The 133,782-nt window shown below is 42.9% G+C and overlaps 2 protein-coding genes and 1 pseudogene across 2 annotated transcripts; 1 reads left to right on the top strand and 2 right to left on the bottom strand.

Moving 5' to 3' along the window:
- Positions 1-24,973: 24,973 nt before the first annotated feature.
- On the bottom strand, positions 24,974-25,291 carry LOC129084433 (cytochrome c-like). The gene has a single exon (XM_054590683.1). The coding sequence runs from the start codon at positions 25,289-25,291 to the stop codon at positions 24,974-24,976; it is 318 nt and encodes a 105-aa protein (XP_054446658.1).
- A 26,463-nt stretch (positions 25,292-51,754) lies between these two features.
- On the top strand, positions 51,755-132,714 carry CCDC3 (coiled-coil domain containing 3). The gene is made up of 3 exons (XM_054593612.1): positions 51,755-52,281; positions 54,622-54,796; positions 130,674-132,714. Exons 1-3 carry the CDS (start codon positions 51,908-51,910, stop codon positions 130,947-130,949), a joined length of 825 nt encoding a protein of 274 aa, XP_054449587.1. The 5' UTR covers positions 51,755-51,907; the 3' UTR covers positions 130,950-132,714.
- LOC129087382 (ankyrin repeat family A protein 2-like) lies at positions 69,635-108,318 on the bottom strand (annotated as a pseudogene).
- Positions 132,715-133,782: the final 1,068 nt, after the last annotated feature.

The following is a 133,782-nucleotide window of genomic DNA, read 5'->3' as shown; positions in this document are numbered from 1 at the left end:
AGGTCTGAGAGAACACATAACTCTTACCTTCAGGTTCCAGCTGTACCTTCCAGCCCGTTACAGAGTCCACAGGGGTGTTGCAGCCACAACTCCCCTGCAATAGGTGACCAGCTACCTGCTCCGGTTTTTCCGCCGGCTCTGCACCAGGGAAGAAAGCCTCTCCCTCCTCAGGCCTCCTCTTTTCTCCCCCCAGTGCCCATAGCCCTCTGTGCTTTTCTCCTCAGCCACCCCACCTCCAGGGGCCTGACTCTTCCCGTGCTGGTTTGCAGGCCTTCCGTCTGGTCTTCTGTTACTGGGTGCCCTGTTGTTGGTTTTTTCAAAAATTGATTTGAGAGAGAGAGAGGAAGGTTGGGGTTGGGGGCGGGAAAAGCATCAATTTGTTGCTCCACTTATTTACGCATTCATTGGTTGATTCTTGTAGGTGCCCTGACCAAGGATCAAACCTTCAACCTTGGTGTATGGGGACAGCACTCTAACCAGCTGAGCTACCCAGCCAGGCCTGTTGTTGATTCTTAATGAGGAGAGGAGCAGGGGTGGGCATGGAGAAAGGAGAGGGCCAAAGAGTCTGGCAGATATTGTCAGCATCTCTTTAGTCCCTACCCCCGTGGATGTTCTCCCTGGATCGTCACGGAGGCTAGGAGCCCAGGGACTGGATTGCTGAGACCCCCCCCCCCCCAGACAGCAGACAGCACAGGGGTTAGAAGGTGCGTCTGTGCCCGACTGGCAGTGCTGCGGCTGCAGCAGGTGCACGGGCTTTGACAGCTGGATGCTCAGCCCCTTTCATGGTCCTTGGACTATTCTCAACCCGGGGCTGTGGGCGTCTGTCACCATCTGCAGTGATCTTCTACATTTTATTGACCCCTCGGTGGCAGCTGCCACTTACGACTTCCTGGACCACAGCTCTCCGGAGGAAACCTGAAAACTAGCGTTGAATTTCTTGCTGCTGTGAAAAGCTGGCGTAAGTGGAGCCATTTTAGAGTGGAGCCAGGGCAGCTGTTCCAGAGGAACTGCCTTGAACATCTTACTCTTTGCAACTTTGGAAGGTTTGAACCTTTGGATGGGGCCAAACCAATGTTGTCTTAGAAACTATCGTTTGTAAAGCTAATAGGAGAGCGGATCTCCTGACCACAAGCAAGAACTAATGATTCTGGACATTCTTTAGAATCAGTAACCAGCTAAAGTGTATGTATAGTTAAAGGGTAACTTAGCTTGTTAACATCAACAGAAATTCCTTTTTTCTATTCGTGTAGAAAATTTCCCTTTCCTTCTTGTGAAAACCCCTTGTCTTCACCCCCTCGTCAGGACATAATTTGGATTTCTACCTGAATCTATGCCCCAGATTGCAATTCTTTTGGGACTGCAAATAAACACTTGATATGTCTCACCTTGGCTTTTTACTTTTAGGTTAACAATGCTCATTGTAGTGATGTATTTTTAGGGAATCAGTTTTATCTACATCTCCCCGAATATTAACAATTGTCTTAAATTTTAAGTATTGATCATAAGGGCAACTTGGAGTTGTTATGCCCATTTCTTTGGGCCTATCTTAAAAGAATGACTACCCGTATATATTGCATTTAGAACTTACAAGTTTGGGTTTTCACTTCCTTTCATTTGTCAGATGTAGGACATACTTACCAAGTACTCTAAAAGCTACACAATTATAAATTCCTCGAGGGATTTGCTCCAAAAATTATTCTCGTACTTCTATTGGCCATCTCTCCCTTTCTCGGGCCTTCTTCCTTTGGTCTAGAAACACGCAGAAGTTCCTACCATTCTAAAAATAATTCCATCACTAAATTAGGAAGCTCCATTTTTCTTATTAGGACCACCTTTTCTAGCTCATTTTCTTTGAGCCCAGATATCTTTAAGTAATGTCGGACTCCCTGACTTTCCAATACTTTATGCTGTGGATGAAAGAGAAGCCTCCTGCTAAACCTGACAAGCGCAGGGGAGGATGGCACGGTGGGTTTACAAACTCAGAGACCTAAAGTAACTGTAGAGTGTTACCGGATGGGGCCTGGCCCTGAGTGGGTCCGCCTAGGGCCAGCTATAATGTGTGGGTTCTTGACTTCATGTAGGAAAGATTTCATGAGTCTAGGCGACTATGAGGATGCATTTATTAAAACTGGGGACAGTGGAACTAGGAAGGGCCTAGCACAAAAGGAGCAGCAGGGAGACCCGGCTGGGCTGTCTTAGCTCCCTGGGAAGTCAGAGAAAAGAGGGCTTTGGGGACAGGGTCAGGAGATTAGTCTGAGACGCTGCCAGCTGCCCATTGCCTTAGAGTTTAGGAGATCCGTGCCTGTAAAGGAAGAAGAGGGGGAAGAAGGAGGGAAAGGAAATGGTGAGGGCTGCTCCCCAGAGGGAGAGCACAGGCCCTGGCTCCTTTGTCTTGAGGCTTTTATCTCGCTCTTGCTGGCAGGGAAGTTTTAGGGGAGGTCTCAGGGGAGGGTTTCAGGAGAACATTCTTCAGTTCCCCAGGTGTGCTCTGTCAGGGTCACGGTCCCCACTGATTGGCCAGTGGCACAGCAGGGGGTCGGTAGTCATTGCAGTTTGTTCTGGCATCGCCTACCTAGTTTCTGCTGTTTTTCTGGGTCTGCAGCTGAAACACAACTGAGACCTAGCTGTTATCTCTAGGGAGGTGACCTTTTGCATCTGACTGTAAATTGCCAGACATCTCAAAAGGATGTGCTGAATGTGAAAATTCCTAACTAAAAGCTAGTCACAGCAGGTACTCACTTCCTAGACCTGTAGGTTCCTTGACAAAGGTCAATCTTTACCTTAAGTGAGCATTTCTATTGTCTTTTCCTGTCCACAATATCACACCCTTGGGATGTCAGAGTAATCCTCTTTTTTAAAGACCTCTAGAGGTACAATCTCCCACCATAGGACTAGACCACAGAACCCCCCCCATTGTTATCCTGTTGCCCAAATACCATCTCTGTGTGCTGTATATGTTAATTAACTATTCTATACCCATCAAGGTAAAAGAAGTCTCTCCATTGTACTCTTTATCCAATCTCAGAGATTTCCCCACTTTGCTTTCTTTTGGTCCCTTAATCTACCACCAATGAATTTCATGTAACCTGCCCCTTATGTCTCCTCCGCGATTCTAATGTATAAAATAAGCTGCAAAATTGCCATTCTCTGGAGCATTTTCTTAAGCCATTGGGATTTTGCTTCCATTAGATTGTCGTCAGTCTGGCTCAAATTCATACAACTTCTATATAGGTTTGGATGTTTCTTAGTTGATAATGGGAAACTCATGGATTTTTGGCGTGAAAAGGGAGATTATAGGTCAAAAACTTTCTGTTAAGCAGAATTTAGGAGGTTCTGATGGGGGCTCAAATGTTGGAAAAATTTTGGTTTCAGATAATAGCTAACATGCTCAGTAATCAGTGTATGTACAAAGCTATTGTTTCAGGAAGGTGTGACCCACCTTGACTCCAGGAAACCAAAAGCAGTCTCCCCTTTGTGCCTCAGGAGGACTGCAAGCAGTCAAGACAGTATCTGAGCCTTTGTACTCCAGGGTGAGGCGTCCACTGCCCAGCACACAGGTAAAGACCACCACCACCCAGGGCACAGGTGAAAGAATGCTGTAGCTTTCATCCGATTAACTTTTCCCCGAATTCCAATCCCCTTGTCTACACTTTCTTCACCTTATAAAAAGGGTCAGTTGAAAATGGAATTTAAGATGGTCTGTTAGGGTACAAACCTGTCATCTTCTCAGATGCCGACCATCTGAATAAAGCGTCCACAAACATTCAATCCCTGTCCTGGCTGCTGTGGGTCAGTGGACTGAGTGCCAGCCAGTGGAACCAAAGGGTCACCAGTTCAATTCCCAGTCAGGGCACATGCCTAGGTTGTGGGCCAGGTCCCCAGTAGGGGGTGTGCGAGAGGCAACCACACACTGATATTTCTCTCCTTCTCCTTCTCCTTCCTTTTCCCTCTCTCTAAAAAAATAAATACAATCTTAAAAAAAAAACTGTAAAAAAAAAAAAGATGCAATCCCTATCTCTGCTTATTGGTTCTGGTAGGTGAGACAGGCAGCATGAATGCTGGCTTTTCCAGTTGCAATTCCTCCTTCCCTTTCCATAGCCTTTAATATGTTGTTTTGCATTATTCACATGCAGGTCAGTACTTTTGCTTTTGACTGTGAACCCTTTCGCTTAAGACCACTGGGGATCGCCTGCTGCTTATTGAAACAGATGTATAATAGAGTGTAGAGTTGTTTTTAGTTGTAGAGCTGCCAATTGAAAGTTGCTAGCCATTTCTATGTGTGGTATTGTTGAAAGGAGAGACCAGGTTCTTCTTGCTAATACATGTAAAGAATTATAGATCAGCACCCCAGCTGGTGTGGCTCAGTGGACTGAGTGCCGGGCTGCGAACCAAAGGGTCGGAGGTTCGATTCCCAGTCAGGGCAGATGCCCGGGTGTTGGGCCAGGTCCTCAGTAGGGGTTGCACAAGAGGCAACCACACATTGATGTTTCTCTACTTCTCTCTCTCCTTCCCCTCTCCTCTCTAAAAATAAATAAATAAAATCTGAAAAAAAGAAGAATTACAGATCAGCAAATCTATTAGCGTGCAATCAGAGTTTATTAGCAATCGGTTCCCATGGTTTCCATGGGAGAGAATGGAAGGGAAGGGGCCTAGTTAGGATTGGGAGTTGAAAGGCATAGGTTCAGGGCACAGCAAGAAGGTGAAAGTGAGTGCTGCTGAAGGCCGAGGTGGCAAGCCAGAGAGCCAACAGAGTGAGTCCTTTGTTCTGAGGACTTAAATCATTGGTGGGATGGGATTAAAAAAATTACATATTGATCGATGGGGAAATGTGGTGGCAGCTTTGCCAGGGGGACATGACTACACAAACTTAGGTCTGTGTGGGGGGGTCTGTTAGCTCAAATCTTTATTTTGCTCCAGACTCCATTTGTTCATCTTATAAAACAGATACGTGACAAGAGGCAGTTAACTAAAGTTGGGCCCGTCACTTCTGGCCTGGTGTTTCTGTTGTGAACTCAGCTGACAGTCTTATGAGAGCTCTCCTGTTGCTCTTTATCTTTCTCTTGCTGCTCTTTACATTCTCCTTTTACCTTTAATCTTTGCCGTTTTAATTATGATGTGTCTTGGTTTGGGCCTTTTTGGATCTATCTTTTTTGGGACTCTCTGTGGTTCCTGGACTTGTGTGTCTTTTTCTTTCACCAGTTTAGGAAAGTTTTCAGCCATTATTTGTTCAAATGGTTTCTCAATCCTTTGCTCACTCTCTTCTTCTTCTGGTACCCCTATGATGTGGATGTTGTTATACTTGATGTTTTACCATAGATCCCTTAGACTTTCCTCATTTTTTAATTTTTTTTTCTTCTTGTTGCTCTCTGCCCAGGAGTCTTCTGTCTTCTTGTCCTCTAAATTGCTGATTCAATATTCTGCTTCATCTAACCAGTTATTGATTCCTTCTAGTGTATTTTTCATTTTAGATATTGTATTCTTCATCTCTGACTGGTTCTTTTTTTGTGGTTCCCATGCCCTTTTTAACACTTACTATGTCTTTGCTTATGTTCTCACTGAGATCACCCATTCTTCCACTAAGATCCTTGAGCATCCTTAACAATTGTTTTAAATTCTGCATTTGGTATTTTTGTTGCTTCCATTTCATTTCATTCTTTTTCTTGGGATTTCTCTTGTTCTTTTATTTTTATCTTTATCTTTTAAATATATATTTTATTGATTATGCTATTACCTTTCTTCCCTTTATTCCTCTCCACCCTACACCCCCCATCTCACCAGCATTCCTCCCCGCCCCTTAGTTCATGTCCATGGGTCATGCATATAAGTTCTTTGGCTTCTCCATTTCCTATACTATTCTAAAACTCCCCTTGTCTATTTTATATCTACTATTTATGCTTCTTATTCCCTGTACCTTATCCCCCATTCTCCCTGCTCCCCCTTTCCTCACAGGAATTTCCATTCCTGTGATTTTGTTCCTAATCTAGTTGTTTGCTTAGTTTGTTTTTGTTTTTGTTTTTTAGGTTCTGTTGTTGATAGTTATGAGTTTGTTATCATTTTACTGTTCATAGTTTCTGATCATCATCTTTTTCTTAGATAAGTTCCTTTACCATTTCATATAATGTGAGCTTGGTGATGATGAACTCCTTTAACTTGACCTTATCTGGGAAGCACTTTATCTGTCCTTCCATTCTAAAGGATAGCTTTGCTGGAGAGAGTAATCTTGGATGTAGGTCCTGGCCTTTCATGACTTTGAATACTTCTTGCCAGCCCCTTCTTGCCTGCCAGGTTTCTTTTGAGAAATCAGCTGATAGTCTGATGGGAACTCCTTTGTAGGTAACTGTCTCCTTTTCTCTTGCTGCTTTTAAGATTCTCTCCTTGTCTTTAATCTTGGGTAATGTAATTACGATGTGCCTTGGTGTGTGCTTCCTTGGGTCCAACTTCTTTGGGACTCTCTGAGCTTCCTGGGTCTCCTGAAAGTCTATTTCCTTGGCCAGATTGGGAAAGTTCTCCATTATTTTTTCAAATAAGAAATCAATGTCTTGCCCTTCCTCTTATCCTTCTGGCACCCCTATGATTCAGTTGTTGGATGGTTTAAAGTTGTCCCAGAGGTTCCTAACCCTCTTGTCATTTGTTTGAATTCTTGTTTCTTCATTCTGTCCTGGTTGAATGTTTATCTCTTCCTTCTGCTCCAAATCATTGATTTGAGTCCTGGTTTCCTTCCCTTTACTCTTGGTTCCCTGTACATTTTTCTTTATTTCACTTTGCATAGCCTTCACTTTATCCTCCATTTTGCAACCATATTCAACCAATTCAGTGAGCATGCATCTGATAGGTTGGCTATCTGTTCATCGCTTAGTTCTATTTTTGGAGCTTTGATCTGTTCTTTCATGTGGGCCATGTGTCTTTGTCTCAGCTTGCCTGTTGTGTTGGAAGGGGTGGAGCCTTAGGTATTCACCAGGGCGGGGCAACCCAGGCTGCTGCATTGTGACATTTTATGTCGGGGAGGGATCTGAGAGGGAACAATGCCTCTTGCTTGGCTCTCAGCCAGCTTTCAGTCACTTTCCCTTCTACCCACAAGCAAATTGGGCCCTTGTAGTACTGATTCCAAGGTGGGTGGGTTTGTGTACATTCTAGGATCATGTGGGTCTCTCAACGTACTCTCCTGTGAGATTGGGAGTTTTTCCTGCCACCACACCCACAGATTTTTACAGCCAGAGGTTTTCAGGCTTTCTTTTCCCTGCCCTGGAACCCTGAATTGTGTGATTTGTCTCACTCCCCAGCCGTTCCTCATGGTTTATCCACATGAAATGTGGGACTGCCCAGACTACCAACTGCTGCCTTGCCTTGTGTCCTCTCCACCCCGGCTACCTGTCGCTGCCCCTCTACCAGTCTGGATGAATGTTCCTTCTTTAGCTCCCTCGTTGTTGGACTTCCATACAGTTTGATTTTCTGGCAGTCTGGTTATTTTTTGTTTTTAAATTTGTTGTCGTCCTTTTTGTTGTCGTCCTTCTTTTGGTTGTGCAAGGAGGCAAAGAGTATCTACCTATGCCTTCATCTTGGCTGGAAGTCAGATTTTTCTTGTTCTTTTATTTGGGACATATTTCTTTGTGTCCTTATTATTTTGTGTCCTGCCTTTTGGTGTTTGCCTCTGTGTATTATGTAAATCTGCTATGATTCCCAAACTTTTATGATGGCTTTATGGTTGGTATTTTGTGGGGCTTAGCAGTGCAATCTTCCAGATCACCTGAGCTAGGTGCTCCAGGAATGTTTCCTGTGTGGGTTATGTGAACCCTGTTGGAGCTGACACAATCCAATGACTGTCTGAGTGGCTGCCTAGAGCATCTCCAGAAAAAGAGCACACCAAAGTCCCTGTTGGGTGTAGCAAGCAGACCTTCCTGCAGGACTTGAGCTTGGAAGGGTGAGGTCACCAGTAGTTGGAGGTCCAGTTCCGTGCACTCCCCAGGCTGGTGCTGTAAGAATCAGAGTGCTCAACCCTGGGAAGATGCTGCCTGAGGGTGGTGTACGATAGGGACTCAGAACAGGGACCTCAGTGGCTGATCCTCCAGATATCTCCTCAGGGCCATGCCACCCAGATCCTCTCTTTATGACTCCCATAATTGCTGAGTTGCCTTCCCTTTATTGGAGTCCCATGTCAGTCCACGTGTGCATTGGCCCTTTAAGAGATCATCTACGTTTCTAGCAGACTTCTTCCTCTTTCTGGTAGACAGAGTCCCGATTGATTTTCACTGCCAGGTGCTATTCAGGCTCCTCTTCCTGGCCCCGATGCTTTGGCTTGGGCATCCTGGCATGGGGTTGAGACCCCACACTCCTCATGGGGGACTTTGCAGCTGAGATACCCTCCAGCTTCTCAGCCACTGCATGTGGATGCAGGGTCCAGCCCCCTCTGCATCTCTGCCCTTCTTGCCAGTCTCTATGTGGCTTCTTCTGTAAATCCTTGTTTATCCTGTTCAGTTGTCCTTCAGTTGGTTATTCAGGTTGGTTGCTCTTATAAATTATAAACTTTTTATAATTTAGCTATAAATCCAGTTTGGCTCTGGGAGGGGGTGAGCGTAGCTTCCACCTACTCTGGCAGCCATCTTGGAATGTCCTGGATATTTAAAAAAAAATAAAGAGAGCTTTTTGATAATAATAAAGAAGTCATATAATGGAAAAAAATAAAAAATAAACTATTAAAGAAAAAAGAATTCATAAAAATGATCTTTAAGTGTTTGGCAGTTAAGTACGAAAGATACTCAGCCAGCAGTCTGAAGTCTTGGGCTCAGATCCTGGCTCCATCTTCTAATAGTTACTTCACTTCTCTGAGCATGTGTTCTCATCTGAAAAACAGAGAACACCTGCCTGCTGGCTTTCAAAAATCACAAGAATCAGCTGAGCTACTATATGCCCAATGCAACGCGTCTCTGCTTCACCCTCTAGATGAACCACAGGAATGTGATGAGCAGAGTGCACACAGACACCAGGTCTGGATTCTTAACTGTCTCACTGGCTGGGCTTTTGCAACACTGTCTCTCATGGTTCTTCTCCTGCCTTCCTCAGCAGTCCCTTCTACTTAGCTTCCTTGTAGGCCTTCAATGGCTGGGGTCCTCAGGTCTTGGCCCTGGACGCCACCCTCTGTCTATGCATCTCTTTTCAGGTGACCTTATCATTCCCTTGTACTTCAATCCACCTATCTGTTGAGAACTCTCAACGTTTTATCCCCATGTCAGACCCCTTCTTTGAGTTCATACTGGAATATCCACCTGTCTCTTTGACATGCCACCACTAGAGTGCTGCATAGGCAGCTCCAATGTAACTATACAAAAGCAGCTCTGATGGCCTCCCTGTCCAACAATGCCTGGGATGTCATCTGACCGCACCACCTTCATTCTTCATTTGGCTTCCTTCAGGTCTCAGTGAGCTTACATTTCACCCTCTGTGATTTACTTAACTTAGGGTAGGATCCATCCCACAATTATTCTGTCACTTCACCTTGCTCATTTTCTGCATCACACTTTTCACATGCTCTACTATGTTATTTGTTTCTCGTTCACTTGACTAATATTGGTTATCCTTTCTAGAATTTTAGCTTCATGAGGGGATCGTGTCTCTCATTTATTTTTTTATGCCCAGGGCCAAGCAAAATACTGCTCAGCAAATATCTGATGAAGGAATGAAAAGGTGCCCTGTGCAGATCACGTAGCCTTGATGAGGTAACTTGGTCTCTTTTATAGTATTAATAGAATTCAATGGCATATAAGATAATGAAGAACCTTGTCTGCAACCTGGCACAAAATAGGTATTTATTAACTGTTAGCAAGTTTAAATTAAATATTAGTGCATCCAAAAGCTCTTACTCAAATCTGGTGTGATGCACATCACATATTCAATAGTTCTAAACTGAGGGTACCAAGTGTAGAACTTATTACATATACAGATGCCCTGGACTGTACTTCCAGAGACAATTACTCCAGTGGTGTTTATGTTGATGTGTATTAAAGTTTGAGATCCAGTTACGTAGAATACACATTAAAGTGCAGCACTTGGTGTATTAGTAAGGGTTCTCCAAGATGAAAAAGACAATAGATTATCTGTCTATATGAAATCTATAGGGTAGTCCGGCAGTCTGGAAATTCAGGTAGACTTGATGTTGAATTTTTGAGTCTGAATTGCACAAGGCAGCAGGCTGGAAATACATACAGGTTTTTTTGTTTTGTTTTGTTTTAATCTTCACCCAGGGATATGTTTGTTGATTATAAAGAGAGGGAAAAGGAGAGAGAGATTGAGAGAGAGAGAAATATTGATGTGAGAGAAAAATATCAACCTGTTGCTCCCCTGTATGCTCCCCTACTGGGGATCGAACCAACAACCTAGGTATGTCTTCTGACTGGGAATTGAATCTGCAACCTTTTGGTGTACTGGATTATGTTTCAACCAACTGAGCTACCCAGCCAGGGCCAGACAGGGTTTTTATGCTTCAGTTTGAGGAGAATTCCTTCCATTTTGGGGAACTTTAGTCTTTGCACTTAAGGCCTTCAACTGATTGGATGAGGCCCACCACATTATGAAGGATAATTAGCTTTACTGAGAGTTACCCATTTGAATAATAATCACACCTAAAATATATCTTCACAGAAACATCTAGACTGCTGTTTGACCAAACCATTGGACATTCCATCCCAGCCAACTTGACACATAAAATTAACCATCATATTGAGTGAATATTCTAATGATCAATTTTAAGAAGATTGAAATATTCTAATCTTTCTTCATTTCTAGGTTAGGTTTCATGGAAAATCTATGATACAAAATCTTTATTCCTTCCTGCTGCCTGCTGGAGTTTGCTATTGATTTGTTTTCTTTGTAGTGTCCCCTCTCCTTATTCTTAACAGATTCAATACTTTAGAGGTGGGGAGGAGTTCCTAGTGAGTTTATTAACTACCCACCCAGACTGGGAAATCTAGAAAAATCTCTCTCCGTAAAGGAAAGACGTCGGTGTGTAATATTTCTCCATCTCAGATATTAATTGCTTATTATTTCATTCAAAAAGCCACAAAAACAAAACAAACAAAAGCAGACCAATTCAGAGCTCTGATCGTAATGCCAGATGCCAGTTACAATGACAAAGAAAATGTGGTCTCTGCTTTCTATTTTTTTTTTTCTGGTTGTCACAAGGCCCCTGAGTTCTCATGATTTACTTAACCAAATAAAACAAAAACACGGGAAGGAAGTAGCGGGAAAGACCCCTTAACTTCTTAGATATTTATTAGAACTTGGAGAGATTTGTTATAAAAGAACATAAAGCATTGTTCCAGCAGAAAATGGTTTGTTCGGAACAGCTCCCGGTGTGCAGTGATGCCCATCGTCAAATCTGATTTTCCCAGCCTGTTACTGTTTGTGTCCACTAGATGGCACCAAAGAACCCGCTGTAGCTAAGATGCACTGGCTCCTATTCCGGAAAACGAGAACGTTTTTATGTGTAGGCCAGCGTCTTAAGAAAAGTACTCATACTGCCTGAGTCCCCTTCTTTTTCTCTGCTTTAGTGTGATGTGTAAATTAAAATAAATGGATAAGGAAATGATTGCCTCTGCTGGACACAGATCTGGTACAGTGAAGTCCGTGTGTGTGCGCGCGAGCGCGCGTGTGCTCGTGCGTCTGTACACGCATGCTTCTGAGATTAAATAGTAAAGTATGGAAGTGATGGAAAAATCCTTTAAAAAGGTAAAAGTATTGTAGAATAACATATAAGGAGAATAAAAAAGTTGGAGAAGACGAAAGAAAGAGAGATTCTCCACTGAGTATGAGACTAGGAACCCGGTTTAAAAGTGTTTGCAGGTGAAGTCCAGAAAGGATCCTATTCCTCTATTTCTTGTAGTCCTAGTTAAGAGGTGAGTTGAATTTCAATGAATACCCTCTAAGTGGAGGCTTAGGAAAAAAGACACCAAATCATCTAGAACCAATTCAATGAAATTTCTTCATGTCAAGGGACTAACATAGTGTTCTCTCTAAGACTAGTGTTCTCTCTTAAGACCCTAATAAAGACTAGGAATGACACAAACTGCATGCAGTACCTGCTGGGGAAGGTGAAGTTAAAGCTTTAGGTACTGAAAGAGGAAGAGCCCTACTGTGGAAAAAGAGAAAAGAAAAAGGCAAAGTTGAGTGCGAGCAGCAGAACTATTGGATTCACTTTCTCTTCGTTAAGCTCTAAAAATCTCCCGTTAAAAGACCAAGTCTGGCCCTGGCTGGTGTGGCTCAGTGGGTTGAGTGCCAGCCTGAGAACCAAAGAATCGCAGGTTCAAGTCCCTGTCAGGGCACATGCCTGGGTAGTGGGCCAGGTCCCTACTAGGGGTGAGAGGGAGGCGCGCGAGAGGCAAACACACATTGATGTTTCTCTCTCTCTCATTTCCCCTTCTTTCCCCTAAAAAAAAACAAGAAGGGGTGTCCTTCCCACTGAAGGATTTATTGCTGCTTCTGGAGCAGGAGCAGGATCATGGGCTAGTTTGGAACATGATTCCCTGTCTGTCTTAAGTCACCTATCCAGTGACATTTCAAAAAGGAAGACAAAGGACAGCATCCATGAGATATTCCCACGAGTGCACACAAGTGACAACTGAGAACAAGACTGGGAAGCTGGGAAGCTACCATAACTTGCCCCCAGGAACGCTGCTTCTCTCAGGGTTTCCTGCAAGTTAAAAAAACTCCTAAGTGAAATGATGTTACAGGAATAATGTATAATGCATAATAGTATACAAATATTATGGGTTTTGCAATTTAACACAATTCCAATTAAATTAGAACATTGGTTGTCCCAAAACTAAGAGTCCCTCTCTTCCAGGAGAGCTGATTTCTTACAAAAAGAGTATGATACCCAGGCTGTTACCCATTTGAGCTGAATTATAAAATCTATGAAGGGGAATGGAATTTAATACAGATTATTCCAAGAAATCACCCAAAAATATCTTTTAAACATATTCTGATAAACCAGTGGCTCTTAAATTTGAAATCACCTGAGGTGTTGTTAAGATGCAAATTCCTGTGTCCAACTCCAGGCATTCAGGTTAAAGGGATAGGGGGTGGAGCCTAGGAATTTGCATTTTAAACAACCCTGTCAGGTGATTCTGATGCAGAAGATTGAAAGACCTCTCCTAAAGAAACATTGTTCTAAGCAAAGGCAGAATTGATCAGTCAGAAAGGCCTTCAAAATCGATCAACAATCCATTTATTCATTCATTCATTCATTTCTCACTCCCTCCCTCTCTCCTGAATACATTAATTCAAAAAACATTTTTGGTATCATAACATGGTACTTGGTGATGTAGGATATAGTAAATATAAAGAGATTCAGTTCCTGTCTGAAAGGAACTTATATCTAATGCCTGAGATAAATATCTACCTCAGGTATTAGATTTATTGTATCTATAGGTTTAGACATATATGCACACATATATTAGGCATTGATATATTACACATGTATACATAAAGTATTAGCATAATTTATCTAATGCCTGATATAAATACATATATACACATACATATGAATGACAGCGTCAGGCGGTCCTGAAGTTGTAGAAGTGACGTCAAAGAGAGTATTGTAGGAATTTAGAAGGAAGTCACATCAACGTGAGCCAGTGTGATTGGGGAAGGAGGGGCCGCTACGGTAGAGGGGGAGGGGCATTGCCCGAGCCCTGAGCAATGAGGGCTGAGCAGGGTGTTCGAGAGGAAGGGGGGTATTAGCTTGCTATTACACTTATTAAGTGAGAATGTTATTAATACCCCTAAGCCTACACTAAAGATAGCAGGGTGGCAAAGCATGACCAGGGATTACAATATAATCTTGTTAACTGTCCTCACAGGAGAAACAAAGGATGAGAAGCCAGAAGTCCTTGAATCGGCAACATGATCTTCTTGTTTTCTTTCAATATTCTGGTGCCCATTGGACCATTTTTACTTTCATAAGTTGATAAGTAATAGGAATTCTTGACAGGACCTGTTTATTATATATATATCCTGTTTTTCCATAGATCCATATTTATTTCACCCAGCTGCTTTCAAAAAGTTAAAATTATGGTTATAAAACACATGAAGTATATACAATTAGCACTCTAAGAAGAGGATTAGGACTGTTTGAGACCGAGAGGAAGATTCATCTAGTTAAAAATCACTTTTTATTTAACAAAGAGAGCTGTATTTCTTAAATTTATATTTAGATATATTATTTTAAGCTATATTTTGCCCATCTCATTACATGAAAGAAATTTTAACTTAGCTACTTTGTTCTCTGTCTCCAGCTCTTCTTGCCAACATCCTACAAAGCATCAAAACCTAAATATCTATGCAATTTTACCAGAATTTTCTCTGAGCATTTAGACAGGTGGGATTACTACGCTGCCATGCTAGATGGAAGAGGGCCAGGCTCTGGTGCCAGACAATGCATCACGTACTGTCGGGTGGCTTTGGTGAAGTTACTTAATCTTTATGTGCCACTGTTTCCTTATCTGTAAAGTGGACATAAAAACAACTTGTTTTGATGGTTAAATGAATCCATACATATAAAGCACCTGAAACAGCTAAGCCCATAGTAAGGGCTCAATCCACATTAGCTATTGTAATGAGCTCTGGTGTTGAGAAAGTTACACAAGAGCAAGTTCCATGGGAATACAGGTGGGTTGGAGAGGTATTATATTAATATATAATTATAATTCACTTATAAATCAATATATAAATTATTAATGTAAGATTTATTAATATAAATTAATCACATGTTAATGCCATATTGACATAAATTAATATAAATATTGTTAGTAAATTAATAGTTTATATATTATGATTTATAAATGAATAATAATTATAGTAATATAACAATTATTTGCCCTGACTGGTGTGGCTCAGTTTGTTGGGCAGCAGCCTGCAAAGCGAGAGGTTGCCGGTTGGATCCCTGGCCGGGGCACATGACTGGGCTGCATGTTTGGTCCCAGTCCGGGTGCATACGAAGGGCAACTGATCTGTGTTTCTCTTCCTCTCTTTCTCCCTCCCTTCTCCTCTCTCTAAAAATAAATAAATAAAACCTTAAAAAAAGAACTCTATAAGTAATGATTTCTTCCGGGAGTGCTGAATAGTTTTTACAGGCATGCCTTCATTCCCGGGCTCCTTAGGGAATGTTCCCTCTGCATCGCCTTTTGTTCATTTTCCTAATCCATTACAGTCTGATTTTTATGTCTGCGAGTCCATTGAAATTGTTCTGGCAAAAGTCGTAAATGATCTTTCTATCGTCAAATCTGGCGATCCTTTCCTCAGCTTTTTGTGCGTTTGTTTTAGTTTGAAACAATTAACCCAGTCTTTGGTATTCTGTTCTCCCTTGGCTTCTGCGGCACTCGTTACTCCTGGCCCTCCTCCTACATCCCTTCCTCTTTCCACGTATGGTCTTGTGCAACTTCTCCTCTCCACCCGCCTCCAGAAGGCCGGAGTTCCTCCCTGGAGCCACCTTTGGTCCTCTCCTCATCGCATGCTATGCATTTGCCGCAGGCGACCCAATCCTCTCTCATGAAATCAGCTGTCATCTCGAGAACATTAATTCCCAAACTTACACAGTAGGGTTATATCTTGTATGGAATTGAGCTCTAAGATCGGGGTCTGAGATAAAAATGGCATTTTGTCAACATCAGCCTCGTTCATTGTTTTTTCAGTTGAATAAGAGATAAGGCGGTAGGCTCACGTCGGGAGCAGTTGCATAGGAAGAAAGCTTTCTTTAAAGACCAGCAGTGTATTGAGTGGTGACATGTTCATGTTGTGAGGATATACAAGGGAAATGAGACCATGTGGAGAAAAGCACACTTCTCGATCTGTGTAGAGCTTCCAGCCATGGGGGGAATTGGCAGGAGAAAGTTTAAATAATTCTTTCTCTCTCTCCATTAAATTATTTAAGACCAGGTATGCACAGGTGAATTTGCATATGTTAATGATGACTCCATGTGTCCCTACAAACTCTCACTGTGTTCCTATTAGCCATTTTCATTTGTACCACCAGATTTCAGAAACTTAATATGCATAATATTTAATTTATTGTGTTTCTGTCCCACTGTTTTAATTAGCTAGAGCAAGATATCAGCTCTCTGTTATTCCCATAACAAATATATTCCCAAATTTTAGTGGCTTAACCAATAAAAACTTGTTTCTCATCTGTGGAACAGCCCAACGGAGGTGTTCTACGTCGGGAGGTGGAGGGCGAAATGGGGCGCAGGGGGTCCTCTCCACAAGGTCATCCACGCCCTCCCTACCTCCCCATTCCTAATTTGTTCTTCCACTGGTATTTTGTGTCTCAGTTTCCTCTTTTATAAGATGGGCCAACACTAGTCCTCTTTGCAGTGGTTGTTAGGAAAATTGAGATAATCTATGCAAAGCAATTAGAATGTGCCTGACTTGGGTTGATGCTCAAAAGTTGGTTAACTATTATTGTTATTAATTAGTTGCAGGATTTCATTAGCCACCAAGTTGTACCAAGCTAGAAGCGCTCTTCTGTCATCACTGACTCCCAATAAGTCAGGAAGATCTACTTACCTATTTAAAAATACATACGAGGTCTGTCCAGAAAGTATCCAGCCATGCACTATGCCAGATAGAGACCTTTACTGAAGAAACAAGATACAAGGAACATTGTTCATAGGACAATGATGCCTCAGTCCCCTTCAAAGTAGGCACCTTGAGTCCTCACACAGTCCTCCCAATCGCCATCAACTGCCCTGTCTTTTTTCCTGAATCTCATTAACTGTCTGAAATCTCTTCCCTTTCAAAGGTGATTTTAGTTTTGGGAAAAGCCAGAAGTCGCAGGGTGCCAAATATGGGTTGTAAGGTGGTTGAGTTACCTGGGTGATTTGATATTTCACCAAAATACTGCACAAGGCATGATGCAGGAGTGGGTGCCTTGTCATGATGGAGCTGCCAATCACCAGCTGCCCATAGCTGCGGCCTTCTGAATCATCTGCACAGGTTCTGTGGAGGAATGTTCAAGCTTAATGCAAAATTTGATGCAGATTCGTTGCTCTACTTGCTCAGTCATTTTGCATTCGGTGGCCATGCAGTACCCATGCTCACTTGACAACGTCTACCATCCCTACGGACTGGCACAATGAAGTCATCATTGTTCACGCATGTGCATCCCAGTCCACTCTCCTTAGTTGGTAGGTTACATCCATGTCATGCAAACTGTTCTTATTAAAAATGGCTGGACTTTTTCCGGATATATCTCTTATATATTTATGTTTCTTTAAATGCAAGGAATAGGTGTTTCTGATATGAAAATCAAAACACATGGATTAGGGTCCTGAATGGTGCAGCTCAGTTGGTTTGGGCATCGTCCTGCAAAGCGAAAGGTCGCCTGTTAGATTCCCAGTCAGCTGTCACCAGCCGGGGCACGTACAACTGATCCACAGTTCTGTCTCACATCAATGTTTCTCTCCCTTCTTTCCTCTGTCGTTCCCCTCTCTAAAAATAAATAAATAAAATCTTAAAAAAACCCAAACCAGATGGATTTGGATTTTTCAAAACAGGAAGCAAAAGCCACGCTCCTTGGGGATATGATGCATTCATATGGCTGCATCTGCCTTGTATAATGGGTAATATACGTGATTCAATTAGAACACTCAGCAGAAAGGGATCTAGAAAATTCTTCTTGTTCCCTCATTTTAAAACAGAGAAAACTGTAGCCCAGGTAACGACAACGCTGAGACTCAGTACTAGGTTTTTTGACTCCAGTCAAGTGCTCCACTGTACTCAGCTGCCTTTCTATAGAAGCACCTTCACATAGTCTTGATTCTCATTCCTGTGTTTACTTCCTTGTTTAATTGTTTAATTTCACAGATAAGTAAACCAAGCCAAAACCAACCAAACAACTCCTCTCCCTCATCCTCACAGTATTTGGTTAGTGTCTATGAAATGAAGACAACTGCTGTATGAATTTTCCCTAATCTCCTATGGTTACCAAAACACTTAAATTCCCAGAGCGTGTACTCAATTCTGTTCTTCTAGCCCGGTTACTGGTATCCCCAACTCAGTGCAATTTCCTTTCCCTCTTTTAATTCTGAGCAGCAGATGGTGCTGTGCACAAGTATGGAAAGATGTTTTCCATACTCTGGGAAAGTTGAGGGAAAATGTGTTCACCCCTTCCTTAATTTTATAGGCTTCTCGCCCTTCTCTTCCTGGGTCTGAGTGCTCACAATGAGTGTGAGCTCTGTACTAACAGGAATAGGTAACACTGTGTGTGTAATTTATATGGTCCAGGAGACACTGTGGCTGCTGAACCTGCTTCCTCTCTTTCCTGGGCACACAACTGCACTACATTTCTTGGTTTCTGTTGTAGCTGAATTTGGCCATGTGGTTGAGATGTGCTCAATGGAATTGGTGTGAGAGGAAGTGATCTGCCCCATTTCCAGGCCTGACTTATAAAAATCTCCCATGCTTTTCTTCTTTACTAACTAGATGTCAGTGCCCAGGATGACCTTGGAAGTCATGGGTCAATGGTGGCAAAGTTGCCACTACCTCAGATTCTTGAATGACTGCATGGAGCCCAGTGTCCCATTGACTTGGACCCATGTCGGGGAGTTACATGAGTAAAAATTACACTCTGATGTGTTAAGTCACTGAAATTGTGGGGTTTGTTGTTGCACTGATTAGCCTACCTTTATTCATACAAAAATTTACTAACGAAACCCTACTGCTCCATGTGATATTCCTGGCGAAAATGTTTAATGATCTTCTGCAGGAAGCATTCAAGTTTCTGCATACTAAGGTGTCTTTTTTCTACATTAGACTCCACAGAGGAAGTGATTGCTCCCAGTCAAAGAGGGTTTTAAAGGCCTCCCATCCCCAATTGTTTCAGCAAAACAAAGGATTTGATGTGGAGACTGGAAGGCAGGTATCTAGCAGGAAGAATGCAAATTAGCTCAGGATAAAGACAGAGAGAGCCTATATCAAGTTTGTGTATGAGTAAGTCAGGTAGCTAGCAAGTTGCCAAGCACATTGGAGTGAAGTAAATCCTTCAGTAGAACTGAAAGCATCACCATAAGAACTAGTCAGGGTGGGGAGATTGTCTTTAAAGCTGGCCACCAGCAATTTCTCCCCTCCCTATATAGACAGTCTTCCCCTACATCAACAGGTGGATTCTGTCTCCCCTCCTGTTGAATCTGGCTGGCCTTGTGACTTGCTCTGGCCCACAGACTGCAGGGGAAGCCATGTGGTGCATAGGCAGCTTCTTCTCTTTTCGAACTTGGCTGCCACACTGTAAGGAAGCTCGTCTGGACTGTGGAGGAAGAGGGGCCACGTCGGGGAGAACTCAGAGGCCCCAGCCAATGGCTAGCACCAACTGCCTGTCATCTGAGTGAAGTCTGCTTGGCTGTTCTGGCCCAGCTAAGCCCCCAAGCTGAACGCAGCCGCACACTTGACCACAATCTATACCACGGGGAACTGAAGAATTGTTGATGTAAGTTCGGCCAACCCACGGAATCATGAGAAGTACTAAATTGTGTTGTCGAGCACTATGTTTTGGGGTGGTTTATCATATGGCAATGGATAGCCAAAGTACAGCATAAGAGAAAAATGCTCTTTAGCAAGAGGTGGACACTCCCGGCGTGGCAGGAGATAAAACACAGTGAGGCAGAGAAGAAAAGCATTTAACAATTAATGCTGGGGTCTCCTAAGACAGTCTGTTAGTCTAGGGGAGCAAAGACCACTGAGATGCCATCACTGCCCTCGTGGAGCTCAAAGCAAAGCTGAGAGAGACAGAAATGCAAACAGCTAGTTATTGGAATTGTATTGAGTGGGGGGCCAAAAAAATGGAAGCAATCCATTTTTAGAAGCTTCAGCTCAGTTTATAAGGTGAGTAGGATTTGATAAGTAGCGGAGGGGGATTGCAGGAGAGGAACAAAAGCATTCCAGGTCGGGGGAGATCCTGCAGAGAGCCAGGGAGTGGGGAACCGTGGTGAAGAGAGGGAATGGATGCAGTGTGCAAAAGCTGGGCTGAGAGCAGGCAAACCGGGTGAGGCCCACTTTTGCAGAGTTCCCTTGATCTGAACATGCTGCCTGGCTGTGGTTTGTGCCACATGGTGCCAGAAGACACCATGAGTTGTGTGACCCTCACACCTGCCCACAGGGCTTCCAGGGGGAAATGAGGCAGCTCTTACTTTGGTCTGAGTGGTGCACAGATAAAGTGTCAGGTTCAGGTTTGTAAGTGACAAATGAATCAGAAATCAACATTCCTACTTGAAAAAGCAGTAATCCGTCTGTTCCTATCACTTCCAGTTTTTCTCAAAAGCATAAATTTGGGCTCTGTGTGCTCTTATTATGTAAATCAATTATCAGATATTTTTTGCCGATTGTAACCCTCTGACCTACAAAACAAAACAAAGAAGAAATTCTACTTGCACCCCTTTCAGCCTGCTGATACTAGAGGAAGAAAAATGAGTTATCTTTCTGAGGATGGAGAGGAAAAGATCTGTCCTCTGACCCATGTCCTGTTTTGGGGGCCAGGAGTGTCGAAAGTGTCAAAATTGGGTGCACAAGTAGATCCATTGAGGGCTGGGAAAAATTGAAACTCCTATTTTTTTTTTATTGTGGTAAGAACAGTTAACATAGATCAACCCTCTGACCTGTTTTTAAGTGCATAATGCAGTATTGTTAACTATAGGCACAATGTTGTACAGCAGATCTCTTTGTTTTTTTTTTTTTAATCTAAGTCATACTTTATCCATTATCAATACAGATGAATAACTTATAAATAAAAACATGTATATGGCAGGTATCTGATCAAATCAGGTGGAAGTCAACAAAGTCTGAAGGGCATATGGTCCCAGTAGTCTGTGCCTCCCAGGCTATGCCTGAAGCCCTATGGTTGGGGCCCTCCTAGCCTTAGCCTCAGGAGAGCAGCTCCACGCCTTCCACCAGAGGAACCTGGGAGATGAGCCTGCTTGTGCCCTGTCCCTGGCAGCACAGTCCTTGGCACCAGCCCGTTTCTGCTTTGTCTTGTCCAGGCAAAACGTTTCAGTCCCGAAGTCTGCCCCTCCCCAGCTGAGACCTTCCTGTCCAGTCTAATGATGTCATTATTTCCCTGCTACTGTCCTTCCTGCTCCTCCCTACCCCTGCTCCCCGGGTCTGGGGCACTGATGTTCACCTGTCCCAGGTACACCACTTCCACTAGCAGTCAGCCTCCTCTTTTAACCCCAGCTTGGCCTTGCAAATATCTATAATTTATCCTTAATAGACTAGTGTCACTATTAGTGACAGAGTTTCCATGATTTTGGAAGAACAGTGATAATGCAATAACACCAGTAGCGACGGCTGCCATGTGCGCGGCTGCTGCACACCTGTGTGTTGCACGGTCACCTCCGGCGCTCACAGCAACTGTGTAAGGTGAGGCCATCGGCCCCACTTCCGAGGCGTGATAATTAAGGTGGAGAGTTTAAGGGGAACATCTGAGCGGGACTTTGCGCACAGCTGGCCTGCCTGCCACCAAGGCCCGAATCTTTCGACCACAGCCCATGACTTTTCCTGCCACGGCTCAGGTGGTGGGGATCCGTTTATATTAATGCCACATCAGCACCGAAGTGGCCCTGCTATGAGAGAAGGATCCTCCTTCTTCTCCAGGCAAACAATCAGATTTGCAGTCTATTTGTAGATAGAAAAAGAGAAAAAAATAAGTTGATTATAAATACTTGAGGTTCATTTGGGGAAGAGTCAGAATAGTAGTTTAAAGGAACTCCAATGTCTAGAGTTTTGTTACTACCCCATGTTACTAAAGTCTCTCTTCTCAAAGCCCAGGGCACAGAACTGACCCATGAATTCTGTCCTCCTACAGATAACGCTTATTCAAGCATCTAAATACCGCCGGCAGCCTCCACAGTTGCATTTCCTGTATTTCGATAGCATCACGAACTGACCGGGGAGACGGACGATGTGGATGCAGGGCTGCAGCGTCCTGCCGGCTGCCCTGTTTGCCCGGTATAAGTAAGACTTCCATCACACAGCCATATTTACAGGCTGAAAATGGGAGCCGCTCCAGTCCCCCTCCCCCACCAAGGCTCATTGCAGCCATGACTATGACCAAGAATGTTTCCCTCCACCCTGCCTCACAGCCAGGGTAACACCTGGACCCATTTTGCTTTTCCACCTTTCAGGTGTGCGGTTGCTTCTGCAGCGGAATCAAAATGACAGATTTATGCAAGGCTGTGGGTTTGGATCAGAGAATGCCCTTGAGCAAGACCTTTATTCTCTGCTTCTGCCTACCCTTAGCTGCTGCCGCCTGAAAGAGCTGATGGAGAGGAAAACATTGTTTCTTTTTCAAACCCACTGCAGCTGTTCTCCACACCTGATACATTTAACCAGAAGATAATGCATCAACTTCCAAACGGAGCCCTTGATAGCACATTACCTATTCCCCCTGCCCCGCCCCCACCCCTACAGGATGGGGACAGATTGGTGATTGTGGGTGTAGAAAACCCTTTCCCCTCTTGAGATAAGCACCCAGTTGATGGTCTGGCTTCATGCCATTTATTCCTCTGCTTTTCGGGGGTGGCTTTCTCTGAGCCTGAGCCCCTTAGCACCAGAGCCCCACCGTGCTGAGAGCTCTTACCTATGTCAGACCTTGGCTGCGCACCCCCTCTTACAAGGCAGGCAAACCACTTGATTTCTGCTGCCTTCGTCTTTCCATAAAAGGGATTTTGGGGGATAATTCTCCAAGAAATCTCAAGCGATTTTAAGATCAAAAGCTCATTTTGGGTCCTTATCTCATTTCTTCCAGCTATTCAGAGTTTTGTTCTCCTGCATTTGTGGAAGCTCATAAAAATTCATTAGTTATTTTCCAGCTTCGCAGGTGAGAGCAGAGGTTTTCAGAGGGCAAAGCGGACTCCGGCTGAGACGGGGCCAGTAATCCGTGTCGTTGCTTCCACCAGACTCGCTTGTTCCAAGCAGGTGCGTAGAGTGAATAACAAGCAGAAATGCGCCATGGTTCCTCTATTCCAAGAAACAAGGTGCTTGGAGGCTCACTCTTCAAGCATTTTTTTTCAGGAGGTATTGACTGATTTGTTTGAATTTTGAGCTCCAGTCAAGAATGCAGAGTGTAATTGTATTTCCACTCTAACCAAAATGTTCAGGACTTGTGCATAAAATATTGACCCTTTTCTAACTTGTAGTCTTTTTGGTGAGTGAAGGGAAAGGATAGCAGGGACTTAATTTTGTGTATTAGAGAGATAAGATGTCCCAAAGCATAACCCAAGCCAGGTCACCTGACCCTCATTCACATGTAATAAACATCTCAGGAGGCTTCTCTCCCTACCTGTGACACTAGGCATTTGCATGCTCATCCTGTTATTGTTATATAGTTTATTCTGCATTTTTTGCCATGAGATGGAAAATGCAAACCAGATGGTTAAAATCCATGTGGCTGCGTGTGTAATGAAAGACAGTTATATAGTCACACAATCTTTCTCTTACACACTCACTCACACACACACACCACTCATACGTCTGGAGTTTGACTTTACTGTGCAGCTGATTATAATCCTGCTTTGGCTTGGTCCATATTATCACTGACCAGGGGACCCAGAGAGACAGCTGAAGAAGCACTAAGCTGACCATCCACTTGGGGTTATTTGAGAGTTGTTCATAATACTTAGGAGGCACCTCCAAGTACATGGCTGTAGTGGGTGCTGCCCAGTCAATTGCACTGGACCCTTCCTGTTATACAAAAAACCTCACATAAAAACAGCATCAGTAGGAAACCAGAGCAGAAGATAATATTGCCTAAGTAGGTAACAGGGTCCATGGAAGCAAACCAATCTCAGGTCTTCGTCCCTCGGGAGTGTCCCTGTGGGTCAGGCTGCGCAGGCAAGACACAGGAGCCTGAGGGCGCGGTTCAGGACTGTGGCACATTTCTGACCTCCCTTTATATGTAACTGTGTAGTCTTTGGAGGGGAGAGGAAGGACTTGGGAGAATCAAGTTTGGGAAATTCTGCATTAAACAAAGTGAAACGGTTTTCTTTAGCCTTTAATATTCAGGTTTTATTGCAAATCTCTAAGAGGTTGAAATATAGTAGGGAGTTTTTCCAAACTTTTTTTGTGTGTGATTTTGTTTTTAATTCCTAAGCCTTATGGATCACATAATTTACAATTTTGTGTTGATGATATATTCTCCTCTACTTTAATCTTTTTAGTGAGTTGGCGAAAACACCATTACCAATCACATGTATATAGTAATTTTATAGTCATTTTTGAATAGCTATTCAAGACAATCCTGAATTATAATTTAGTCTGACTTAAAGAATTCACAGTTTGCTACTATACCCTGTCACGCTGAATTTTAGAAGCATCTGACCTTATAGAGCATCTATAAAATATGAGAAATGTTAAATATTCTACATTTGATATTATACACAAACCACACTAAAATGCCTTTCATTAAGTAAAAAGCAACAGTTTACATATAGGACATTTTAATTAAATTGGCATAATTAGGACCAAAAAGATAAAGTGAGTCTGCCAGCTTATCTTCAGTCCTTGCCTTTTAACAGGCTAATGAACACAATTTGAAACAAGCAAGTCTTGCTTTTCTAATAAACAGTGAAGGGATTTCCTCTGTATTTAAACATGTTAATATAACCAGTTACATAAATCTAAATATAAAACCCATCTCCTACTGGTGTTGAGGCAGCATTCACCATCTCTATGAAAAGTCGAATATTACAAATAAAGTCCAATCGTATTTTTGAAGAGGAAAAGAGTGATAGCAGTTGCTGAATCAAAATTACCATCCAAGTTCAAAAAGCTGATTATATTCATATAACCACAAGCCAATATTATTTAAATCAGAATTACCCAAAAGAAACATTGTATTAGCCATTCGTGATCTGAATTCTGGTGTATGAGATCAATTTAAATATGGTACACATAAAAAAAGCCACGAGACATTTGTTATAAATAAGGCAGTGGCCAATTATTACTCATTAGCAGCTTTTCTGAGATAAGCTACCAAAGCTGCCCTTTCTGAACTCTTCTTAATGCCAGCGAAGATCAGCTTTGTTCCAGGGATGCACTTCTTGGGCTTCTTCAAATACTCCATCAGCATAGCCCCTCTCCAGGGAGTGCCTTTGTTCTTGTTGGCATCAGTGTAAGAAAATCCTGGGGCATGACCTGTCTTTTGCCCAAAAGGACCGTGGAGATTTGGCCCAGTCCTGCGCCTGCTTCCCTGGTCCACAGTATGGCACTGGGCACACTTCTGAACAAAAATCTTCTTGCTCTCCTCAACATCACCCATTTTAATATCGCTCTTTTGCGGCATGAAATAAGGAGGTTCCCACTCACACTCCGGACATCCCGCTCGTTAATAATCTCCCCAACCTTTTTTTGACCTGGGAGTCTTCACTAGGAATCACTGACATGTCCAAGGGCACTAATGTCCCACAAAACCCAGCTTAGAGAATGTCATGTGCAGACGTCAGGGAAGCCCCAGCTGTCGAGGGTCACCAGCTCCACTCAGACTCAGCTCCCAACCCAGTGGGGACATTCCAAGGTAGTGGACTTAACATTTGAGGACCCATATCCTTGGGAGGCACATGAAAGCTTGCTAAGGGTACATGGTACATGGATTAAAAAACAACAAGTGTTGTTTTTTAAATGTTGTTTTTAAAAAATGGCAGGTCTACCATTTACATGTGCACACTTTCCTGAAATAGCTCAGCCAAGAGCTGAATGGCTGTGAACCTGCCAATGGAAGGGAGAGTCTCCGTCTCATCCCCCTTTTGCAACATCCGTTTCGTAAAAGCAAGAGGTTCCTCTCAGTCCCCTCTTCTTAGTGTGGTGCGTTGCCCCCAGGGAGGCAGATCTCTTGGATGCCAGACAAAATGCTGTTTTTTTAAGGATGTGTGTGAATGAGTCTATTGACTGAGTAATAAATCTTTTTGTAACTCAGATGATTTTTAATTTTCTGCTTTCCTGAAAATTGAGGGAAGACCTAACTGAGCTGTCAGAGGATTGGATCATTAAAAATAATTTTGATGCTAGAGCATCAAATTGGAAGGCGCTCTGTAATTGACGTTGCCACGATTAAATTCCTTTCATTCTCATCTAGTTATTTTTATGAAAAAGGTTTCAGAGTGTGTACAATATTTGTTAACAACAACAATTGGAAAATGGGAATAATGTTGAAGAGGAACACCATCTATAGTAGTTTCTTTTTGCAATAAAATTTTACTTTATATCCTCTGACTGGTGTGGCTCAGTGGATTGAGTGCTGGCCTATGAACCAAAAAGTGACCAGTTTGATTCCCAGTCAGGGCACATGCCTGGGTTGTGGGGCAGGTCTTCAGTTGGGGGCTTGCTAGAGGCAACTGATCGATGTTTCTCTCCCTCTCTTTCTCCCTTCCTTCTCTTTCTCTAAAAATAGATAAAAATAAAATCTTTAAAATTTTACTTTTTACAGTTAATAATAATTTATAAAAATTATATCTGTTTTGATAAATTACAAATGAGTAGTGCTTACAATGGTAATTCAGTCCAGAAATATTTCTTTGATACCTAGAGCTGTTTGGTTACAGGAAACTTTTAAAATTAATTTCAAATTAATTAAAGTGCAAGATTAATTTCATATTATATAGATTTTTTGCTGGGTGATCAATAAAATAATTTCAGACATAAAATATATCATATTAACATAAAATTACTTGGGGAGAGAGGACTGGAAATACAACTTTAAGGAGTAAATGAAATAATTTTTTGCCTAGTAAAGACAACCTTGTTGGTATATATTTAGAGTGAATTATAGCGGATACCAAATTGCTATGGTATAAGATTATACCAAAAACATTTTTAAAAGTCATATGAGTTTAATTTTTAAGTATTTGATATTTCCAATGCACTAGAAGTTATATCTTTTGCAACTATTTAAACTTTTAAAGACATGTTTTAGATGTTATTTTAAAAGTGTGTGAGAAGACATGTGGTTTTTAATAATTATTTTCTTAGCTCTTTATTTTTATTTTTTATTATGTTTTCATTTATTTATTTTAAAGTATATTTTATTGGTTATGCTACTAGAGATGTCCCATTTTTTTCTCCCCTTTATCCTCCTCTGCCCTGCACCCCCTCCTCCCACCAGCTTCCCCCTCCACCCTTAGTTCATGTCCATGGGTCATTGATATAAGTTCTTTGGCTTCTCCATTTCCTATACTATTCTTAACTTCCCCCTGCCTATTTTTGTACCTACTATTTATGCTTCTTATTCCCTGTGCCTTTTCCCCTATTCTCCCCTCTCCCCATCCCCACTGAGAACTCTCCATGTGATCTCAATTTCTGTGACTCTGTTCCTCTTCTAGTCGTTTGCTTAGTTTGTTTTTTTTTTAAGTTCAGTTGTTGATAGCTGTTGAGTTTGTTGTCATTTTACCGTTCATAGTTTTTTATCTTATTTTTCTTAGATAAGTCCCTTTAACATTCCATATAATACGGGCCTTGGTGATGATAAACTCCTTTAACTTGACCTTATCTGAGAAGCACTTTATCTGCCCTTCCACTCTAAATGATAGATTTGCTGGCTAATGTAATCTTGGATGTAGGTGCTTGCTTTTCATGACTTTGAATACTTCTTTCCAGCCCCTTCTTGCCTGACAGGTTTCTTTTGAGAAATCAGCTGATAGTCTGATGGGAACTCCTTTGTAGGTAACTGTCTCCTTTTCTCTGGCTGCTTTTAAGATTCTCTCCTTATCTTTAATCTTGGGTAATGTAATGTAATTATGATGTGCCTTGGTGTGTGCTTCCTTAGGCCCAGTTTCTCTGGGACTCTCTGAGCTTCCTGGACTTCCAAGAAGTCTATTTCCTCTGCCACATTGGGGAGTTCATTATTTTTCAAATAAGTTTTCAATTTCTTGCTCTTCCTCTTCTCCTTCTGGCACCCTGTGATTTGGATGTTGGAACATTTAAAGTTGTCCCAGAGGTTTCTAAGCCTTTCCTTATTTTTTTGAATTCTTGTTTCTTCATTCTGTTCTGGTCGAATATTTATTTCTTCCTTCTGCTCCAAATTTAATTTTGAGTCCCAGTTTCCTTCCCTTTACTGTTGGTTCCCTGTGTATTTTTCTTTATTTCACTTTGCATAGCCTTCACTTTTTCCTTTCTTTTGTGATCACACTCAACCATGTCTGTGAGCGTCCTGATTACCAGTGTTTTGAACTGTGCATCTGATAGGTAGGCTATCTCTTCATCGCTTAGTTGTTTCTGGAGCTTTTATCTAGTCTTTCCTTTGGGCCATATTTCTTTGTCTTGGCACTCCTGTTACGTTGTAATTCACAGAGCCTTAGGTACTTGCCAGGGCGGGGCATCCCATGTGACTGCGTCATGGTGCTGCGTGTGGGGGAGGGGTCAGAGAGGGAACAATGCCGCTTCCTTGGCTCTCAGCCGGCTTTCAAGTCACTTCTCTCACTACCCACAAGCAAATTGGGCCGTTGTAGTGCTAATTCCTGGGTGAGTGGGCTTGTGTATGTTCTAGGACCCTGTGAGTCTCTCCAATGAACTCTCCTGTAACGCCAGGCGTTTCTCCCACTGTCACAACCCCCACAAGTTTTTACAGCCAATGATTTTGAGGCTTTCTTTTCCCTGCCCTGGAATCCTCGGTTGCATGGTCTGTCTCTCTCCCCATTTGTTCCTTTGGGGTTATTCCCATGCAAATGTGGGACCACCAGCAGCAACTTCCTCCACTTGGTCCTCCAGCCACCACCTTGCTGCGAGTCCTCTCTGCCCCGGCTGCCCGTCTCCGACCCTCCTACCAGCCTGGATGAATGTTTCTTCTTTAACTCCTTGGTTGTCGGACTTTCTTACGGTTTGATTTTCTGGCAGTTCTGGTTGGTTTTGTTTTTAAATTTGTTGTTTCCCTTCTTTTGCTTGTGTGAGAAGGCAAAGTATATCTACCTACAGCTCCATCCTGGCTGGAAGTCCTGAAAATTATTTTAAAGGGTAATTAAGAAAGAAGTTGAAGATCTCACATCCAACAACATGTAAGGAAAATGAAAAGGTAGGGATCCAGCGATGGCGATATTTGGCTTAAGTCAGGCTCTGTGCTGCTCTGTCTTGCATTCCCGCCACATCTCCCCTCTGCCACCCCTGTCGTCTGGCACCTTGGTCTATCCAGGTCTAGGTCCTCTCAACTTCCAACTTAATGTCCCACAGTACAGCTAATCTCCTCCCAGACGTGATACTCATTTCTTTTGAGCTTGATAATCAACCATATGGACGTGGCCTTGAGGCCACCTCATTGGACCTGTCCCAGCAGCATGGCCCCTGCCCCACACTTACCACCTCATTCTTGCCCCAAATTCCAAAAACCCTCAGAAATCCAACATTGGTCTTGGTCCCTGAGGCCTTGTCCACTCATTACCATCTCATGAATTAGCATTAATTTGTAGGTTTGCAGTTTTCAAAGTGCTTCCCTCTATTTGTTATCTAATTTAGATCCTGCCACAACTTGCTGTGATAGGTGAAGAAATTGGGGCTCAGAGGATTGAAGTGATTTGCCAGTAATTTCACAGCAAGAAATGGCAGAGTTAATATTTGGCTCTAGATCCCCTGTCCTCAAACTCTATAATTTATCCATGGCATCTCATGGTCCCTGGGGAGCCTGTTTTGGACACCATTTGGGACCGCCTGAGTCTGAGGCGGCTCACTCCTCCACTCCCTGAGTGAGCCCCACCCCGGTGACAGTGATGTGTGTTAGCACAGTCTCCTTGCCTGGTTGGGGTCTCCTTCAAGAGTCTCCACCAGACACTTGGAATGGATGAACAGACAGCAAGATGGAAATCAACACATTCACATACTTAACTCAGAACAAGCTATTATGGTGGGGAGCCAAGATGAGATGAATATAAACAAATGTTCACATAAAAATGTGCTAGATTTGCCACGAGTTGTGTTTTAGACTATGGAATAGTTGTACCAGAAATAAGACTTGTCAGATGTCAAAATACCAGTTATCTCGCTTTAGTTTTGATTTTTAATTAAAGACAAAGACATTCTGAAACCAGAAGATGTACTAGGTGTTTCAACTTACCTCAGAGGGCCCAAATAGATATTTCTGGCTGAATAAGTCAACTTTATGCTTTGTGTGTTATCTTTGAAAACACTTGGAGTGCTGTGTTTGTGCTTTAGTCCATTCAGGTTGCTAGACATGCATTTTGGAAAAAAAATTACTCCATTTTGGGGGCATGATTTTTTTTTTTTTAATTCCTCAGAGTGAGGTATTTCATTGAGGTTGAGTCCTCAAGATCATTATAAAGTTAATAGGAATTTCTAAACGTGATTGAATAAGAATTTCTAAAAGTGGTTGATTTTTTAGATCTTAAAGGAGTAGATCTGTAGGTATGGTACACAGTAAAGAATTTTAGGCTACCTAGTGCACACAGGGCATAATTTGCTAACAGGAGGACAACAGTATTGTAAACAGCCCAAGGTCACCTTCAAAGACCACAAAGACCACCTGGAAGTTCAAGTGTGCAGGTGGCCAGGATATTAGCAACCTGGGACCTATTATGCCTGTCCTTGTTGGTTGGCCTCAGCTGTTTACTTTGAGTACAGTCAGGCTCCATTGATAGTGGGGGCCCAGTGGCCTTTGTCAGAGTCATTCTTGGGCTGGTGAGCATGTTAACACAAGCTAATAAGGTTACAAATATTAACTTCTTGCATGGAACTTAAAAGCAAATCTGGGTGGAACAGTGGGGCATTTCCCAAGCCAAATCTGGGTATCCTGAAAAACTTGCAAATGATGGCCTCCATGCCAGTTCTCAGTCAGTTCCTAGTTCTAAACTGTCCTCAGTATGCTTGTAAGCAGGGGACAGATCTCCTGAACAAAGAACTTCATCACTTCGTGACTGAACTTTCAGACCGATATGCATAGACTGTCACACTGGGAAGGAAGTTAGAGGTCACTTACCCATGTAAATGCTTACCTAGGGTGCTACTGGTATCTGGAGCAGGAAAATCTTTTTTCTGTGAAACTTTCCTGTGCAGGAAAAACAGCATCCTGACCCCTAGTTATCAACAATGCACCCGCCAGTTATTATGACAACTGAAAATCACCTCTCCCACGGTTCTCCATACTGGGAAGAGAAGAAAAACAATCACACTACTTTCAGCTGACTCTGCTTTTTACAGAGAGGACACCTGGATCCCTTAAGGGGAAGTGACTTGCCTGAGGTCATAATGCAAACTAGTAATGAAGTCAGAATTTTACTCTGAAGCACAGACTGCTGGTTGCCAGAGGGAAGGGGGGTTGTGGGGATGGGTGAGAAAGGGGAAGGGACTGAGAAGCACAGATTGGTAGTTACGAAATAGTCATGGGGATGTGAAGTACCGCGTTAGGAATATAGTGAATAATATTGTAATAACTATGTGTGGTGCTTTTTGGGTACTAGAAATATGAGGGGGAACACTTTGTAAAGTATAGGATTATCTAACCACTATGTTGTACACCTGAAACTAATACAAAATAATATTGAATGCAAAGTGTAATTGAAAAAAAAAATTTTTAATCCTCTCCCAAGGGTATGCGTATTGACTTTAGAGAGAGAGGAATGGAAAGAGAGAGACATCAAAGTGAGAGAGAAACATTGATTTGTTGTCTCCCGTCTGCACCCTGACTGAGGACTGAACCCACAACCTAGGTATGTGCCCTGACCAGGGATCAAACCCACAACCATTTGGTGTATGGGGCCATGATTCAACCAATCAAGCACCCAGCCAGGGCGGTAATTGGAAATTTTTTAAAAAAATTTAAAATTAAAAATTAAAAAAGAATTTTACTCTGAAGTTCCTTGAATCATCCTCCTGCTGCTATCCACCTATGAAATAGGAATTATTTTATTAATTACTAAATTAATACTTTAGAAATTACTAATTGGACTTCCCATCAAGATGGTGGCATAGGTAAACACAGCTTGCTTTCTCGCACAACCACATCAAAATTACAACTAAATTACAAAAAAACCATGACTCAGAACTGGCAGAAATCAAGCTGACTGCAAGTGTGACAAATATGGAATTAAAGAAACCACATCCATCCAGACTGGCAGAAGGGGCAGAGACATGGAACTGGCTGGTTCCACATCCATGTATGGTGGGTAAAAGTTCAGGAGGGTTATCTTGGGAGTGAGGAGCCCCAGCCCCACACCAGTCACCTCCAGCCCAGGGTTCCAGTGCCAGGAAGATAAGTCCCTATAACTTCTGGATGCAAAAATCAGTGGGGATTAAGTCAATGGAAGAAATTACTGGAGTCCCAAGCAGTTCCTCTTAAAGAACCCACACACAAACTTAGACTCATTCCCTCTGAGCTTCAGCACTGGGGTAGTAGCTTAAAAGGCACCGGTGGCACACAGGGAGGAACTGTGGAGTCTGGCATCAAGGCAAGAGCTGGGAGACAGCTTTCTCCCAGAGAGAATGGTGGGCAGAGTCATAGAGCCAGCAGGCGGGTGCCGTGTCTGAGACTCCATTAGCCTGGCTAACCCTCTTTGCCCCACCCTGGAGATCCTCTGAGACTCTGTCCCACCCAGTTTACAGCTGTTAACAGTAGCTTTTCCATTTGAATGACTGGTCTTGGCTTAAACTTCACAACTTCTTAAATCCTTTCAAACAAGCAACAGCTGGCCTCAGTGAGCCCCAAACCCCATACCTCTTGTTAATTGGCCCCACATCTGGCATTAGCAACAGCCAACCAGGATTCACAGCTTGGCTTTGTCTGGGAATCTCCAAGGCCAGCACAAGTAGCAGCCATCTCAGATTGCTCTATAGCTCAGACAGGGTAACCCCAGGCAAAATGCAGGTGGGGGCTTACCTTGGCCTATACCACCTGGGAAATCCCAGGACCTGTGCTACCACCAGTGGACAGCTACAGACCATGTCAGAGCATCACAATCCTGGCCCTGCACAGCTGACCCTGCACAGCTGATCCTCCACAGAGGGCAGAGGTTGGTGGTCAATGGTCACAGCCAATCCTTGCAACTGCTTGGCCTGGGTAAATCCTCCCATTGACCTGCCAAAAGCAATCAAGGATCAACTACAAGAGGAGGGTGTACTCAGCCCACACAAAGGGTACACCTCAAGTTGCACCCACCTTAGGTGATAGGGGAGGCTGTGCCACTGGACCCTACAGGACGCCTACTACATTAGGCCACGCTACCAAGACACAGAGTCAAAGCAGCTCTACCTAATACATAGAAACAAACATAGGGAGGCTGCCAAAATGAGGAGACAAATAAACATAGCCCAAATGAGAGAACAGATCAGAACTCCGGAAAAAGAACTAAACAGAATGGAGATAAGCAATCTGTCAGATGCAGAGTTCAAAACATTGATTATAAGCATGCTCAAGGGACTCAATGAGGACCTCAACAACATAAAAAAGATCCAGTTAGAAACAAAATGTTCACTAATTGAAATAAAAAACAATTTGCAGGGAAACAACAATAGGGTGAATGAAGCTGAGAATCAAATCAATGATTTGGAACATAAGGAACCAACCAACCAACCAAACAAACAAAACACAGACAAAAAAACCCCAGTCAGAACAACAAGAAGAAAAAAGAACCCCTCCAAAATGAGAATAGTGTAAGTAGCTTTTGGGACAACTTTAAGCATTCCAACATTTGCATTATAGGGGTGCTAGAAGGAGAAGAGAAAGAGCAAAAAATTGGAAATCTATTTGAAAAAAATAATGAAGAAAACTTCCCTAATTTGGTGAAGGAAATAGACATGCAAGTCCAGGAAGCACAGAGAGTCCCAAATAAGATGGATGCAGAGACCCACTCCAAGACACATCATAATTAAAATGTCAGAGTTTAAAGATAGAGAATCTTTAAAGCAGCAAGAAAAAAGAAGTTAAGTTACCTACAGGGGAGTTCCCATAAGACTGTTGGCTGATTTCTCAAAAAAAAACTTTGCAGGCAGAAGGGACTGGCAAGAAATATTCAAAATGATGAAAAGCAAGGACCTGAAACCAAGATTGCTCTACATACCAAAGCTATCCTTTAGAACTGAAGGGCAGACAAAGAGCTTCCCAGACAAGAAAAAATGAAAGGATTTATCATCACTGAACCACTATTATATGAAATGTTAAAGGGATTTATTTAAGAAAAAGATGATCAAAACTATGAACAATAAAATGGCAAAAAAAATACATATCTATCAACAACTGAATCTACTGAACAACTGAACAATTGATACGTATCTATCAACAAAGAAACAAACTAAGCAAACAAGAAGAACAGAGACAGAATCATGGACATGGAGAGCATTTTGATGGTTGCCAGATGGGAGGGGGATAAAGGGGAAAGAGTGAGGAGGTGAGGGGACTAGGAATTACAGATAGTTACAGAATAGCCATGGGGATGTAAAGTACGGTATAGGAAATGGAGTAGCCAAAAAACTTAAAATGTATGACCCATGGACATGAACAATGATGTGGGGCTTGCCTGCGGAATCGGTGGGTGCTGGGTGGGGGGGTGGGCAAAGAGGGAAAATTGGGACAGCTGTAATAGCATAATCAGTATAATATAAAAAATAAATAAAAAGAAAAATTAAAAAAAGGAAATTACTAATTACTTTACTATTCATGGCCAGTACTTGTGAACTGTTTGAAAGTTCTATTCAAAAGATACTAAATAATTACCCCCAAATTATGTATCTATTTATAGCCTAAGGCACTATTAGCAGGAGTATAAATTACAAAATAATAATTTAAATTGTAATCCATTCTGGAAGTGCATTTTGTAAAAAGGTAGATCAGGGATGGATAGAATGCGATCGTGTCCAGCCCGACAGCCTGGAGGGCAGGCCTGGAATAGCCTCTTGACACGCGAGTGCTGAGCACCAAGCCTGGCACGAAGCGGACAGTCAGCCAGTGTTTGTCCATCTGAACTGAAGCACATGCCTGTTTACGTTTAAGCTGTTCTCCCAGATAGTTTCTCAAAAGGCATCTCCTGGAGTTTCATTTCCGATTACTGCAGGCGCTCCCCTGGATTGTGGTGAGGAAAATGGGCCCTCAAAAGTAGCCCAGGTTGCATGGGAGCATGTGTGGGATGTGGCCCAGACATGCCATTGGTGCTGCTGGGTGGGGTGCATGGACTAGGCCCCCTTGCCAGGTCGTAAATCCCTCCCTCCCAGAAGCGTTAGCAGCGTGAGCAAGATACTGCCTGCCAAGTGCTTTGAGCTGCCTGGAACAAGGTGCAGAACAAATAGCCTTATTATTGTTTCTAATCTGCCGATCCTGGGCTCTGTGTCTGCAAATACAAAGAAAGGAATGGGGCTGGGTAGACAGAAGCAAATGTATCTGAGCCCCTCAGGCTGCTGTTTGCTACATGCCTTTCCAACATGAGACATTAAGCTTCTGCCTCTAAGCCTCAGCAAGTCCTATACATTTGTCTGTGAGAGGAGCTTCCTGTTCTGGGACAGATATGCTAATGTTTTTCTTATTAAACAATCAACTTTTGTTTCTTCCCAGCAGAGCTCCTCCAAATCCCCAGGCTGCTTTTCCTAACTGAACTGGTAAAACTATTCTTTCTCCAGCTCTCCAAATCTATTAGAAGCCTCCCCTAGAGAAAAGCTGTTTCTGAGGATTCTAGGTTGTAAGTTTCATCCTTCCAATTGGATCCAGGAGATAAATAGGAGATAAATAGTAAGGATACTCAGGTTATACGCCAGCCAGTTTCACTAAATTTGGTGACGCAGAGTGTCCCCTGAGATCCAAGGAGGCTCCTTTGGAAGTCTTAGCTTCCAGGGTGTTCAAAGCCTAAGAAACAACTTTGCAACCTCTTTGTAAGCTCACCCCTGATAATTGGCCTTACCTTCCAGCTTGCTGCTAGACCAACTCATTTGCCTTGTCAGTTTTGTTTTTGAGTTGACAGAAGAACTAATCTTGAAGCGACATTTATAGGTCTTTAAAAAATGACCAAGATTGCCATGGAAACTAAAGACAAAATGACAAAACTCCAAGGAGGGGGCATCCTTTGCTTAATTGCTTATGAAGATACGTGAAAGGGACAGAAAGTTGAGGCCTGGTAAAATGATAGATCTGTTCAAGAGGAGGAAATGAAAGGATAGGTAACAACACCCTTGGGGAGGCCCAAACCAGGACTGTTGAAGTCATTGGTTCTGTGGGAGCGTTTTGATTATAGAGTTTTAGTTACACTGCCTCTCAGGTTTATGTAACAATAACAACAAAAAAGGTTATGTTACATTGACTATTGCGGGATTAAACAGAGTCTCTGAGGAGAAACACAAAACGATTAGTATATATGCTTCTTGGCTAGATTTTAAATACTGTTTAAAAAATTACCTGTAGTTTCATCAAGGATTAAATGAGAATGTAGACTCTTTCCTAAGTTTCAGTGAATTTAGTCATTTCAGGTTTTTTTCTGTCACTATGTAGGGAAGACATATTCCAGGCATTCTAAGTGCAGACTATACAGTATTATAAAACACCGAGTTCTCTTATTCTTTAAAGTTTCATTTAAAACTTAAACATGTAGCAGAGAACAAAATTAAACCTATATTTAAAAAGTGTACCTTTGTTCCAAAATGTTCTTTTTAAAGCTGCAGACCTTTCAGAACTAATTTCTGTAGAACTCTCATTCAGGAGCAGTTTGATAAGACTGTAGGTTACTAAGGCTGGCGAGGAAAGTACCGTTGCATATAATTGCAAGCCACACCTAACTTTCAGTGTCTAGTTAGAATGCTGGTGGAAGAGTGGCCATTTAATTCTTCTTTACGAGTAAAGTTAAGAAAGATAAATCAAGATGAGGAAAGATGTTTTGGTGCTATTAAAACGGTGCTATTTCCAGGGACTGGCAATGCCCAAATTCTGTTTTGTGCTCACTCCTCCTCTGCAGAGAGTTCTTGACCTGCGAGCGACACTCCAGGTGCAAAACCTCAGTGGAAAACAAAACACAAGACCTCTTTATACCTGAGGGTACTTCATACTAGAAAAAGGCCACTCCAATGGACTCCATTTACCAAAATGTCATATTAAACAATGTAAACCAGGTTTAATTGGTATGATTTTTGAAGAAAAAAGGAGAAAATTTATAAAAATGAGTTTATTTTGTCTTATAATTAACAAAATAATTTTATAATGACAATTGTACATTAAATCACTTGCTCAACCAAAAATTGATCAAGTGTTGATTTGGAAGCTGTGATAGACTCTTACTTTGGTGGCCCTCAATGAACTATGCTTCTCTCTTTTTGTACTTACAGGTCTCCTCACACCTTGATCCTGGGCTTGGTCATGTGACAAGCTTTGGCTAATGAAACATTAGCAAAGGCGATGCAAGTGAAGGTCTGGTAATTCCTTGGAAATCAGGCCCCGTCTTCTTAGGAGGTGAATTTTTGCAACCCACCCATCTACCATACCATGGGAAAAGATAAGCAACAATGTGGAGAAGCCTACGTGGAGGAGAACTGAGCTGAGCTAAAGAAGAAATTATTCAGATTTAAAGCACAATTCAGAAGAACTAAAAGTGATCTAGAATTTATGGGTTGATAACAAGACTGCTTTTCTTCTCTAATCTCTTCAAGAAAATAATTCTAAAAGTAAAGAATTTCTCAAAGCCTTGCTTTGAAGATAAAAGCCAAGACACTGGCAGTAAAATATGACTTCAGGGTCAAGGTCTCTGTTTAGGCATCAGAATATTTTTTTTAAAGATTTTATCTATTTATTTCTTAGAGAGGGAGAAAGAGAGGGAGAAAACATTGATGTGTGTGGGAAACATCAATCAGTTGTCTCTCACATGCCCCCAAGCAGGGACCTGTGGCCAACAACCCAGACATATGTCCTGACAGGGAATCGAACCAGTGATCTTTCACTTTGGGGGAGATGCCCAACCCACTGAACCATGCTATTAAGGGGAAGGCATCAGAAATATTTAAGGGGTATCTCAAAGGTCCTCTCAGGTAAACAAGAAGACCTCTAAGAATCTTAAGGTTATGTTTCTCATAGTATTCTGATGGGTAACCCCCAATACAGAGAGGACTGTTTTAAAGAGATTTGTGAATGTTATTTTTGTCTAGTAGAGTGGATAATAACTTGATACATAGGGAACTTGTAGATTTGATATATAGAGATACATACAGAATTTGTAATGAAATTATACTAATCTAGATTTAAAAGATAGAGACAATTCAAAATGGAAGGATGCCTCAAGACCCCCAAACTTTTATGGAGAGGAAGCGAGATGAGAAACTCAGCTACAAATCTGGGTCAGTTCTTTAAGGAAAGAAAAAAGGATATTCCAGAGAACAGAGCCTGAAGCACAGAGGGTGGAGGTAAACGTCACAGAGAATCTCTTGGGAACTGAGCTGAGCCATGGTCAAGAAAATGGCTTCATGTGCCTGGCTGTATTTCAAAATAGTTATGGACCAAGAACTGCTGTGTGCTTTCCATTTTTCAACATTTTTTGCCCTGGCTGGTGTGGCTCAGTGGATTGAGTACAGGACTGCAATCAAAGGGTTGCTGGTTTAATTCCCAGCACATGCCTGGGTTGCGGGCCAGGTCCCTGGTATGGGGTGTGCAAGAGGCGACCACACATTGATGTTCCTCTCCCTCTCCCCCTCCCTTCCCCTCTCTAAAAAGAAAATAAATAAAATCTTAAAAAAAGAACATTTTAAAATGGGAGTTTGTATTGCATTTCTCCTGTTGTTGCCCTTATAGTATTCGGGGTATGGGAGGGCTAGAAAACTTGCCTCTTTTGTTCATACTACTTAAAATTAAGAGCAGCTGCACCCAAGAGATCTTGGTTGCATTTGGACTTGATTTGGATGATGAGATTCTATACCTGATGCTGTAATAGGAAAAGACCTTGGGAGCTTTGAAGAGGGTAAGTACATTTTGCATGTGGGAAGGACATGATCCATTAGAGGACAGAGGGTGCTCTGTAGTAGATAGTACTTTGGTGGCTTTCAGTGAACCTCATTTCCTGGTATTCAGATTCTTTGTATGGTTCCCTTCCTCATTGATTCTGGGCTTGGCCATGTGACTGGCTTTGGACAATAGGACTTCAGCAAGTGTAATGCAACTGGAGGCTTGATAAGCCCATGTACACTGGGGCTTGTTCTCTTGGAACCTAGACACTGAACTATGTGAAAACCAAAGCAATTGTGAAGAAAAACTGAGGCCCCAGAAAACACCTCAAGCTAAGCTCCCAGCCAATGGCCAGCACCAACTCTCAGTCATGTGAATAAGGCCATGCTGGACCTTCTTGTCATTCCAGCATCCTAGCCAATAACACATGGAGCAGGAGAACTACAAGATCAATCAATAGAATTGTGCAAAACGTTATTGTTATTGTTTAAAATCATTAAAGGTATGGGTGATTTGTTGTGCAGTAATAGATAATCCAGACAGGAGGATAGCAATTTTTAGATAAAATTATGTAATGACAAAATATCTTTTACTTCACATTTGACTTCTGCCATACAGTTACGAGAGGGATGTTTTTGCAAAAATATTCAAGGGTTTATTTAATTTTTCCTAAGTGCTTTGTTAATCCTTTGATATTTGAGTCTCTTTATTTTTAAGTATCTTTTATGTCATTATTGTTTAGTTTCTCTTCTTCAATTGTTAACTGGTCAAATTGTGCTATATTTTCATTTATTATTGGCTTGGCATCTAATTCAAGCAATTCTGCAATATTTGTTCAACTTCATGAAATCCTGCATCTTTTGCAATACTTATAATTTCATGGTAGACTTCTGACTGTATTTGAATTTATTATCTTCTATAGTATTGGTGGGATACATACTAATGTCTTGAAAGGAAGGGCATTTGGGGATTAATTTTTTAAGTGGTCATTTTATTCATAACTAGTTTTGCTTTCTGATGACTTTGCTTCACTTAAACTCAGATAATGGATACTCAGAGAGTGAAAGGGCCCCTTGTAATACTCTACTTAGAGGTGAGCAGTCCCCAGGTAACAGACAATCCTGGTCTTTCTGGTAAAAACTGAGTGGAAGCATGTGATCTGGACTTATGGTATAAGAGGAGCTTCCTACTCTTCACCCTGAATCTAAATCTTGGTACGACCCACTCAGATATGATTTGGAGGGAAAGAACTAGGTAGGAATCTGGACCTCAGGCCTGTTCTGGCATGCCATTAAAAATGCAGAAGAGGTTGAAAACAGAGATGAGTGCTCTGAGAATTCAGCTTTTGCATAATCTACTTGGAGGAGGCTGAAGAGATAGGTCTGTCCACCTGTGTTGTCTGTAAAGGCACCATGAGTCTGCTCACTGGTAGATGTGACCCAGTGAAGGTCATGGGCTCTCATCAATAAGATTAGTAAATTTTCATCTCTTATGGGAGTGAGGACAGAGAAAGGAGGAGGTAGAAAAATCAAGGAGTAGGAAAAGAGGACTGAAGAATCCTGTTTGTGTACAGTATCCATCTTATTAGGGAGGATCTGCGCAGTGGGTGATGAACGGTTGGGAAGTCACAAAGGAGAGAAAAGTTGTAGGTGTTATACTCTGAGGGTAACTCACTCTATATTTCTTCATTCTTCCCAGTGGAAAGGAGAAAAGAGAACTGAGCAAAGGAACCTCATCGTTGGGCAGAATTGCTTTAGCAACAAACCAAAAAAACCTGATCACAGGATGAGCTCTTGTTCAAGTTGAAGTTCTCAGGACTTATTGCTGAAAAAAATGCCAGATTTTTTAAAGCCAAGTTTTCCTAAAGTCTGAACTAGGAGGGAGCTGACTCCAAGGAAGATTGGAGTGGAGCAAGAAGTGCTTGATGGACAATCTGGAGATCAGTACAAGATTTTAAAGTTGTGATTGAGAAGAGCAGAAAGATGGAGAATCGATTATACTGCAAATTAATTTATTTAAAAAAGTTATTCCAGAAGAGTTATCTACTTTTATTGGCAAATGTAATTCTTAGTTATTTTCACAAATAGAACCTTTATAGCTATATTATATTAAAGCTGCAATCTACCTCTCAAAGCCCACACTTTTGTTTTTGGACACATGAATTAAATATATGATGAGAACATTTAAACTGAATAAACAATTTTTGTGCAGCATAACTGGGACCCCACCCCCCAAGCTGAAGTTGTACATTTTTAGGTATAAGATATATAAATTAATTTATTTACTCATTCAAATATCAAGTGCCTGCTTGATGCCAGTCATTATATCTAGTGTTCATCTTATTAATGCAGGTTTGGAAAACTTATGTTTAAGATGTGTAAAGTGGGGTCAATGGCACTAAGTCATAATATTTTTAAATGGAACAAGGTCAGTAATAGGAAATTTGGGAAAAGCAGATATTCTACAAAGTACTTTACCTTGGAGTGGAAGTTGCTGAAATACTGACCACATTAAGCCTTTGTGATGACAGCACAGATAGAAAGATTAATAAACGTGGAAAGTGAGTGAAAAATCACGTAGAGAAAAAAAATAGTTGAATTGTGATGCCTTTGGGGTTTTGTTATAAATGAACCAGTTGGATTTTTCCTTGATGCCACAAAAAAAAAAAAGGGGGGGGGCTGCAATCAGCACTAGTTGTATTTACATTTCAGATCCGTCTTTATTAACCCTTTCAATGCAATGCTTTCATTATAAATACAAGAACATCTAAACTTCTTCCACACTTTTTGTTCATTTCTCAGCAGTCATCACAGTGCCCCTCCAAGCTGAGAATCTTGTGAGATCCTTGTTCAGGAATAAGAGGCCATTCCTTCAATGTGCTTTTCAACAGGACTTTTAACTCTTCTATGCAGCTGGCAAGAACATCGAACAAGCAAATTGAAAACACACAGTGGTATGTATGTTTGGAGCGTTTATAAACTTTCCCATGCGTGCTGTTCTATCAGCTTCACATATTCCCTGAGCAGATTCTGATGAGCTGAGATATCAGGCAAGTGCTCAGAGGTGAAAATTGGTCTGGTGTGCACAGTTCTGAATTTCCAGTGTATGGAACGGGCCCAGCTGTGGGTCTCCCCTTCAGCTGGAGGGGGCCTTGCCTTTTAAGAACTGTGTTCCACTCCTCTCACTATGGCCTCTATCACCTCCCCAGGAGACTTCATTTCCTATGAGAAAGAGCCACTTACTGACAACATGTCAGGGACACTCAGAGCAGCTTCATGATAATCACACATATTTCCTCTCTCCTCTCTTCCCCAACTGTGGCTTATTTCTTTGTTCTTTCATTTCATTCCAAGGAAACTGATGTAAAAAGAAGATCAATGAAACTCACCTTCATCTCTGTCTGAGGGTTGGTTATGTTCTAACATGTGAAGTGAGGCTTGGCTTCTTAGAGACCCCAGACCATGGGCTTAATCTTAACCTTGCCAGATACACAGACATTTAAATGAAGGTGTTCAGAGGATATTGAACAAGATTCTTTCTTTCTTTCTTTCTTTCTTTCTTTCTTTCTTTCTTTCTTTCTTTCTTTCTTTCTTTCTTTCTTTCTTCCTTCCTTCCTTCCTTCCTTCCTTCTTTCCTTCCTTCCTTCCTTCCTTCCTTCCTTCCTTCCTTCCTTCCTTCCTTCCTTCCTTCCTTCCTTCCTTCCTTCCTTCCTTCCTTCCTTCCTTCCTTCCTTCCTTCCTTCCTTCCTTCTTTCCTTCTTCCTTGCTTCCTTCCATTTCTAGAGAGGGAAGGGAGGGGGAAAGAGAAGGAGAGAAACATCAATGTGTGATTGCATCTCATGCACCCACTGCTGGGCACCTGGCCTGCAACCCAGGTAGGTGCCCTGACTGGAAATCATACTGGCAACCCTTTGGTTCGCAGGCTGGTGCTCAATCCACTGAGCCACACCAGCTACAGTGAACAAGATTTTCAAGCCACTCTTTCCCAGACATAGGTCCCGTTTCCTAAGGCAAGTTTTTCTCTTCCCAGTTCGTTAATTGTACCAACTTGAGTGTTGAAGGATGGGTACTCTGAGAGGTCAGGGTCTCTGTTTTAATCACTGCTGGGTACCCAGGGCCTAGAACAGTGCCCAAGACATAGTAGTTGAAGGGTAAATATTGAAAGATATTTGCTGAAAAGTAGATGTTGAATAATGACTATTGAGAGTCAAAATGCTCGATTCATGCCTAGTATTTCCATTTAATATCTAGAAAATTATAAAAGAAGATGTTGGGAATTTGGTTTGATGAACTTAAAAGTACAGCAAGGATTCTTAGACCCTCATCTTGGTTACTTGAATAAATAACTAGTCTACCTGTTTCCATTTTGCCAGCTCTGCAAGGGACATTGGCAGTGTCTTCATCGTGACAGCAGAGTGAGGAAATAAGCATAGTGCTTAACCAAAGTGCTCATAACACCTACCAAAGATTGGTCCATTTCAGTGGGGTGCTTGCCAATCCCAAACTTAGCTCATTCTTTTTCTGAAGTGCAGATGCTTAAGATGGCATAGATTAAGAGGTGTATCAAGAGTTCAGGCCCCTGATTTCCATCCTTTTCTGATAGGACAAGGTTGTCATGGACTCATGGTCATTGGAAGGGTCATTTAAGCTAAATATTAGTCCCTAAGTTGGGTGAATTTGTAACTATTGTAGACAAAATCTCCATGTCCTAAACCTGACTTCTGAAAATGTAGCATATATGAATGTGCAGGGGGAAAGAAATGCCGTTGTCTGTCTGCAGTCCCAGAGCATTCCTTTTCTAGAACAGGACTCCAACAGAGTTTTAACACACAAAGCTATCTCATAAGAAGGAGGCCCCATTTGGGAGCCAGAAGACCCCAGGCAGGGATTCCTAACCCCAAGCCCCATTCCCAGCACCCTCAACTGCCTTCAGTTATGTGACCCTGGACAAGGCATTTAACCTCCTGGGACTCTAGCTTCTTTATCTATGAAATAACATTGGCTTCCTGCCTCCCAAGGATACCAGAAGGAAGAACGAGTTAACACTTATATAGCATGTTGGGAGCCTCCATGAAAGGCCCCACTTGAGTAGGAAATATGATAGAATAAGAAAAATGTCTTTACTTTTTAATTTCTTGGTCTCTGGTTGGCATTTCTGGGCCTATTCCCTATATCTATCCAGTATTAAAATGGCAGATAAGCATAAAAGAAAGTTCTAAACCTAATTCAGGTAGAATAACTGAATCATAGCTGCCTGGCTTTTTTTTTGTTTGTTTGCTTGCTTATTTGTTCATTATTTAACTTTGTGGGAAGGAGGTATGTGGGGGAGATAACTCGATTGCTCCTGGGAGAAGTATCTGACCTTGGACTGTATTTAGACAACAAGAGACAGGCGCCAAGAACAGCAGTGGGCATAGATGGGGCGGCCAAAATGGGGAGTTCATCAGGAAGGTCAACTTCTGTAAGGGAGGAATTGTGTCTTATATCTCCAGTCCCTTTCCAGTGCCTGAGGTATAGCTACTACTTAGTTTGTGTTTCTCTAATGAATGATTTTCAGTCAGTCACAAGCGGCCCACTGGTGTGCCAAAAGAATTTTTAAAACATGCAATACCTGACTATATAGTCAGGGGCGCCAACCTCTTTCCCCTTAAATGGTCAAATAAAACACTGACTACAACCAATACAACAATAGCCATTGGTGTGAATGAATCAAAATTATACCTATTTTTTTTTCCATAGTGGCATACAATACATTTTCTGGTGTGCCACAGAATTTGAGTAATTAGCTTATGTGTATGATGAATGAAAAAGGTTGAAGATCACCGATCTAATACTGAATTGACTAGGATCTGAATACAGCTTCATATTCTTTTCCAGCTATGGGCCCCTCTTCCTTAAGTAAACTGGGAGTAATAACATCATTTTTGCAGGGCTGTTGTGAGGATTAGGTGAGAGAAAGGTGCCCAGCACACTGTCTGACCCACTTTTGGGGCACACAGTCACAGTAACTGTGGCGATGACTGTCAGCTCTCTCACCACTAATGCTGGGGGCTCAGGACGGTGCAGCAGCCGAAGCATGAGTACAGCCACATCATGGCCTTGGTACTTATCAGCTGGAGAGCGATGGTTTAACTGTTTTGGAACTTGGTTCCTCATCTGCTGATAAAAGGGTGATAATATTGCAGCTCAATGTCTAGAATATAGTCCAGGATGATAAAGGATCTGGGATGTACTTTAAAGATCTTTTACTGTAACATACATAAGGAAAAAACATAAAAGAGTTACAAAACAAAGTGAATGACCATGCGACTACAACCTAGGTCAAGACATGGACCGTTGCCAGCACCCTGAGGGCCCATGACATGCCCACAGATCATTTATGCTCTTCTGTCACTTAACATTATATCATGAGCATGCCATTTAGGATGTTTAAAGATATGTTTAATTGAGATAAATTATTTGACTATATGAATGTGCTACAATTTATAAGCCAATCCATCAGAGCTGGTAATTTGGGTTGTTCATACATTCTATTTTAAGTTCTTATAAACAGATCTATTTTGTTCTTCTGATATGTTGGTTGCTCCTTGTACAATTACCACACGGTTGTAAGCATGGTAGCTACGCAATATACTTTAATATCTGGAAGGGCAAATTATTCCTGCCAATTTCTTTTGAAAACTTCTTAGTTAATCCACTTATTTATTAACTTTTTCCTCTTTTTTATTTTGAAATATTCTCAAACTTACAGAAAAGTTGCAGGTTCAGTTCCAATGAATTTTCTTTCAGAACCACTTGTGAGCCGCAATGCCCTTATCACCTGCAAACATGTTCATGTGTATTTATTACAATCAAAGGCATAGAAATTGAAAATTAGCATTGATACATTACCCTCATCAAAACTTTAGGCCCCATTCAAATTTTGCCATTTGTCCCAATAAATATCCTTTACAAGAAAAGGATCCAGTTGAGAGCCATGGATTAAATTTAGTCTTTTGCAGGTTGTTTTTCATCTCCTTCAATATGGAAAAGCTACTGGGTCTTTTACTGATTTTTGTGAACTTCTCTCAAAGATTATAAGCCAATTATGGAATATTCATCAATTTCTGTTTGTCTTACATTTCTTCATGATTATATTTATGTTACACATATCGAACAGGAGTATCATAGAAATGACACTCTGTTCTCATTGCATTTTATCAAGTGACACATGATTCTAATTTGCTCAATTATTCAGAATGTTTCCTTTGATTAAGGTAGTGTCTTCCAGGCTTCTCCAATTATAAAGTTGTTCTTTCCCCCTTTGTTATATATAAATATTTTGTTGTGAGCTGTTCGTAACTAACTATTGTAAATATCTCTAAAGTCTTCCATCTCATCATTCGTGTATTGACTAGTGTGGATTCATGATTTCTGATTTTATTCTATGGCTTATAAGCAATTACTATTGTTATTAATTTTAATTGATCACAGGGGTCCCCTTGAGGATTGTGTGAGTGTGTGTGTGTGTGTGTGTGTGTGTGTTGGCATGTCCCAGTTGCTCGCTTGAGCACTCTCTTACTTTTTGGCACAGCAATATTGCTGGTTCATCTGAGAATTTTCATGTTCATCTCCCAAATAACCTCTGGTATCAGCTATTTCTTCAAAAAGCCCTGGTTCCTTTCAGAAAAGAATGATACTTAGAATGAGTGCTAGGTGCTCATTGCTACTGAACTGTTCCTGCATAGGCCCTGTCAGTGGGCAGAGCAAGGAATGTATGAGTGTGTGTAGGTCAGCATGTCTCAGGTCTCAGTGCCGTTTTTACTTTAAGGACGTCAGAAGTACAAATGCTATAAATTCACAAAAGCATCATTGGGAAGTTTACTTATACTTCTTCACACTTAGTTTTGTGAATTTTCAATAGTGATTTTTTTTTTTTAATTTTAAGGTTTTGTTTGTGGCAGTTTTATGGAGAAGGATTCCCGAGACCAGTGACTTGTTAGAAGGGATTCTCTTGCTTGGTCACCTCTGTCACCTGATCTATCTCCATTAGACTTTTTTGTTGTGGGATCATATCAAAACTGTCATGTATGCATCAAAACATCATTCTTTTAACAGTTCAGATAATGTAGATGGAACGGGCAAATTCTTAGAGCACAAAATACCAAAACTGACTCAAAAAGAAATAGAGAATTTGAATGGATCTACAACAAGTAAAGAGATTGAGTCAGTAATCCAAAAACTTTCCATAAAGAAAAGTTCAGTTAAATGTGTATTTCACTTAGGTAGTCTACCAAGCATGTAAAGAAGAATTAACACAGATAAATCACAGATTCTTCCAAAAATAAGAGAGAATATCCCCTTATTTATTCTATGAGATTAGTATTACTCTAATACCAAAACAAAACAAAAATCAGATATCACAAGAAATGAAACTACAGACCAATATCTCTTATAAATACAGATGCAAAAATCTAAAAGAACAAACAAACCATCAACTGAATTCAGCAACATATGAAAGGAGTTATACACTATGACTAGGTGGGACTTATCCCATGATTGCAAGGTTGGTTCAACAAATGAAAATCAATAGACTATATTGATAGAAATAAAGGACAAAGATCACATGATTGCATCAATAGAAAAATAAAAACATTTGACAAAATCCAACACCCTTCATGAAAAAAACAATTAACAAATTAGAAATAGGAGGGAACATCCTATCTGTGATAAAAAGTATCTATGGAAAAAACAGTTAACATCACAGGTCACGGTGAAAGACTGAAACCTTTCTCCCTAAGAGCAGAAAAAAGTCATGGATTTTGCTCTTGCCAGTTTTAGTCAATATTGAATTGGAAGTTATAGCCAGGGTACTTAGGCAAGAAAAAGAGATAAAAGGCATCAAGACTGGAAAAGAAGTAAAACTCTCTTGATCTGCTGATGACATGATATTTTGCAGAGAAAATCCTAAGGAAAAAAGTGGCCACAGTGGTAGCGGTAGAGGCTATGCAGTGACTCAGCAACAAGGACTCACCCTCACCGGGACCGGCCTTGTCAGCCCCACCCCGAGGGCCTCTTAGGTCAGCAACAGAGACCAGCGTTGATCCCCTAATATGGCCCCATTCACTGGGGGAACCAGCCAGTCAGCTGGTGGCAGGCTGATTATAACTGGACCTCTTCCATTTTGGAGGTGGCAGATTTTGTCTTCACTGGAATAGATCCCATTCTGGATATGGGTGCGCCTTCCCTGCCCCGCAATGCTTCTGCCAGTAGCACTCTCTATGAACTCACAGGACACCTTTCCCCCCAGCACGGTACTCCCCATGGCATTGCCTCTGATCAGTGCTCTCCATGCCATTGCTTCTTTTACAGCCAGGGGAATGCAGCAATGGGCTCTTGGCCATAGGCGTGGCTGCTTCACCACACACTGCATCGCCTAGAAGCAACAGGGCACATTTTGAAAGCTTGCTAATGAAATGTAATGGCTTACGGAAGACTCAGTTTTCATGTCATGTGGGAGTCAGCATCCTAAAAGGATGAGGTGCCATCCTAAAGGAGGCGGTATGTGCTTCGAAACAGAACAATATATGGTGCTGTCTCCTACATAGCCTGGTCATAAGGGTCTTGGAATCAAGGCGTGGAAGCAGCTTGTCTTGCTATTAGCCCAAAAATTCACTCATAGAATTCTTGCTTCTTATTCTGGCTACCTTGAGCTCTGCTTGTCTGGTGTTCTCAGTCCCCAGAAAGGAGCTGCTTCCCAGGGGACACACCATGACTCCAGGTAAAGAACCGCAGTCAGTGAGGCCCTCTGCCAGAACGTACAGAGAGAAGAACAGCACGGCCGATGTGTCTGTGAAGAATCCAGGCAGAGGACAGTGTCTCAAAGAGCTTGCTTCTGGGAACTACATTTTGGGTAATTATTGGAAGAATTTTGATTCTAGGTTTATATAAAAAGAGAGAAAACAGGCATGCGTACTGATTTTTATTCATTCACTCATCGAAATGGAAAGGAAAGTTGGTGTTTTAAGGTCTGTAAAAGTGGCCAAATCTTTACCAGGCCTCTGAGGCACTTGGAGATGCAATTAAGAAGAAAAACTGTCTTATTACCTTGTCTGCGTAAGTCATAGCAAGGACTAAAGTAGAGCAGGGCTGCTGCTTAATACAAAATTAATGTTAGTCTTACTGCACACTCATTTAGCCATCACTGGTGATTATGCTAAAGTTATTACTATTCATCTATTCTATTTACTTCTAGATAAGGGGCCAAGTTGTGCCTTCAAAATATTGCCTATTTTGTCCACATTCTAGTGTTGTGGTTAAGCTCAAGGCTCTGGGTCCTGAGGCTGAGGTTTGAATGCTGGCTCAGTCACATTCTAGCTCTGTGATCTCAGTTAAGTCAGCTAACCTCTCTGTGCCTGAATTTCCCTGTCTCTAAAATGAGGATGACAGGGGTATCTACTTTGGAGTGTTGCAGGGAGAATTCATTAACATAACATAGGCAAAGTTCTTACAACAGTTCTTGGCCCAGAGTAAGCCATGAATAATTGTTAGCAATTCTTAATATTATAATTTGGCAACGCTTGTTCTAATTCTCTTTGCCAGAAATATAAACCATTTTCTATCCCTTCTCTCTCTTTCTCAAGCTAAATAACTGCTGTGGACTGAATTGTGTCTCCTCCCCCATCCCCAATTCTTATGTTGAAGCCTTAACACCCAATGAGACTGTATTTGGAGACAGGGCCTTTAGGCAGGTAATTAGCGTTAAATGAGGTCACAAGGGTGGGGTCCTAATTCAACACATTGGTGTATTTAGGCGGAAGAGACACAAGAAATCTCTCTTTACACAGAAGAAAGGTCTTGTGAGGCCAGAGAGGGAAGGTGACCATCTAAAAGTCTGGGAGAGCGACCACACCAGAACACCTGATAGCACTTTGATCTTGGACTTCTAGCCTCCAGAACTGTGAGAAAAATAATGTCCACTGTTTAGACCTTGAGTCTGTGATATTTTGTTATGGCGCCCTGGCAAACTAGGACATTGACATTGAAATCTCTGAATTCACCTATTTAATGAGAGACAAATGAGTGGTGCTAACAGTGTCTGATTCATTCCTGAACACCTTTACCCACTGTATTGAAGTCTGGTATTGAAGGGGGGGAGGAGCTGTGTCACCCAGGGAGTCAGATGCCGCCAGGACTTCTGTCCACTTGATTCCCTCTAGTGATCCTTTTTTCAACAAGATTTACTGAGGCCCTAGACTGACTCATAGATGTGCAGGAATTAGTTAGTGCTTGTGAAGAGCTCTCACTCTTCTTTCTTTCTTCTTTTAGGCTCAACCTAGAGGATTTTGTAAGAATATTAATTGGGTCAATAGAGTCACCAGATTCTAGACTAATGCGACCGTTACGTCAGCTGTGGCCTCCCGTTCCTTCACGAGCTGGGCAGTGCTGGTTGGAGTCCTGATCATTCCACTTCATGGGACGCCTAGGGCCCTTCCCTGGAAGTCCTCTGAGTCCCCTTTTCATGTCCTCTTCCTTCCGAGTCCCTGTCTCGATGGGTTTGATTGTACCCTTGAGCTGCCTTTCAAAAACTTAGGTCACAGCAAGCATGCATACATCTAGTCATCTTCACTGAAGGCTGAGTGATCTCAGGAAGGCAATTGGGGAGTCACCGGAGGTAAGGACCAGATTGGAATCTTCTCTCCCACTTCTGTGGCCTCTTTTCTGTTCATTTTTTCTTCCAGAAATTCCCAAGAAGTCTTTTCTCTTCGGTGCACAGAAGAATACAACTGGGTTACAAGGCTCAACCTTGCTGAAACCCTAGTTCATAAGATCCTTAAGGAACAAAGAATCTTCCATTTTAAGGCCATTTTGCTGATACATTTATTATAAATAAATATTATATAATATGCATGACATATGTACAAGGACATATTATATATGCATAGTATATGTATGACATAAATATTATAAATAGATTTCTAAATACCAAGCACCTCGTTTTTCTTTTTTTTACTACATTCGGAACGATTAAGGCAATTTAGAGATAAAAGGAACTGCTGAGTTCAGAGATAATGATAGAACTGTCAGTCTGGGTAGCCTCAAATTCACTCATTGGCTTGTGAAAAGCTGTTTGGAATTGACCGCAGAATTTATTTCTCAGGTGTAGGGTGTTTAGAATCTAGAACTAAGAATTCTGTAAATCATGTACCTTTAGAAAAATCAGGGCAAAATGGCTTTTCCAATCTTTTATTAAAGCTTTTCTAAGATGGTGATTAAATAATAAGGGGGGAGGGAGCGAGGGGAAGAGAGAGGAGGGGAGAGAGAGCAAGCGAGAGAGATATCCAAAAGGTTTGTTAGCTCGTACTGACTTTCCTAGCTAACCTCTGTGAATGTAAAGTTAGATTTGATTTCTATGTATTTTGCCTGTAAACGAACTATGCACGAAATGTAAAAATGCGCGCTGAGTAATCATGCCAATGAGCAGCAATTACTTTAAGGATGCAACGCGTTTGAAACACGCTTTACTCCTGAAAGGCTCTGCCCCAGCGCCTCGGTGGCGAGTAGGAAGAGGGCTGCGCGGCCGCTCTCAGCAGTGACCTTCTCGGAGCGCTCCGCACGCCCTAAATACCGCTCCCGGCCCGGGGCAGCAGCCCCCGCGGCTCCTCAGCGTCCCGCGAGTCCCTGGCCTCCGTCCCACTCCTCACCGGCCGCCTCCCCGCCCTCTCCCGCCGCCGCCCACGCCCCCGTCGCGGGGGCAGGGCAGGAGGAGGTGGTCGGCCCGCCCCACGACCCTATTAAAGCGTCCCGAGCGAGGGCCGGGCATGGTGAGCCCGGCGGCGAGGAAAGTGGCGTGCCGAGCTCCCGGAGCGACGCGCAGGTTCCAGCGCTCAGGACAGCCCTTCTCGGGCCTGGGCGGGCGCTCCGAGCTCCCCCACGCCCCCTGCGCCCCTCGGCCGCGCTCCCCTTCTCCGCCCTGCGGGCCCCGGGAGGCCGGGCCATGCGCCCAGGCTAGTGCGCCCGGGGCGCAGCGCCGACCGGGGCTGCCCCGCTGCCCGCTCCCGCCGCCGGCATGCTGCGCCCGCTGCTGTTGGCGGCGCTCTGCCTAGCCGTCCGCCTCGGACCCAGCCGCAGCTGCCAGCTGCCGTCTGAGTGGAGACCCCTGAGCGAGGGTTGTCGCGCCGAGCTGGCCGAGATCATCGTGTACGCCAAGGTGCTGGCCCTGCACCAGGAGGTGCACGGCCTCTACAACTACCTGCCCTGGCAATATGAGGCTGGCGAGGCAGGGCTCTTTTACTCCGCCGAGATCGAAATGCTGTGCGACCAGGCGTGGGGCAGCATGCTCGAGGTCCCCGCCGGCTCCAGGCTCAACCTTACCGGCCTGGGCTACTTCTCGTGTCACTCCCACACCGTGGTCCAGGACTACTCCTATTTCTTCTTCCTCAGGTGAGCTCGGCGCGCCCACACTGCCATCTCTGCCTTTCTGCATGACCTCTCACAGGATCCTATTCGTGCCATACGAGGATATGCCTTGGGGGCCTCCTCTTACTCTTTAACCTACCTCTCTACAAAGATCCCAGGTATCTCTGGCCCAGGGGGGTTAAACAACAGGAATGATTTCTGGGCTTCATGAAAAGAAGAGTGTTTCAGGAAACTGCTCAAGGTGGTTTCCAACACTCCATTGAAATCAACTTTTTTTTTTTTTTTTTAAACTGGATTCACTGGGAGTAGCTTGGGCTGGTGAGAAAGAAAAAGAAAAACATTTGAAGTCAGATTGTTGGAATTCTGGTTCTGCTTCTCCTGATTTTGTGCAAGTTACTGACCTAAAAACAAAACAAAACAAAAACCTCATATCCTCACCTTAGTAAAGTGACAAGCAAGGTTCATTGAGACTAGAGCGTAGTAACTCATGCAAACACCTGGTGCAGGTCGAATGCAGGAATAGTCTCACTCTCTTCTCCCCACCTGCTTGAATGCCTGAATGTGAATGGTGTGGAATGCAGCCCAGCTGTCCTTTTGTTTCACTCATATGCGTTGATATCAGTCTCATATCAGCTGCCAACAGACCTCAATGCCAAGCTGTTCAAAATAGCCAAGGTTTAGGGGGGTGGGCTTCTGGAGGTAAGACCCTGAGTCACAGTGCTTTGAAGAGGAGAGAGGTGAATCAAGCAGGAGATTCTCTCTGATTGGAGACTCCCGGAATCTTCTGACATGACAGGAAGGTGGCCTGTGGTCAAGATGGAATGCACGTGCCTGAGAATTCAGTCAGTAGTTCCCCTCAGGTCTGAAACAGAGAGCAGCAGGTGAAACCCTAAACCCTAAATGCATTGGTTGTTTCCAGCTGAAGTAGGATAGTGATACAGAGCAACTGAGGGAAACATCAAAATGGAATCTAACGTCTATGTCCAGATAGTGAATTAACCAAAGTTGTGATTGGTACTGGTTCCAGTCTGCCCAGTGTGTGAAGTAGCAATAAGGATATTTGAATGAGTGGACTTTGAGCTCTTGTGATCTCACATGTCTCGGAGAAGGAAACCGGTAAGTTCCGCAGAGGGCCTCCGTAAGCCCATGGCAACACATGTTTTCCATACTGAAGCCAGCATATCTAAGTTTAGAATACATGGGGCATGCTTCGTGTTGGCTTGAGTGGTTCAGCTAGGTTCAGTTGAATTTTTTTTTCATTCCTGGGGAAGTATAGTTTCTAAATAAGGTCAGCGGGGACTGAGACACTACCTTTGTTATACAGAGAGGCTTAACTAAGATTTTTCATGTTTTTATTTAGGAAAAACACCAAGAACACAACTATAAAACTATAACTATACAACAATGAAATTTCATTTTCCAAAGCAAAAAGAGCTGCCGTACTTGAGTGGACATTGTTTCCCCTCACCCCCAACTTTACAATGAAATACAGTTTTGTCCACTGACGCTGTGGTGGTCAGCCAACTCTTTCATCTTTTGCTCTGACATATTTACAAAGAGGACAGAAATACAGTCAGACGATAGTCTGATAGCTTTCCATTTCACAGGGCTGTGCTGTTCTGAAGTGTATTAAGAGCTGCATACAAATCATTCCTCCTCTGTTATTTGGGAACCCACTGAGACAGATTCTGGTCAGTGTCACGGGGGAGAGTGGCAGTGGAGGCCCTCTGGTGAAGTGAAGTGTAACTTCTGTCTCTCCTGTTCCTTTTTATGATGTTATCTCTCCCGCAGGCTATTTACACTAGGCTCTATAAAAATGGTAACTAACATTGACGCTGCCCTCACTTCATGCCAAGTACTTTATTTACTCACATTTTCTAATGCAATCCTTATACTGCCTCCAAGAAGTAGGTGCAATGATCATCCTGTTTTTATGGATTGGAATACTAAAGCTCAGAATTTTAAAAATTTGTTTCATATCAGACAGAAGATAAGTAATAACGGTAGGATTTGAACCCGGGTTATTTCAACTGGCCTTCCTTGCACCAGGAAACAAGGAATGCCCTCTATGAGAAGGGAGGCCTCTTGGGAGATATACAAATAGACAAACATACAGGCAAGCACGCACTTTCTCCCCTGCTTCACCCAAAGTCATCTTTTTGAAAACTTTAAGAATAGATCATGTATTCGAGGCAGAGAAATAATTAGAAACAGTAACGCCTCTGATGAGAGCCATGTGAGACGTTGTTGTGTAATTGGCAAGACTGCCTCAGCCTTCTCTGACTCTTGATTAAAGCTGGTACACACTATAGGTGTTCAGTCTACATCTGCTTTTTTTTTTTTTTTCTCTCTCTTTTCCACTAGGATGGATGACAATTATAACCTCTTGCCTCATGGAGTCAATTTCCAAGATGCCATCTTTCCAGACACTCAAGAGAACAGAAGGATGTTTTCCAGCCTTTTCCAGTTTTCGAACTGTTCGCAAGGGCAGCAACTGGCCACTTTTTCCAGCGACTGGGAGATCCAAGAAGATAATAGGGTAAGACTTGGCTGTACCCTGTGCAGCGGCAACATGATAGAATAGCCACATCTTGTATGAGTTCTTTTTTTTTTTTTAAGTTTTATTTATTTATCTTTAAAGAGAGGGGAAGGGAGGGAGAAAGAGAGGGAGAGAGAAACATTAATGCAAGAGAGAAACATCAATCAGTTGCCTCTCATATGTGCCCTGACCAGGGACTGAACCCGCAACCCCGCATGTGCCTTGACTGGGAATGAAACCAGTGACCTTTTGCTTTGTGGGATGACACCCAACCAACTGAGCCACGTTGGTCAGGACTTGTATTAGTTTTGCGACCAAAGGAGTCAAGAATACTCTTCAAAAGCCCAGACCAAAGAGTATTATCCTCCCTTCTCTCTCCCTGCCAGCAGTTAGAAAACACTGCTCATGAACTTCAGATTCCTGAGGCTTTACCATTTGGCCTGGGGTTCCTCACAAAGTGAGGGAACAAGATGGGAAGAAAGTTGGCCCACTGTATCTCAGTTTCTTCTGTAAAATGGAGTCAATGATACCATCTAGATCATAGGGCTGATGCCATGTGATTTCACTGTGAAATGTGTAAATATGTAAAGCCCTTAGCATAGTGCTCGACAGAGTCAGCACTCATCACCCATGAGACATTGTGACTGTCGGCATCATCATTGTTGCTGCGGTGTTGTTACTGATAGTACAGGACTCTTAAGAAATTGTCTAAGAGGAAAGAAAATGTCCTTAAGGGAATAAAATGAAAGAATGATCGTAACTAACACTTCTATCATTTTTATCTATAGTTGTTCAGACATAGGGGTACAGGGTGGCCAAGGTGGCTGTAGTATATAAGGGTCAGGCGATTTGGGGGATGCAAAGATAAAAAGGGAAAGTCCAAGGGTTGTTACTTTCCCAAAGCAGCGGCCACAGTGGCCGTGGGATGACTGTGGAACCAGCCCAGTCCCCTGTCCGGGACTTTTTAAGGCAATGTGACAGGCTGCTGGGAAGAGTCCTGCTTGGGGATGTGCGGATCCCAAGGAACAAGCACTGTTTTGTGGGTTAATGAACCACTGCACATAGTCAGGGCCTTCCGTCCTTCCACCCTTACGTGACAGGTTTGGACGAAGTGCTTTTCTCTTGGCCAGCGGGTTGGCCTAGGGCAGCAACATGATAGAATAGCCACATCTTGGATGAGATCTTTTTTTTTTTTTTTTTTTTTTAAGTTTTACTTATCTTTAGAGGGAAGGGAAGAGAGGGAGAGAGAAGAGAGAAGGAATTAGAAGTTAGATCCTCCAAATTCCATACCTTCTGCCCAGGGCTCCCTGGCACCTGGAGGCCTTCTTCGTGCTCCTGCACAGAAACCGTTAGCATGATCGGCGGGTACATCCAACTAAGGAACACTGTTTATTTTTACATCCTGGACATTATGAAGAGGTTCCTCCCTTAGACCTACTTTATTAACAGCTGTCTAGAATCCTCTTACCCCCCTCCCCGGTGTGTCAGAATTTTCTGAACACTTGTCCTGTGTTTTGCTCCCAACATGGTCCCAGGCACCCGTTTCTTACCTCCATCTATACCAGCCCCGCTCCATTTTGACCTGGACCCGCCAGGTGTCAGCCGGAGTACCCCGAGCCTGAGTCTTGTCCCAGCGCATTCCAGTGAAATCCTTGTAGGCACAGCCATTTGGTTCTCCATTCTGTAGGAGTTTTGCTTATCCTGCTAGATCCTTGAAGACAGCCCATTTATATCAAGAGATCAGATAATATTCCAAAAATATTTTAGTAGTTTAGCCCCAAACTTTTCGGTTACATAACTTATTAGTCCTATGGTCACATAATGAAACTATTAACATTTCCTGGAATTAGATTTTCCATCATTTGAAAAAACAGAACAATAGGAACAGGGGAGAATTGTTTCAATGTGCAGGCAGCCCTATTTCTGGTGGTCAGATGTTGATCTTGGGGGAGAAGTCCTTTTCGTTTTCCCTCTAAACACCCTGGCCACTTAGATAGCAAAGGGAGGGTGTGCTACCTGACTCTGAGGAAGAGTCAGAGGCTTTGGGGGAGGAAAATAATTGTGCCTGGTTGCTGAGCTCCTGTGTAGCTGAATTTAGAAGTTAGATCTGATGTACCTTGTACTTTTTACACCTTTGGAACCCCTTTGAAAGGTAGCATAAATTAGCTAGCTAGTTTAGAATTTAATTTCCTTTTTTGTCAATATTAGGATTTACATTTTATGATAATCCTTGAGCAATTTTTATGTGCTCTGAAGGGATTAAAGTAGCTGTGAATTGATGATCTCAGAGTAGGGTGAAGAATTACTGACAATTACTTGTTCCTTTCTTCAAAAAAAGATGTTAAACATTTTCTGCCTTTTCTGTGCGAAGGTGAGCATCACATTGTCTTTCCTGTTCAGGGTGACTATCTCATGTTCTGTCAGAAGGAGTCTATATTTTTTCTAAGGGGGTCCTCAGTCTAGGGAGGGGTCAGAAGAGCTGTTCAGGTCACATTTTTATTCCAGTAGGAGTAGGTCTGAGGATACTTTTGAAAATCAGAACCCATGAATTTTTCACATATTCTGAGCCCATTCTAAATGGCCCTGGACATTGCACGTTACACGCCTTTATTTTACGTTACAAGCTGTATCTTGGATCACAAGATCGGTGGGGCTTTCTTCTGCTCGAGCTGTTGCCTCGGCTTCCAGTCAGCCCGGGCAGTGGCTGAGGCTGTGGTCGTGACAGCTTTCAGTCTCTTCGCTGATAGTTCTCACTTCCTCTGTGTGGGAGGATCAGCGGATCTGGGACTCTGGAGTCAATGCAAAGGTTAAGAAATGGAAGGGGAGGAAAGTCGCACCTAGGGAAACGTTTGTGGTGTACACCCAAGGCCTTGTTCACCTCAGTCCCCAGCCACACAGTCCTCCTCCTCTCTAGTTCCATCTTCAGCCGTCCCACTCATGCCTCGGCAAGCAGAAACACAATCTTTCCAAAGTCGCCAGGGAGTCAGCAGCATTGCTGAGTGTTCAGTGCTGTTCTGGTTTAGTGTCATGGTGTTAATGGGGCCTTGGGGGTGTCTTTGGCAAGTTGGAGCATCCAGCAGACTTGCTGGCAGGATTCTCTCCACACCAGCCAAGGACATTTTTCTTTCTTCTTTATCCTGCTGGGTGAGTATAACTGTCAAAACAGAAGTTGGATATTTTCCTTTCTCTGCAAGTACTGTCCCCTAGGACCAAGACCCAGACTGACCCGTACTTGTATGGGTCTGTCACAGAATGTCATGGGATTGAAATAAAGTTTGTGAAAGGCCTCTGCCATCTCTTTTCGGGGTTGGGAAGGATGGGGGAATTACTCTCCAAGCTGCATTAGAAAGTATTTATACGTAATCTGAAGATCTAGATTGGCTCCGCCATTTCCAGAGGAATGACCTTGGGAAGGGCCTTTCATTTCTCCTGACGTCAGTTTCCTCATCTATAAAATGGGGCTGCAATATATTGGGCTGGCCAAGAAGTCTGTTATGTTTTTTCTGTGTGATGGCTCTAGTAGTGCTTAGTTGTCTTTAACTTCATTTGAAATAATTTGTTAGATTGTATTGTGATGGCTGTCTTATCAGCATGCATTTAAAAAAGTGTGTATTTAAAAAAAACTCATGAAAATGGGTAAATTTTTGTGCAGCCATTATCAGTATTGAAGATGGAGGAAGATATGCACCATTTTCAGCATATTATGCTTTATTATTTCAAGAAAGGTAAAAACAGAACTGAAATGCAAAAACACCACCACCACCACCACCAACAAAAAACAAACCCAATTAGTATAGTCTATAGAGAAGATTCTGTGACTGATCGAATGTGTCAGAAGTGGTTTATGACTTTTCTTGGTACTATTGACATTTTGGCCAAATAATTCTTTGCTGTGGGGCTGTCTTACGCACGGGAAGATGTTGAGCAGCACCCTGGCCTCTACCCACTCGAAGCCAATTGCGGGAGACAGCCGACATACTCAATATCCAAATCAATAAACTTGTTGGTGAAAATGAAAAATGTGTCTTTTATTTTATGGGAGATATGTAACAGACTTTTGGCCAATCCAATATAAACTCTTTAAGGTTGTTGTAACGACCTAACTAGAGCATTTTTGAAAGTATTTATACTTTATAAACCGTAAAGGGTGATGTAAGAGTTTATTACTGTAAATTGATCATTTTAAAGTATAACTTTAAAAATGACAGTTTTAAAATTTAAAAAGCTTCCTGCTACTTCCCAGGGGAGTGGTGGAGTGGTGGCAGCGTGGGGACAGGGCAGTGTGTCAGACAGAGGCAGATGGCAGGCAGGTCACCACGTGGGCCTTCATTCATTCAACAGAATTTATTGGATTCCATGCCGGGGGCGCTTAGAAACTCATCTGCTGAATTAGAAGCACAGACGCACATGGGTTCCCAAATCTAGAAGTATAAATGGGAGTTAGGAGAGCTTCTCTCGTACTTCTGACACCCGTCTACCCAGTTCTCACCCACCCTCCAGACAAGCGACTGCTGTTATTAGTTTCTAATGAACATTCAATGAGTGTTTTCATCCAACAAATAATGCCAACATGTATTGTTCGCCATCTTTGACACAAGTGGCAGCGCACTGTGCGTACTTTGATTTACCTTGCTTTATTCATAAGGATATCTTGATCTTTCCATATCAATTCTTTAAAGCAACATACAAAGTTGCTTTAAATAGCTGCATAGTGTTCTATCATGTAGATATGTCACAGTATTTAATCAAGTTCCCTCTTGACAGGGAGTTAGGTTGTTTCCAATACATTCCTATTACAAAGAGCGTGGGCTTATACAATATTATACATGTGTCATTTTGTGGGATTGTTGAGTTCAGTCTTTAGCAAGCACTTAGTGAGTGCAGCTACTCACTCAGTAAGGCAGCTACTGTGATAGTTAAATGTTGAGCAAAATACAAACTCCTTACCTATAAGGCTCTTGTCCTAATGTTGGTGGTTGACACAATCAAAAGATCACATTAAATGACTATAATTTCAAATGGAAATTAGTGCTCCAAAGGAAAGAAGGGAAATAATCAGGGAGTCTGACCTAGACTTAGAGATAAAAAAAGCCTTCCCTGTTACATTGATATTGGCGCTAAGACATGCTGGGTGAAGAGCTGTCAGGGGAGAGGAGAGCACTCCAGAGAAGGACAGTATATGCAAAGGCCCTGTGGTAGGTAGCAGGGTACACGGTGCCTTTGAGGAAGTGTAAAGAGCCGCTATGGCTGCAGCAAAGGGAATGAGTGAGAAGGATGAGGAAAGAGCATTCGTTAGGACCAGACAATGCAGGGACTGATAGATCCTCGTGAAGATTTGGGCTTTGTCCTAATGGTAATGGGAAACCTTTTATGTTTTGAAAGCAAAGAGTGATAGAATCAATTTACCTTTTGAAAACACCAACTGGGTTGGTGAGGATCCAAGTGATGTGGTGAGAACAGGTAGTCGTTGTTATAAAGATACCAGATAGATGCTGGACTATGATGGAGGCAGGGAGAATGGAGTAAAGTAAATAAATTTAGGAGAATTTAGGAAATAAAATCATAGGTTTCTCTCCTCTTCCCCATCTCTCTACATCTCTCCTCCTTCAACCCTTCTCCACCCCCTCTCTCCCTGTCTTGTTTTCCAAATTAATATTTAAAATCCACATAACCATAAAATTCACTTTTTATGATGCACATGGTTGTATAATCACCACTACAACCACAATACAGAAAACTTCCATTAGAGAAAACATCCCATGTGCCACTCCTTTATAGTTAGACCCTAACCCATCCTCAACTGCTGGGGGCCGCTGATTTGCTGTCCATCATTTGTTTTTTCCAGACTGTCCTGTGAATGGAATCATATAGTACGTTGCATTTTTTAGTTTGACCTTTTTTTAAATTTAGTAGAATGCACTGGAGATTGTCCATATTGGGTATGTCAATAGTTCACTCCTTTTTAATTGCTGAGAAGTGTCCCATTTGAGGGATCTACCACAGTTTTATCTATTTACTAGATGAGAGATATTTAGGTTGTTTCTAGTGTTAGGCTACTGGAGCTTCCATACCTGTACGAATTTTTGTGTGAACATGAATTTCAGTTTCTCTTGGGTACATACCTAGGATAGGTTTGCTGAATCATAGGTAAATGTATGTTTAATTTTATAAGAAAATGAAAAACTGTTTTGAGAGTGGCACATTCTGCATTTGCATTAACAATGTATGAGAGCTCTAGTTCTACATCCTCATCAGTATTTGATATTAGGGGGAAAAAAGAAAGAAAAAGTGGACATTCTAAAGGGTGTGTGGTGGTATTTCATTTTTTAAAAGATTCCACATATAAGTGGGATCATATGGTATTTGTCTCTCTGACTGTTTCAATTAGCGTAATGCTCTGAAGGTCCATTCATGTTGTCCCAAATGGCAGGATCTCCTTCTTTTTAAAGACTGAATAATATTTCATTGTGTTTCTGTATCATAATTTCTTTATCCATTCATTTGTCAACAGAAACAGATTGTTTCCATCCCTTGGCTATTGTGAATAATGCTGCAATGAACATGGGAGGGAAGATGTCCCTTCACCTTCACCTACTGATTCCTTTTTTTCAGTGATACCCAGAAGAGGGATTGCCAGCTATTATGGTAGTTCTTTAATTTTTTGAGGAATCTCCATGGTGTTTTCCATAGTGACTGTACCAATTTACAGTTTCACCAACAGTGCACAAGGGTTCCCTCTTCTCTGCATCCTTGCCAACACATGTTACCTTTTATTTTTTGGATAGTAGCCATCCTCACAGGTGTGAGGTGATGTCTCATTGTGATTTTTGGTTTGCAGGTCCCTGATGATAGGTTGGCTATCTTATGCCATCAGATCTTCTGCCCATTTTTAAATTGTGTTATTTGTTTTCTTTTCTTTTCTTTCTTTTATTTTTATTTTTTTTGCTATTGAGCTGTATGAATTCCTTATATATTTTGGATATTAAACCATTGCCAGATAGATGGTATGCAAATATTTTTTCCCCATTCTGCTGGTTGACTTTTCATTTTGTTGATGGTTTCCTTTGCTGCATAGAGGCATTTTTTGTTTGATCACTGTTCACTTTTGCTTTTATTGCCCTTGCATTTTATGTCAAATCCTAAAAAATCATTGCTAAGATGATATCAAGGAGCTCACTGTCTATGTTTTCGTCTAGGAGTTTTATAGTTTCAGATCTTACATTCAAGTCTTTAAACTATTTTGAGTTGATTTTTTTTCTTTTTTGGTCTGGTGTAAGATAGTGGACCTGTTTAATTTTTGTGCATGTGCATGGCGGACCCTGTCCTGTGGAGTCCTCTGATTCGCCGTGGATGAAATAGCGAGTTGTTCCTAACACCAGTTATCTGTCAAGGAAAGGTGATGCAGATTCCCTCTAGTGGGGAATGCCCGGAGCCCTTCTCTGAAGGGGCTTTTATTGAGAACCATATGGTATACAGCAGTACAAGGCAGGCACAGCAAAGTTTATCAATCAATGCCTAAGGGCTATATTTATAGAAAACAAATGGAGATTGTAGATAACAATTGAAGGAACACAGAGATTTGCCTCAGGTCAGGATCTGTAAGACATACTGACAGCAGATGGTCTTAAAGTATGGCTCCTGAATTAAGGAATTCACTCCTGTTTGGAGCTTAAACATCTGGTTTTTCCTTGTCAGGACAGTGCAAAGCAGAGCACCTTCAGTGGATACGATGCATTCTTTAGGCCAAATTTCCCATTGGACAGTGTTAGCTTTGGATCATGTCTGCCTCCCAGCATTCCCAGTTTTCTTGTTGAGACTTACAGGCCCTTTTTCAAGGCCTGGCTTGCGCGAGGCTACAATTCCTGATACCACACAAAGTGGTCCCCAACACATGTGGTTGTTTAGTTTTCCCACCATTTATTGAAGAGACTGTTTCTTCCCTATTGTATATCCTTGCCTACTTTGTTGTAAATTAACTGGCCACATATTATGTTATCTGGGCACTCAGTTCTATTCCATTGATCTATGTGTCTGTTTTTATGCCAATACCATACTGTTTTGATTACTGCATCTTTGAATGTAGTTTGAAATCAGGAAGAATGATGTCTCCAACTCTATTCTTTCTGAAGATTGCTTTGGCTAATCAGGTTTTCTTTGTTTGTTTGCTTGTTTTTTTTTTTTTTTTAGTTTTACATGAAATTTAGAGTTGTTTTTTAAATTTCTGTGAGAAATGCCATTAGAATTTTTATAGGGATTGCATTCAATCTTTAGATTGCTTTGGATTCTAGCAATCTAGAGTACAAACATTTTAACAATATTAGTTTTTCCAAACCATGAACTTGGGATATATTTTCATTTATTTTTGTCTTCTAAAACATTTTTCATCAATGTTTTAAGGATTTCAGTGCACAGATATTCCACTTTCTTGCTTAAATTTATTCCTAAGTATTTTATTCATTTTGATGCTATCACAAATGGGGCTGTTTTGCTCTTCTTTTTTTTTTTTTAATTGATTTTGAGAGAGACATTAGTTTGTTCCATTTATTTATACATTCATTGGTTGCTTCTTATACAAACCCTGACCAGGGATCAAAACCTGTAACCCTACTGTATTGGGACCGCACTCTAACCAACAGAGCTATCCGGCCAGGGTGGGATTATTTTGTTGTGTTTTGTTTTTTTTTTTCTTTCAGATAGGTCATTGTTGGTGTTAAGAAATACAACTGATTTTTGTATATTGATTTTGTATCCTGCAACTTAACTGGATTTGTTAGTTATCGTGTTTTGTGTGTGTGTCTGTAGCTCTTTGGATTTTATACAATACATATAGGATCATGTCATATGCAAAAAATTGAATTTCTTTAATAGATAAGATTAATCAGGTTATCTCTGTCTTTTGGCCTGAGCCACTGTGGTGGTGCACATCCGGGGTTGGCTTTAGGGCAAGGTGAGGTGAGAGAAAACAAGAGAAGAAAAAGGGAAAAAAAAACAGGGACTTTTTCCATATTCACCAGTATATTGGGGCCCTCTTGCTGGGTCTTCTGGATAGGAAAAGGGATTTCTCCGAGTGATTTCGCTGCATAATTCCATGATTTGTCCCCTGTCGGTTCAGGTCTTATTGCCTCTAACTGTTTAGTTTTCAGAGCCCATAGGTAGTTGCTTTTTGTGTTATGTGCAGAGAATTTTAACTGTATTCAGCAGGAGTCATACACATCCAGCTTGCTTCATCTTGACTGGCGCTGGAAGTTGATGTTTTTGACTATACCCATTAAGAATATTTGGCCCCTGGCTAGGTAGCTTAGTTGGTTAGTGTTGTCCCGATATGCAAAGGTTGTAGGTTTGATCCCCAGTCAGAGCACATATAAGAATCAAACAATGAATGCATAAATAAGTGGAACAACAAATTGGTGTCTCTCCCGCTCTCTCCCCTCCCTTCTTCTGTCTCTCTAAAATCAATCAATAAATAAAATTAAAAAAAAAATTTGGTCAAACTTGGAAAGAACCTATTGCAGGGAGGGAAAGAATAGGATTTAATTTCAGATTATCAAAAGCAAATAGGAATGGGAAAGATGATGTGTAGTTTTTAAGGCGAGGTTTGAGCCCTAAATGGATCAAGAAAATCAGAACTCAGTTCATCTAGATCACCCATAATGCCCTAGAAGTATTTGATTTAAAATATTCTTGAAAGTTTGCTGAGACAGTCAAGTTCATGAACCGAGAGACCCCTTAGGGATGCGGGAGCATAACTGCAGTTTAATGAGCACTTGTTAAGTATCCCTCCTTCTGTATTTTTCTTTGATACCATGTCAAAACTCCCCAAAATGATAATTTCTTAAAAGTTAGTTTCAATGCAGAGTTTGAAACTTTATCAATGAACTTTTTGTATCCCTACATGAAAACCCATTAGTCTGTCTTGCACTTCAAATAGATTTTTTCCTGTGCATGATTTTGTAACATGATGAATTGACCATTTAGAAAATTCAGTTATATAGATCTTGCATGTGTCAAGCCTTTTAATTATATAATATTAAAAGATCCTACTCATTAACATACCACCAATCTCATTAAGAAAGTCTTTAAGCATTGGGAAAACTGCCGAGCACACGGTGGCAAATTTCCTAAAATTCTATTTTCTGCCTAAAAGCTTGAATTTTATCACTGGCAACAAATACTATTGTTTTCTTTGAAGTGACAGGCTTACTTTATCCATCTTCAAGAAAATGTCTATCAAATACTCAAATCTGAATAACTATAGTTTGTCATTCATTCTCCCCAGTAAAAACAGTGTTTCATGAGGAACGTCACCAGTTCAGGTCAGAACTCAGTCACATAGTGCTTCCCCTTGGCGCAACCATTGTACTGCGATAAGCAGCTGAGGTGCTTTATGTGTGCTTCTGATTTCTTTACACCGAGTGTTCAAAACATGTATACCCCACCAAGGTCAGTATTTAACTGAGGAGTCTTACTGTCTCATCAAGGACGTTCTTAGATTCAACTGGCTTTTCCTTCTCTTCCCACACGAAGCACTGAAGAATCAGTGGCCATTAGTATAATCTGGCGCCGCTGCCTTGCCTTGCTCCAGGTGCCAGCACTTTTACTCCCCTTTGCTTTTGCAGCGATAGTGCAAATGTCAGCACAGTAAAAAAGACATCTGAGTATTATTTTGAAAATAGTTTTGATATCATGAAATGATCTTGGGATCCCCCAGAGATCTGAAGACTTCGGGTATTGCAGCTGTAGACCAGCCTGGTGATGAATAGTACAAGAGGAGATGTTCCTTGAGGTGAGCACTCAAGGACAGGGATCCTTTCACAGTCTGAGCTATGAAAGGGGGACATGCGACCTCACAATGGGGCCTGAAATTTCAGAAGACCTGGAGTAAACACTGATCGGAGTGATTTCAGCCATTGGGCTTCTAACGTTGAGAATAGTGCCAAGTTGCATAGTTAGGGTTGGATCAGACTGTAGAGGGCTGAGGACACCTTTGGAAAGAATCCAGTACCGGGATTCAGCAGATCTGGATTCTAATCTGTACCGTCCCTACTAACTAATATTAATCTAGGGCAAATTCATTCATCTTCATGTATCTTTGTGTTTAGCACATAATACATGCTCAATAAATACTTTGTTCATTGAAATTAAGTTATTTCATCTTGGGAAAACTAAGTGGTTATATTTTTATTTTCCTGAGAGTTTTATAAACACTAAAATTATTTCTGTTGTAAATATCACAGTTAAGTTGACTGAGGCCTGAGAAGTGAAATGGAATATGGGGACAGTGACAGAACTGGAAGTGAGACCACGTTTCCCCTGACTTCCAGTCCAGGCTATTTTTGTTCTCCCTTGTGCCTGCTCACTGGCCCTCTGCTTCTCACACCCGAGAGAGTTTCTGCTTACAGAGTAACTGTTACTTCCCTGACCCACTTCCTATCTACTTTCCTTTCCTTATCCAGCTGGCCTGGTTTTGTCCTCCAGATACGCTGTTAGCACACACTTATTTTCATTGTGGTGGTTACCACAAATACAGTTAAATAGTCATCAGGACAAAGTCCTCCCTCTGGTTTGCTGAAGACACTTCACTGAGTGTCCTCATTTCTTCCTTAATTTTATTTCTTTTCTTGCATGATAACATTCTGTCTCGAAGCCTTTCCAGAGTACTTCAGTAGATATATACTGAGATAGGGGTGAGGGTGAGGAAATCAAAATGAATTCTGGTCTTCCATCCCTGGTCATCCGTGTCCCCAAAGAGGAGAGTCCCCCAGCCTCCACCTGGCCTCATGAAGGCTCCCCAATTCCTGGAGTTACTATGGAAATGTGCTCCAGTACCAAAAGGAAATCGAAGCATCCTGAAAGTCTTGCAGACAAGAAGATAGAAGTTCTGACTTTTGTTCCCGAAGTCTGTGGTTGCTTTCTTCATTAAATTCTTTCTCAGTGTTTCATTGTCCCCATGTGGATGTGGAAGCTGAATGTGTTGACTCTCCTTCCAGAAGCTTTGCAAAGAGGCATGAGAGATTTGTAAGCTCTCTGGCCCTCAAGCTGTGGTTTTAAGAAAGAAATGATGATCATTTATCTTCCTTCTGCTTTGGAGGCAGAAAATCTGCCACTGTCTGAGCTCCCCCTGTGGACATCTTAGCTCACGCAGACTTCTGTCGGGAAGGGGAAAAGTGTCTTTGTCTTTATGCTGCTTCTTCCCCACGCTCCTCCTCCCCAAAGGCCCTTCGCTTCTGCATCATCCCATCCCATTGCCTAACAGCTTCAGCTCTCCTTTCTCAACCTGCACTGTGGTTTTGCAGACAAGCGGGGACATATCTGGGCATTGATCGCAGTGGTTAGAGCAAGCACTGCCTGTGAATCTTGGGCTGAGGTCTCCTGTCTCCCCCACTCTGCTCTGACTCTCACTGGACAGACCCTCCGGGATGCTGTCAAGCTTCAGTTCCCTTGGCTGGTTCTGATCTTTCTTTTATTCAAATCAGCGGTGGCACCTGGCAGAACCATGCTCCCCCTGAGGGCCGAGGCAATGCCAGATGCTGCCAGCATGTTCCAGGGTCATTGTCTTCAGAGTGCACGCAGGACACTCCATTTACTTTGTACAGACACAGGACGAAGAATGTCAGGGCTAGAAGGGAGCTAAGAAGTCATCTAGTGCAGGCCCTTAATGCAACATCACAAAATAATTTTGTTGGAAAATGAAGGCTCATTCCACAGTTACAGCTGTTAGCTTGTGGCCTAGTGATGCTGTTTTAGCTTTAAATAAAATAATTCTAATTTAATGATAAAAATATAATTATATGCACATGCCTACATACAAAGGGAGGGAAGGGCATTCTTGCACAGTATCAGATGGTAACTTTGTGGGTGCTTTCTTTGTTATTTCTATTTATTTGATCAGAAGAGAGGATCCTTTTTCCATTTCCTTGTTTTGTGGCTGGAGAGTAGTGTCGATTTCCTGTTTTCTGGGAAATGGTTGTAGTTGTATCTGGAGATCAGGGTGGTCTCTCTGTGCTGTCTGTCCCTCTTTCTGTCTTGGTTTCCTATCTGGGTTCTCCCAGCAGACCCCAGGTTGTCCACCTGCCTGGTTCCTCTCGCCTGTCTCCTTCTCAGTGCCCCATTCACTGGGCTACACAGATCTCTTCTGCTGACCTGCTGTGTAACCAACCCCAAGGCTCTGCTGAACAGTTAAAATTGATCCCAAAGAATAATTCAAGTTAAAGTGGTAAAGAATAGTAGTGGCATTATTTATAAACATGTGCATTTTAAAGCTTTTGATCCCTTCATTCTAAAAAAAAAAAAAAAAAAAAATGAGTGCTGCAGACCACTCAAGCAAGAGGCAAAATATAGCTATTCTTTTCTGGATGATGCATGGGAGCACGCAAGCTATGTAGCTGACACCAGCCCTACGCCATCCACGCGGAAGCCCAGGCAGAGTCCCGTCCTCTGTGCTGCTCTCCTAAGGCAGATTATACCCACATTTACTCCAGCCCTGTCTTTTGTGAGTATTTATCTGTCTATAATTAGGGCATAAGCTACTAATGAAAAGGCTTCCTATCTTTTAAATCCAATTCGTTTTCACAAACAATAGGAATTTAATATGTGTTTGTCAAAGATGAAATATTACCGTGGCTGAAGGAGTCAGCAGTAAGTCTTTCCTAGTGTTTGAAAACTGCTTATAGAGCCTTATTGGAAGGGCTCTGTGAAGGCTTGGATTTTGTGTTTCTTATAAACACTAATTAGTTGAAACCCTCCAGTGAAGGTCATTTCTTCTCCCTCTAACCAATTCATGTTGCAAATATGTTTCTCTCGGGGCTGGAATGTATGCTTACTGCCTAGACATATCCAGGAAATTAGCGCTGGGTGCTCATAGTCAACACTGCAGTCAGCTACTAACTTGGAGGGGGTGAGGGGGTGGTGGATTTGCTCTTGTCCCTTGAGACGCTTTATCAACGCTGGTTTTGACAGGCATTTAGGGATGCTGAGAAAAGACATAGAAGACGCTGCTTACCCTCTTGTGGACACTTAAAAGAGGTGAATACCATTGGATCAGAGCAGACCCACGGTTGTATCCTAGTACTGCTCCCAAGCGAATTCTGTGACAGTAGGCAAGTCATTCAACTTTGCTGAACCTCCACTTTTTCTATAAAACTGGGATATTTTCACAAGGTTATTTTGAGATTTAAATGAGATATTCATGCAAAGAGCTTGGCACAGAGTAAGAAGGGGCCAGCTGGTGAATGGGAGCTCTGTAATTTGGTAAATTCCCAAATGCATTTTGCATTTGCATTTTGGCCGATTAAATTGCCATCTCAGAATGGTGGGTGTGTGTGGGGAAGGGGTAGAGCTTTCAGATCGAGAACTTTTGGCTTCCAGGTGGACACCTCTTTATTATTTTTTAACAGAATATGTACTTTATTTTTTATAACACTTTATAAACAGTCACACTGTGCATTTTTAATTAAATAATAACAATTTTTTCCTATGAATTTATAGCAGACCCTATATCAAGTCAATGAGTTAATACAAGATAGAAGATGAAGAGGGTAAAATAATTTCTGAAAATGTTAAATTACAACACTCTATACAAAAACAGATAATATGTGTACCATAAAAATTTACACGCCACATTAATGTATAATTTTAAATATGGCATAAAACACATTTATTTAAAAAGCATCAACATTAATTTTATTATAAACCAGTGAATTATTCAGGGGAATATTTATTAAAGCTTACTAAAAATCAGTAAATATTACAACTGAGGTAAAAAATTATAAGTAAACAAAACAATTGTTTATAGGTGCCAAAAAGTAAATGAAAGGGCAGATAACACTTCCTAAAGATGGTCTACTCTTTGGTATTTTGAAGTAGCTTCAGTAATGTGACTTAATAGCCTACTGAACACTTCCGTAGCACAGGGCTACAGCTAAATCTATAGAATTATATCTTGAGTCAGTTTCAATCATTGGGTCAGCTGCGTTTTCTAAAAGCATTTTTACACTTTCACATGATTTCCGCATAAAGCAAAATTGTGCCTCCATTTCCAATCGTATTCGTTTACAACAACTCTACAATCAAGCCGCATTTTGACAATATCCGTGTAGCCTTTACTACAGGCCAGAGACAGGGCAGTCTCTAGACTTTTTCCTGAAAGCTGGAGATCAGCACTGTTCTGAAGTGATAACTCTACCCCAACAATTTGACTGTGTGCTGCAGCCCACATCAGAGCAGTAAATCCTTCTTTGTGTGATTGACATTGTCTTACAGTCTCATGTTCCATATGAGTAGCCAGGTAGAAGGACCCTCCCTGAGCATCCAACTGGTAAACAGATAAAGAATTTGCTAACCTCATTTCCTCTGTGCTTGTTGGTTAAGGTAGTTGACTGTTTCATGGGTGGGAAGTGCTTGGTTGTAAAGGGATTCCTCACTTGGGTTCCTGGAGGAGGTGCATGGATATTGCGATTGCATGGACAGATGCCACCCCCAGGTCAGAGTCAACCTGATCTTGGATATTTTTACTACGCTTTTCTTTTAAGGACTTTGCAAATCGAGAACACATATTCATATCAAATCGATTAGGCCATTTGAATTTCATTCCCATGGCAACACCCTGAGCTGATCCCTCTCAGTTTGAGTCAGCCGATGTTCTATTTTAACGTCTGGCGTGCCAGTCAGAGCGTTACTGCCGGGACACTCTTCCACTCTCAGCTGGTTCCACTATCCAGATGTGCTGATGTAGCCTGTAGTCTCAACTGATGTCAACTGTAGTTTCAACAATTAAAATATTTCTTTATAATTTCCCCTTGCTTTTATAAGAGTGGTATCTAGTGTATTCTTAAAATTTGGGCATTAAAACAATGTGTGACAGGGGTCCCGAGGACAGTGGCCGGAGGCTGAGCCCGCTGGAGCGCTGGCCTCGCCCTCGCCTTCCACAGCCAGCGGCGTGTCGCGCCTGCCCATCCGCGGCCAGAGAGTCACTCCAGGCCCTCGAGCGCCGGCTCCTCCTGATTGTGATGTCACTTTCGATTGCTTCTTTCTCTTTCTGGGCAGAAAAACATTTTGCATCACTGCCTCCAAGAGGCTTTCCAGGCCCGTTGCGATGCTTACTGCCCAAGTACGGCAGAGACGTGGTCGTTTTTGGGGGCTACGGAGTCACCAGGGCAAGGCCCCAGCCCAGAATGTATATAAAACACCAGATATGACAAGGTTCTGATACATATTAAGTATTTAAAAAATGGTAATTGTCAATTATCAAATTGAAGGAACACAGTATTGGGGGAGTTGTGCTGTAGCTGAAGTGAAGTGCTAAGGAGATCCAGGTCTGGTCATCAAACCTTCATCCCTGGATGGGATTCAAGGATCTGGTTGTGCCATGTGTTATGAATATGCCGTAAGACCTCCCCAAGATATTGAAGGTCCAGAGGCCCAAAGAAAGCCCTCCAGCTAGGCCGTGATCTAGGATGACGGAGACTTACCATGCTGCTCAGACAGGTGGGGGCCTCCGCTGGTGGGTCAGGACCGCAGGGTGCCCAGGGGCCCCTCAGGGCCGCACTGTCATCGCTTCCTGACGCTCTCGCAAAAGCTCACAATAGCAGGATGCCAGGCTCCCATTTTGCCACATGGAATGGCATTTCCCAGACATGCTGGCCTTTTCTACTTGGCTATTCAGAGTAATAGTTAAATTGTGTCTTGGAGGCCTTGGGGACATTTTTCAAACATCCAGCAGGAATGTGAATCACAATACTGGCTGTGGGGTCAGTTTCTTCATCTAAAAAATGAAAAAATAATAGAACCTACTTCATAAGATGGTTGGGAGGGTTGAGTTTATTAACTTATGTTAATTACTTAATATACTTGTAGTAAAAGCTCAAAAATGTTGGCTCTATTTTTTAAAAAGATATTGATCTCTCTATCTATTTAGTTATTTATTTATAGAGGGGGGAAAAGTGGGGAGAAAGAGGGAGGGAGACATCGATCGGTCACCTTTTGCATCCCCCAACTGGGGACCTGGCTCCGCAACCCAGGCATGCACCCTGACTGTGACTCGAACCGGTGACCTTTCCGTCTGAGGGAATGACACTCAATCCACTGAGCCACACCAGTCAGGGTTGCTCTTTTGTTATTACTATGGTTATTTTATCTTCTACCTCCTTCTTTCCTTTGTAACCCCATCCATTCCTTCCATCCTCTATCTTCGATTTGGGTTCCAAGAAGATTCCAGGAAGAGCAGGGGTTTGTTGGGACTGTCGTGTGGAAGCTGTGTTCACCTTGTCCCCGTCACCTATCTGCCCACCTCTGTTCTGACCCATGGAATCAGCCCAGTTTTCTTCCTGTGTGCCTGGCAGCTATCAGGTCTTGCTTTCCATGAGGTTGGTTCCTGCCACTGAAGGAGCTGACAAGAGAGCGTCCTTGTCTGACTTTGAGGAATTGGCCTTAGGGACAAGAGGGAAGTGAGCAGAGCCCAGGGTCGGGCATGCATGGGGCTTCTCTGGGCAGCAGGGAGAACTCTCATAAAACGCTCTGCCAGTTCCTTTCATATGGGACTCAGGGTGGAGATCCTAACCACAGGAAAAAGTGGACCTCTCAACCCTCTCATCCGCCCTTCCTTTCTCCTAGAAAGATGGGGGTGTCCTGTTGGCCTGGAGGTATGGCCCGGCCCGGCTTTCGTATTCCTGACTGTGAGCTCAGCTCACAGCTCCTCTGTGACTCACAACGGGAGCTCACTGTCCCGCTCCACGCCCTCTGCTTCCAGTAGTGCATGTTCCGGCCAGGTCACAATTCCCTGTCCACTCACACCTCCCTTCCTTGTGCCAGCCGGAGGATAGTATGAGGTGGAGGTTTGGTGGATAAAATGGCCACATACAGGATTTCCCAATTCCCTGTAGTTGAAATTGCTGAAATATATCAATCTACCCTCTGTCAGCTCCATCCCCTCTGCCCGTGGAGATAACAACTGTAAAAACACAATTTGAGAGCAAAACAGGAGGAGAGGAATATGGCCAGTCCCTGCCAGAGGACAGTCATTTTGGTGGCAGTGGAAACATACCTCTGGCCTGTGCTGAACTGTTCTATTCTTGTTCTCTGTTGATCACACCTCTCGTGGAACACGCCAACCACCAGCCGGCTCGGCCACGTCCAGAAAGCAGCTCGTCTCACAGATGGAAACTCCAGTCAGGAAGTTTGGAAACCTTGCCCTGCCTTCTGCCTGGGATGAGATTTTTCTCACTGTACTCAGCTGGTCTTTCCCATGCAACATATTTCAACAGATTGGAGATTTGGGAGGCTCTGTCCATCGCCCCTTATCTCCCACTATTAGAGGGGCTATTGACCATGCCTTTGACCACCTTTGACCTTTCTAGAATGCTGCCTAGTTCTCAGGGTGCTTGCATGTCTCTTCTCATTTGACCTTCATAACCACAAATGTCATGACAGATGAGAACATGGAGGTAAGTGACCAACTCAGGGTCACGGAGGTTGTTAGCGGCTAAAGAAAAATAACTCAAGTCCCCAAGTGTCTGGTCTGGTGCCATCATGCTACTTGGGGAAAAGCTGCGGTCATGTGCAAGAGGCCTCGGGGATATGAGACCTGAGTCAGGTTTGCCTGGAAGCCCAAAGCCCAGGGACAACTTGGTTTTTTGCCCACCGGAGTGAGTCCATCTGAGAACCAACCTTAGAGGTTTGGCAGCAGGTAGGGGTAGAAGGAGGGACAAGACTGAGCAGACAGAGAGGGAGCCATGGGAAATGGTGGGGGGATGGGCAGGCAGAGACGGCGAGGAGGAAGGGGGCAGCTGTGCCAAGAAAGCCAAGGTGTGGAAAGGACACTGGATTTGGCAAGGAAGAAGTCCTTGAGGACCCCCGGAGCTCTTGCCTCCTTGTGCACATCTCCGCCTACCATAGTCTACGCGGAGGAGCGGTGCCCTGAGTGAGAGGTCTGAGGGCCTCAGGGAGTCAGTTGTGTTCAGAGTGCAGGGGCAGTTAAGTTAAGAAAATGCCCTTGTTCATTTGAGAAGATATTAGCCACTTCTGTTTTTTGCCCCAACATTGGTTCAGCTGACAACACTGGCCCCTTTTCCTGCCCATTTCAGCAACTTAGAATCCCGCTCCACGATCTAAACATAGTCTACAAGGTCCCAGGAACAGGGAGGGCAGTAGACAGTTTGGGGTCTGATTCCACATGGTGACAATCCAGGGCATTTCTTCCCTGCAAAATATGATAACAGTAGGTTTATGTGTTGGAGGAGTTAGCCTTGACCCTATACTTCTAAGTAGACAGATTCCCTGTTAAAACTACAGACACTGAGAAGTTGAGAAGTAGAAGGGTTTAATGAATTGTCTGACTTTGCAAAGTGCTTTGCAATTGCTTAGTTTAATAGTTTGTGAAATGCCTTTTAAAGAACTTTTAGGAGTCTCAAATTTGTGTGGAGATGTAGTGCTTAAGAATGAAACATAGATCATTAAAATAACAAAAGAACCAATATAATTATCTTCTTTGCCTGGCAGAAGCCTCCAAAACTCAGAAAATTAAAGTTGGGGCTTCCAGTAAATTAGGTTATTTGTTAAATGGCACAGAAGTGGATCAGTTGTGTACTGAACTAAAGCAGCAGCCTTTCCAAGGCAGACTGTTGGGTTGTGGGAGGCGGAGAGAGGGTGGGTCCACATCCTGCCCTGTCTTGGGTGAGTCACTCAGCTGGTTGGACTCAGAACAGTGGAGGCAGCTGGGAGGGGAAGAATGAGCAGAAGCACAGCAGCTAGAGATCTGGGACATTGTAGGGGGTTGTGTATTGTGGACAGGGCACTTAACATTTCTGGGTCTCAGCTCCCATGCCAGAGTCCATTTGGGATAACAAACCCTGCCTTCCCCCAGGTTTGTTCAAAAGGCTCAAAGAAGTAAGATACAGGACAGTGCTTCAAATGCCGTCAAGCACAATACACATAAAAATATGGTGAAGTCTCTCCATTTTTAGAAAAATGTTGGGGTTTCAATAAGCTCAGCAAGTAGCCACCAGCTTCCTCTCCCATGATCTGATTTAGTTGCATTGAAGGTTGCTTTTTTTTTTTTTTTCCAAACTGATTGAGATGGTATTGGAAAATAAGGTTCCCATGCCATCCAGGCAGGCACAGGTGGCCCCGGAAAACCACAGCCTGTCTCCTTGGACTCTGACGCTCTAACATTTTCAGCTTTGATGAGAAGTCTCCGCAGGGAGCTCCCTGTGGTCGCCTAGCTCCCAAGAGGACAAGGAGAGAGGGTGGGACTGAGTGAGTCCCCATTCCCAACCCACCAATATGGGTTCACTCCCCATTCCTAGGGGTCGGGGTGTGGGTGTAGGCGAGGGGCCTGGAGAGACCTGAAACAGACCTGTAATGAAGAATCCACCACACAGAAACTAGATGGCAGGGGAGGTGATTTCTCCCAACAGATACTGCCATTTAGAAAGAACTCAGCCCCCAAGAGCTGATGCTGTGGGCTCTGAATTTATGGAAACCCATTTGCGTAACTCCCAGATGTTTCCTGTCCATAGACCGTGACAGATATATTGAGACATGGTCTTAGGAACATCTGGGGAGAGGTTGGCAAAGAGGACATGTAAGTAAGATGCTTGGATAGATTTCCTTTCAATGTTGGAAACTTAACGATGTGTGGTCACAAAAAAATGAACTCGATTTGCTTTCATAGAACCTATGATTTCTCATCCAAAGTGAATTATATTTCAAGTCTCATTTGGTGGGGTGTACCTTCTCCACGTGTCATTTTATAGCTCATCTAGAGTAATGAAGGCTTCTTTTTGGGGGCAAGACATCTCTGGGTTCTGTTTTGCGTTATACCTCCTTGTAGCTGAAACCCCCACACAGCTAGTTCCACAAGTTAATGAACTCGTAATCACATGAGAAAAGAAACGAACAGTTAACAACAGATTACTATTATATTTAAGTACTTTGACTGTCACAGCTACTCACTTTATTTTACTAAAATGAATTATTAATGTCAAAAACATTAGAGTTTAATAAAAAATAATATATTTGCCTTTCCAAGTGCCTATGACACTTTCAGGGACTTACACTTATAATCTCTCACATACAAACAAAATCAAAATCTAACAACCTTTCTCATGCTGGCTGGTGTGGCTCAGTTGGTTGGAGCATCATCCCATACACCAGAAGTCTGGGTATTTGTTTACAGGTCAGGGCACATACCTAGGTTATGGGTTCAATCCCTGGTCAGTGTGAGTATGGGTGGCAACCAATCAGTGTTTCTGTCTCACATGGATATTTCTCTCTCTCTCTTCCTCCCTCTCTCTTTAAAAATCAATAAACATATTTTTAAAAATCTAATAATCTTTGGGAGTAGGAGTCAGAAATATGTATTGAGCTCTAGTTGATGAATTTGCTAACCATTATTTCAAGATTAGTCGTGCTGTGGAGTGTTTGATTATAAAAGTGTATGACCATATAATGTACTATAAAATATTGCTGTTCGGAAGTCCTTTTCTTCGCACTTCTTTTAAGTTTTATGTGTAAGCTTTTGACCCTACTGCCTGCGTGTTCTTAGTAGTACATTTACTAAGTGTGATTGTAGGTAAGTCACTTGCCCTCTTAGTCTCTTTCTTATCTGTGAAGTAGAGTTCATTATGTTAATAGGGATGCCTTTGGCTGCAAGAGAGAAATCGGGACTCAACTAATTTAAAACATTCAGTACATTTCCTAGTGAGGAGTGGTTTACCACATGAGGCGAGTCAAAGCTCCAGGAGTCCCAGACACAGAATCAGGGCTCGGGTCCCTTCTGGACAACGCTCTGGGCTTGGCATTCTCTCTGTGGTGCCTCTGTCCTCAGACCAGACTGCCTTATGGTTGCAAGAAGGCTGCAGCAGTGCCAGGCATCAACTCTGGACTCAACAAGATCCAAAAAAAGGGAGACAGTCTCTCTTCCTGTGTGGCTTTTATTAAGAAAAACAACAAAAATATATTCTCGTGAAGAACTACTCCCTCCCCACAACCAGTAGACTTTCTCTCACATGTCACTGGCCAGAAGTGTGTCACATGCCTGTACCTAGAGGTCTCCTTAATTAGCTTAGACCTATAAGGACCTGTCTCCTAGGACAGTCCCTCCTGGAACAATGGCCATGTGGAAAAGGGTGAAACTGTAATAAAATTGGGGCTTATTAAGAATAGAAGAAGGATTTAAACAACCAAGAAAATAAACCTTATAGGATTATTGTGAGGAATAAATGACACGACATAGGGTTTAATGAATGAACACATACAAAACTCTTCAAACAGTGCTTAGGACATGGGAAGCACTATATTTGTATTAGTTTATTATGATGAATAAATGGCTCATTGGCAAGTCTCAGAGTGCCATACCAATGTGAAATAGTCTTATGACTGGTGTTGTTTTATTAGAGGTGAAAGGAAACAGATGGATGTCAGAGATAAACAAGAGGGGAAATCTCCTGATGCTTGGAGGCAAAGAGGAGAGAGTGTGCAGTTGGCCCATATTTGGTCATATTCTTTACACTGGGAGGAGTTAGGGCAGCTTTCTAAATACAGAAAAACTACTATTGCCCAATGTGTTAATGAATTCCAGTCCCAATAGTCTCCTCTTTCTCACAACTATTTTTTTTCATTATTTGAATGTGGTATTTATTTGCTGAAGTGTTTTTAAAACAGCCAGAGTTCTCTGAATAAAAAGTTTATGTTTTATTACTTTAAAACAACAATTTCATTTATTTATTTTTAGAGAGAGGGGAGGGTGAGGGAGAAAGAGAGCGAGAGAAACATTGATGTGAGAGAAACATTGATCGATTGCCTCTCACATACCCCCAACCGGGGACCTGGACTGTTCCCCAGGCATGTGCCCTGACTAGGAATAGAACTGGTGACCTTTCAGTTTGCAGGATGATGCTCAACCCACTGACCCACACTGTCAGGGTAGATTTTATTACTTTTGATGGGGAGAATGAAGGCAAAAGACTGTGTGTTGTGTATCTCTGTATGTAAATTTAAATATCTCTTTATGAAAAACACACAAACTTATAAGAAACTGTATAAGAGCTATAGTAATCCTAGCCAAGAAAAAGGAACAGGAAAAAAAAAATGGCTCCTTGAAGCTTTTAGCTACAACTAAAAATAATCTTCATAGTCCATGTTTGAAACATTACTTCAGGAAAAATTTACTCTGTGTATCCTGAATGATTTTAGAGTTCACCGTCATTCTATGTGACTTCAAGAGGATTCCTGTTATATCTGATGGCATTTTTTACCATTTGGGACAGGCTTTGTTCTGGCCACTTGATATGGCATTTTAAACGTAATGGGGGGCAACTGTAAAGCTACTGTTTGTGTCTTTAAAAGAAAAAAGGAAGATGCAGTTCTAAAGGTAAAAGCTCATTTCATGTTGATGTATCAAGTTTTGTTTTTATAGCCTTGAAGAGATTTGGGGGGTTTGCGGATTGTTTTGTATTTTTCTTAAATACAAAGCAAATTACTTTAAAGATAGGTTGTCCATTGGACAGGAAAATTTGTCATATCAAATCCTTTACCTTCAGGGAAACCAAAGAAGACAAATCTTGGAGCTCTTAATTCTGGCGTGAAAACAGCAGTTTCTGTTTTCATCCTTCTTGGCCTTATATCAAATTTTACTTCCAATATTCTCAGAAAACAGCGTTTCATTATTTATCATCAGTCTCGTAAAGCTGGTGTTTGCCAATTCTATCTAGTTTGGCATTGAACACCTACAAGTCCAAATTATAATTTCTTCCTTTATCAGAGGTTTACAGTTCTTCTCACTCATACCCCCTCAAAAAGGGGTCTGAGGGGCATTTCTCTACATTTGTAGAGTATTGTCTTTAAAGAGGAGACTGGGGCTCGCTCTGGATCCACAAGGAGAGGATTGAAGTGGAACCTGTCCTGATTTTGGCTAGTTACTTTGGATGGGGAGGTCCTTTCCACTTCCCTGGTGCTACAAGCTTCAGCTCCATTAACTTCCTCCTGCTAAGCCTTGGACATCACTCTAATGGACTTAGCAGCTGTCCTAAGTTGCTCCAGGCTTGAGGGCAAATACTGATCAGTGCTAGGATATATTGATACAGTGATCACAGAACCTTCAGGAAGAAGCGACCGAATAAATACCCAAAATTATGAACGCCAGCATCTTTTCAAAGGCTAACCGTGACGATTTCTGTTCATATATTTGTTCCATGGACTGTAGGTAGGATAAATTAAGACTGATGGAAGTTTCTCCCTCTTCACTTTTCAGGCTACTTGATACTATTGTTCTTTCAAGGAAATACTAGTCTTCAGCAAGGACTTGACCCACCTGCTATTTCCTTTCCTGATGCATTCTTGGGAACAGGTTTAGTTGGAAACAGTCACTTGGGCAGGCTGTTGTGGCTCTAGGTTTTCACAAAAGCCCTGTGATGTGTATACCCTTACGACTCTCGTGTCACAGATGTGGAAACTGAGACGAGGTAGGATTAAGCCACTCGCTCAGGCCAGCTCGTGAGGGTGGGGTCTAGGCTGGGGCTTGGGTCTGTGGGATTCTGAACCCATGCTTGCGGGAAGCATCGCACAGAGATGTCTCTGGATGGTGCCAAGTGGAGGGTGTATTTCTAGGTTCCTCTCCTGCTGTTAGGACTTCTGTTCCTCCTTCTGCCTACTTTTCTCCCACTGAGAGATCATATTCTAAGAATTCCACCACAAACTGTAAAAGTAAAAAAGTCTGGAGGTCACCCCAAACCCCTTTTGTGTCGGTATGGAGCGCTTTACACCCTACGGAATGCTTCCCCATGTACTGTTCTTCTTGGTTTGGTCAGTAGGGCTCCTTCTGGGTGTCAGGTCAGAAGTCCCAAGCTTGTGATCTGCGGGCGGAGCTTGGGCAGCAGTGGCCCTGGGTCTGTGCTGGCCTTTCCTAACCCTTGGCTGTAAGGAAGGGTTGTGCAGCCTTGACCCCTTCAAGGGCCTGCTGGCCATTTCCCACATTTCTCGCCTCTCCCCACTGCTCATAAGGTGAGTCCCCCCACTACACCTTGTGTTTTGAGTTTGCATAGTTTTTCATTGCAGTGGGAAGCTCCCTGAGCCTGTTACAGAAGCATTTGACATACATTGAGCATTATGGACTTGGGTCAGTTGGTTTCACATTGATCAGGCTGGAATGGCACAGTATAGATCTCCATGTCTGGCAGTGCCTTCTCTGGGCCAATAAGCAGATGAACCTTGAACCCAGGAATGGGGAATTTCCATCCTCTGAGGCACCGGGACGCAGACACTCTTTCTGGCTCCCAGTGATCTTTCATGTCTCCAGTCTGGCTCCCCTCCTCTCCTCTTCCCAGACACACCGAGGAAGCACTAAAGAAAACAGTGCAATAATACAAAGGTCTGTGGAGCTGAGGGACAAACACAAGGGGCATTTGAAAGACATATGTCTGTTGTTTTCATTGCTCTCTCCTCAAGAACAGTACAGTTATGTTGATAAAACCCTTAAGAAAGGAGAGGAAATTTTAATTTTCCTTGGGTCTCACATGTAAGCATTCTGGGTGCCGCATGACACAGTGGTGAGCTTGGGCTGGGAAGAGGCTCCAGCCCTGGCTTTGACCCTGAGAGGCCCTAAGGCCAGGCCATGTTACCAACCCTCCCTGGGGTGCAAGGTTTTTGCCTGTAGCCTGAAGGGTTTGGCCTAGATGATTTATAGAGCACCTTTTAGCTCTGACATTCTGTCATTTGAGCAGAGGAGATATTGTGTCCATAAGGATGATTTCCCACGGGCTGACCCTTGACGCTCTCTGACCCTGTATATTCAAATGGTAGAACACTTGGCTAGTTACTATTTGAGTGTCTGTTATAAGGCAGGCACTATGCTAGGAAATCATAAAGCATATTTCTACTCTTTGTAGCTTGTAATGTGTGGATGAGGTGGGGGTGGAGGCCCTCCCTAGTTTACAGTGAAGTAGGGGGGCTGTAGTAGTCTGTCGGTTAGAGTCTAAAATTTAATCCTCCATTCCCCCCTTGTGTGCTTATCTGCTGTTTCTGCCTGCCTCTTGCTTTTGGCAATGGCACCCCGACTTCCCTGTGGCTGCCTTTCCCTATTGGGTTGGTTACATTCCTGTGACCTAGGCCTGACCAAGCAGAACACAAATCCCCTGGCTATGGTCAGTGGTTAAAGAAATGGGCAGACACTGAAGCCAGACATGTTGGACTTTTGTTGGAACTGTACAGGCAGAGGCCCCCTGTTCCCACTGGGGTGGCCAGGCTGGAGAAATGTCTGCCTGGTGCTGCTGGTCCGTCACCACAGCATGGGACGGACCTAGTGAGGGTGAGGTTGTCGCTGGGGAAAGCAGAGCGGAGCAGAGCGGGGCTTCTGATGGCGTGGCCAGTACACCTGGGTGCGGCTCCGCTGGACTCTGAAATGAGGCCAGGACCTGTCCGTTATGTAGGCCAGTGTACGGTTCTTTTTTTCTCTACTAAAGTTGTGGGTTGAGTTTTTGTCACCTACAATTGAGTCACAGTCACTACTACTCTTCAGGCGTGACTGCCTTTATTCCACATCTTTTGGGCAGCCCTTTACCCAGTTAGGGTATGTTTGACTTCAAGACTGTACCCAAAGCAGCTTAAATGGTGGGGTGTTTATTCGACTCTTACCACAAGCCTAGGGCAGCATGGGTCCAGGATTGGTGTTTATTGTTACCAGAGGCTCAGGTTGTCAGGGTCCTGGCACCTGCTTGGTCCCTAAGTTTGTTCCCACACGGTACAAAGTTGCAGCTCTAGAAAATACTTTCTCACGTGGCTGCTTTATCCCAAATGGTAATTTCTCCCAAAATTCCTTCATAGAGCTGGATTGTTGGGTTTCTTTTGCTTGTTTGCTTTTTTGGTTTCTTTTTTTTTTTTTTTAGCTCAGAAAAAAAAAATTCTACTAGCAGCCCTTTAGCAGAATTGCCTTTATGTTTCTGTTAAAGAAGAGCAAAGCCTGACGCTCGTTAAAGGAGGAAAAGACAGATTTCACCGAGTGCTACTGCAGGAGGGGAAAGAGCTTAAGTATCTACGGAACTGGGCTCAACTCTGATCCTTGTAGAGGGGACTGGGAGTTTTAAAGGAAGAATTTAGAGGAAAGAATAGTCAGGGAAGTGGAAAATTACAAACAGCAGGCGTGTTCGTTGGTGTTATTAGGCCATCTGGGCTTGCAGGCTGCTGCTTATTGGAGTTAGGCTCCTCCCCTGCTACAGAGACTGGGAGACTGGGGCCCTGTCCTTCCTGATGATGGCACTTGCGAGGAATGGCTTTCAGGACCTTGAGAAAGACACTCCCGGGTTGTGGGAGATACGTGTATATCTCAGAGGGGCAGAAGAATGATTCACAGTTGTAAGTTTTTAATGTAAGTGCTTTAATAAAGGGAAGGCAGGGGTCTCTCAGGTTGTTGGCTGGAACAAATGGTGAATTCGATTGGCAGCCTTGAGTTTTTTCAGGCAAGAACTCAAGGGGGCTGGGTCATCCCAGGGACTTGGCCTTAGGCTGCTGGAAGCCATGTTAGAGTTTGTTCAAGTCTCTTTGTGTGGTGGGGTGGTTGGAACTGTTTGTGCCAAACGTTGCAGTTCTTATAGGCCCATAAGGGTAGGCTCAGAGTAGCGTGACTAAAGCACAGTCAGGGAAAGAGTCTATTGTTGCCCTGGTCAGAGTCGCATTGTCAGTCCCCGATCAACCAAGCCACCAAAAGTCACAGGCATATACTGTGGCAAAAGAATGGTCATTTTTTTAAATTAGTGTAGAGTCTAACCTTGGACTCATCAAGATCCATCTTCTGGAGCTGGGACGGGCCTTTTCTCTGAGCCCAAGACTGGGAGGAGTGTGACAAAAATCAGGGTTCCATGGGCAGGAAGAAGGGGATGAGGAGTGGGCTGGGGTCCACCACTGGGTTCCTGGGCCGACTCCTCAGCTGTGATGGGTAGAGGGGCCATTACTGTCCATCTTAGCAATAGTCTTGCTCCATAGAGATGCCAGCTGGAGGGAAGCTGGTCTGAAGAGTATAATGTGTTTAGCTCCCTGAGGGACAATCCAGTATACCTTGAAAGGCATAGAATGATGGAATAAGAAAGTTTCTCTTTCTATTTTTGACAATGGAGCTGGTGGCTTGGCAGAACAGCAACGTGGTCACAGGTCACTGACACAAGGACAGAGTTACTGAAGCTGGCCTTGGTTACAAACCAGATAGTCCACAGGGCTCACTTTGAACTTCCTTTCCTCTTCTTACTCCCAATAACCTGCCATACATATAATAGCTTTGGACAGGCCTAGCAATAACTTTGTTTTACATCAGAAAGGTGGTATTTTCAGGCCGGAATCAGAATCTAAGTGATGGAGTGGAATACTAATCAGAGAGTCGGTACTAGGGTTTCTTAAACAAAATAGTAGAGGTTGCCTAGCAGATATTTCTTTAAAAAGTTATTGATATTGTGTTTGCAGTAGGAGAGCCTGTTATATAAAGGTGTCTTATAGTGACCCTTTATGAAAATGGAAGTAAACAATTTTGGTGACTCATAACTCCATTTGGTATACCAAGGAGCCTAAATGCCAGACACATCTGAACATTACAGAATTATTCTAAACACTTTAGAAATAAAGAATCAAAAAAATTGTAGCGTGGTTTGCTGTCATGGGTGCTGTGTGGTGATCACAGGAAGCCCTGCGCTGTGAGTCACAGCGGTGATACCTAGGTAGGCCAGTCCGCATGCTAGAAAGGAGGGGCAGGTGGCAGCGGATGTAGGCAGGGCAGCTTCACGGGTGACATGTGCATCAGGACTGCCTGGTCTCTCACATGTCTTCATTTATTAACAGTCGTTTTGGAGTGCTGGATCATAATCGGGCAGATATATATTATATATCCCATTCAATAATCTGTGTCATGGAGAGAAACTTGAGATCTTTCAAAATAAAAAAAAAAAACAAAAACCCACACATTTGGATTGGATGAAGTCTTTCACGAACATCGTGTTTGTTTGGATTCAAAATATCTCAATTCTGCGTATTCTGATTAATTTAGAACAGGTCAGAAAATGGGCATTCTGGGTAAACTACTGCAGTATTTGTTCAGTGTAATGTCCGAAGAAGATTTTTGGACATTATTATGTAGCATGATTTCTCCACACTAGACCAGAGGTCAGTAAACTTGGGCCCACAGACCAAATCTTGTCAGCTGGCCACATTCCACTCAGGGCCTATTTTTGTATGGCTCCTAGCTAAGGATGTTTTTACGTTAAAAAAATTTGTGTGTGTGTGATACTCATGAGAATTGTGTGAAATTCAAATTTCAGTGTGTATGATTAAGGCTTTCTTGGCTCACAGCCTTGGGTGGTTGTTGCATTTTGTGTGGCTGCTTCTGTGCTAAAGTGGCCCTAGATGAGTTGTCGGAGGCTGTGTGGCCTGCAAAGCTGAAAATATTTACTAACTGGCTCTTTACCAAAAACACTCATCCACTCCTACGCTAGACCCTTCCAGTGGCTTCTGTTACTCTCCTCTTCCCTCACATGAGGCCCTTTCTCTCGGGGTCGGGTCTTCTGAGATGTCCCTCAGGCTGAGTGGCTGTGAGCTCCCCAGGCCCTTCCTAAGTCATGGTTCTACAGGGTTAAATCTGAGGGACCCATCCTCTCAGCTCATTATCCATCAGCAAGTCAACACCGAGGCTCAGGGGAGAGTTTTCCCTTCCACGTGTAAACAGTTGGTACCAGAGGAGGAGTCTGTTAATAACGTCTCTGTGGAATACCTGTGAGAAGGTGATCAACCCCTTCCTCTTTTCCTTTTCCTTCAGGCCACATCAGTCTTTTATTTGCATGTGTACACTTTAATCTTTTTATTTCATTTCTTCAGTATTCCTCACATATGTAATTTTTGGGGACATGATAAGATGGGATAAGGGTAGACAGAGGGATCCAGAAGGACTGACAGGAATGAGAAGGTTACTCATTCCAGTCAGAGGTGCACCGTGCGCACAGCACTGAGGAGGCATGGACAAGAGCTCACTTTACTCTGCAGAGGCTTGGTGGCGGGGGGCGGGGGGGGCATGTGATCAGGGACTGCTCTGAGAAGGTCACACCTGACCTGGGGTTTAAAGGAGGATGGTACTATTTGGCTGGGCTCTCAAAGACAACAAAGGACACTGAATATGCAATGGCACTAAGGCATACGACACTCCCAAGCATTTGGAGAATTTAAGTTCATTATTGCTAAAGAATACACTTCAAGATGGGGTGAGAGGGAAGAAAAAGGTATAGCTAGAAAGGTAGGCAGGAACTTGGGTAGAAGGAGACAGCACGGGCCATGGAGTGTTTCATCTAGCTGATGCCATCAAAACATTTCAAGTGGAGATGAATGATCTTGGTTCTAACTAGTTCTCTAAGTCCAGCTGAGGATACTTATTGCACCTCAGTGAAACATGATTTCTGTGTAAGGGTTAGCTAAACGTCTGTGTCAGTAAATAATTGTTTTTGAGTTTGGGGATTGTCCTAATTCATTATTTCATTAAATTATTCCTTCTATCAATATTTATTCAGGGCCCACTTTGTGCTGGAGCCTCTTCTAGAAACTGAGGATGAGTGGTGAGCTAAACTTTTCCTTCAGAGCTCACATTCTAACTAGCTGCTTGTGGCCGTTCATTGTCTGGCTACATAGGAGATTTGAGAAGAACTGCACAGGTCTGTTTTTTGGTCTTACTGGATGTTAGCAGAATTATTTTGGCTCTGTTCTAGTGTGGCCACAAGAAATCATTTCCTATTTTCCACCTGTGCTTCCTTACTTGTAAATGGGCATAATCACAGCCACCTTTGGTGAAAACAGCAGGAGAACAAATCCGATGTTGTGCCAATGGGGGTCAAATTAAAAAGAGGAATCCCCATGAGAACACAGGGTTTCCGTCTTTTACTCAGTCAGTGGCTTCCAAACATTTTTGGCTGTGGCTCATGCAAAGGAGAACATCTGGAACCAAACAGAAGTTTCACAAAATTACGAAAGTGATGTCCTGATTCTTTGTCTCCTCTATCCTGCTTTATTTACAAATGCCAGTAGAGAGCTGGAACGTTGATTTCACAGCCCACTGTGCCTGGATCCCAGCCTCCAGGCGGAGAACAACTGCCTTAAGGTGAACATTCCTTGACAGCAGGGTTTTAAACTTTGTTTCTCCCCTTTCTTGTTGAGTACTTGTTGATAGATTGTTTCAGCTTGTACTTGGCCCTTTATAACCCAAGTAACTGTTTCCAAACTGAGCTGGAGATCACCCATAGTCTGTATTACCAGGGAGATCGGTCTCCATGCCCACTGCACATCCTGCCCACCATGAGGTGACCCAGGCTGCCCTGGGGTAATCATTCCAGTTGGGCATTACATGGAGTCAGACGTGGTGGATGAGAAGCCATCCTTCCTCCCCTCCTCTTCCTTCCAGAGGGTCTTGCTGTCAGCTCAGAATAAATGATCATGGCATGACACCTTTCCCCAGAGAGGACCGCAGGTCTGAGCTTGTGCAGCCGGTTCTGGTTGAGGCGCAAGGGCTCCTGTAAGGGCTTCTGATGTGGGCAAGGAGGTGGTAAGTTTAGAAATGTTTGTCTTCTCTATTCTTATGTTGTACAGAAAATCCCGGATAGGGGGGAAATGACAATCAAATGCACATTTTTTCTGGGGTTCACCAACTCCAACATGTTAAAGCATTTCACACTGTTTGTTTGGATAGGGAACACCTCATCTCATTCTGCTGGCTGCCCTGGAGCTGATCTCAGGCACAGTGACTAGAATCTGAGAGGGTGGTGGAGGAATTCCTTCCTTTAGACTGAGCTTAGCATTTCAGCAGAGCGGCATCCTTTCTTTATTGACAGTTTAAACAACCTGGTGACTCCTTAGATTTACTTTCTCTTAAATATACATATAAATACTACTGCATCTTCATTACCCGTTTGCCTTTCTATGGACACTTAGGTGCTTCCATATCTTGGTTATTGTAAATAATGCTGCAATGAACATAGGGGTACATATATCTTTTGAATTAGTGTTTTGGATATCTTTGGATAAATACCCAGAAGTAGAATTACTGGTCATATGGTAATTCTATTTTTTAAATTTTTGAGGAAACTACATACTATTTTCCATAGTGACTACACTGATTTATAACCCCACCAGCCGTGCCTGAGTGTTCTTTTTTTTTTTTTTAAAGATTTTTTAAATTTATTTTTTAGAGAGAGGGGAAGGGAGGGAGAAAAACATCCATGTCTGAGAGAAACACTGATTGGCCGCCTCTTGCGGGCTCCCAAGCAGGGACCTGGCCCACAGCCCAGGCATGTGCCCTGACTGGGAATAGAACTGGTGACCTTTCAGTTTGCAGGCAGGGTGCTCAATTCACTCAGCCACACCAACCAGGGCTGGGAGTGTTCACTTTTCTCCATATCCTCACCAACACTTGTTTCTTGCTTTTTTTGTTGATAGCTGTTCTGATAGGTATGAGGTAATATCTCATTGTGGTTTTTTTATTATTGTTATTCTATTACAGTTGTCCCAGTTTTTCCCCCTTTGCCCCCCTCCAACTCAGCCCACGTAACTGTATAGTTTTTTGATCCACTCACCTACTGATGGCACTTAGGTTGTTTCCAGTACTTGGCTATTGTAAATAGTGCTGCTATGAACATACAGATGCATACATTTTTTGAATTGATGTTTCGGGATTCTTAGGGTATAGTCCCAGCAGTGGAATCACTGGGTCAAAAGGAAGTTCCATTTTTAATTATTTGAGGAAATTCCATACTGTTTTCTACAGTGGCTGCACCTGTCTGTGTTCTCACCAACAGTGCACTAGGGTTCCCTTTTCTCCATATCCTCGCCAGGACTTGTCTGTTGATATTTATTGAAGAGTTTATTTCTTTATTTTTACAGAGAGGGGGAGGGAGAGAGAAAGAGAAGGAGAGAAACATCAATGTGTGGTTGCCTCTCATGTTCCCTCTACTGGGGACCTGGCCTGCAACCCAGCATGTGCCCTGACTGGGAATGGGACCAGCGACCCTTTGGTTTGCAGGCTGGTGCTCAATCCACTGAGCCACACCAGCCAGGGCTGTTGATTTATTAATGATAGCTTTTCTGACAGGTGTGAGGTAATATCTCATTGTGGTTTTAATTTGCAATTCCATGATGATTAGTGACACTGAACATCTTTTCATATGTCTATTGGCCATCTGTCTTCATTTGAGAAGTGTTTATTCAGGTCCTCTGACCATTTTTTAATCAGATTGTTTGGGGGTTTGCTTATTTGTTTTTGAGTATGTGTTAATATGTATGAGTTCTTCATAAAATTTGGATATTAACCCCCTTATCAAATGTATCATTGGCAAATATCTTCTCCTATTCAGTGGGTTGTCTTTTGTTGATTGTTTCCTTTGCTGTACAAAAACTTTTTAGTTTGATGTAGTCCCATTTATTTTTTTCTTTCGTTTCTCTTGCCTAGGGAGACATATCCAAAAAAAATGTTACTAAGAGTGATGTCAAAGAATTTACTGACTATGTACTCTCTCAGGAATTTTATGGTTACATTTAATTTGCAGTTCCCTGATGATTAATGACATTGAACGTCTTTTCAGAGGTTTATTGGCCACCTGTATGTCCTCATTAAAGAAGTATGTATTCAGGTACATTTAGAAGTGCTTGTTCAGGTCTATGTAGGAGTTTTATGGTAAACTTATATTTTTAATATTATACATTTTAAATATTAAATTTTTAGTATTATACATTTTGAGTTTATTATTGTATCTGGTGTAAGGAAGTGATTCATTTTCATTCTTTTGCATGTGCCTGTCTAGTTTTCCAAACACCATTTTTGAAGAGACTATCTTTACCTCGTTATATGTTCTTGCCTCCTTTGTCATGGATTAATTGATCATATAGGGGTAGGTTTATTTCTGGGCTCTCTGTTCTGCACAGTTAGTCTATATAGTTAGTCTGTGTTTATGCCAGTACCATGCTATTTTGATTACTATGGCTTTGTAGTATTGTTTAATAGCAAGGAGCATGGTATTTCCAACTTCATTCTTTTTTCTCTGGATTGCTTTGGCTTTTGGGGTCTTTTGTGGTTCCATACAAATTTCAGGATTATTTGTTCTAGTTCTGTGGAAAATGCCATTGGTATTTTGATACGGATTGTATTGTATCTGTAGATTGCTTTGGATAGTGTGGACATTTTAATGATGTTTATCCTTCTGATCCATGAGCAAGGTATATCCTTTTATTTATTGGTCCAATTGTATCTTCTTCAGTTTCTTTCTCCAGTGTATAGTTTCCTGTGGACATTTTAATGGTGTTAATCCTTCCAATCCATGAGCAAGGTATATCCTTTTATTTATTTGTATCTTCTTCAGTTTCTTTCTCCAGTGTATAGTTTTCCAAGTACAAGTTTTTTAAACTCCTTGGTTAAATTTATCCTTAGGTATTTTATTCTTTTTGAGGCAGCTGTAAATAGTATTGTTTTCTTAATTTTTTTCTGATAGTTTGTTATTAATGTACAAAAATGCAACTGACCACTGAATATTAATTTTGTAATTTTGTATTTTACTGAATTTATTTATTAGTTCCAATGGGTTTTGTTTTTTTTTTTTTTTTGGCTTTTTATAATGTCATCTGCAAATAATGACAGTTTTACTTCTTCCTTTCCAATTTGGTTTTATTTCTTTTTCATGTCTGATTGCTGTGGCTATGACTTCCAATTCTATGTTGCATAGAAGTGGTGAAAGTGCACATCGTTGCCTCATTCCTGATCTTTAAGAAAAAGCTTTCAGCTTTTCACCACTGAGTATGTTAGCTGTGGATTTGTCATGTATGGCCTCTGTTGTGTTGAGGTATGTTCCCTCTATCCCCACTTTACTGAGAGTTTTTATCATGAATGGATGTTGGATTTTGTCAAATGCTTTTTCTGCATCTATTGATATGATCATTATGTTTATGGGTTTTATCATACTTATTGACTTGTAGATATTGAACCAGCCTTGCATCTTGGGAATAAATTCTGCTTTATTATGGTGTATGACATTTTTAATGTATTGCTGAATTTGGTTTGCTATTATTTTGTTGAGGATTTTTACATCTATCTAAAAATCAGTGATATTGGCCTATAATTTTCTTCCTTTTTTTGTAGTGTCTTTGTCTGGTTTTGGTATTAGGATAATCCAGGCCTTGTAACAGAAGTTTGGGAGGCTTCTCTCCTGTTCAACTTTTTGGAATAATTTGAGAAAGATAGGTATTAATTCTTTGAATGTTTTGTAAAATTCACTGTGAAGACATCTGTTCCAGGACTTTTGTTTGTTGGCTGTTTTTTTAGTTACTGGTTTAATTTCATTAATATTTCAGGCTTTCCGTTTTTTTCTTTTTTTCCACTGATTCAGCCTTGAAAGATTGTATGTTTCTAGGAATTTACCCATTTCTTCCCGGGTTGTCAATTTGGTGGCAAATAATCGCTCATAGTAATTCCTTATCATCCTTTGCATTTCTGTGTTGTTGGTTATTTCTCCTCTTTCATGTTTGATTTTATTTATTTAGGCCCTCTTTTTTTTTTTTTTCTTGATGAGTCTGGCTAAAGGTTTATCAATTTTGTTTATCTTTTTCAAAGAACCAGCTCTTGGTTTTATCGATCTAATCTTTTCTAGTTTTTTACTCTTTTGTTTATTTCCAATCTCTCATTATTTCCTCCTTTCTGACTTTGGGCTTTGCTTGTTCTTTTTTCCCTAATTCCTTTAAATAAAAGGTTAGATTATTTGAGATTTTTATTTTTTCTTGAGTTAGGCCTGGATTGCTATAAATGTCCCTCTTAGAACTGCCTTGGCTTTGTCCATGGATTTTTTTTGGATCATGTTTCAATTTGTTTGTCTCGAAGTATCTTTTGATTTCTCCTTGATCTCTTTGTTGACCCACTCATTGCTTAGTAGCATGTTATGCAGCCTCCACATGTTTGTTTTTTAATTTTCTCCTTATAATTGATTTTGCATTTCATTCCATTGTGATCATAGAAGATGCTTGATATGATTTCAATCTTCTTAAATTTATTGAGACTTGTTTTGTGGCCTAACATGTGATCTATCCTGGAAAAAATTCCATGTGCACTTGAAAAAATTTTATATTGTGCTCTTTTGAGGTGAAATGTCCTAAAAATATCAAGTAAATCCATCTGCTCTAATGTGTCATTTAAGGCCACTGTTTCATTGTTCATCTTCTGTCTGATTGAGCAATCCATTGATAGTGATTACTGTATTACTGTCAATATTTCCCTTTATGTTGGTCAATATTTGCTTTACATATTTAGCTTCCCCTACATTAGATGTACAGATATTTACAAAAGTTATGTCCTCATGATGGATCGATCCCTCTATCATTATGAAATGCCCTTATTTGCCTCTTGTCATATCCCTTGTTTTAAAGTCCATTTTGTTTGATATAAGTATTGTCACCCTAGCTTTCTTTCATTTTCATATGTGTGAAATATCTTTTTCCATTCCTTTACTTTCAATCTCTGTGTGTCTTTTGACGTGAAGTGGGTCTCTTGTAGGCAGTATAGTGGTCTTGTTTTCTTATCCATTCAGCCACTCAATGTCTTTTGATTGGAGCATTTAGTCAATTTACTCTTAATGTAATTATTGATAGGTGTCATTATTACCATTTTATTACCATTTTATTGCTTTTTGATTGTTTTTGTAGTTCTTCTTTGTTCCTTTATTCTTTTGCCCTCTTATATTGCTATTTTGATGACTTTCTATAGTGTTGTGTTTGGGTTCCATTCTCTTTTTCTTCTATATCTCTTGCAGATTTTTGGTTTGTGGTTACCATGTGCTTCATCTATACCAAGCTGTGTTTATAGCAGTCTGTTTTAAGTTGATGGTTACTTAAGTTCAAAATTCTAAAATCAGTAGTTTTTACTGAACTCTTCCACATCTGTGTGTGTGTGTGTTTTGTATCCCTTAATTTATTGTTATAATTACACATGATCTTCCTCCTTTTGCCTTTTAACTTTTTATCTGGCTCTATAATTGTTTGAGCAACTGCTTTTACTAAGTGTTTGCCACAGACTCCTTTGGGAATGGGGTGCAAGAAATGAACTTTCTCCCAGAAAAATATATTTATATACACACTACACTTTCATTCATTCTCAGAAGCCCACCCAAGAACATCAGGGGTCAGAGATGAATAATTCCTACTCAGGGATCAGAGACCAATGCTTTGTAACTGCAGGATCTCCCCATCCTCCTACTGGACAGCGCTAGATAAATCCTGTCATCTGCACAGATTCACACTTCCACACTTCGATCTACTGCTACCTGTTGTTGATAACATCTTTCTTCAGAACCAGTAATGCCAAAGATTAGACTAAAGGCTCTTTATGCTTCAATTAAGCCACATTTGATTTCGAGCCAGGAGACAAGGGAGAAAAATAAATTGTCCATCTCTTATGTAACTTGACTCATATTCCTTTTTTTAAAGTATATTTTGTAATTATGCTGTTACAGTTGTCCCGTTTTTTTCCCTTTGCCCCCTCCACCCAGTATACCCTCCTCTGCAGCAGTTGCTCCCATTAGTTCATGTCCATGGTCATGTGTGTAAGTTCTTTGACTTTTCTTTTTCTATACTATTCTTAACATCCCCCTGTCTTTTTTTGTTCCTACCAGATATGCTTCCTGATCCCTGCACCATTTTCCCTTCTCTCTCCCTTGTGCCTCACAGCCAATCACCCTCCAAATGATCCCCATACCCATGATTCTGTTCCTGTTCTGGTTGTTTGCTTAGTTTGTTTTTGTTTTTGTTTTTATTTTTTAAATTCAGTTGTTGATAGTTTGTGAGTTTATTTTAAAATTCTTAGTTTTGATCTTCTTTTTCTTTAAGTCCCTTTAACATTTCATGTAATAATGGCTTAGTGATGATGAATTCCTTTAGCTTTACCAGGTCTGGGAAGCACTTTATCTGCCCTTCCATTCTAAATGGTAGCTTTGCTGGATAGGGTAATCTTCGATGTAGGTCCTTGCTTTTCATCACTTTGAATACTTCTTGCCAGCCCCATCTTGCCTGCAAAGTTTCTTTTGAGAAATCAGCTGACAGACTTGGGGGAATTCCTTTGTAGGTAACTTTCTACTTTAAGAGAAAAGCTGCTTGTAAGGGTCTCTCTTTATCTTTAACTCCTGGCATTTTAATTATGCTGTGTCTTGGTGTGGTCCTCTTTGGGTCAAACTTAATTGGGACTCTCTGTGCTTCCTGGACTTACATGTCTATTTCCTTTACCAAATTAGGTAAGTTTTCTTTCATTATTTTTTTCAAATAGATTTCCAGTTTTTTGTTCTTTCTCTTCTCTTTCTGGCATCCCTATGAGGTAAATGTTGGACTTCTTGATATTGTCCCAGAGGCTGCTTATACTATGCTTGTTTTTTTTGGATTCTTTTTTCTTCTTGTTCTGATCGGTTGTTTTTTGCTTTCTTATGTTCCAAATCATTAATTTGATTCTTGGCTTCATCATTCTACTGTTGTTTCCCTGTAAATTGTTCCTTATTTCACCTAGTGAATCCTTTGTTTCTGACTGGATCTTTTTTATGCTGCTGAGGTCCTCACTAAGTTACTTGGGCATCTTTAAAACTAGTGTTTTAAACTCTTCATCTGATAGGTTGCTTATCTCCATTTCATTTAGCTCTTTTCTGGTATTTTGATCTGTTGTTTCATTTGGGTCATGTATCTTTGTCTTCTCCTTTTGGTAGCTTCCCTGTGTTTGTTACTATGTATTAGGTAGAGCTGCTTTGACTCTGTGTATTGGTAGTGTGGCCTAATGTAGTAGGTGTCCTGTAGGGTCCAGTGGCAGGTGTCCTGTAGGGTCCCTTATTACCCAACCTGGGTACTTGAGGTGTGCCCTTCGTGTGGACTGAGTACACGCACCTCTTGTAGTTGAGCCTTGGTTGCTGATAGCAGATTAATGGGAGGAATTTACCCAGGCCAGTTGGCTGCAAGGATTGGCTGTGACCATTTACCACCAACCTCCACCCTCTGTGGAGGATCATCTGTGCAGGAGCAGGGTCATGGTGCTCCTGAGTGGTCTGTAGCTGTCCACTGGGTGTGGATTTCCCAGGTGGTGTAGGCCATGGTCAGCCCCCACCTTTGTTCTGTCCAGGGCTGTCCTTCCTGAGCTATAGAGCAGTCTGAGAAGGCTACTACTTGTGCTGGGCTTAGAGATTCCCAGGGAAGCCAAGCTGCGAAAGTAATCTGGCTGCTGCTAGTGTTAGGCCTGGCACTCACTGAGGCCAGCTGTTGCTTGTGTGATAGGATTTAGGAAGTTTTGAAGCAAGAGCCAAGACCAGCCATTCATGGAAAAGCAGCTTGGGTGGGTCTTGGGTGGGGCGGAGTCTCGGGGGATATTCGAGGTGTGTCAAACAGTGTTAACCCAGTGTTAACAGTGGAGTCTCAAATATAGCACCAGCAGATTGGCTCAGTGGCTCTCCAGGGGGAGGACTTAGAAAAGGGACAATGGCCTCAGCTTTCCCCAATGCCAGACACTTCAGCCTCTTCCAGTATGCCACTGGTGCTCTTGAAACTACCACCTTGGTGCTGGAGCTCAGAAGGAGTGACTCTTAGTAGGTGAGCCTATGTGTGGGTTCTTTAAGAGGAACTGCTTGGGGCTCCAGAGGTTTCTTCCACTGACTCAATCCTGCTGGTTTTTGCAGCCAGAAATTGTGGGGACTTATCTTCCTGGCCCTGGAACTCTGAGCTGGGGGCCCTGGTGTGGGGCTGGGCCTGCTCACTCCTGAGATATCCCTCCCGAATTTTTACCCACCACACGTGAGTGAGAGAACAGCCTGTTCTACACTTGCGTCTCTCCTACCAGTCTCAATGGATGTGGTTTCTTAAATTCCATAATTGTCAGACTTCCATTCAACTCAATTTCTGATGATTGTGAGTGATGGTTTCTCTATATTTTAGCTGTAATTTCGATGTGGTGGTGCAAGGAGGAGAGCCCTGTCTGCCTATGCCACCATCTTGACTCATTCTTTCTTAACATATCCTCACCGCCAACATAGGAAGTAAATGTAATTAGATATTGAGGATCTAGAAGGTTAAGCGATTGGATAGTCATGCAAAAATTAGTTGTTGAATAGGATTCCAACTCACAGTAATCTGACACAAGACCATCTGTTCTTTTTGCTACACCAACAGCCTCACACTGGTTTCCCCCCGTTTGACCAAGGAACCACGCTGACCCTGAAGTGACTTCTGGAGACATCTAAGCTCATCCATTTTGTGGGTTTTATTAGTGTAACTCTCAAAGGCCATGTGATTTTGAAGTCTTTGCAGACCATTTCATTGTGGTCTCCTGAGTACCAGTCATGTATTTGAAATGCAACCATTATCTCTCAATCACATTTCCCAATGATAAAATCTCATTCCCAGGAGAAACAGTGAACTGGGGCTTGGCTTAAGGGAAAAAAACTATTTCAATTACTCTTTTTCCAGATGCCTATGTTTCTTCTTGTGTTGTTGCTTCTGTGACTGAAATAGTCTGATATATTTTGAGCTATTTCCTTTTCCATGTAAAACATCTGCCAATAGCGTCCTGTACGTTGTCAGAAAAATCAGCATGTGTTCAGACATTTAGGTCTGAGGTGTTTACTCAGAAGTAAAATTAGAGATCACAGAGGCCCTGGAATGGGCATGTAATCCATCCTGGCCAGGCTTATTTTATTTGTAAAGGCTTCCAATCTCCTTTGAAGAACTATGGTGTTATTTAACAATCTCTGTGTTAAGTAAATTTTTAGGATCAGCCAATTATTGTAGCTTATATTTCTATTAAATCACTGTGTGTATATAGTTATTTTTTTTGTCACTCTTAATAGGATTGACCAGGCTTGGATTTCATCACCCTTTTAGGTAATTATTGTGATTTGCTCAGGCTCTTTATTATATCATGCAATAATTTTTCTGCAGGGCTTCTGAATGAGAGAGACTGACCTTCCTAGAGTGTCTAATTTAGTATTAGGGACCAGCTGATATCTGGCCAGGATTGATTGACTTCTACCATTTATTATGAACTAATCTTTATTATCAAATATAAAGCTTCCTTCTCATGCAGCTTAGAAGCACTACTGGTTGGATGAGCTGGATAGAAGTTGAGTCCTGGTATAGGAATTTACCTTACTGAAGAGAAGGATATCTGATCTGTTGGGATGGGAGAGATTAGAGGATGCAGACACATTCAAAGAATGGGGAAGAGAGTTGAGGAGTCTTTCCCCCTCTACATGGATGTGTGGAAGGCTTCATTTCTCCATATAGTAGGAAACGAATATCTGCCAAAAGTGAAAGAAGAGGTAATAGGAGAAGAAGGGATTTGAGGAGAGTGTTTAAGGCTAGAAGTCACTGTTGTAAGGAATAGAAAGACAGTTGACTTGGGACGCATAAAAGAATGACCCAGCAGAATTGAAGTTAGAGGTGCTGAATCTGTAGTGGAAACAGTCTCAGGGGTAGGAGGAGAGAAGACAGATATTAGCTTAGATCTGGGGCTGGTGTATCATTGCGTGTGTTTATTGAAAAGGCAAGAGGGCAGAGGGATTAAGGGGATGGATAAGAACATAGTTGAAGTTATTAATGAGTCACTCATCCATTAAACAAACATTTCTTAAGCAACCATGGGAAAAAGAGTGGCTGGATAAGGAAAGAGGTGAATAAAGAAGTAAATGGATACTTTCAGAGAAAATGGAGGATCAAGAGGTTAGAAGTCTCAGGTGATCAAGGGTGGTCAAAGGCCAGCAAAGGAAGTGAGGGCAGGAGAAATCTGGAAGGATTATAATGGAAGCCAGTATTTAAATAGCTCTGTGTATATGCCGCACATGATTCTGGATTCTTTGCACACATTAACTCATTTAACTCTCATAGTAACCCTATGAGAAAGGACAATTATTACTCACGTTATAAGCATGGAAATGTTCAGTAACTTGTCCAACCTCTCCCTGCGAGTAGGGAACAGAGTGGGATTTGAACCCAGACAGACTGGCATTGAAGCCTAAGCTTTCCACACTGTACCATCCTGCCTACAGGGCTTCGTTGTCAGGATGGAGTGCAGAATGTTGAAAGTGGAGTGGTTCCAGGTGATGACACAGTATTGGAGATATCCAGAGGAGAAGTAGCTAAAGCTGGGGGCGGGTGAATGACACTGGAGGCAAGATTGGCAGATGCATTATCCATGTGATTACTGATGTCACGTCTGGAATAACAGCAGAACTTGGGGGAGAGAAGACTGTGCCTGGGGGTGAAAAGCAGTCATGTGTGTAGGCCGGTGATTAGAAGGCCAGTAGATGGCAAAATGAAGAGGTGGAGATGGTGATGCAGTCAGATGGCAGGAGTCCCGAAGCTCCAGGGTCATTACATGTGAGTGGAGGAGAAACAGTATGGACATGCTTTTGCTGGGGGCGGAAAATGCTAACCTCTCTTCCCAACCCTGAGGCTTGCGGGACTGGGAATCTGTGTTTTGGGGAAGGAGCCACACTTTAGCTAAGCAGGCAGATGGAAGGAGAATTCGCCATGTGAGCTGAAGATGTTTGGGGATTTATTTTCCATATTGCAGAGTTCTAGGGATTTCAGAGGGAGGTGTGGGGAGCCTGGATCAAAGGCATAAGAACACAGAGGAAATTGGGATGAGAGTAAGGCAAAGGATGGGAGGCTGAAGGGACCAACACTTTGGGTGGTGACTGAGACATGGGCAGACTGTTTGCCTTCAGGGTTCCATCTAGGGCCCGAGTATAAAGTCGCATGGGCCTCCATGTGGGCCAAGGTCCCTGGTTAGTGGCCATTGTCCAAGGGGACCAGGTGGGCCTTCCCTCTGAGCTGGGCCAGTGAACGTGCTTTCCACAAGACTGTCTACATTCCCTTGGCCAGTACAACAAGCTATGAATGGGCTTATTCTGAGTCACATACTGTCCCCATCCAATAGGGCTTTTTAACATTTTCTGTGCCATTAAGCTCTTTGACAGTCTGCTGAAGTTATGGAACACTTTTCACAATAATATTTTTAAATACATTAGATAAAATGCTCAGGATTACAAAGGAAACTAGTTATATTTAATAGGTTATCAGAATATTAAAAAACTGTGATGTAGAAATACACTCTGTTGACACTTTACAGTATAACATAAGAACTAGCAGCAGATCTAATAGGTGTTATAATTTCAAAATAGTGATGAGCGTAAATAATGCGTTAAGCTATAATGTGAGATGAAGATATCTGTGATATCTACCGGTGACAAATGTCAGGTGCTGCTGTACTGCTGCAGCATTTGATCACATGAATAACAGAGGGAGATACTATTTTTCAGTTAAGAGATTAGTGAAAATAAACATGTACTATTTCCCCACCCAAATCCACGTCATCTCTGAATTCTCCTCACAGCCCTTTGGGTGGTGGGGACCCCAGATTAAGAACCTCGCACAGAGGAAGCACAGATGCAGGACTTGTCGTTAAGGTAGGTGTAGAATTTCTGGCTTTTTCCCATTTCACCACATCTGCCATGCACTGTAAATAATTAGTTAGAAACTATGAAGTTATTGATTGCTGCATTTGGGGTGGGCCTCGTTCATAAAGGTTTGTGAATACAGTATACTTGTCAAGGATTTAAATCAACTTGTGCCTCTCAATGTAGAGTCTGAGCTGGGACAGACGTGCCGTTGGAGTTCTCACTAAAGTTTCATTCTTACAAGCTCCTCCTGGCTTTGTTCTCCAGAGATCATTCTTGGATGCGGTTTCTCAACATTGGCACTATCAACATATGGGGGTGGAAAATTCCTTGTTGCCGGGGGCGGGGGGGGGGCGGGGGCGGGGCGCTGTCCTGTGCTTGGTGGGATGTACAGCAGCATCCCAGCCCTCTGTCTGCTGATGGCAATAGCGTAACCCCTAAGTCGTGTCAAACAAAAACGCTTCCAAACACTGTCAGATGTCCCCTGTGGGGTAGAATTGTCCCCATGTGAGGGACAATTCTAGAACCATCTAGAACATGGTTTCAGCTGTTAACCCAGTAGCAGTAGCTTCCTGTCAGTTGTACAGGGAGACTATTCTGACCATTTCAAAATGCCATCCCGTCCCCGTAGTATAGTGACCTCTTACTAATAATAGAGAGATGTTCACAAATACAAGGGAACTCTCCTAATGTTTTCCCTCAAAATAATATCTGATTATACACCCTGTTAAATGTCAGCACATTGCTTTTGTGACATACACCTTTTTGGAGTGCACATTGCAAATGGGTGACCTATTATCACTGAATAGAAAAGAAACGGAAACAAGTTAAACCATTTTGTAGAGAGACTTTACAAAGTCTCCTCCCGGAAACCGTTTTGAAAGGATTAGAAACCTGAATGATCAAAATGATGTGGCTGAGTTCTGCCTAGAGCAGGAGCTTGGTGGCCTCCAGGGATCTATTCTAACTGTGCAGTTAGGGAAAACTGAGGAAATCATCCTCACAACTCGCTCTCAGGTTAGCATCTCCCATGATATAGATGCGTGAACAGTAATTTTATTTGACAATGAAACATAACTATTAAAAATTATTTATTTCCCATTTTCTATTCAAGGACTGCTTTCTAATACTACTCACCCTTCAATCTATTCATTACAAAGAGAAATTTCCATGGCCAGATCAAAAACAGATATTCTTTCCTGGTCCAGCTTTTTCTCTGATTGTTTCCTGCACAATATAACCTTACTTCCTCCCACTTTGATTATTTAGCTTGCTTTTGCAGCTAAATGAGGTATGTTACCTCATGCTCACAAGCTGTGCTTCTGTGGAAGGCATTCGTCAGAGCCCCTCATAGCTCTTGCAGCTCATCGGAGACCTTGAGGAGAGCAGAGGCAGGTTGAGTAGCTTATCTAAGATGACAGGGGGTATAAATAAAATGTTGGGCGACATTCTCCTGGTGAACTCGTCATCCTTTAGTTGGATGGTCCCTGTTGGCCTGCATCCTTGTTGTATTTGTCAGGGTTCTCTGTATGGGTTCTCCAGAGAAACAAATAGAAATATTTCTAAATTCTGTATTTCTAAAAATGTCTATACTTCTAAAGAAAGACTTCCACTATCCTTCTAGTGAGGGAATGACTCTGATGGTGTCAGCTGGGTCTGAGCCTGACGGTCTGAGAATTGAGGGGGTCCACGGTGTGAGTCCTGGTCCGAGTCCAAAGGCCAGAACCAGGAGGGGCGATGTCTGAGGGAAGGTGAAGATGGATGTCCCAGCTCCAGCAGAGAGCTAGAACTTTCCCTTGCTCTACCTTTTTGTTCTGTTTGGGCCCTCAAAGGATTGGATGAGACTCACCCACATTAGTGAAAGTAGCTCTTTACTCCGCCTGCTGATTCAAACACTAATCTTTCCCAGAAGTAGACTCACAGACACACCCAGAAATGTTTCACGAACAATCGGGACACCTCTGAGCCCAGTCAAGTTGACACAGAAAATTACCCATCACATTCATCTCCAGTTGAGGTCAGCCAGGTGCTCGCAAAGCTATTCTTGTTTCCTCTGGGGCATGTGTCAAAGGGGCTCCTTTACCAATGGCTGCCTGGGTGACAGGACCCTGTCTGTCCCCTCAGTTTGGATGTAGACATGTTTTCAATGGAGTGTCTTCAGTGGGATAAGAACTCTGTTACGTCGGAGCTGGCCGTGTTAGGGGAGGGCAGAGCTACACAGTGCTGCTTCACGGATGGAGCTGTGCTCGGGCCAGGACACTGGGCACGCACACTCCTCCGCTCCAGGCTCCCACGTGCAGAATCCCTCCTGCAGAGACACAGAGAGGGTGACTTGGGTGGGTGTTAAGACTCAGCTATCAGTACAAGTTTATATGCCTCATCAAGGAGTTCCAGAGGGAGGTTACCGAGACTCTTCAGCCTCCCTTTGTGAAGAGGCAACTTTCTACGTAGTGGCCAAATGCAGTCCTGCAAAGGGGCAGGAAGACAGATGGCTAATGACAAGCTGGTATTGGTTCATTTCAACTCACTGATGTGTCTGACTGAGGATGTCAAGTATGGCCATTCCTAAAAGGACGGGAGGGCAATGGAGTCAAAAACTGCGGAGGAAAGGTAATCATGCCACAGTTCCTCTTTCTTTCCTTTTGTTGTATTCTTCTCTTCTGTGCCTAGGCCTTTTTGAACTTTTTTTCTTCCCAAGATTTTGGCTTTCCAAGCTCTTTAAGAGAGAACAAAGTTTGGGTTTGCTGTGGGCAAGGATAGAAATGACTCCCCGCTGACTCACCTCATGTGCCTTTGCCATACTCCTTATGAGCACCTCCTCCAGGCTCTGACTCCCTTTGTATTGCTGTGTTTGAACAGAGTTGCGATTTCATTTGCTTGGCTGTGTTTGAACACATGGAGGCCCTGGGTGTGCACACCTGCATTTTCTGACGGCTCCCATATGCCCCCACAGGCCTTCAGGTTAGGGAGAAAAAATCAGTTACTTATGACTTGGCATTGCTCTCCTTCAGACCTCAGAACCCTCCTTTCTCTATTTTGCTTTCCTGGATTGTACCTGTCACTTGACATCAATAGAACCTATGTGTCTTTTATTTTTTTAAAGAGAGCCACTCTTTATTTTTATTATTTTTAATATATAAGTGAAGGGAGGGAGAGAAATATTGACTGGTTGCCTCCCACACGTGCCCCAATTGGGGACCGAACCCACAACCTAGGTATGTGCCCTGACCAGGACTCAGCCTAGTGACCTTTCAGTCTATGGGACAATGCCCTGACCCACAGAATCACAGTGGCTGAACAAACCTATGTGTCCTGTTAGTGCTTTTGAAGTGGTGATTGAATTTTACTCGAAGTTGAATTGAAGTCAGTCTATGCTCCTGATGATTCTAATGAGGTCCCTGAACTCTATTGGGGTTCAAATAAGCTTACATAGAGGTTCATCTGCCTTCTTAGGCAGTGAGAAGCAATCTCTTTGGAGTGTTTTGGAACAGAGTATGTATTAGAGAACTCACTCCTGAACTTCCACATTATTGTTCTTTATGTAGTGATAATATCATCTCTGGAAGAGGTTTTAAGTGAGGAAGAGCTCTTTTTTGGTCATTTTGTAGCATAAATGACCCAGTTTCTCTTAAGAAATCAATGGCTTAAACAATAAGAAGATTATTATAGCATAAAAGAGACTTGGGAGTTATAACAATATGGGCCTTATATGGATCATGTTTTGAACAAATCAAATTAAAAAATAAAATCAATGTGGTGAATGTACTGGGTATTAGTTTATAGTAAGCAGTTGCGATTAACTTTGTTGAATGAGATAAAGGTATGATGGTTATGCTTTTTAAAAGTGTCCTTACAGCCAGAGAAGCCTACAAAAGTATTTACAGGTTAAATGATGTGATGCCTGGGATTCCCTCTAAAATATGCTTTTAAAAAATAGTCGGGGAAGAGCCAGAGTGTAGATGAAAGAGGAGAGGGAAAATGCTGGGAATTGTTGAAGGTGGGTGGTGATGAGTATATGGAGGTTCGCTATCTATACCAATCTCGCTCCTTTGATGTGTGTTTGGAAATTCCCATAATGAAAAAGGGATCTTTAAAAAAAAAAAAGATTCTTTTTCTGGGTGGAGATGTGAACATTGGCTGATATGAAGAGGCCAGGATGGTGGGTTGTCTTTATTTGCTGCTAATACTCTACTCTGAAAATCTTTAAATACTTGTTTTTCTTTACAAGGTGGAAGCTGTTTGGGGGAAGTGACTGTTTTATTTATGCTTTTAATGTCTACAATGCTAAATAAAGCTTGCCGGAGCTTACGACATGTATTTTTTGTATTTTCAGGGCAAAAAACATTTATGATTACAATGTCATCATGATGAGTTGGCCCTTGCTGAAATGTCATGTTTTCTTGAGTAATAATACTTCATGTCCTGAAGTCTACTTTGCCTGCTATCAATATAGTTATACCCACTTTCTCATGCTGAGTGTTTCCATGATATATTTATGTATCTTTTCCATCCTTTTACTTTCAGTCTGTATTTAAAGTTATTTCTGAAGATAGTGTATAATTAGGCCTTAGTTTTATATCCAATTTGATCATCTCTTTTTTTTTTAATTCTCACCTGAGGATATGCTTATTGATTTTAGAGGGGAAGGGAGAGAGGAAGGAGAGGGGGAGAGAGAGAAAACAAAAAACAAAAAAACATTGATGTGAGAGAGAAACATCTATCTGTTGCCTTGACCAGGGATGGAACCTGCAACTCAGGTATGTGCCCTGACCAGGGATCAAACCCACAACCTTTTGGTGCATGGGATCATGCTCCAACCAACTGACTCATCTCTGTCTTTTTAATTAATGTTTAGTTCATTCATATTTAATGGTTGGGTTTAAGTATACCATCTTACTATTTGTTGTTTTCTGTTTCTATCTGTTATATAACCTTTGTTCCTACCTTAGTAGAAAAACAGGATGCACAGTGAAGAAAGTCTCTTTCCCTGTGGGTAGATGCAGAATTCCAGGACGCATCATTCATATCCCATTCTTTGAGAAGCGTGCTCCTGGAGCACAGTTCTAATACACCGTGACGGAGCCACCCTAGAGTGGGGCCTCATCAGCTTGCTGCCCTTCACTGGACCTCATAGCGAAGGCCACTGTTGCCTGTCATCCTCAGGTTTCATTCAGCCACAGTTCTTGGCCTATTTGAGAAATATATGAATGGCTTTAATTACAATGGCTTTAAATACATGGATCCAGCTGTGGAGCTTAGGGTTATGTCAGTTTCTTAGGCTCAGAATTTGATGACCACTACAATTACACACAGTCCTGTGCATGGAGTAGGGACCAGCTTGTTACTGTTGATTCACAGCTCTCTTCTCTCTACTTGTGTTCCCTCGTCCATGGTGTTTGGTGTTCTTATTTGGGTTTCTCCTCCTGACAGTCCACCTGTGTCCACACTACCCAGTATCCTAGTCCCCACCAGGGCTGGAGCACTGTCCTGTACTCTCAGTGTGTCACCAGGTGCCCACCTGTCCTGTGCTCCTGCCCAACCTCTCTATCAGGCAGAGCACCTCAAAAACACTACTACACCTGCAGATGTTCCCTCCACAGCACGGCAAGGCCTCCTGAGGCCTGCCCACCCTAGTAAGAGGAGCCTTAGAGGACTTCCCAGCTCTCCTCCCTACTCCTTCTTGCCTCATACATAAGGTTTGAGCTTTAACAGTCCATTCAGACCAACCCCAAAGTGCAGTGCAGCTCAGCTCTGGGAACTACATGAGAATGATGGATTGGAGGATTGCAGATCATGAAGACTAGAGAGGTCAGACCATGAGGGGTCTTGAAAAATGTGGTGTGAGAAATGATCTATGGAACAGAAATGTTAACCCTCGGATAGGAAGGTTTAGAGGCGATACGACACTGTGCACAAACCTTCAGCACACTGCCCTGGAAAAGAGGAATTGGCTTTGTGTGATTCCAGATGCAAGAGTTAAAACCATTTGTTATATTTTGTTATAAGGTACATAGGTATATTTACCTTTGGAATAGGCAGTTGTCATAGGAAAAAACAAAACAAACACTGGGTTGCATGCCAGGCATGGGCAGAGTATCTTGCCGTGGAGGCTGCCCGGCCCCTTGTTAGAGGAGTTGTGTCTTAAGCCACACTGTGTGGCAAGGTGGTTTAAAGACAGAGTTAGAAATATGGGATGTCCAGCTCTTTGACTTCTTGACAGTTTTTTGGGAGATTGAGAAGGGCTCTAAAAGCTCAGAGCTTCACTTGAAGGTGGCATAGCCAGAGCTAATGATACCAGCTGCTTCAAGCAGAAACTGAGACTGTAACAATTCTATAGTATTTGAAACCAGTCTCCTTCAAGGCACAACACTGCGCTTACAGACAAATCCCAGACCAGACTTAGTGTTTCTTCAGCCTCTCAAAGGGAGAACATTCTGCAATCCCAGCAAAGGGCAGCTGTTGCAGGTTGGTGTTTGCATTGCTGAGTTCAGGCACCCCCATCAATGTTTGCAAAGAGACACACGGCCAAGGAGGTTGTGTCCACAGACAGTGTGCACAGAGTAGGGTTATTGACTTGTAAAGCTTAACAGACAAATGCTTACTGAGTACCCACAAGTTCCAGGCATAGAGAGAGAGAGTGGCGAGTGATGGAGACCAGGGGCAGGCACACCTGCGGCCTTCAAACAGCTCGTCATCGAGCACAGAGGTAAAGACAAATATGTACGTGGCCGTGATGTATATCCCAAAGGCAAACTCATCTATATACCTCATAAGAAAATATAATATACTTGGTTTTCATTCTTGCCTCTGTGAGATAAATGCAAAAGGGGAGGTTCCAAGCTCCATGGGAGTCCAGAGAGGGAGTAGATTCCATTCTGTCGAGGGTTCGGGGACAGGCTCAGTGAAGATGGCATGAGAAATTGGCCTTGGAGAGGGTACTGTTTAAGGCATGATGGTGGGAGGCATGCCAGGCGGAGGAGGCATCAGGAACAAAGACTCAGAAGTGATGCTTGGGGTATGTTTAGGGAGCAGCAAGACTAGTTCAGGGTGCCTCTAATTTAGTGCTTGTGAAAGAGTAATGATGTCACATCAGGAAGTGAAGTGAGAACTGTCTCCTGGGGCTCTGGTGGCCTTTGAAGGTTTTTGAGCAAAGAAATGACATAATGCAGTGTGCTGCATGTGTTCCCATGCTAAGGGGATGTCACCCAGAAAGAGCCCTTACCTTCCAGAAAATTAAAGTTACAGACAGGGGGCTCATGGGACGTCTGTAGAAGGCCATTCTAATGTAGCTTCATCTACTCACTTTCTTTCCTGTGTTCTGAGGCTTTCAAAGCCTCCAATCCAGATGGTCTCCTTCCCCCAACCGACTTTTAAAAACAAGTGATTTATTCTTCAAACCCTGTCAAGGGATTGTCTTTCTTATCTCACCCACCAAGGGGGAAGGCCAGGAAAGGATATCATAGATTTGTCTGTTAAACATTTGGCAAGTATCAGAACACGAGCATGTTTTCCAGACTCTGGGCTCCCCTTCGAGGCTGTGAGCTGGCTTTTGGTGAGTCATCCTCCTTACGCTCTACAGTCGGAGATATGACACCGTAGTGGGCATTTTCTGCTAGACTCAGCCGAAGGGGAGAAGGGAAAAACGCAAGCTCGTCGGGGCTCAGACGACAGAGAGCCAGACTGCTAGTTTCTACCACCTTCTGAGACAACAGACTTTCTGGGTTCCCACGGAAGGCAGAGAGTAAGGTGGGGGCGGAGGAGGATGTTGTGGAGGGAAGGAAATGAGGGAGCAGGAAAGCGACGGAGGGAGGGGACACTGGAGAGGGAGCAGCAGGTCCGGAGAGTCTTACAGGCAGAGCGTGACAATTAGTGTATGACATGGACTTCCAGATGCCAGGCCCTTGACAAGCCTCATTTCCAGTCCTTACAGCGCCCCCAGCACTTTGATTCCATGGCCCGATTTTGTGGAGGGCGAATTGGCTCCCTGAAGTTTGGTCAACTGCTCAGGGTCACATAGCTGCTGAAGAGGTGCTGGGTTGTAACCCAGGGTGTGAGGCTCCAAAGTGTCTCCTGGCGTGGAGGAGCCTTGAGGAGGGGCGAGGTTGGATGAGGGGCCTGGTTAGGAGGAGGCTTCGGAGTTAGCGCCTACGGCTCCTCCGGGGCCCTCTGGACAGGAGGATCCAGCCGGGCCTGGAAGGAGGCCCGAGGAGCCATCAGAGCGGGGGCCTCTCAGGAGTCTGTGCAGTGTGGTCATGCCGCAGGCTTTATTCATAAACAGCGGCTCTGGAGAAAGTAGAGGACCATTGGAGACGTGGACATCAGTTTGTACGGGCAGAAATGGAACAGACTGCAGACGTTAGGGTGGGGTGGGAACACTTCAGGGGTCAAAGGTAAAACCTGGAGGTGGGTGGGGTGATGACAGCTGCATAATAGCGTGAATGGACTGGATGCCACAGAACTTGGCTCACAGAAATTGTTAAAATGCTTAATTTTATGTTCAGTATTTTACCACAATAAAAAAAATCATTAAAAAACAAAATAAAGCCTGGCTTTTCCACCAGTCAGTGAAGTCTGTTCGTGGGCAGGACTTTCTGGCTGTCAGTTCAGTCAGAGGACCCTGTTGGGGCAAATGGGGAGCCGACCCCGCTCTCCGGGCTGGTCTCACAAGCAGATGGGCACAGCCCTGGGCCAGGATCATGGCACCGAGGCGGCTCTGGCCGCGGAGGATGTATAAAGTTCATGAGTCAAAAGGTCACCTTCTCAGGGACTGGAGTGGAATTTGATGTTCATTAACTTGAGTTCTTAAAGGCTGGGGCCGCTATTCTTCCTCACTTAAGTTGCCTCCTTAATTCATTTTAAATTGAATATCCAGATTGCTTGCAAGTGGGACTATGGAAGGGGATGAGAAAGCAGTCATCTGGAATGGTGGTTTTAAGTTTTATTTTTTGGTAATTGAAACCACTGTGTCCCAGACAAATAGTATCATGTGCGGTGTGCCAGGGGTTTTCTTGCAAGCTGGAAGGCGGCTGTGCTGCGGGGAGCACGCCCTGCGTGTGCTGCCACGGGTCGGGGAGAGCCGAGAGGAAAGCTCAGGCTCCTGAAGCCGCCACTGGAGCTTCTGGTTTGCGAATGAAATCTGATTTGAAGATCCCCAGAGTCTATCACAGAGCTTAAGAGCATGGGGGCACAATCTTTTAAGATAGGTGATCTGATTTCAAGTTCAAGCTCCATCCTGTACCATGGGGCCTTAGGCAAGTTACGTCAGCTCTCTGAGCTTCGTTTAAATTTCTCCAATGGGGAAAGCAGTACAACCTACCATGTGGGTTGAACGTCAGAATTTAATAACAGAATGTGTCCAAAATGCCTAGTACAGTGTCTGGCACATAATAAATGCTCAGGTAATGGTAGTTATTGTTGTTTGTTCTCTAGCGCCAGAATACAGTGAAGATCAAGCCCCGAGTCTTAGGATCTTAGTTCCCTGGGTAAATGACTACCCCCTCCCACGGCTGTCAAGCTGCTCCCTTGGTCACATCTACATTTCATGTCCTCATCTACATTTCATGTCCTCAGGCAGTTAGCGTGCTTGGCAGGTGCTCCTTCGGGGAGGCTGGGTTGGGAAGCCTACAGGCTGCGTGCAGCTGCAGTAAATCAGCGCCGGTTCCTGGTCAAGCCCCACTCTTTCCCGGCCTGGGCTTTTCTTACTTAAAATGGCATCTGCAAGTGCTTGTGACTTCGGCAGGGCTAGGACTTAATCATAGCGTATCTCCCTGGGGGCTGCGTGCCCCTCTCTGCTGTACTGTGCTGATCGGCCTCCACCCGCGTGCTCTGCGGGGCTGAGTCTGCTGAGGACAGAACTGCGTGACCTGTGGCACCAAGGTGCACTCAAGAGAAATGCAACCCCTGAGCTAATAATCCCTTCAAAGAGAATGGCTTTTAAACTAATTGACTAATTTCTAATTGCAAGAGAAAGACAGGTGTGAAGATATTATCTGTGCAAAAATGTAAGCATTAGAAATAAAATGCAGCTTGCTGTACCCGCTTCGTCTCGGACCCCTCCCCAGAGATGGCCATGCTGACAGTAAAGATGCTTCCAAATTCTGACCAGGGCTTTCCACACAATATGTGGACCGTTAAAAAGTGGTTTTCTTTGAATGTAAACTGCGATTTAAAAAAGCTGACATGAAAAGGAAGATTAATAAGAAAAGATTGTCATTTACTTTCAAATCCGATGGCTTATTTTAGACGAGATCGGACATGTTCAGGGTGGTATGGCCGTAGACCAATGGCTCATTTTAAATGGAGCTCAGAAGTATTAGCTTTACAGTATTTGAATTTGGCAATGAAATACATGTCTTTAATGCTAAAAAGTAGTGTTGTGGCATTTTTTAAATAAATGGTATACTACAGGAATGGTTCTAAAACTTGGTGTTTTTTTTCTATATGTATATATAGAAAAATGTGTGTGTGTGTGTGTGTGTGTGTGTGTGATCTTCTCCCTCATCTTTTAATTCTGCATAGTGTTTCATAGGTGGGTGAACTGTAGTTTACTTAACCATTCCCTTTTTAAACCTTTATTCTTTATTTTTCAGTTACAGTTTATGGTAAATATTATTTTGTATTAGTTTCAGGTGTACATTTGAGTGGTTAGATAAGCATATACTTTACAAAGTGCTTTCCCCCAATATTTACAGTACCCAGCTGCATGATACAATATTATTGACTATATTTCCTATGCTGTACTTTTTATCCATGTGACTATTATCTAACTACTAATTCGTGCTTCTCACTCCCTTTACCTTTTTCACCCCGTCCCCCAGTCCCTCCCTCTCCTCCAACAACCATTAGTCTATTCTCTGTCTTTATGAGTCTTTCTGTTTTGCTTGTTCATTTATATTGTTCTTTAGATTCCACATAGAAGTGAAATCATATAGTATTTGTCTTCCTCTGACTGATTTATTTCACTGAGCATAGTACCCTCTAGATCCACCCAGGCTGTCACAGAAGGTAAGATTTTCTTCTTTTTTTTATTAGCCATTCCCTTCTCGACAGGCATGAAAGTTGTTTCTGCTTTTCCAGTCTTATAAGCAATTCTGCAGTTCTGTGTGACCGTCCCTGTTTGTCCCCCTTAGGGACATCTGTGCATATTTTCATTGATGGGTAAAGAGAAGAGCGGAAAATACAACTTTTATAGGTTAAATAAAGAATGAAACATAAAATTTTATGGCTTTATTCCCTGACTAGGAATAAGACACAGATAGACTCAAGAGCGTATGTAAGAAAAAGTAAGTGGCAGGAAGACAAATCAGAAAAGCATATACTCTAATTTTCAATATTGTCATCATCAAATATTAGTTTGTAGTTTTTGATCCATTCAAAATATGTTTAGAGCTGCATAGTTTCCATACTATAATTTTAATATTATTGTAGAATCATTCTGGGTTTGAAAAATTTTGGCCAAAAATTTTCGAAAAAGAGGCATGTCCTATCTCATATTCAAATTAACTTAATAAAAGCCATATGGGACTGACATACCAACCCACAGCTAAAGAGAATGAAGTAGGTCCAATCAGACCCTAGTACAGATAAGTCAGAAGTCTAAGGAAGAGGCTATATAATCTGTGGATAAGGGGAGGTCTATTTAATAGAATGTGAGGGAATGAATTGATTTGCTCTTTAGAAGAAAATTTATATACCATTATCATACCATATACACAAATAAATTCTAGTAAATTAAATAAACATGAAAATTAAACCTTAAATTAGTATATTTTAGAAAACAATTTGGTAACATAAAGCAAAATTCTTAGAAATGCTCACTACTTCTAATCTAATAATCTAACAGTTTAACTTGCAAGTGTAAACCCTAAATAAATAATCCAGATAAAAAATAAATGCACTGTCTTATTTTATTTAACATTATTTAAAATAGTACAATGTTTAGATACAGCCTATGCGCCCAACAAAAGCTATAGCTAAGTAAATGAAAGAGTAAAATAGTTGCAGCCATTAGAATAATGAAACCCTTGGATTATAAGGTTTTTGTGAAAGTAAGTTTAAAAAAATCAAAATTGAAAATAGTGTTAAAAACCAGGTTAAAACAATCATGCCAGTAAAAAAGAAGCGAAGGTTGCCTTTCAGTGGAGAAATGATAAGTGATTTTTTTTTTATTGCCTACTTTTCAGTAGTCCAATTTTAAAAATAACTCCGTATGATAGTTTTAGAATTCATTACTTCATTCAGCAGTCTCTCTTTGGAGCACCTACTGTGTGTCAGGCACTTGTACTAGGCAGTAGGACTATAGTCACTGTTTTATAGTAGAAGAAAGACAATTTACCATCAATAAACCTGATAATCTGAGCCTAGTAGGGCCGCCAGCAGGGTGCTGAGGTAGAGTCACTGGGGGAGACCACGCACAAGGAGGTAGGGAAAGGTATCTGAGGAGGTGACAGGAAGGAGGATGAGAATGAACCTGCCATGCAGCATCATGAAACAGCATCCCAGAGAGATGGAACAGCAAATTGTTGAAGAGGTTGCTAGGATTAACTTACACCTGCTTGCATGATGGAACGACAATGAAGGCATATTTATAACTCCTCACGGCTAATATCCATTTTTCATTTGTCACGGAATCTGGTCATAACCTTGCACTGGGTAGGATTCTGTAACCTAACGTCTTTCACATGTCAGTTTTGCCCTGACCATGTTATTGAAACTTTCAGGTTTGCAAGAACTTGTGCCCGATACTGGGCCAGAAAGGAAGCCTTTGAAAGTCAGCAGAGACATGTGACTGAAGTGCTTTAGTATCTGTTTGTCATCTGTTGTTTCAAGGTTTTCCGATAATATTGTCCCTAATAAAAATATTAACAGAATTATTTTGGGCATGAGGTTATTGACAGCCCAGTAAGTCTGTAAGAATAACAGTTAACATTGAGTGGCTTTAAGGTTTGCCAGATGAATCTGCATATTCTGAACAATTTTTTAATATCTCTACTTTGTGAGAGAAGGAAAACACCTGCCAAGTCAGCAGGTGACAGAGCCAGGTTTGAAGCAAGGTCCCACTAAATCCCTCCCCCAGCTCTTTTTTAAAAATTAACTTTATTGGGGTAACATTGGTTAATAACATTCTGTAAGTTCCAGGTATACAGGTCTACAATACATCATCTACACATTGTATTGTGTGCTCACCACACAAAGCCTAGTCTCCTTCAAAATTCTTAGAAATGCTCACTACTTCTAATCTAATAATCTAGTAGTTTAACTTGTAAGTGTAAACCCTAAATAAACCCAAGTGGGGGGCTCTGAGTGCCTTCAGGGCCCAGAGGATCCATGTATTTGGCCCCCTTGACCCTTTTCATCCTCCCCCACTCCCCTTCCCCCTTGGGAACCACCAGACTGTTGTCTGTGTCTATGAGTTTGTTTTGTTTGTTCATTTGTTGCTTTCTGTTTTATATCCCACATATGAGTGAAATCATAGGGTTCTTGTCTTTTACTGTCTGACTTGTTTTGCTTAGCATGATATTCCCAAGATTCAGTCATGTTGTCCCAAATGGCAGTATGCATCCTTTTTGGGGGCTGAGTAGTATTCCGTCATATAGATGCACCACATCTTCTTTATCCAATCATCCATCGAAGGGCACTTTCCATGGATTGTTTCCATGTCTTGGCTGTTGTGAATGATGCTGCAATGAACATAAGGGTGCACATGTCTTTGTGAATGAAGTGTTTTCAAAATTTTCAGGAAGGTGCCCAGAAGAGGTATTGCTGGATCATATCGTAGTTCTAGTCTTAAGTTTTTGAGGAAACCCCAACTGTTCTCCATAGTGGCCGTGCCAGTCTACATTCCTACTAGCAGTGGATGATGGTTCCTTTTTCTCCACATCCTCACCAACACTTGTTATTACCTGTCTTGTGGATAATAGCCATTCTAATAGGTGTGAGGTGGTATCTCATTATGGTTTTGATTTTCATTTCCCTTATATCTAGCAAAGTTGAGTATCTTTTCTTAATGTTTCTTGGCCATTTGTATATTTTCTTGGGAAAAGTGTTTGTTCAGCCTCTGCCCATTTTTTAATTGGATTTGTTGTTGTTGTTATTGTTGAGTTGTATGGGTCCTTTGTATATCTTAGATATCAGCCCTTTATCTGAGATGGTGTTTGCAGGTAGCTTCTCCCATGCTATTGACTGCCTTTGTGTTCTATTGTTCGCTTCTTTTGCTGTGCAGCTTTTTAGTTTGATGTAGTCCCATTCATTTATTTTTGCTTTTACTCACCTTGCTTTTGGAGTGAAGTTCACAAAAGCTTCTCTTGAGACCAAGGTCCACAAGTTTGGTGCCTATGTTTTTTTTTTCATGTATTTTATTGTTTCAGATCTTATATGTAAGCCTTCAATACATTTTGAGTTAATTTTTTTTGCATGGTGTTGCACAGCGGTCTTGTTTCATTTGTTTGCATGGGCAGGGCCACCTGTCCTGATTCAGTAGCAGAAAAGCCAGTATCTGGGTTTGAAAAGCTCTCCCAAACAGACTTTCAGCTGAGTCAGGCCCTGGATGTGGCCACGTGGACAAGTCCTCAGTCCGTCAGTCCCTGAGAAGTAAACAGGATTGTGCTCACAGCTCGTAAATCTTCATCGCATTCCCCAGCAGGGCGGGTGGCAGGAGCCCTTTAGGGTTTTCAGCCAGTGGTGAGGATGCCAGGAAAACACACCAGCCATCGAGAGAGAAGTAGGGCCGGTCCTTAGCTGCCCTTTGTAGGAGGAGGCCTGGAGACTGAACCCCAAGTACTTGGAACCCAGGACTGTGAAAGTCCCCAGTGAAATGGACAGCACATCAGAGAGGGGTCAAGCCAACAGTTCTATTGGAAAGAGAGCAGGGGCGGAGCAGGCCAGCGTTTGTTCTGGGCCAGTTTTCCTCTAGGCTTCCCCTCCTTGGTGGACCCCAGTGGTCCACGGTCCAGCCTTCCCAGTCTCAGCAGCCTCACTAGCAGGCACTGAGATCAGAGGGGATGCCTTGTGCCCCTGGACCAAGTTCAGAGGTCCTCAGGGGGAGGTGGAAGGTTTGACTTGGTTAGTGACCTACTACTCTTCCCTGGGGCAACAGCAATGACCCAAGATATGAAGCTTAAAAAGCCAATCGGTGGCTCAGTGCACTCCCTCAGCAGTGGTCAGCACACGCCAGGCTGGGGCAGGAGTGAACTCGGCCCCCATCCCCAATGGTAGCACATCTGCCAACTGCTGGGTTTGGAGGACGAGGTATATCATCAGCCCTTTCATACTTCCTCTCCCATGAGCTCAAGATACCTTGGAGACCGAGCATGCACACATCAGAAGGCCAGTGGGCAGATCTTTACAAAACTCTGAGATTCCAGTGAGCACGGACAGCACACACCCCTCCCAAGGGAACCCCCACATCAAGCAAGTCTGTAGTGGGCCTGTTTCCTGCCTGCTGTTTTCAAGGGAAGGAATCCCAGCCCTGGCCATGACTGGCCAGCTCGGGACTGAGATGCCCATGGAAGCTTTGAGCAAACATTCGGAGGTCTCAGGGGTGGGAAGATGTCTTTCAGAGGCTGTGGCTGAGGTTCAGAGAGGACCATGCATGACTCAGCAAGGTCACTAATTCATCAGGGGCAGAATCGGGACTGGATGGAGGTGCCCCTCTGCTGCTCTGCTGTGAGGCTGATTTCCTGGGGTCCTAAAAACTGAAACACCTTCCTTCTCACTTTACCTGGGAGTCTTTTCTCCACTGCACCCTGGAAGGTGCTGGCACTGAATGAGAGCCCTAGCGGCCCCTGTACCCAAGGATCTGTGTTTCAGGGTTTCCTGCCCTCAGTAGGTCCAGAAAAGCATTGTGGATTGGAGTCAGTATTCCGCAGCCTAGTGCTTCCCAGTCTTCTTTACATCATAAATAATGGAAAATTATGTTTGCAAAATTCCCTGAATGAGATATGGATTCACCCACAAGAAGCTTAGAGCTCAAGACTGAAATGTGAGGCCCACATGCATACAATTGAGTGATAATATATATACAGAGAGAACAAGCAGTGGAATGCAATGGGAAATTCATTAATTCTTTTTTTTTTTTTTGGACCAGTGGTAATTAAACTGTCTTCAGATTAATTTATTTTAAAAGTTACTGAACTCCTGGACTGATGATGCCATTTTTCAATTATGACAATAAAATTTTTGTTACAGACACTGGAACAAATTCCCTGGGAAGAAGGCAGCAGGGCCCTTGGCTAAATGGATTGGCCGGGGGCTCTGAGCGCCTTCAGGGCCCAGAGGATCCAAATCTCTGCAGTGAGTAGCCTGTTCTTGTCTGTTGGAGGTCTCTGCCCTGGTCAGATGAGATTTGGGATAAAGCAGAGTTACAGAGGTTTCCTTAATCCAGGACCAAAGTGGTTTATATGTTAATGAGCATTGCATCAGAGGGAGACTAAATGTGCAGTATTTCCCACGTCATTTGACCAAAAAAAATTCCTTTGTCCCTTGCAAGCATCTCATGAACTGAGCGCTATGTAGACCCCACTTTGGGCAACACTTTGTAGGGAATTTATCTAAAGGTATACATTTATTTCTCTGAACTTAACTGATAAACTTTCCACGATGGCCGGAACTGACCCAAAGCAGTGAAGGCTTTCCTGGTTTTAATCACGGTCAGTTCACGATTTAAGCTTTGGCTGTCTAAGGCCCTGCACCCTTCCTCCCTCCCCTCTGCAGCCAGCCTCTGAAATGTGATGCTGTCTCCTAAATTTACTGAAGTTTTCTGTAATCTGGCATCTCCCCTCTAAAGCTCACTGTCTTTTCTCATCTCCACCATGACATGCAATTTTGGGGGGGCGGGGTGTGTGTGTGTGTGTGTGTGTGTGTGTGTGTGTACTAACCCTGTCAGGAGTATGGGGAGAATATCGGGGGTGGGGGTGGGGGAAATGCACTAATTTCAGCGATCTTTCAAGTCAGTTCCTAATCTTCCCAGGACAGGTAGTCAAAGCTGACTTTCTTCTTGGGACACAGGACTTTATAAGGATCATGGTGAACCCAGCACCCACTTTCCAAAGGTAGCTCCTACTTCTTCATTTGTGTCCATTTTTAAGTCATTGAACTTATTTCTGTTTCAATCCACATTCCTCCCATCATTTATTAAGTGCTTACTGTGTGCTATGTAAAGATGGAAAGATAGAAATCTTGTGAAGTTGGGCTCATGGGCTAAGAGTGAGACTCGCTAACAGAGCATGATGCGGTAAATTTGACAGTGGGACCAGGGAATAGTTAACAATGGCTCTGCCTGGACGAATCAGGGAAGGCTTCACAGAGGACGTGACTCTTGAACTGAGACTTGGCGAATAAATAGGATTTCATGAGTTGGGTAAAAATGTGAGGAGTGTGGGTTGGTGGAGATTTTCTAGGCAGGACCTAACTACACCTGCAAAGATGCAGCTACTTGAGAGAGCATAGTGTAGTCAGGGAGTAACAATTTGATCAGAAAAGCTCAAACCCAGGATGAACAATAATAAAAGCTCCATTTGTTGTTCACTCTGTGCCAGGTGCTAGGTCAAATGCATTGCATACATTAGCTGATTTAATCATCAAAGCGAATCTGTGGCAGAAGCATTATTATCCCTGTTGTATAAAAGAAGACTGTGCAAAGGCAGCATCATTGACCTAAGCAAGGCCCCACTGCCAGATGATGGGGAGCCAGGATGGAATTGCAGTGCCTGATTCTGACGAGTTTTGCCCATGTTCCTACCCAGGAGACAGGAAGCCCCCTGCTTTCCGGGGCCAAGTGCTGGGAGGGGAGCTCTGGAGTCAGGGCTGCCGCGGGGAGGGCACTGCCTCCCCAGCTCCCTCCTGACTTCCCGCCTGACCCCAGCCCCAACACGTTCCTGTTTTTGCTCCCCTCGCTTTCTAGCCACAGCGGCCTGGGGCCCTTGCTGCTTCTGCTGGGCTCCTGGCACAGAGAGACGACTCTTCGGACTTTGGGTGGAGCAGGGAATTAGCTACCAAGTCAAATACAGTCATAGGAATCTCAGGTTGTTTCTCAAGAGTCCTCAGAAGAACTGCACTGTTGTCACTTCTGTGGTTTGGGCGTCATCCAGCTTGTTGGTGTTGAATCAGTTGGGAAATCATTCTGCACTGACTTGACTCTGCCGCCCACTTCTTCACACAGCTGTGTCTCAGGGGTTAAAGACGACGGTGCAATGACAAGAACCGCGGAGCTCCTGGGCGGAGGCCTGTGTGCGCTCTCCATCAACCCGAGTGTGCCCGAAGCACACGGACAATGGAGGAATCTTGGCTTCTGCCCTCGGCCGGGTCAGAAAACACAGCATGGGGCAAATGTTTCAGAACTGACAAATTGCATGTCTAGAGTGCCCTGATCTCCACATTGATCTTCAATGAGCATGGGTCCTGCGCATTTATAGGTTCTAGTAAGCTTATCTTTCCAGTGTCTCTGGGGAAGTATTTTAGAAACAGTTGCTAGTCATTTTGGAGAGCTGTCTTGTTCATTTCCATCTGGAGGGTTGAAGTTGGCAGCAGTCTGTTGAGATGGAGTCAGAAGGATCCTTGCTGACAGGGATTATTGAGAACTTGGGCTAAAACCTGGCAGCCACAAGCAGTAATCGCCAATCAGTGTTGAAAAGTAGCGTGAAAAAGGTGTGGCGGGGCCGGTGAGGGTCCTGGGACACTCTGGTGACCAGGTGTTTTCCTGTGCTCTTACCCTCCTTGCATTCTTTGGCCATTTCCTTCTGAACTCATCCGGTCGTCGGCTGCTGCCTTGGCATCTCCATTAGCTTTCAGCCCCTCTCGAGGTTAGGGGTTGGATTTTTTTTCCTGTGAAGTGCCAGGCAGAAAACATTTTGGGCTTTTTTGACCAGACTGTGTCGCAACTACTCAACTCTGCCACTGTGGCATGGAAGTAGCCATGACAACATGTAAACAAATGGACGTGGCTGTGTTCCAGTAAAACTATTTGCAAAAGCAGGTGGTAGGCTGCATTGGGCCATACACAGTTGGCTAACCCTGCTTTAGATTTAAATTTTCTCCTTTTTACCTTCCTTCTCTTTTTTGAATCTGAAGATTAGGAACAAAGTGTTAAAAAGGCAAGCTGTTTGCCTGTGATATTGCTTTTGGACTCTCCTGCCCTCATTTTTAATGTTTCAGAAAGTACACTTTGTCTTGTCTTAATAGGCGGTTATTTAAATCCAAAGCAGCCGTGAAGGCAAGAATCCTCTCCCTGAGCATTTGGTAGGTCTGCTGTCATGAAATAGTAATTCTTCATACACTTTTTGTTTAACTAGATGCAGAGTACCGGTATATTGCAGAATAATTCAGGAAAACTTTCTGTACCACACAGTGCCAGGCAAAAATAATAAATGCTTCTTGCTGGAATGGCTGAACATAAGGAAGCTGAAACTGTTCAGCAATGATTTCTTTACAAATCAGAGGTGATTGTATGTGGTAGCATAGATACAGTTCCTTTACCTTTCCTGATCTGGATTGTGGAGGTTTCCCACAGCACCTAAGGTTCCTGGGGAGACCAGAGAGACCAGAGAGCACACAGGGAGGTTTTAGGTAGAGGTACAGGTGAGACACTCTCCAGAGGTTTGTCCTGTCATTGGAGACAGGTAAACTCCCCCTCCCCCCCAAAAAAAAGGTCAAGTAGGATCACTCAGCCTCACAGATGCACAAACACTCATTTCAACACCCTTCCCCATTGGCCAATGTTCATAAAGAGAGAGGATGAACAACTGGGATCCAGTCTTGCAGTTCATGGTGGTGAGGCACAGCCACCTGACCCGGCCTCCGCCAGCTTCCAATGAGATGTTCAAGGGAAGTGTACAAACTAAAGCTCAGAAAATAGTCACGATAAAACGCCAGAGGAATCACAGTGGAACGGAAAATCGAATAATAGCATGATTCTAATTTTGTTTAAAATACGTACTATCTCTACCCCTAAAGGCAATTCTAGGAAGAATATATTAAAATGTCAACAGTACCTCTGTGCAATAGAATTCTGCGACTTTCATTGTCCTTTTTTGGTCCCATAATTAAAAAAAAATTTCTGCAATAAACATGTGTTACTTATATAGTTTTAAAAAGCATTATTTTTAAAAGAGAGAATGGGTATCCCAGTCTACCTTTTGCCTTCTTGAGAAGGGAAGAGCGGGCTCCCCTGTGGCGGCCTTCTCTCCCGCCCTGCAGCAAGCACCCTGCACGCCAGGGAGAAACACACCCGCTACAGGGATTGCTGGGCGTGCTCACACCCCTGACCGGGTGCTTTCTCCTCCCAGGCGGAGCAGGGTTGGTGTGCTGTGGGCCTGGGGGACGGGCTGTGCATTCGGAATCTGTTGCTCCTGGGCCACCAGATCATTTGTTTCTCTTTGGCTCTTCTTCAAATAAAATGTGGCAGTACCTGTTTCAGCTTGGCCTGGCCTTTCCCCCTTGTCTTCTCAGCTTACAAAAAAAATACCACAAAACTAAATGAGCAAATAATATGTCTTGACCTTTTATGTACTTTTTAAAAACAGTTTTCTAAAGAGGTTGATGCCATTCGGAAAGAATTCCAGAGAAAGGACAGTTTCTTAAAGGCACACACATATTTGAAAGCACAGCTCTTGTGTAGAAATTCCTGCTTTCCTGATGAAAAGGAATTTTCTTTTGGGGTGGTGGCCAAGATCCAGGGGGCCTCCTTAAGATACTGTTGGCAGAGGCTTCATCATTCTGTGAGGTCTAGGGTCTCCCTACCTAGGACAGAGCCCGCTTTTCTGCAGGGATAAAGACCTCATGCCTGGTTAAGGGTCCTTGGGTCCCGGTTGTACTGTTGGTGACATTGAGCAAGTTACTAAGGGTCCTGTGTCTTTCTGCTGCCATTCAAACCGTACCCACATCAGAGAGAGACTGTGGGGGTCAAGAATGACAGACCCCCTAAGATCTCTAGGCGTCCCATCCGTCCCACATTAATAACTACAGCCCCCTCCCCCCCCACCCGGGGGTCCTTTTCTGCCATCCTGGTTTCTTGAGACCATCGTTAAGGGGGTCTTCCTCTTGCTTCTCCAGCCTAGGGGACAGCTGGCCCCTTGGAATCTAAGGGATGCTTATGAAGAGTGCTGAAGTCTCAGAAGTGACCACTAACGTCCCACCGAGAGTACAGATCTTGTCGCATCCCACTGTTTGCTTGTATGTATTATTTTCAAATGCAGCCTTTGGAGGGTGTTATAAAACGTGACTTAGCCTTCTCTTTGATGCTCCAGCATACTGGGTTCTGTCCTTTCAAACTCTGTGCTGACAGCCATGAAAGAACCCGCACCTCTTGTTTTAATAGGCCTTGCTTGGACTTTCATCCTGTTTTCGATAGAAGGATCTGCTGTAACTCTTAGAAAGACAGTGATTTAATGAGGGAGTGGATATATAGTGCTTGGCCTGGTACTTGGCCATATTAAACCCTCAGCTATACAGATAAATACAGTTGACCCTTGAACAACATGGGTTTGAACTGTATGGGTCCACTTGTATGCAGATTTACTATTTGGATCTGTTTGGGAAACCACAGATGTGGAGGGCGCACTGTGTGTATTGTTCTATGCCATTTTATATAGGGTACTTGGGGATACCAAGAGGTAACTACATTTTGGTGGAGTCAAAAGTTATGCCCTGGCTGGTGTGGCTCAGTGGATTGAGTGCTGGACTATGAAGCAAAGGGTCGCTGGTTCAGTTCCCAGTCAGGGCACATGCTTGGGTTGCAGGCCAGGTTCCCAGTAGGGGGCACACAAGAGGCAACTGCACGTTTGTTTCTCTCCCTCTCTTTCTCCCTCCCTTCCCCTCTCTCTAAAAAGAAATAGAGTCTTAAAAAATTATATGCAGATTTTCAGCTTCATGAGGGCTGGTGCTCCTAACTCCTGTGTCGTTCAGGGTCAGCTGTAATGAGTTCTCCAGTCTCCTCTGCCCACCTCTTCTTTCTGAGGGGGCTTTTTGGCCAGAAGAGGGCAGTGTTAGATATGTGGTCTCCCCCAGAACAGTGGCAGCCCCAGGAGGCCAAAGCCCTTTATTACAGGACAGGTATTTTGGGAACACTTAACTTCATTCAGATTTTGTATTGTATGCCTCGAGCGCCCAGGGCAACAAGGCTACAATGAGCAAGGTGGAGCTGGCCTTCAGGACTCGACAACAGGACAGGGCAGTGAGCGCTCACCCAGTGCTGCGCAGCGCTTGGCGTGTGCTGTGTGAACAGCTACAGGGGCACTAAGGAGACACGGGAGCAGGAAACGTGGGTCGTGGCACAGAGGGTACCCGCAGAAGGGTCATAGCATCGCCAGACAGAAGCGAGGGAGAGAGTCCTCCAGGAGGGAGGAGGAGTGTGGCAGAGGCCCAGGATGGGAAAGAACAGAGTGTATTGGGAGACGGCCAGGAGACAGGTTGCTTTTTGCATGAAGTGGGTGAACAAAGGGATGAAAAATAAGACTGGAGATGTCGGCCAGGTCTAATCACAAAGGTTAAGCGTTTAAAAAGATTCCATTAACAATGACTAACATCTGGCAAACATTTACTGTGTCTTAGTCCATTCCAGCGGCCATAACAAGCTTCCACAGGTTGGGTGACTTATAAACAGAATGCATTTTTTCACAGAGCTAGAGGCTCAAAGTCCAAGACCCGGCTGCCAGCAGGGCTGGGTAGGGGCTTTCCTCTGGGTCGCAGGCTTCTTATCTTTGTGTGGTGGAGGTCAAGGGAGCAGTGTGCCATCTCTTTCATGGGGACATTCATTTCACTCATGAGGGTTCTGCCCTCAAAACCTAATCACCTCTTGAAGGCCCCACCTCCAAATACCATCACAGTGGACGTTAGGATTTTGACAGAATGAGTTTTGGAGAGACACATTCAAACACTAACATGGGGTATGGTTCTGAGCATTCCCGGTAAAACCCATTAAATCCTTGAGACACCCCATCAGATGGTACCGCGACTCTCCCACTGCACACGTGAGGGCAGTGAGAGCTGCGGGCTGTGTTCTGGGGAAGCAGACTGAGCTGACGGTATGCAGGAGGTTTTTGTCTTTTTATTGAGGGCTCCTGGGATCAACACCCGAGGGAGGGAAAGGAAGGAGAGGGAAGAGCGGGACCAGGCAGAGGGGGAAGCTGGGCTGCGATGCAGTCTCCCGAAGGCCATGGTCGTCCCCGGGTGGGCGCGGAGGCTGGGACGGCCCGGGCTTTCCTACCCTTGTGTTCACCAACCAGTCGCTGGATGCGGCGTGCTGGGGAAGGAGGTGTGATGGGAGGGAGGCAGCTCTCTTGAGTCGGGGGCAGTTTATGGAGAGAGGACCCAGCTGAGGGCTGTCAACACTGCAAGAATCTGGGGAAACAACTCCATTAGTCCCTGGTCATGGAGGAGAGGTCTGGCAGGTGCAGCAGAGGTCCTGCTGTTATGAGCTTAAGAACTGGAAACCAATGTAGGCAACTCTTCACCACCGCACTGCATTGCAGGGTGTTTGCAGGGGATCGGTGGATAGTTCTAAAGCAGAGGTAACTTGCAGCTCAAGCCTTACTTTAGAAACCTCGTTCTTGATAGGACCATGTAGGATGGGTATAAGAAGGGAGATGGGAGGTGAGAATATTTATAAAAAGATATAGTACAAAATTCAAAAATTACAAAAGGGTACACAGTAAAAATAAATCTTCTCTCCCCTGTCCCTTCTGCTCTCTGGACACAGCCATCCTTTACTAATGCTTTAATATATTTTCCCAAAGATTCCATATGGATACGGAATCTCACAATCCACTGTTTTGCACCTTGATTTTATATTAGCAACCTAACTTCGATATTGCTACAGTGCCATTCATAGGAAACTGCCTCATTCTTTTAAAGATGGCAGATGTTTTATTACATGAATTTACTGTAATTTGTTGAACTAGACGTCTTTCGATGAGCATTCTCAGGTTGTTTTCGTTTCTCCCCAGTCTAATTGAGATATCATTGACATATAACCCTGCATAAGTTTATGGTGTGCAATGTGTTGATTTGATACATTTATATATTACAGAATGGTTACCACCTTAGCACTAGCTAACACCTCCATCCTGTCAAATGGTTACCATTTCTTTTCTGTGGTGAAAACATTTATGATTTACTCAATATTCAAGTATAGAATACAGCATTGTTAACTATAATCGCCATGTTGTATGTTACTAGGTCCCCAGAACTTTTCATCTTATAATTCAGAGTCTGTAACTTTGACCAGCGCCTTCCCATTCCCCTCACCCCCTGGTGGCCTTTATTCTACTGTTTCTATGAGTTTAGCTTTTTAAAGATTCTACATATAAATGAGATAATACAGTATTTGTCTTTCTCTGTCTGCCTTACTTGACTTTACATAATGCCCTCAAGGCCCATTTATGTTGTTGCAAACTCAGACTGCAGGATTTGCCTCTTTCTCCTGGCTGAATAAGATTACTTTATATGTGTGTACACACACACACACACACACACACACACGCCTTTATCCATTCTTCTGTCGACAGACACTAAGGTTGTTTCCATATCTTTGCAATTGTGACTTGTGTGGTGAACGTGAGAATGCAGACGTCTTTGTGATCCAGTTTTCATTTTTTTTGGATAAGTACCCAAAAGTGAGATCGCTGGATCATATGCTATTCCATTTTTAATTTTTTGAGAAACTTCCATACTGCTTTGCATAGTGGCTGGACAAATTTACATTCCCACCAAGGGTGTGCAAAGGTTCTCTTTTCTCCACATCTTTACCAAATTTTATCTCTTGTCTTTTTGATAATAGCCATTCTAAAAGCTGTGAGGTGGTATCTCATTGTGGTTTAATTTGCATTTCCCTAATGGCTAGTGATGTTGAGCATCTTTTCATGTACCTGTTGGATTTTAGTATATCTTTGTACAAATGTCTGTTCAGGTCCTATGCCCATTTTTTAATGGGAATATTTAATTTTTGCTCTTGAGTTGTAGGAGTTCTTTATAGGTTTTAAATATTAACCTTATCAGATACATGATTTACAAAAAATATTTTCCCATTCCATACATTGTCTTGTCACTTTGTTGATGGTTTCTTCTGTGCACATCTTTTTAGATTGGTGTAGTCCAAATGCTGATTGTTTTCTCTTTTTCCAAATTCAAAAAACTGTCATCAAGGCTGGTGTCAAGGAACTTCCTCCCCCCGACCCCCCAACCCTGTAAATGAGTCTAGAAGTGTTCCCTCTTCTATTTTTTTGGAAGAATTTGAGGAGGACTGGTATTAACTCTTCTTTAAATATTTGGTAGAATTCACCAGTGAAGCTGTATGGTAATGGACTTTTTTAAAATATATATATATATTTATTGATTATACTATTACAGTTGTCCCATTTTTTCTTCCCTTTATTCCCCTGCGCCCTGCACCCTGCACCCCCTGTCCCACCAGCATTCCCCACCTTTCCTTCATGTCCCTGGGTCATGCATATAAGTTGTTTAGCATTTCCATTTCCTATACTATTCTTAACCTCCCCCCATTTTATACCTACTATTTATGCTTCTTATTTTCTGTACCTTTTCCCCCATTCTCCCCGCTCCCCTCTGATCTCCATTTCTATGATTCTGTTCCTGTTCTAGTTGTTCGCTTAGTTTTTGCTTTCTTTAGGTTCATTTCTTGATATTGTGAGTTTGTTGTCATTTTACTGTTTCATAGGTTTTGATCTTACTTAGATAAGTCCCTTTAACATTCCATATAATAAAGGCCTTGGTGATGATGAACTCCTTTAACTTGACCTTATCTGGGATGCACTTTATCTGCCCTTCCACTCTAAATGGTAGCTTTGCTGGATACAGTAATCTTGGATGTAGGTCCTGGCTTTTCATGACTTTGAATACTTCTTGTGAGCCCCTTCTAGCCTGCGAGGTTTCTTTTGAGAAATCAGCTGATAGTCTGATGGGAACTCCTTTGTAGGTAACTGTCTCCTTTTCTCTGGCTGCTTTTAAGATTCTCTCCTTATCTTTAATCTTGGGTAATGTAATTATGATGTGCCATGGTGTGTGCTTCCTTGGGTCCAACTTCTTTGGGACTCTCTGAGCTTCCTGGGTCTCCTCAAAGTCTATTTCCTTGGCCAAATTGGGGAAATGCTCCATTATTTTTTCAACTAAGTTTTCAATTTCTTGCTCTTCCTCTTCTCCTTCTGGCACCCCTATGATTCAGATGTTGGGATGTTTAAAGTTGTCTCTAAGGTTCCTAAGCCTCTCCTAATTTTTTTGAATTCTTGTTTCTTCATTCTGTTCTGGTTAAATGTTTCTCTCTTCCTTCTACTCCCAGTTGTTGATTTGAGTCCTGGTTTCCTTCTCTTTACTGTTGATTCCCTGTATATTTTTCTTTATTTCACTTTGCCTAGCCTTCATTTTTTCCTCCATTTTGTGATCATACTCAACTAATTCAGTGAGCATCCAGATTACCAGTGTTTTAAACTGTGCATCTGATAGGTTTGCTATCTGTTCGTCACTTAGTTCTGTTTTGGGAGCTTTGGTCTGTTCTTTCACTTGGGCCATATTTATTTGTCTCAGCTCACCTGTTACATTGGGAGGGGCGGAGCTTTAGGTATTCACCAGGGTGGGACAACCGAGGTCACTGTGTTATGAGGCTGTATATGGGGGAGGGGTCTGAGAGGGAGTAATGCTACTTGCTCAACTCTCAGCTGCCTTTCCGTCACTTCCCCCTGCTACCCACAAGCAAATTGCACCCTTCTGGTGCTGATTCTTGGGCGGGTGAGTTTGTGTACGTAGGACCTTGTGAGTCTTTCCAGTGAACTCTCCAGTGAGGCTGGGAGTTTCTCCTGCTGTTCCAATCCCCGCAGGTTTTACAGCCAGAGGTTTTGAGGCTTTATTTTCCTGGGCTGGAGCCCTGTGTTGTGCGGTCTGTCTCGCTCCTCAGTTGTTCCTCCTGGTTTATCCACATGCAAATGAGGGACTGCTGTGTCCACCAGCCACTCCCTTGCTGCTTGTCCTCTCTGCCCCAGCTGCCCATCTCCACCCCTCCTATCAGTTTGGGTGAATGTTTCTTCTTTAGCTCCTTGGTCATCAGACTTCCATGCAGTTTGATTTATGGCAGTTCTGATTATTTTTTGTTTTTAAATTTGTTGTTTCCCTTCTTTTGGTTGTGTGAGGAGGTGAAGTGTATCTGGTAGTGGACTTCTGTTGCCTGGGAGGTTTTTGATAACTGTTTTAATCTCCTTACTAGTAATTGGTCTATTCAGATTTTTAATTTCTTTATTATTCAGTCTTTGTAGCTTGTATATTTAGGAATTTACCCATTTCTTCTAGGTCTTCCAATTTGTTGGCATGTAATCGTTTATAGCTGTCTCTTAGGATTCTTTGTATTTCCATGGTATCCGTTGTAACATCTCCTCTTTCATTTCTGGTTTTATTTTTTGAGTCCTTTCTCTTTTGCATTTGGTAATTCTAGGTAGAGTTTTATTTTTTCAAAAAGTCAGCTCTTAGTTTTACTGATCTTTTCCACTGTCTAAGTCTCCATTTCATTTATTTGTGTTTTGATCTTTTTTTTTTCCTTCTACTAAGTTGGGCTTAATTCTTCTATTTCTAGTTCCTTGATGTGTAAAGCTAGGTTATTTATATGAGATATTTCTTATTCTTAATGTAGGTATGTTTCACTATGAACTTCCTTCTCAGAACTGCTTTGCTGCATTCCACATTTGTAGGTTTGTTGTGTTTCCTTTTTCATTGGTCTCAAGGTATATTTTAATTTCTCTTTTGATTTATTCTTTGACCCATTGGTTATTCGTTAGCATATTGTTTAATCACCTCACATTTGTGAATTTTCCAGCTTCCTTCTTATACTTGATTTCTAATAGTTTCATATCATTGTGGGTGGAAAAGATGCTTGATATGAACCCAATCTTTAATTTATTAAGGCTTGTTTTGTGACCCACCATATGATCTGTCCTGGAGAATGTTCCATGTGTACTTAAGAATGTGTTTGCTCTAGCTTTTGAATGGAATATTCAAGATATGTCTGTTAAGTCCATCTAGTTTAATGAGTTGCTTAAGACCAATGTTTGCTTATTGAGCTTTTGTCTGGATGATTTATACATTGATCAATGTAGAGTATTAAACTCCCCTACTACTCTTATATTTCTATCTGTCTCTGCTCTATACAGGAGTGGGCAAAAGCAGGTTTACAGTTATGACCACATGAAATACCAGAGTTTACTCTTGTAATACAAATAAATACAATAATAAATAATACAACTTTAAACCTACTTTTGCCTATGCCTGTATCTTTGGGTGCTGCTATACTATGTGCATAAATATTTTAAATGTTACATCCTTTTGTTGGGTTGATTTCTTTACATTATTTAATGCCCTTCTTTGTTTTTGTTGTGAAGTCTATTTTGTCTGATATAAGTGTAGCTACGCCAGCTTTATTTTAGTTTCTTTTTGCATGGAATGTCTTTTTCCATCCCCTTGCATTCAGTCTGTGTGTCCTTAAGGCTGATAGCAGTTTCTCTAGCCTGCATACAATTGGGTTTTTAATATTTTTTAAATCCATTTAGTGTCTTCTGATTGGAGAGTTTACTTCATTTACATTCAAAGTAATTACAGATGGGTACATACATATTGCCATTTTGTTAATTGTTTTCTGGCTGTTTTGTAACTTCTTTTCTTCCTTTCTGACTTGATATTCTACAGTGGCATGGTTAAGATTCCTTTATCTTTTGTGTGTGTACTAAAGGTTCTTGCTTTATAGTTACCATGACCCTTGGATAAAACAACTTGTAAGTATACTTTATGTTCATACCAACTTATTTTTAAACACATTCGAAAGCTTTACTTTTTTACCACCCTCTCCCCCACGTATTATGTTTTGTGTTTTTGAAATCACAATTTACATCTTTGTATCTTGTGTATCCATTAACAAATTATTGTAGATATAGCTATTTTTTATTACTTTTATCTTTTAACCTTCAGAATGGCTTTATATGTGATTAAGCTGCCACCTTACTACAGTCGGATACCGTTTGAGAAATGTGTCATTAGGCGATTTTGTCACTATGCAAACATGATAGAGTGCACTTACATAGACCTAGAGGTACAGGCTGCACCACACACCTAGGCTGTATGTCTGTTACTCCTAAAGCTCCAAACCTGTATGGCATGTTGTTGTATTGACTACCGTAGACAATTGTAACACAATAGTAAGTATTTGTGTGTCTAAACATAGAAAAGGTACAGTAAAAGTACACTATGAAAGATAGAAAACGGCACACCTGTATTGCACACTGACCATGACTGAGGCTTGCAGGACTATAACGTTTTTAATTTATAAACTTTAACTTTCTTACTTGATTCTTGTAATAACACTTAGCTTAAAACACAAAGACATTGTACAGCTATACAAAATATTTTCTTTATCTCTCTGTTCTGTAAGCTTTTTCCTATGAAAACTTTTCTTTTGTTAAGAACTAAGACACAAACACTCACGTCAGCCATGGCCTACACAGAGTCCGGGGCATCGGTGTCACTCATGGGTTCCCACAGTCACATCTTGTCCCCCTGGAAGGGTTCCAGGGGCTGTAACCCACACAGAGCTGTCGTCTCCTTGGATAGCAGGGCCTCCTGGACACCTGCTGAAGGACCCGCCTGCGGCTCTAATGGAGGATAAGTCACTCTCTTCAGAAATAGGTCCATGGTGGTTTGCTTGGTTTCTTTTTTTCATTATAGATTTTCATCATATGTAATGCATCATGGACATTCATGAAAGGTCTATTAATGAAAACCTTTTGGTGTTGGGGTCCATGTTTTTAAACGTGTTAAGGAACTTCTTTGAGGTCTGCAAAAGAAGCTTCTGCTAAGCTGTTCACTGTGACTTTTCTTGAGGGTGGTTTGTCGTCTTGCAATTTTCTCTCTTGCCTCTTCTTCAGCTATGCGTTCCTGTTCCAACAACTCATTCATTGGTTCCTCAGGGACCAGCTCTAGGGGCTCCTCGATGTCATCCTCACTCGTAGCCTTGTTGATTTTTGCAGCCCCCTTATCCTTGGCAAATACTTTGAAGTTGTGGACGAACCTCTTGAGTATCTTCTTTCGGATACCATTCACACACTCTCTGGTCACATCACCTCAAGCCCACGCAGGGTTCTTCACTCAGTCACAGAGGCTGTGATCCTTCCAGAGTAGCACCTGTGTCCTCTGTTGCAGCGGTGGCCCGGGCAAAGGTCCTCTTCAGGAGCAGGCTTTAAAAGCTGCTGTAACCCCTTGCTCCTTGCTTGATTGTTTGGATCAAAGAGGGGCTGTGTTTGAAGGGAGAAACACCATTTTGATATCATGATGAAGATTGGAAAAAGGAGAATGTCTGTGAGCGTTATCAACAATAAGCACAGTCTTGGCCCCTAGCCAGGTAGCTCACTTTGTTAGAGCATCATCCTGGTATGCCAGGGTTGCAAGTTCAATCCCCAGTCAGGGCATGTACAAGCAGCAACCAAGTACATAAATAAGTGGAACAACAAACTGCTGTTTCTCTCTTTCTCTAAAATTAATTTTAAAAAAATCTTGAAAGGTACGTTATTCTCCCCATAGTACTTTTCCATTTTGCTGGCATAAGAAGCCAGGAGGGCATCCTGGCAAAGAAGCTGGGTCGTCCATGACTTCTTCATGTGTGTGTTCAGTGATGTGCTCGAAGGCCCTGGAGTTTGCGCTGTGCCAGGTCACAGAGGGTTTCAATTTGTAGCCTGCAGCATTGCCCCCACTATGCCTTGAGTGGGGCAGCTGGTAAAGGACTGTTTCTCTACTTTTTACAGTTATATGGGATCTGCATCGGTGAGCCCGGCTGGCCACCAGAACCAAGTGATCAAGGGGTGTCCCTTGGGCACAGCCATAAACACTGGGGCACCAGGTGTGTGTACAAGCTCCTTGCTGGGTGGTGCCCATGACCTGGAGCAAGGCAGAGTCTGAATTTGGAGAACATTGCAGTAGGCCTCCCAGTGTGTACTTAGAAGTCTCTCAGGCTGAATATTTAAGATAAGCAACTAGGCCTCTTCTCAGGGACATTGGGTACTTTTCAGTCCATTGCCCATTGTCTTTGTGCCGGGCCCTGGGGTGGGGGAATCCATGAGCGAGTCCTGGAGAACTATTTCTCAGTTTGCTGTAGCCTTGTGGACACAGCCCTGCTGGATTTTTTGGGGGGTTCATCTCTCACGTGCAGGTCTTAAAAGCTGGAGTCCCCAACATGAGGGTCACACCAGGGTTTCATGACAAGCTTCTGTCTCCTCCTGTCTTTCCTATTTCCATGCGGGTTTTCCTTTTCTCATTTGCTCAGTGTGTAGGAGCCATTCCTCTGGTTACTGGGTTTCTGTCATAGGGAACTGTTCTGTATGTAGCTGTGGATCCGGTGTGTCCATGGGAGGAGGCGACTGCAGGATTTGCCTGTGTCTCCATCCCTACCATAACCATCTCTCTTATCTTTTTGATGACAGCCATTCTAACGGGTGAGGTGATACCTCATTGTGGTTTTGCTTTGTATTTCCTTGATTAGTGATATACCTGTTGGTCCTTTGTACATCTACTCTGAGGCCCTTAGCCTAGGAGGGGCTGGAGCTGGTGCATGGCCCACTGCAGGCTGCACACTGGGACCGCGGCCTGTGTGATGCCTGGGGGGCCAGACTCCTCCTGGGCCCCTGGGTATATGGTCACTGAATCCCATAGGTCCTACAAATGCACATTTGCTCATGAATGGATGCCAAATTTTCGTTTTGGGATGGTTGACAAAAAAAACCAAGGACATCTCAGGCCACCATGATGCTAACGTCTCTTCTCAATCTTCTTATAACAAGCAATACTGTCACATATTCTGCATGTGGCAGTTTGCACACGTGGGAGCATTTCTATGAGAAAAAGCCCAGAGTTACTAGATCAAAGGGTATATGACGCTTTTGTTTTGATAGATGTAGTCAGATTGCTTTTTACAGCAGCTTATACTTTACCTACACCATATGAGAGGGCTATTTCCCCACATCCGGACTCAGTCTGTGAAAAATAGCAACTTATCGAGGCTGTGATTTGCATTTATCTTACTATGAGAGAAGCTGAGATACTTTTCCTACATTTAAGAGAGATGTATAATACCTTTCCTGTGAACTGTGCATATTCCTTGTGCATTTTTCTGTCTCGGGTTTTGGTCTTTTACTTCTTGATTCACTGAAGCTCTTTCCTTTTGAATAGGAGTGACAAATATCCAGAATATCTTTTTAAAACAAGATTATCTAAGGACCTCCAAACATAGAAAACAAAAGAGGGGCTCTGTTTGAAGTCTGGGCGGGCGAGAAAGGAGCCACGAGTGGTGTCCTTGTTCTGGAGTCCAAGCTGCGGGTGGCACTAGGGTCTGGGACACCGACCTGGGCAGACTTCCTGAAACTCACCTGCCTCTCCCTGCACGGTGTTTATGTCCCCAGCTCATGTGTTCATCGGTGCAGAAGGCCCTGTTTGAGGAGGAGGATCACGTCAAGAAGCTGCAGCAGAAGGTGGCCACCCTGGAGAAGCGGAACAGGCAGCTCCGGGACCGGGTGAAAAAGGTTAAGAGGTCTCTGCGTCAGGCGCGGAAGAACAGCCGCCACCTGGAACTGGTCAACCAGAAGCTCAGTGAGAAGCTGGCAGCCACGGCAGGAGCCATCCCGCACATCAACGCCCTGGGGCGGGAGCCCGCTCGCCGTACCTACATGCGGGGGTAGGGGGGACCCCACGGAGCCTCAGCCAGCACTGCTGGGGCGCAGTGCCTCTCGCCAGAGAATGGAAGATGATGATGGTGTTGGACGTGTACATATTTCAGATCTTGTAGAAGATATTTTTGCTATGCATTTGGTAGTGTCTAGTTGGTTTAAAGGGCAAGTCTTGCTGCCCCTACCTCGCCTGGTCCCAGACATGGTGCTGGGAGTCCAGAGGCAGCAAGATCAAGCAAGCTGTATGCTTGCCTGAGGCCTGTGCTCAGCTTCTGGGAGCAGCCTGCAAAGTGCAAAAAATGGGGAAAGCACATTTTAGACTCTCTAGGTGTATGAGACTTCAAGGAGGTTGGCCTTTACTTCAGAAGAGGGGGCAATGTGGTCTCAGCTCTGAGCTCCAGAAAGTAGTTTTGAGGAGTGATCTGAATTGTGCCATGGGACCGTCCGGTGTCTCATTTTCCAGATTTTTGGAAGGAGGATGGTAGCCTTGCAAAACTCCCAGGGGTGCTTATAAGGAACACGTGTAGCATGTCCCTACTCCAGCCAGCATATTCTCACAGCTGAGGCATGTGAACTTAATGAACTTGGCACAGGTAAGGGAACTGAGTTGGACAGAAGGCCATTAAAAACATACATTATATCCAGTTTCCAATACCAGCTGCCCAGAGCTGAAGATGACATCTTGGGGTCCCTTTAATCAAGGGGGACATGGCCTTTTACGGGCCTGCCATGTTTCATCATACCACGGTCCCAAGTTGGAAAACCCTGAGCGGGATCGCAGCCCCTTCTAAATTTTTATTGTTCGCTCAGTAATTTCTTCCCACTTTTCCAGATTCAAGGGGAGCTGCCCCAAGACGCTGTGGACTTTGGTAAGGACACTTCCTTACCGATTGGGATCAGGTGGCCTCACCTCCTTCGCATCCAGACCCCCAAAGGGCTTTTTGCAGGTGTTCCAACCTCTTGCTTCTTTATGCAAATGCTTTCCGCCCACCAGGACAGACCGTGCCCTGGAGCAGTGTTTGTACATCAGTCCCACCTGTTGTGACTGCCCCTGTACCCAATCAAGACACTTCATCCCCTTGGGAAAGATGCCTTTAAAGACAGTCCTACAAGAAAACAGCAGCATGTTCATTATACCTGCCTCTTGAGCTCTTGACTTAGGCACATTTGACCAAGTCCCAGTTGTGTCCTTAAGAAGTCAGTTGAGTGCCCTGTCGGTTATCTTCTGTTGCTGAGAGGAGACGACCACCTTTCCCTTCCCTGCTTTTCCAGATAGAAGCTCCTGGCCCTTCACCAGGGGACCTGCTGCCCATGGACCACCCGCGACACTGCAGGGCCTGATTATTCTGACTTCCCATTAAAAGTAGCAGCTACTGTCAGATTTCCATTCCACTGGCAGCCAGTCTGAGGGTTGGACCTTGTGTCACTTGAGTCTAGGTGGCAGGCTCCCGCCTCAGGGGCGACCTCTCTGCTCTCAACTGAATGGCATTGAAACTTTTTGCTCAAGGGCACTTCATTTCCAAGCTTCTGCCTCCACTTTACTAGCTTATGCTTCCTAGTGGGTACAACAGAAGGGACGTCTTCCAGGTTACTCCTCCTGGGGACATTTCCTTAGAGCGGTTGTGCTTTCAACGAAGGGATAACAAGCCCAAGCGTGATTTACAGTCAGTGTTGGACGAACTGTGGATGCTGGGTCTCTACAGCTGCATTATGATTCCCTTTTCAATAAATATGAGCAATATTTCAGCCACAACAGTAAAGTGATGTGTTTCTTTCATGTCAGAGAGATTTCAAGATGTGGCCTGGAAAGGCAATTTGGATCCTCTGGGGGGAGCGTGCAATACCCGGGGCATTCAGGACACTGAGCTCAAGGCTCCTCTGCCTTCCCTGTTGGGACATGGCCTAACCTTGTCCCTTTCAGGGTGTCCGTCTCTCAACACACCTGCAGAGAAGCAGTGCTGCCCTGGCCTGCTCCTCACAAGGGACAGCAGCTTCATCAATCATTGTCATCAAAAGGACCCTCAGATCAGTTGCCAAAGGGAACTCCCTGGGTCCCTGTTATCTGCTGTGTTGCCAACTTAACCATAGTCCTTGCCACCTGTTTATTGTACTGGTAGGAATTTTTTATGCAAGAATACTCCAATTATAAATCCTCACCAGAACTTGACATATGTCAGCCAACCTCTCCTAGCGCTATCTCTGAGATGCAGGCCATTGTTTTGTCTACTTTGTGGTTCGAGGAGGCCAAAGATATATAGTAAACGAGAGGCAAATACAATCTAGAATCTTCAAATACAGTCTCCAAGAGTCAGAAGCTGGCAGCATGTGGGCCACACGTGGTGAGGGGAAGAGGTTTCTTGGGTCTCCACGTGGTGTTTGAATGTGAACACCTTTGGTGACTTCGGTTCAGGCCACCGTCTCTATTGCTGTTGCTTTTTTTCCCCCCAGCACTAGGCTGTGTCACACATTATGCCATCTGCCTGGCAGCACAAGGTAACAGGGATTCTTGCTCCTGTGGTGCAGGGCCCTGCCTTCCTTTGAGGGGAGGGAGAGCACAAGCTCAGATCACGATGGCTGCATCAACTGTTGGCGTGGCATCAGTCCATATTCCATGATGGCTTTAAAATGGTTGAGCACCAGCGTGTGTTAGGCTCTTTGAGACATACTATCTCATTTAAGATCAGTAACAGTTTTATAAAATAGAGGTCCTGATCCCCATTCTCCAAGTGGAATTTGGGACTTCAAGAGATTAAGTAAATCATCCAATGTACACTAGTCAAGGTTCAACTCCAACTTCACTTCTCTCTTATACTTGCTCATCTGTAAAATGGGGATAATGATCACA

Source organism: Pteronotus mesoamericanus, unplaced genomic scaffold (assembly GCF_021234165.1).
Source record: "Pteronotus mesoamericanus isolate MK-2021 breed Mesoamerican mustached bat unplaced genomic scaffold, CSHL_Meso_final contig_130, whole genome shotgun sequence".
Lineage (NCBI taxonomy): Eukaryota > Metazoa > Chordata > Mammalia > Chiroptera > Mormoopidae > Pteronotus > Pteronotus mesoamericanus.
The sequence above is the reverse complement of the archived record's forward strand: the minus strand, read 5'-3'. Positions and strand labels throughout refer to the sequence as shown.

Bases quoted from the DNA above. Each gene is read 5' to 3' on its own strand.
- LOC129084433 (XM_054590683.1), bottom strand. From the start codon at position 25,291: ATGGGTGATGTTGAGGAGAGCAAGAAGATTTTTGTTCAGAAGTGTGCC.
- CCDC3 (XM_054593612.1), top strand. From the start codon at position 51,908: ATGCTGCGCCCGCTGCTGTTGGCGGCGCTCTGCCTAGCCGTCCGCCTC. The intron at 52,282-54,621 runs GTGAGCTCGGCG...CTTTTCCACTAG, and splicing joins TCCTATTTCTTCTTCCTCAG to GATGGATGACAATTATAACC. The intron at 54,797-130,673 runs GTAAGACTTGGC...TTATGTCCCCAG, and splicing joins AGATCCAAGAAGATAATAGG to CTCATGTGTTCATCGGTGCA.